The 121,467-nt window shown below is 42.8% G+C and overlaps 3 protein-coding genes and 3 long non-coding RNA genes across 17 annotated transcripts; 4 read left to right on the forward strand and 2 right to left on the reverse strand.

Moving 5' to 3' along the window:
- Window positions 1–11,573: 11,573 nt before the first annotated feature.
- FAM3B (FAM3 metabolism regulating signaling molecule B) lies at window positions 11,574–27,916 on the forward strand. Of its 3 annotated transcripts, none has more exons than XM_083820153.1 (8): window positions 11,574–11,883; window positions 19,584–19,727; window positions 20,511–20,634; window positions 22,040–22,098; window positions 24,246–24,296; window positions 25,484–25,571; window positions 26,309–26,441; window positions 27,097–27,916. In XM_083820153.1, exons 1-8 carry the CDS (start codon window positions 11,859–11,861, stop codon window positions 27,184–27,186), a joined length of 714 nt encoding a protein of 237 aa, XP_083676279.1. In that variant the 5' UTR covers window positions 11,574–11,858; the 3' UTR covers window positions 27,187–27,916. The 3 variants fall into 3 exon arrangements, with proteins under 3 accessions (XP_083676279.1, XP_083676277.1, XP_083676278.1); XM_083820151.1 differs by lacking the exon at window positions 11,574–11,883 and adding an exon at window positions 11,923–12,539; XM_083820152.1 differs by lacking the exon at window positions 11,574–11,883 and adding an exon at window positions 16,472–16,657.
- Window positions 27,917–28,058: 142 nt separating this feature from the next.
- On the reverse strand, window positions 28,059–34,371 carry LOC310892411. Its single transcript, XR_014578105.1, has 3 exons — window positions 34,332–34,371; window positions 33,496–33,607; window positions 28,059–33,361 (listed from the first exon to the last, which is right to left on the reverse strand). It is a non-coding gene; the product is annotated as an uncharacterized lncRNA (long non-coding RNA).
- On the forward strand, window positions 34,372–62,047 carry MX1 (MX dynamin like GTPase 1). Of its 4 annotated transcripts, none has more exons than XM_083820147.1 (14): window positions 34,372–34,461; window positions 44,846–45,167; window positions 46,693–46,888; window positions 48,304–48,441; window positions 49,695–49,849; window positions 51,465–51,603; window positions 52,107–52,305; window positions 53,742–53,820; window positions 54,730–54,852; window positions 55,574–55,715; window positions 56,391–56,549; window positions 57,347–57,423; window positions 59,169–59,408; window positions 61,524–62,047. In XM_083820147.1, exons 2-14 carry the CDS (start codon window positions 44,937–44,939, stop codon window positions 61,755–61,757), a joined length of 2,112 nt encoding a protein of 703 aa, XP_083676273.1. In that variant the 5' UTR covers window positions 34,372–34,461; window positions 44,846–44,936; the 3' UTR covers window positions 61,758–62,047. The 4 variants fall into 4 exon arrangements, with proteins under 4 accessions (XP_083676273.1, XP_083676272.1, XP_083676271.1 ...); XM_083820146.1 differs by lacking the exon at window positions 34,372–34,461 and adding an exon at window positions 41,514–41,654; XM_083820145.1 differs by lacking the exon at window positions 34,372–34,461 and adding an exon at window positions 41,602–41,750.
- A 1,322-nt stretch (window positions 62,048–63,369) lies between these two features.
- On the reverse strand, window positions 63,370–86,963 carry TMPRSS2 (transmembrane serine protease 2). 2 transcript variants are annotated; one of them, XM_083820149.1, is made up of 15 exons: window positions 84,887–86,961; window positions 77,472–77,630; window positions 76,205–76,275; window positions 75,185–75,377; window positions 74,792–74,875; window positions 73,437–73,556; window positions 71,894–72,023; window positions 70,954–71,064; window positions 70,215–70,258; window positions 69,321–69,495; window positions 67,430–67,605; window positions 66,142–66,237; window positions 65,457–65,599; window positions 64,769–64,921; window positions 63,370–64,595 (listed from the first exon to the last, which is right to left on the reverse strand). In XM_083820149.1, exons 3-15 carry the CDS (start codon window positions 76,217–76,219, stop codon window positions 64,584–64,586), a joined length of 1,452 nt encoding a protein of 483 aa, XP_083676275.1. In that variant the 5' UTR covers window positions 76,220–76,275; window positions 77,472–77,630; window positions 84,887–86,961; the 3' UTR covers window positions 63,370–64,583. The 2 variants fall into 2 exon arrangements, with proteins under 2 accessions (XP_083676275.1, XP_083676276.1); XM_083820150.1 differs by lacking the exon at window positions 77,472–77,630 and having other exon boundaries at window positions 84,887–86,963.
- Window positions 86,964–99,610: 12,647 nt separating this feature from the next.
- LOC310896159 lies at window positions 99,611–102,448 on the forward strand. Its single transcript, XR_014581240.1, has 3 exons — window positions 99,611–99,731; window positions 99,845–100,428; window positions 100,557–102,448. It is a non-coding gene; the product is annotated as an uncharacterized lncRNA (long non-coding RNA).
- A 3,813-nt stretch (window positions 102,449–106,261) lies between these two features.
- On the forward strand, window positions 106,262–113,637 carry LOC310893068. 6 transcript variants are annotated; one of them, XR_014578684.1, is made up of 6 exons: window positions 106,262–108,282; window positions 108,394–108,647; window positions 109,361–109,703; window positions 110,733–110,798; window positions 110,898–111,246; window positions 111,335–113,637. It is a non-coding gene; the product is annotated as an uncharacterized lncRNA (long non-coding RNA). The 6 variants fall into 6 exon arrangements; XR_014578685.1 differs by having other exon boundaries at window positions 106,262–107,156; XR_014578686.1 differs by lacking the exon at window positions 108,394–108,647 and having other exon boundaries at window positions 106,271–108,326; window positions 110,898–111,095.
- The last annotated feature ends 7,830 nt before the right edge of the window (window positions 113,638–121,467 follow it).

Genomic DNA, 121,467 nt, shown 5'->3' on the forward strand with positions numbered 1-121,467 from the left:
AACTGTAAACATTAACTATTCTCGTTCCATCACATCTCTTTGCTTGTCCATTTCTACCAAAATTCATTCATTATTATCTGCATGGCTGTTACTCTGATACCATTAATAGGACATTGACCTATAGCAATCATGGTAGTGATGACATTCAGTATTATATAATAATTAACATAATACAATTCAACTCATGGGCACCCAGTATTACATCCCCTTGAGGTACACACCGGACCTCCCCATTCTTTTGCATTACCCACCAAGTGCATCCAGGTCCCTGAGAAAAAGCAATCCCACGAATGGGTTTGCCTTTTCCTGAGGCAGGAGTAGCCCAGACTGTCTTACCCAGCATGTTTATTACGTGCACTACAGGAACTTTATCCCCTTCTACAGTACATAAGAGGTTTGATTGGGCAGGTCCAGGTTGGTTGGCAGATCCCCTAGTATTGACTAACCAGGTGGCTTTTGCCAAATGCATATCCCAATTTTTGAATGTCCCACCAACCATTGCTTTCAGTGTAGTCTTTAACAGTCCATTGTATTGCCCAACTTTCCCAGAGGCTGGTGCATGATAGGGGATGTGATATACCCACTCAATACCATGTTCTTTGGCCCAAGTATCTATAAGGCTGTTTCAGAAATGAGGCCCATTGTCTGACTCAATTCTTTCTGGGGTACCATGTCGCCACAGGACTTGCTTTTCAAGGCCCAGGATAGTGTTCCGGGCGGTGGCATGGGGCACAGGATATGTTTCCAGCCATCCAGTGGTTGCTTCCACCATTGTAAGTACATGGCGCTTGCCGTTGTGGGTTTGAGGGAGTGTGATGTAATCAATCTGCCAGGCCTCTCCATATTTATATTTCAGCCATCGTCCTCCACACCAAAGAGGCTTTGACCATTTGGCTTGCTTGATTGCAGCACGTTTCACAATCATGAATAACCTGTGCTATAGTGTCCATGGTCAGGTCCACCCCTTGATCATGAGCCCATCTGTATGTTGCATCTCTACCTTGATGACCTGAGGTGTGATGGGCCCATCGAGCTATAAATAATTCACCCTTATGTTGCCAGTCCAGGTCCACCTGAGCCACTTCAATCTTAGCAGCCTGATCCATCTTCTGGTTGTTCTGATGTTCTTCAGTAGCCCGACTCTTGGCACATGAGCATCTACATGGCGTACCTTTACAACCAGGTTCTCTACCCAGGCAGCAATATCTTGCCACAATGCAGCAGCCCAAATGAGTCTACCCCTGCGCTGCCAGTTGTTCTGCTTCCATTGCTGTAACCACACCACAGGGCATTTACTACCATCCATGAATCAGTATAGAGATAGATAACTGGCCACTTTTCTCGTTCAGCAATATCTAAAGCCATCTGGATGGCTTTCACTTCTGCAAACTGACTCGATTCACAATCTTCCTCAGCATCTTCTGCAACTCATCATGTAGGACTCCATACAGTAGCCTTCCATGCTCTTCTTCAACCCTCAGCAACCCCAAAACAGAAGGATCTTCCAAGAGAAAGGGGAAGGTAGACAACTGTATAATGTCCTCCGTATCTAAGGCAGCTATGCCAAAAGCCCACCAGAACCCTTCTGGGTCTTTGAAATATCCTCTTCTGAGATGCTCTAAGCCAAGGATGCATGGAGCATCGAATTTCATGCAGTGAAAACAGCATTTCTTTTATGAACAGCACATTATCATAATTTCCACTTAGTGAAAGTAATGATAATGCCCCCAGTATCTATCCAAATCTGTTTCTACTTACCACAAGGCAAAATTTGAACTCACATTAAGGCACCCTTTTCACACAGCCTGTTGTTCAGTCTTAACAAATACTTAAGAACATTCTTCAAAGTCAGGCTTACCTGTATGCACTTGAGTTTCTAAGGTTGTGGGGGTTTTTTTGTTTGTTTGTTTCTTTTTGTTTGTTTGTTTGCTTTTAAGAGTTGTTCCTTCACCTCCTCTTCAGATACAAGGACATGCGTCTCTTTCAAGCTCCTTCATTAGTAAACAAACCAGGATAGATTAAAGCTTCTTTCTTCAGGTCAGTAAGATAACTGTCTTTGGTTTCAGTGAGAATTCAGGCCCTACCAACTGAAGTTTCTTCTGTATGATGTTTCTTCTGCATAGGATAATTTCATTTCCATTTTGAAGACTTACAAGGATGTAGGAACAAAAGCAAAGGCATAAAACAGTACCTGAGGTATTTCACCTAAATTTTATTATTTTGCAACTCCTTCAGGTGCCCACAAGGAATTATGCCCACCCCCTCCCCCCCCCCAAAAAAAAAAACCAAAAAAAACAGACATCGAGCATAGAGGTATAATCTCAGTTCACACCAGAAGACATTCTTCTCACTGAAGTACAGTTAAGCCCCACAAAGTGCCAAAAAAACTGCCAAAAAAGTAATGTATTTACAAGTTAGTTTTATATGTTGGCTTTATTTACTTGTCTGGTCTTGCATTCAGGGCTTGATCTATATGGAGGGGACCATGTAGAAAAAAAAAAGTTGTTAAAATAAAAAAGTAATTTTTTTTAGGACATTTTAACGAATACGTAATATTTAGTAGTAACCAGACTACAAATGAAAGGGAAGATGAATTGACTATTGACTAAAATTTGACTATTTATGGTTGAAGAGAATTTCTGGTCAATAACCCTGGCTGAAAAAAGTTCTGGATTAAGGCAGTGTGATATAACACATAACACTAGGAATATTTTGAAGGAACTTTAAAAGTCAGGTTGCCACAGAGTACCTAATTCCTAAAGAAGGCATCTTACGTGGAGGAAGTTTTCTGGTACACAGCATATCCTAAGCCACGGCTGGGATCTCAAGCTGTCGTCTCAGCATGACTGGCTCATAAAGTTGGAAGTATGCAAAAAAAGGTTAAACAATGCATTCCACAATTTTTAGCCCTAATGTCTAATCTGTGGTGGTTTGCAAATGAGTTTTCCAACTGGCAAGATTACATTCAAGTAGTTTTGTGGCAATGCAATCTATTTCTGGAAGTTGTCTTGCCCTTTTATACATCTACAACCTCCTCCGTTCATCGAGAGGCGACATTATGAAGTCTGAAGTTACAAATCTCTTATGCAAAATATGAGCCCCACAAAGTAAATGGAGTTCTTCATCTTGGAGGGGGTACATTTGAATGCAAAACTCATCTTAAGGACAGAAGCAAGATATGAAGCTCTTTATGTAAATACGAACATGAGTTTTTGTGCCTGGAACACAATTCAACAGAGCAGTCAACGATTTCTTGAGCTTTGACGATGCTGAAATGGACCCTCGGTTAAAAAGAACCAGTTCCCAGCCTGTCCCTAAAAATAGTTGCTTAGGGTTAAAATCTGAGTTTCCTTTCTGTTACGTGAAGATCCAAAGAGACTCAACCTCCCTTCTCAGTTGAGTTCGGTGCTGCCTAGTCTTAAGATTTTTCAGTACTCAGTAGCGGACCCCAGCCTCTCGGTTTTTGAGAGGGATTGCACTCCCCTTAAATAAGATGGGAATCCCATTTTTCTGTCTCAAGGGGGAATAGTGTAAGGCACTTAGAAATCATATTGCAGATTGTGGTGGTTGTCAATTGCCAAGTAAATTAGGCTGTGCAAGTACCTTCTCCTTTTTCATCTTCCCTTTCATTTGTAGTCTGGTTACTACTAAATATTACTTAGTTGGTGAAAAGTCCTACAAAGACATTACTTTTTAATTTTAACAACTTTTTTTTTTCTTTTTTTCTAAGGCTGCTGGTAGCTGACAAGGTAGAAGGATATGCTTTTCTCTTTCATTCTTGTGAAGTCAGAGGCAGTGCCAATTTAAACTGTGACTGAGGCTCTGCAATGATGCAAGTCTATCTTACTAGTACAAATTCCGTGATGCTACCTGAGTTTACATTAATTAACTTTCAAGGATTCAACCAATTTAAAGCTTTGGGGCAATGACAATTATTTGAAAACATTCCGACAGGTTTATTTTCTTCATTTACATTTGTTTGCTCTCTCCATTTCATTCAAAGCACACAGGACTGGTTTGCTTCTCTCTTCTCTGGAAATTTGCTAGGAACCATTGCTAGAATCAGAATCCTGATCTAAGAGTATGATGAAAAACGTTGCACTCCAAGTTGGAAATGGGAGAGGAAAATGTTCATGTATACATACAAATTGTACTCAAACAGCTGATTACACCTTTTCTTACACCTTAACAGATGCTTACACCTTTTAAGAGAAAACTCTGAACCTGAGAAGCAACAGGTAGTTTCTACATTTTCCCTTGGGGATCGTGTACTCTTCTGTATTTTGCTTCTCTACAAAGAGTTCAAAATGTTTTGAAGTTATTTTGTCAGTCATACAACCAAACACCCTTGCACAGCATTACATGTTCCCCCCCAGATAGATCAAGCCCTGAATGCAAGATTAGACAAGCAAATAATGCCAACATGTAAAACTAACTTGTAAATACATTACTTTTTGGCAGGTTTTTTGGCACTTTGCGGAGCTTAACTGTACTTCAGTGAGAAGAATGTCTTCTGGTGTGAACTGAAATTATACCTCTATGCTCAATGTCTCTTTTTTTTTTTTTTTTTTTTGCGGGGGGGGGGGGGGGGGACTAATTCCTTGTGGGCACCTGAAGGAGTTGCAAAATAATAAAATTCAGGTGAAGGAAAAGTTCCTTCTCGTTGTTGTTGTTGTTTTTGTTTTCTTTTCCATACAGTCTCAAAATGAAGGTCACATTTTCTGGCCCTTGGCAGAGTGTAAGCATGCTGGAACATTTCACATTACATAGATCATATTTGTCTGAAATGATAATATCATACCTATAGTCTGCTGCAGGCTCAAAAGTAGCCTATGCCTCAGGTATTATTTTATGCCTTTGCTTTTGTTCCTACATCCTTGTAAGTCTTCAAAATGGAAATGAAATTATCCCATGCAGAAGAAACACCATACAGAAGAAACTTCAGTTGGTAGGGCCTGAATTCTCACTGAAACCAAAGGCGGGTATAGAATCATAGAATAGCCCGAGTTGGAAGGGTCCCATAAGGATCATCGAGTCCAATTCCTGGCACCACACAGGTCTACCCAAAAATTCAGACCGTGTGACTAAGTGCACAGTCCAAACACCTCTTAAACTCCAACAGGCTTGGTGCAGGGACAACTTCCCTGGGGAGCCTGTTGCAGTGTGCGACAACCCTCTCAGTGAAGAACCTCTTCCTGATGTCTAGCCTGAACCTCTCCTGCCGCAGCTTGACACCATTCCCGTGGGTCCTATCACTGGTGACTAAAGAGAATAGATCGGCACATTCCCCTCCACTCCCCCTCGTGAGGAAGCTGTAGGCCACGATGAGGTCTCCCCTCAGCCTCCTCTTTTCCATGCTGAACAGGCCAAGTGACCTCAGCCGCTCCTCATACGTCTTCCCCTCTAGGCCCTTCACCATCTTACTGACTTGAAGAAAGAGGCTTTAATCTACCCTGGTTTGTTTACTAATGAAGGAGCGTGAAAGAGAAGCATGTCCTTGTATGTGAAGAGGTGAAGAAACAGCTAGTGGAAGGAACACAGAAATCAGTTGCGCCAGACTAATACGTCGTTGCAGCTGAGCTTGGAGACTGCAGCCATCTTCAAACTTCCAGATCTAGAGGAACACTTTGGCTGCAGCCTAAAAGCCACGTGTACAGGAGCTCCCCCAAGCCAGCCAATCTTCTTCCCATGACCTGCCAGGAAACAGCAATGTAGGCATGTAACCAAATGAAAGCCCAAGCTTTCAGCCCAGTCCTTGACCTGAATAGTGAGTGAGGATCCGGATCCTGGCATTGATACGTGATAGTTTATATGCAGCCAAAGTAAATACTGTAGTCAGAGGTCACGGGGCTAGATTTTGAAAAGTCCTACATAAAGAAGAGATCTCAGAAAAGCAAATTTAAATAACATTAATGTCAAGAAAAGTAATTCTGACTGCTATATTCTTTATCTGTCGGGACTAGACAGATGAAAATCTGTGATAACAATTTTGCCTTTAAGGCTGTCATCATTTTCTTTCTTTAATTTATTTATATTTATTTTTTTGCAACACGCTCTACACTAATTTCCCTCACAGAATGACTAACAGAAACATGACCCTTGTGCACCCTTTGTAGTTAATTCATTAGGTCAACTCTAACCACTAAGCCCCTTGCCAGGTTATTTCTATTAGTGACAAGGAGCAATTGACTTTAAAAGACTGAAGCCAGGTAGATGAGCCTATTCCACAAGGTCTCTTGGCTCCACCGTTGTTAAGTGAAATCTGCCAGGTGTGGATCATCTGACCTTTGCTATATAGGAAGCATGAGGACTTGGGGGGAATTGCCTTCCCAAGGGAGTCTGAGGCTCGGGTTATCTGGGGGGTTGGTGGTGTTTTTCCTGCTATTGTGGTGAAGTGGACTCAGTGTTCCCCAGTAGGCTGCTTTTTCTTCATGTTTTCTAACATCTCTGTGGAATAGTTCTAGAGGCTCCATGAGCTAGTTACATTGGTGGTGCCTTCTCAGTACAGTAATACCCTGGTGGAGCTACTTCACTGTGAAGTAGTTTGGAAGTGACTCAAGTTCAGAAGCTGGCAGGTAAGCGTTTCTGGGTTCTACAGTTGTTTAATGTTGAGGAGTTTGAGTGCTTCCTTCACCTTGTCTGTTTTCCGTGAAATTACTTACACGGATTCTAAGCTCCCTTCCCAGCCCTAAAAAAAAAAAAGGACAATAACAAAAAACCAAGCTCAGAAGCTCAAGTGCATACAGGTAAGTCTGACTTTGAAGAATGTTCTTAAGTATTTGTTAAGACTGAACAACAGGCTGTGTGAAAAGGGTGCCTTAATGTGAGTTCAAATTTTGCCTTGTGGTAAGCAGAAACAGATTTGGATAGATATTGGGGGCATTATCATTACTTTCACTAAGTGGAAATTATAATAATGTGCTGTTCATAAAAGAAATGCTGTTTTTACAATATGCAAGTCAAAAGCCTTTAAACTACCAGAAGTTATAGCTTCAAGGAGATAACTTTAAAGAAAGAAATTATTGCTGGACATCTTCCCCTGATCCCTCTATAGATTAGCTCCCTGAAGAAAAAGCATGAAAGGTGTAATTGTTAATAGTTTCTGAGGCAGGGTTGGGGTAGATGTTTTTTCCCACTTGTTCACTCTCCCTTTCTTCTCCACCAAGAGAGTAAGGGTGGCTTTCCAAAACTTGGACTATCCTTGGGATGTTCAGACCAGCATGTTCTTATTGTTATGTCTCCTGAATGCACTTCAGGTTTTGTCTAAGAGTGTCTACAACTACTTAAGAGTGTCACCAGCGATCTGTCCTGAGGCAGGATAGTTATGAGTGGCAGGGAGAGTTGGAGGAACTGAAGGCATGTATCTTCTTGACTTGAAGAAAGAGGCTTTAATCTATTTTACTGTTGTGGTTTAACCCAGCCATCAGCTAGGAACCACATAGCTGTTCGCTCACCCTTCCCCTGTCTCTCTCTGGCATGGGGAAGAGAAAAAGGAAAAGGAAGTCTGTAGGTTTGGATAGAGACAGTTTATTAAGACAGAAAAAGAATAATAATGATAATAGTACTACTACTACTACTAACCATGTGTATGAAACAAGTGATGCACAATGCAGTTGCTCGCTACCTGCTGACCGATGCCCAGCTGATGCCGAGCCCCCCACCCCAGCTAGCTACCCCTATGTATTGTTTAGCATGATGTCAGATGGTATGGAATACCCCCTTTGGCCAGTTTGGGTCAGCTGTCCTGGGTCTGTCCCCTCCCAGCTCCTGCTGCACCCCCAGCCTGCCCGCTGGTGGGACAGAGCGAGAAGCTGAAAAGTCCTTGGCTTAGTGTAAGCACTGCTCTGCAACAATTAAAACATCAGCATGTTATCAGCACTCTTCTTGTCCTAATCCAAAACATAGCACCCTACCAGCTACTAGGAGGAAAATTAACTCTATCCTAGCTGAAACCAGGACAGTTTGCAACAAGACAGTAAGAATTTATTGCAAGAACAGGGTTTTTCAATCACCACAGTGCAATATAGACAAGTATGCGCTGAATTGTTTGCAATTCAAGTACTCAATCTAATTTTTCAGGACATGTAATTCTGATGGATGTTTAAACTGTAAACATTAACTATTCTTCATTTTTCTACACCAAAACAGTAAAAGGCTTGTATTTTTTTTCTTCTAGAGGCTTAAAAGTAACTAATGCCTAGACCTTAACTCATTTGTGGTTTTTTTGTTTGTTTTTCAGGAAATTCAATAGCATTTATTAAGAAATGTGGGTGACCTTAAAGAGGCTGAGAATCTGCACTGACAGTTTATGCATAAATATTAGCATATTTAATTTTTACAGTTGGCAGGTAAAATAAACTACTTTTTATGAATAAAACAGGTATTGTGGTTCTTCAGCTTCTTTATTTTTATGCACCCACCACAGTTCTGAAGTATTCTGTATGAGAATATTACTTTTTTTATATTACAAAGCACCCTGGGGCTTGAAACTTTTATCCATGGAGTACATGACTTACCACTGGTCATACAATAAATTTATTGCAAAGTTAAATTAGCCCAAGTCCTAGTTAATTTTTCTTGCTTTAAATTTTATTAAATTCTGGTTTTACAGCAGAATTCTTCATTTGGCTGCCACCAGTAAGTGTAACGTTTTGGGTTTAAAGGCACACTTTTTTATTTAGTGGCTAGAAATACCCTCGATAATAGTCTCAATCATTTAGTAAAAGACGCAATTTTCTGATAGGTCGTCTTACAGAATGACAGTTCCTCCAAAAATAATTGCATCTTTTATTTGGAAGACTAACCCAGAACAGTGTGGTCCTTAACTTTTCTTGCCCTCTCATAACTCCTTTTCCTTTTTGCTCTATGCTTCTTATTTAAGTTTATTTGTCCTATGCTACCACTTTAATTATTTGCATGCCTAGCTTTTAATGGATATTGCTTTTCATTTTCAAGCTCCAGTATGTTTGACAGTAACCAGCAGTAATTGATTCTTTAGATTTTACCTTCCCTTTATAGGATACTATAATACCCCATTCACAGATGGGACAAGAAATGCCTCTTCCCCATCTGGACTGGAAACATCTGTAGTTCTTGCAAGTATCATGGGAGGAAGGCAGAAGTCCCAGTCTGGCTGACATCCTGGTATGTGCCCTCCTGTAGGATTTTCTTCCTCTGACTAAACTAAACATCATTTCTGTGCATCATCAGAGGCAGTGGGAATGAAGCTTGAGGGAAACTAAGGCAGACAATTCTAAGGGTAAATATTAATACACATTGTAGTTTGCACAATTTTAAGAATAAAATTACTAGCTCCCTTGTTTGAATTTTTGCCCCACTGGAGGTCTTTAGCTTGGTTTACTGAAAAAGTCTGAGTGGCTACTTCAGTCCTTAGAAGACATCTTTGTGTGCTGTAATTTCCTCATGTCAATGTCAGGGTTGACAGATGTTACTGAGGCTCAGTGCCCACACAGGCCTGTAAACACCCATTAACCAAATCCTGCTGGAAATTGGAATAGTTAAAATCAGAACAGCAAGTCCATGGTGTAGGGCTCCAGGTGGGCAATGGCTTTATCTTGTGTCATCTGCTCTAGACTAGAAAACATGCATTGACAGCACTGTGCTGTAGTTTCATACTCCTTAATCTGGCCTGTAGGGCTGGGGAGTGGGAGAGAAGTGGGGCTGCTGTTCTACAATGTTAGTCCAAGAGGTGCTCAGTTTTTTCACAAGGTGATGGGAGCCAGGCATTGACCAGGTTGCCCCACTGGTAAGGAAACATGTCCAGGCAAGGGCCTACGATGCCTTGCCCACAGCACCAGCACAGCTCATAGCAGAGAAAGGTGAATGAAAGGCTTGGTCCAGTGGCCATGATAGGTGCCAATGGTTGGGCTTGCATCTTGCAAGTTTTGGCCAGTGCACAGCTACCATCTGCTGGAACACCAGACAGACCTAAGGCATTGCCAAGAAAAACCTCTTACTTGTGTCTTGTTTTCCAGGTTGGGTTCAACTAAGACTTAAAAATCATAGAATCATAAAATATCCCAAGTAGGAGGGTACCCACAAGGATCACTGAGTCTAACTCTGGGATCCACCCTTGATCACCTAAAAATCAGGCTCTGTGTCTGAGAGTGTTGTCCAAATGCTTCTTGAACTCCAGCAGGCTTGCTGCTGTGACCACTGCCCTGGGGAGCCTGTTCCAGTGCCCAACCACCCTCTTCAGAATATCCACTCTGAACTTCTGAGAGAGGGAGTTAGGGGAATCTTATCAAGTAGAGATAGAGTGCTGACGGCATGAAACTAGGATCCTACTTAGTGTCTTTACTAACTATGGTGCTTGTGCAAATTAATTAATGCAACAAGCCTTGGGCCCCTTTACCAAGGTCAGTCTCTTATTAAGAGTGTGAGCCTATCTTAAGAAACTGGTAGAAACTGGTCCTGTGGATGGACAAGATCCAAGAAGCAACTGAGTCTGCGCAGAGACAAGAGGTCAACTGGCGGTGACAAGGAAGAGTCATCAATCTTCATCCCCACGACCCCCGAAGACCACCACCAGAATACACTGCGCAAGTGCAGATGGGAGGAGTTTATAGAAATGATTCCTTGGAACTAATTTTAATATGAAGGGGGGACAGGTTATGAATATGTATAGGTGTATTGTGAAACTTCATGCATATGTAACTCTTTGCTGCATATAACCATGGCAAGTTGCCGCGTCAGGTGCGCACGACTTTGGTGGGACTACCCCCTGTGCTGCCCAGAGCTGAATAAACATACCTACTTTACAATCTTACTGATTGTGGAGTCTGTTTTCCGCAAGTCACCTCCCCTGTCCCAGCTCCATGCCATTCACTTGGCTCCTGTCACTGTCCCCAGAGAGCAAAGTTCAGCACCTGCCCCTTCGCTCCCCTCAAGAGGAAGGTGCAGGCTGCCATGAGGCCTCCCCTCATTCTCCTCTTCTCCAGGATGAACAAACCAAGGGACTTCAGCCGCTCCTCATACATCTGTGGTGGTTTTACCCTGCTACAGCTGAATTTCACCAAAACGGCTTTCTCACTCCCCTTCCTCAAAGGAAAAAGGGGAGAAAATATGATGGAAAGGGCTCAAGAGTTGAGATAACGATAGGGAAATCACTCAACCATTATCATCACAGGCAAAACAGACTCAGCATAGGGAGATCAATATAATTTCATGCCTATCACTAGCAGACTAGAGCAGTGAGAAATTAAAAGCACACTAAAAACACCTTCCATCCATCCACCGTCTTTTACATCCTCCCCCCAAGCAGTGCAGGGGATCCGGGAATGGTGGCTGGGGTCAGTCCCTGATGCTTCATCTCCACTGCTCCCTCACGGTCACTCTGCCCCTGCTCCACGCAGGGTCCCTCCCACGGGATGCCGTCCTGCCCGAACTGAGCCTGCGGGGGCTGCCCACAGGCAGCAGCTCTTCCAGCACTGCTCCCACACGGCTCCGTACCACGGGGTCCGTCCATCCCCCAGGAGCAAACTGCTCCAGCACGGGTCCCCCACGGGCGGGCGGCAGCTCCCCCAGACCCCCTGCTCCTGCGTGGGCTCCTCTCCACGGGCTGCAGCTCCGGCCCGGGGCCTGCTCCTGCGGGGGCTCTCCATGGGCCCTGGCTTGGCTCTGGCCAGTAGCAGGTCCCTTTTGGAGCTGGTTCTTCTCTGACATGGGGCAGCTGCTGGGCACTGCTCACAGAGGCCACCCCCGCAGCCCCCCTGCTACCAAGCCCTTGCTACATAAACCCAATGCACCATCTTGCCCTCTAGACCCTTCACCAAAATTAACTGTTTTACTTTGAGATTTGGGGCATTAACAGCTTCTCAGATAGACTGCTGGATGGCATGAGCCTTGCTTCGGACCCTGCAGGTAAGTTGTTTTCAGTCTGCAGAAAATAACTTTTAGCACTCTCTCTCATGCAGCTGTATGAGCATGTTAGGGGCATTAGCTTTTCTGGATAAGAGCCATGGTTGTACTCTACAAGCTCAAAACGCAGTCTGCTTCACCGATGAATCCTCCTTCCCCTACTCGCATGTGCCCTCAACAGCGGCCTTAGCCATTACCAGTGTCTGGCCTTTCATCGCCCCTGCCAAGGAGGTAAGGGGAGACCTCCATGTCTCCCAGTCCTCCCCGACACCAGCTAACGGAGCAGTCGAGCAGGGCTTCGCGGCTCCCCGGCCGCACACCGCCCCGTGGCCTCGCAGCTCCCTCGGAAAATGGAGGCTGCAGCTCCTTCCCTGCCCGGCAGCGCTTCGGGGCTGAGGCAGCCCTAAGCTCAAGGCAGCGGCGCAGTCCGAGCAAGCCTCCTGCTTTCTTTCCGGGGAGAAGAAATCGCCCAGGGCTGCGGGGTACGGGGCGGTGCGGACAGGTGGCCGCTCCCCTTCCCGAGCCGCCGCCCTGCTGGCTGCCCGGCCAGTGCCCGGCCCCAGAGGAAGAGAAGGCGAAGGAGGAGGAGCTGCTGCGCGGGACGGCGGCGGGCAGGGGACAGGCAACCCCGTCCCGAATAATGTGGCAGAGCCGGCAAAGTGAGTAGCGGCCCGGCGGCGGCTCGCCCTGCCGGGGGAGGAGCGGGCGCGGGGGCCGCCGGCGCCTTGTCCCGCCTTGCGCCCTCCCCAGGTGGGTCCTGAGGCAGCCCCAGCCCCCTGCGGCCGCGGGCAGGGGCGGGATGGTCGCCCTCGGCTGGGCCGGTGGCTCTGAGGACGGCGAGGGTCTGGGTTGCCACTTGGTCCCGGCCCTGGTTGGGGGCCGGTGCCTGACCTCGCAGCTGGGAGACCTCGGGGTGCCCCTGCGCCGAGGAAGGGGGGATAGGTTTCTCCTCCATTTCTCTTTCCTTCCTCCTCAAAGTTTGTGGGGTTTTGGGTGTGGAGGGTGAGTAAATGGCCCTGCGTAACCCACCGCCCACATGGTGCGCCCCTCGTTTTCCCTCAGCACCCAGCTTCCCCCGGGTTTCAGTCACCTGAATTGCAAGCCCCTGGCCAGCACTACAGCAAATCCACACCAAGACTCGTAGGTCAGAATAATTGAGGCGATTTTTTCCCCCTTTTAAAATTCTGGCTTGTAGAGGCGGGTATGTATTAGTGAGGTGTGGCAGAGTGAACAGTTGAAGTCAGCTAAACAGAAAGAAATATATTGCACTTAAATTGCTGCCAAGGTACAAGCAAGCAACTGATGGAGAAAGGAAAGTGGGAGCTGCCGGAAAGTGGGATGACTAATCTTTCCCCGTGCTTTCCCACGTGCCCTTCCTCACCGCCATCTGGATTGCCCGTGCCTTTTCATCCACTGGGTACCCTCTGCCTTTTCATCTATCAGACACTATGTACGTGCGTGTGTATATCCCCGAGTGGCTGATCCTTCTCCTTGAACAGATGGCAGGAAGAAAACCTGTGGCACCTGTTACTGCTGACAACATGCCTCTCTGTGACATGTGATTCCCATACTGGTCTTTCTTTCTGAGTGTAGTACTGGTGAGGATCCACAACCTCAGAAATGAGCACTAGCACAGTCTTGCTTTTGTGAATGTAGACCTAACTTTGCACTTTGTAACTTCTAAGTGCTGTGTATAGCAAGTCTTACAATTTCTTAAATACATTGTTTGACCTTGTCATTTAGCTGCTATAGTGTAGGTTTTTATGCATGTCTCTGTGGGTACTCAGTAAAGAAAATGTATGTGCAGGATACACAACCTCGGTGAATGTAAGTGTTCCAGGTGGACCCAATAGATTCCTTCAGTGCAGTCCCTTACTGGCTTCTGAATCCAAGAAAACAAAACCAGAAGTTCATTGGCAATATTTTACAGCAGTTTTGTGAACTGAATACAAACTGTGCTGGAGAGTTGATAAATGTATCAACCATCCTGCTATCTGTTGTGGATGCAAGACAGCGGGACGTAAGCAATCCAGGGGGCTTCTGGAGTGTGTTGACAACTTCCTTCTCCAAGTGACAGAGGAGCCAACAAGGCAAGGTGTTACGCTGGACCTCATTCTCACCAAGAAGGAGGGGCTTGTGGAGAATGTTAATTTCAAGGGCAGCCTTGGCTGCAGTGACCATGAAATGGTGGAGTGCAAGATCCTTAAGGCATTGAGGAGGGCACGCAACAAGCTTACTGCGCTGGATTTCAGGAGTGCGGACTTTGGCCTCTTTGGGGATCTGCTTGGTAGAGTACCACTGGATAAATTTCTGGAGGGAAACAGGTTAATATTGGAGGATTACCTCTTCCAAACTGAGGAGCAATGCATCCCAACAAAGAGGAAGTCAGGCAGAAATACCAGGAGGCCCACATGAATGAACAAGGAGCTCCTGGCCAAGCTCAAACACAAAAAGGAAGCCTACAGACGATGGAAGCAAGGACAAGTAATATGGGAGGAATACAGAGAAGTTGTCCAAGCAGGCAGGGATCAAGTGAGGAAAGCTAAAGCCCTGATAGAATTAAGTCTGACGGGGGACAAGAGGGGCAGCGAGAAATGCTTCTGTAAGTGAGGCAGGGATAAAAGGAAGACTAGGGAAAATGTCAGCCCTCTCCTGAAAGAAACGGGAGACCTGGTACCCGAGATACAGAGAAGGCTGAGGTACTCAACGATTTTTTTGCAAGTACTCTAGAAGCCGCACAGGCCAAGTCACAGAAGGCAGAGGCAAGGACAGGGAGAATGAAGAACTACCCACTGAAGAAGATTGGGTTCAAGACCATCTAAGGGACCTGAAGCTGCATAGGTCCATAGGACCTGATGAGATGCATCCATGGGTCCTGAGGGAACTGGCAGATGAAGTTGCTAAGACAGTCTATCATATTCAAGAAGTTGTGGCAGTCCGGTGGAGTTCCCGCTGACCGGAAGAAGGGAAACATAACCCCCATTTTCAAAAAGGGTGAAAAGGAAGACCCAGGGAACTACAGACCAGTCAGTCTCACCTCTGTGCCCAGCAAGATCATGGAGCTAATCCTCCTGGAAACTATGCTAAGACACATGGAAAATAAAGAGATGACTGGCAACAGCCAGCATGTCATTACTAAGGGCAAATCATGCCTGAGAAACTGGGTGGCCATCTATGATGGGGTTACAGCATTGATGGATAGAGGAAGGCCAACTGACATCATCTACCTGTACTTGTGCAAAGCATTTGATACTGTCCCCCATGATATCCTTGTCTCTAAATTGGAGAGACATAGATTTGATGGATGGACCACTTGGTGGGTAAGGAATTGGCTGGATGGTCACACTCAAACAGAGCTGCAGTCAATGACTCAATGTCCAGGTGGAGACCAGTGACAAGTAGTGTTCTTCAGGGGTCACTGTTGGGACCAGCACTGTTTAACATCTTTGTCTGTGACATGGACAGTGAAATTCAGAGCAGCAAGTTTGACGATGCCACTAAGCTGTGCGGTGCAGTCGACATGCTGGAGGGAAGGGATGCCATCCAGAGGGACCTGAGCAGGCTCAAGAGGTGGGCTTGTGCAAACCTCATGGAGTTCAACAAGGCCAAGTGCAAGGTCCTACATCTGGGCTGGGTCAGTCCCAAGCACAAATACAAGCTGGGTGTGAGAGCAGGAGAACGACCTGGGAGTGTTGTTGAATGAAAAACTGAACTTGAACCGGCAATGTGTGCTTGCAGCCCAGAAAGACAACCATATCCTGGGCTGCATCAAAAGAAGCGTGGCCAGCAGACCAAGGGAGGTGATTGTACCCCTCTGCTCTGGGTCTCCCTCTGAGACCCCACCTGGAGTGCTGCATTCAACATGAGAAGGATGTGGACCTGTTGGAGCAAGTCCAGAGGAGGGGGCTGGAGCGTCTCTCCTGTGAACACAGGCTGGGAGAGTTGGGGTTGTTCAGCCTGGAGATGAGAAGGCTCCAGGGAGACATTATAGCAACCTGCCAGTATGTACAGGGGATCTACAGGAAAGCTGGGGAGGGACTTTTTACAAGAGCATGTAATGATAGGACAAGGAACAATGGCTTTAAACTAAAAGAGGGTAGGTTTAGATTAGATGTAAGGAAGAAGTTTTTCACTGTGAGGGTGGTGAGGTGCTGGAACAGGTTGCCCAGAGAAGCTGTGGATGCCCCATCCCTGGATGTGTTCGAGGCCAGGCTGGATGGGACTTTGGGCAACCTGGTCTGGTGGGAGGTGTCCCTGCCCACTGGAGGGGGGTGGAACTGGATGGTCTTTAAGGTCCCTTCCACTCCAAACCATTCCTTAAGGTAACTCCTGATCCAACCATTCTGTGATTCTATGATCTACATTCTATTCTTCCCCTTTGAGATTCAAGGACAGAAGTACCACAGTTTTACCTCAGTTGTTAATGATGACTGTGTCAGAGAGAAATTGTTACTTCTAGTATAAAGAACATGGAGTTTTTGTGACTCTTCCTAGTAATGTTCAGTGTTAACTTTACCAATTAGTATTTTTTGTAGAGTTTTGTTTTTCATGTGTGTTTTTTTTTTTTTTTTTTAGGTACAATACAGGAATAATGTCATATAAAATACAGTATAAGGAATAGCTAAAGAGTTCAAATCCTTGCAGAACAATAGATTTCTTTATGGGGATTATAAACTGAACTTGAGGCAGTAATTTCTACTCATACGAAAAGAAGTCAAACTTCCTTCTGACATGAATAAACAGAAGCAGAGCCTCCAGAACGTGTGTATTGGACCAGGTATCTCTTCTGCAGTAAAGTATGCAGACCAATTAGGCAGTCAACGGGAAGTTGGTAAGACCTGCAGAACAAGACTTAAGGAGAACAAGTGAACAACTTGGCTTTATTCTAGAGAGGGCAAAAACAGGGAAGGGGCAGAAATCATAAAATTTATAGAGGGCTGTTCCAGGAAGGAAAGGAATGTCCTCTTAAGTGTGAGCTATTATAAGGAAGATTATGGCTAGGCAATATATACTAGTAGGTTGGCAAAGTGAACATCCTGGATATTCTTGGACTGTGGTTTTATTAAACTAGATGTTTGGGACTGCAAAACTCAGAATTTTCAACTTTCAGTTTAATGGACCATTATGTTCCAGGACATGTAAAGATCAGGAAGTATCTCACAACCTCAAAACCTTAGTGTTTCTCAATCCCGGTGACCTGATGATGCAGTTGTTCTTGTCAGCCTTCTGATGTGATGGGTTGGCTCCCAGCTCCTCTGTTGCTGACTTTACTCTCCTTGCCCTAATGGAGGAGAAAGGGCAGGTGGGCAAGCCTGGGTTACAGAAGCAGTGAAAACAAGAGCCTGTTCTGCAAAATGCTGCCATCCGGTAGGACCTGGACAGGCTGGAGAAATGGGCTGACAGGAAACTCATGAAGTTCAACAAGGGAAAGTGCAGAGTCCTACACCTGGGGAGGAACAACCCCAGGCAAGACATGCTGGGTGACACCCAGCTGGAAAGCAGCTCTGCAGAGAAGGACCTAGGAGTCCTGATGGACACCAGGTCGGACATGAGTTAGCATGTGCCCTTGGTGCTAAAAGGGATAATGGTATTCTTGGTTGCATTAGGCAGATTCACGTCAGCAGGTGAGTGGGAGGTGATCCTTCCCTCTACTCAGCATTGGTGAGGCCACACCTGGAGTGCTGGGTCCAGTTCTGGGGCCCCAGTACAAGAGAGCTATGGGCAGACTGGAGAGAGTTCAACGAGGGGCCACCGAGATGATGAAGGCACTGGAGCACCTCTCCTGTGAGGAGAGGCTGAGAGAGCTGGGGCTGTTCAGCCTGGAGAAGGGAAGGCTCAGGGGGATCTCATCAATGTCCATAAATACCTGAAGGGAGGGAGCAAAGAGGACGGAGCCAGGCCCTTTTCAGTGGTGCCCAGCACCAGGACCAGAGGCAGTGGGCACAAAGTGGAGCCCAGGAGGCTCTCTCTGAGCACCAGGCAGCCCTTCTGTGCTGTGCGGGTGAGGAGGCCTGGCACAGGCTGCCCAGAGAGCTGTGGGGTCTCCTCCTTGGGGATCTCCAAAAGCCGCCTGGGGATGGCTCTGGGCAGCCTGCTCTGGGTGGCCCTGCTTGGGCAGGGCTTGGAGCAGGTGGCCTCCAGGGGTCCTTCCCACCTCAGCCATCCTGTGATGCTGCATGTCTATAAAATGATCCCTGACTCTGAGGCAGTGTTACATCAGCACCCTATGCCCACATTCCCCGACAAAGTGCCGCACAGAAACTCACCAACATGGCGTTTGTTCAAGGGGTGCGTTTGTTCAGCCTTTGCTCAGGCAGAAGCTCCTGAAGGAACCAACTCTCGAAGAGTATGGGTGGTTGCTGCCCGGGTGATCAGGCAGCACAAGCCTCCTCCCCACAGCCTCTTGAGCTGCAGGCTCCACAAAGTGTGGTTTTGCTGTGGAGGAAATGTGCAGGAGCAGCTCCCGCTGCCTATTGTTCAGTGTCTTCTCCGTGTCCAGTGTGCTCAGCCCTGCGGCACTGGTGCCCAGTGACTTGGCCAGGCAGGTTCCCCGGTTCTCCACCTGTCCCCCGGTGTGAGCACACCAAGGCCCATCAGCAGTGTCTCTCACTTGGTCTCCATTGAGCTGGAGCTGCAAAGGGGAAATTCTGGGCCCCTGTGAATTACCATCTGGGCAGTGCCAGTCAGTGTGAGGGGAAAGCAGGGTGAAAATTAATGATTGCGCTGGCTACAACACTGTAGTCATCACTGGCTGAAGCTCTGTTCGTCCGGAGGAGAAAGTTGCCTGTCTTGGCAGTGGACTGCTGCACAGGGCTTTCCCTCTCCTTTTCTCTCCTGCATCCTTCCCTCTTTTTCACTCTGGGAGCAGGCTGGCTGGGAGCCCAGGGACAAGACCAGCTCCTCAGGTACCCTCTTGTTGCCTAAAAGGAAGCGGCTGAGGCATTTCTTTGCAGGCTGCAACAAGGTGCCGCAGGAGATCATCCATCTGCAGCAGGAAATCCCTCCTGCGCCAGGCTTGACAGGGCTCTGTGGTCATCAGGAGGTGCCTCACAATTGTCTTCAAGGCATGGGGGGAAGAAGCCTTCACCTGTCAGTATACAGGCTTGGGTCTGCAGATTTTTGAGGTGGAAGCTGTGGTGCCTGGCTGTGAGCCTGAGAACTTAATCTCTGCAAGAGCACTGCTCTCCAGCCCCACAGTGCTGCTGGTGAAGAAGGCTTCCTGAGCCTGCTTGATGCTCAGGAAGCTGTCTGAGTCATCTAGATCCAGATCCCATGTGTCATCAGTCATCGCTGTCTTCTACCGTGGGGGGTGAAGGGAACTCCCTGCTTGGTCAGTGTAGGTGTTTAAACCCTTCTTGTAGTGTCTGCCTATTGCACAAAACCGGCAGTAAATGCATACTACCTGTATAGTTGTGTGTGGTATCTGGTACTTACTTTTCAGAGTCAAATTCTGCTAGGACTGAGTTGAACTTCATGTTTCTTTGCAGCATTATGGTCGTGGATTGAGGGGATTGGGGGGGCATTCTCGTTGACGATCGAGTTTTAGAAATGAAATGGGTTGTCAGAGATGGGAATGCAACAAACTCTCTATTGCTGCATCTCCAAAGGCCATTTTTGCAGCAATGCCGGAGGAAACACGTTATTTTGTGTGTTGCTGTGAGTACATCTCTATGTCTTTGCGGTTTTCTCTTTTTTCTTGGCAGATATTGTGAAATTATCAGGGCTTCTGTTGGCATCACTGTTGGCTTGGTACATGGGATACTTATTCGCTGGTCTTTTATCCGAAGACTCAATGTCAACACCTATCACTTATCTTCAAGACATTGGAAAGAAACCAGTGTTGAAGGGTATATAGTTGTATTTCCTTTTTTTTTTCTTTTACCTAACATTCAGTGTTAAATGACAAATGGCTTTTTAGCTAGTATGCTATTGTAAGAATGAGATGGCTGTGTAAAGTTAATTAATTCGTGCAAGTCTGAACTTCCTTAGACACAATCTTTGATGAAACGTAACGTCAGCCTATATTTACCAGTATGCAAATACAAATAATTGGCTAGTAATATAACAATGCTTTATTTGTTTGTTTGCATGTAAGCACAAATCATGTGCAAAGCTGCAGCTGCAGCTTTGGTTCTATCACATGTATTTTAGAGTTACGGTAACTAACCAGACTGTGACGCAGTTCTCATTTTTCTTCCTCTGATCTGACTGCGTGGTTTAATTTGTACATTTTTCTCGTTGTGTGACTATGTTCTTGTATGAAAAAGATTTTAAGTTAGAATTATAACTATTTACTTGAAGCTATCTGTAGGAATGCTTCATCCTTCTAGCCCTCGTTTACCGTTAAATGAAACAACAGAATAATTAGTATGGTCTGATTTGAATCAAGAGTATATGGGACCTTTTTTATCAAAATAAGCTTGCTTTTGGTCCCAACAGCTGTTTGAAAGCCAACAACAACCTAAAGCCAGGCAAATCTGTGATGATGTTGCCAGGATACTGGAAAACTGGCAGGATTGGCCTCCATACATATAATTTGAGATTAGTATGTTGACATTAAGTGGTTCTTTCCACGTAGAAATTTTTTATGTAGCATTCAAGAAAACATTTTCTTATGTTTGTCATTGTAGCTCCAGTTCCCAAAAGGCAAAAATGTGATCACTGGTCTCCCTGCTTACCTGGGAACTACGCCTATCGGGTTCGTAGTGGCGGTGGCAGAGAAAATCTGGCTAAAATCTGTTTTGAGGATGAGCTGTAAGTACCAGCCTGACTTTAAATATAAGCAAGTGCTTTGTAGTATGAAGAAAGGTGTTCCATTTTGGTACGCTATCAGCAAGTAGGCTCCTACCAAGGGAAAGAAAAGGTTTCTTTGGTAAAAATATATGCAAAAAAAAAGGCCACTGTTGTATCTTCCCTTTTCAGTGCTAGTAAGTATGCAGTAGACTCTAAGGAGCATATGAGTTCTCCCCTTCTGTTCCAATTTTGAATTATTGTTTCTTCATCTGTTTGAGGTTTCACTTTTTATGGTATTTTATGTGCAGCATGCCTCATGGGGTCCATCTTAAATACAACATCTCTGCTTCCTTCATTCAAATGGTCTTTGCGGTGATGATTCAAACCAAGACAATCCATCTCCATGGAACTCTGGCCTAAAACAAAAGCTCAAAAAATGGTGATATGAGGACTAAAGATAATTTGGAGATAGTTAGCTTGAATATATACTTCTAAACTATTTTTTTTTAAGTTGTCTTAAATTTTTCTCTACTTCTTGTGCGTTCTACTTTTTTGAATAGAACATTGTTGTCACATGGGTGACAGCAGCAATACTGTTTTCACTGAAGGGTGTGTTCTCCACTCGTGGACCCTGTAATTTCTATGTAGTATACTTCCCCTTGCCCTGTCTCCTAGGTGTTCGTATGGCTTTCTTTTATTAGCTCTGACTGACTCATAATTTTTTATTGCTAAGTAGTAGTAATATTAGTGCTTGGGAGACATGCCCTCTGAGTCATTTTAGCATAGATAGAAATAATTCCAAATTGTTGATGTTTTACTGGTGATAAATGTCAGAATATATCTGACGCTATTTAGATCTTTTTTTCTTTCCTTTTTAAATACTTAAATCTCAGGTTATTTTCTTTGTTCCTCTATATAAGCTGCATTCAGCTGTTCATTTCAACTATGATTTTTAATTTTTGTTGTTCAGGATAGACAGCTTAAAACTTGTTGAATGGTCACCATCTTCTGAAAGTTGGTTTCATTCTTAGTTTTTTCAAACTGGACAAATAGACTTACTTTAAAACCCTGAAGTGATTTTTCTTATTGATATAGTGCACACAGACTACTACCACCAAAAACAAACAAACAAACAAAAAACAACATTTTGTTATGTTTTCTTCCTACTAAAGCAGACAAAGAAAAAATAGAAAAAGATCTTTCTTGATCTGTCTCATTTTGCAAGACTCATGCATCTTTGAAGGAAATTAACTGGTATAATATGCAAGATTTTTAAGCCATAGCTCTTCTTTACTACAAACTCTTGAATTAAATAACTGAAGAAAACAAGAACACCAAAAAGTGACTTAGCATTGGTGAATCTGACTTTGGATCAGAGCCTCTGTAAGGATGAATTCTACTGATACTATCTTTATTTCAATTCCAGGATTATAAGTGAAGAGAAGGGTAATGTTGGAAGAGGTATAAACATTGCCATTGTGAATTGTAAGTAAGAGAAAAAATGTTAGAGACATAGCTTTATAATGGAATAAATTTAAAACGTTGGGATTTTTTTAGTAGGTAGTATGGAAGAAAAGGAAAACAATTGCAAACTTGATTTGTGTTAAATATAAGAAAAATTACTGCTTGAGAAGTAGTCTTCTGGATAAACAATAGAAACGTTCATAATCAATATAAGAAAATAACAAATGTGTATACAGAAGTGGTGTATGTGTATTTTGTCAGAAAAAAATTACTGCTTCTAAGTAACGTAGCAAAATATCTGTGACCTCCAGCAGTAACACTCAATTTCCAGGTTCAGTCCTTGGTTTAAAGCATATCTACTGCTCTGCTGATGGGGCAAACCATGACCGAGAATTGCAGTTCTGCTGCAAGGTACAAATTCCTTTTCCAGACTTGGTCAGTAGACGGAAAGAGAAATTCAAGGCTTAATTAAAATCAAACTGCCATTATATGTCTTTGCTCATAGGAGGAGCTGCTGGATAGCAGAAGCTGTAGTTTGTTCCAGATTTGGATGAACCATTTTAATTTAGATGAATGGGTATGGTGATGAAGCTGGGACTACAAAGTGTGATTTATTTTTTCCAGTTAACTACTACATGTTTTCTCGTTTCCAGTGAGGAATCTTAAAAGCTTTACTGGTTATAATAGGTAAATAGTTAACAGTGAGTTTTCAGCATAGAGCCGTATATGCCTTTGCATCCATCTTGAATGAGGAAGAGGAAGTTCTATATCAAATTTTACACATTTTAAAAGACTGAACAGCCACTTCCTTCATCACATACATAGTCGTTTTAGCTACCCCTCCGTCTCCCTCTGCAGGTAAATCTGTCCGGTGTCTCAAAGTAATTTGTAGTGAAACATATTTTCTGCATGTCCTCTAATTAGATCAGTCAAGTTAATGACTGTGTCCAATAAATTTCCTGTAGCATCCACATTCATATTTTATTTCATAATTTCTCTTTCTTTTCTGAATGAATGTGCTCTTTTGTAAGAAGGAAGACAGAGCTATTAAGCCCAAGTTACAAACACAGAAAGAGAAAAAGAGTTGTGTGGACCTCCACTGTCCGTACTATAGTCCTTCCCTTTCCCTATCCCTGTCCCTTTCCCGGGTGATCTCCACTTAGAAGAAGCCCAGTTCTAGAATTTTGTTTTACTAATGACAGATTTTACCACCTTCTTCCCTCATCAGTGTGATAAACCTGACATTTAGAGTCCTATGATTGGAAGAATTTTCCTCCATGATTTTACCATGTGTGGATCAAAGATAAGCTAGAAAGAAATCAGGAACTGCTGGATCTTATGATAAAAAATAAGTTGACTGTATAATAAATAGAAAAAAACCTCTCACATAGCGGGGGTATAGGATAACCAAAGTAAATTAGTTCAGTTAGCATGGATTTAGAAATTTGAAAAGTATTTCCAATTGTACATGTCTTCCAAAAACAAAGATAACCATTTCAACAGCAGCATAACCAACTATGAATATTGACCATAATGTTTTGGAATGACTAATTGTTTGCATGCCCAAATTTTGTTATGATAATGATGTCTATGTGTTGAGTTTCTGTCCACTGAGATTCAAATAGAATGAAAGCCTGCACATCTGAATCACGGCACCGAATAGGCCCATTCACATACACCCAGGCTTAGCCAGTTTTCTGATGTATGGCTGTGACCTAGTGTTGTATGTGTGTATATATAAAACCATGGAAGTGCACAATAAACTGAATACCTTCCTTAAAATAAAAAGTAATAAAAATGTTTTAATCATTAATGATGATTCAGATTCAGTCTGCAAGTGACTTGCTTTAGTTGAAAGGAGAATGCATTTATTTCCAGTGTGATTTTCTTTGACAATTTGCAGGTCTGTGCTGTAATAGAAATGATTTGTGAAGATTTTCTTTTCAGCTGACTGCTGCCACAGGCAGAGACTATACAAAACAAAATATTCTCCCCAGATCTTAAGCTTACATTATTCTATATTCCTTCCAATTTAAAATTCAAACAAAGGAAAACTCAGAACCACAATAATACTGAAAATTGGGGATGCCTTGCTTTAGCTGAAACTGCTGCGTATGCTGACTAAATGTAATCATTTTTGCTCATATTTCCTTTTTTTTTAATTACAGATAAAACAGGAAAAATGATATCAGCAAAATTTTTTGACATGTGGGAAGGAGGTAGGAAAAAGTGCAGTAGAGCTTTTGTTAATGTTTTAGTGTTAAGTAAAGACATTAAATATTTATCCTGCTCTTTAAATGACTGTGTCATTGCAAGGGATCAGCTAGAAGCTAACAGCTGTTGTTTTTGTTAGAATATGCTGTGGCCAGGTCTTCTGACAACAAATTTTGCCTGAAAAACTGCATTTCTCCTGTTGGTTGAGTTAGTTAATGTTTATTGTAGTTAATTGTCCTTTTTTTTTTCTCTCCATTTTTTCAGTCTGGTAAGGATAGCACTTGTCCAGGATGTGGTATCTCAGTCTGCAATCTCAGTCACCATTTTCTGATACGTTTTGTTCTATTCTGGTTGTAAAATCATCATAGAAAATATGCTAGTCTGTCTCTTAATATCCTTCAATGTATCTAGAAAGATCTACTTTAAGAATAGCTTTTAATACATTTTCCAGACTTTGAATGATACCAATTTCCTTACATGCTAGTAAGGAGAAACAGAATGCTGTGAGGCACTGGCAGTTGATTCTTTGACCACTTAAGAATGCTTATGGCCATACATGCATGAATAGAAATCACACTGGGTCTAATCATGGGGCTACAGTTTTATATACAGTACGTAGACTGCCACGTCTCCAGTGTTCCTGTTACACAAGATGTTTATTTTCTGTAGAAAATAATGTATGCCTAGCAATTACCAAACCAATAAATAGCTTAGTGCTGCAAATAAGCAGCCCCTCTTAATGAAAACGGGCATACAATGGAGTGTGTTACTTAGCTCTACAGTTAGCACAGTAGTTAGCACACAAAAATAAAGGCACAGAATATAAGTGACTTCTGCTGGACTATTCCATGTTTTGCCTGCTTTTGTTATCTTATATGAGGTAAACATGAGAAACCATCTATACATTTGTGTATAAATGTTTTCTTTTTCAGAGGTTCAGAAGTGTCTTTACTGGGAACTGTAGATCTACCTTTGCTCTCCTAGTCTTCAGTGAGAGCTAGCAGCTTTCTCCATCTTTCAGAATTAGACAGGCCCTCTGCCTGCAGATAGAATAATTGCCTAATTAGGTCTCATTTTGAATAGACAAGTCCAAAAAGTGAAGAGAAATTGAAAGCAATAGAAAGTAGGTGGAATGTGCTGTGTGTGTATGTAAGGGAGAAATGAATAATCAGCTGTGTAATTAACTCAACAGAGCACTCAGCGGAGATGGCGACTTTCATCAAAAATGCACCACAAGGGTCCCTGCTTTTGATGGTGACTCATGACGATGGAAGCACCCGGTAAGCAAACTATTTATGACAGGCTGAGAGATAGAGCAGCACATAGTCTGACAATCATTGTCTTAAAATGGTGTAAAGGAATGATTTATTTCATCATGTAGTCAGGTTTGTTCTCTCATTGCTTCTCTTTTGGTTTTGATTTCATATGCATTCAGTGCTTGCACATGTCATGTATGTTGATGCTCCCAAAGATGGAAGGAGTGTGTTAAACTTGCTTAAAAACAACGATTATTCTCATAAAGGGCCATGCTATTACCTCTGGGTCACAACCTTCTATTAAGAAGGTATCTACAATTCTAATTAGAATGTATGCAGTTAGCATTCCTTTTTACATCTTAACCTGATTCTTCAAGTCCTTTCAAATTGTATGTTATTTTGTTCTGAAGTGATGATATCATAATTAAACAGGAACAATCTTAATCATTTGGCTGATAAACATTTGATGCCCTTGTCCATATTTAAAAAGGGATGAAATATCAAACAGTATTTGAGACACATTTACTTCCATTGTGGTGTTACAAACAGTTATTAACATCAGGAAAGCAGAGAGGAAGAGGAAAAGATGATTTTGTTCTGTAAGTTTAATGGCATGCTACTAGGACAGCGCTCAGGAAGTTTTAAACTTCTTATTATTGCTTTTGCTGACATACTAACATAAACCATGAAGCCACTGTGTTCTTTTTCAGGTTGTTTCATGTCATGTATTTTTAATACTTTTTTTCACTAAAATTTCCTAGGTTAAAAAGTGATGCCAAAACATTGATAGAAGCCCTGGGAAGTAAAGAAATACAGAATATGAAGTTCAGGTCAAGCTGGGCTTTTATAGCTGCCAAAGGCTTCAAGCTGCCAGATGATATCCAAACAGAAAAGGTCAGGTTAATTTTATTTTCACTTTGTATTTGTCTGTATATCAGGTATAACCTTCAGGTGCAGATTTCGTGGAGTATCTGTCTTAACTGTAGTCTGCTCAGTAAGCCTCAGTTGTACAAAGGAAGTTCTCTAATGTGTCATCATTCTTTGCTTTGAATCTGGGCCACGTACACTACTGACTTCTACCACTCCAGCATTAAATCATGTTGAGACTTTTTTTTTCTGTAGACTAATTTCAGAAGTGACCAGTGATTCTAGATAGTCTCAGTTTTGGAATGTCCAATCTGAGATGCTGTATAGAATCTTGCATTTTCTTCTGAAAGGACAAATTCCAAGGGCTTCCTAAAAATCATGACTGCTTTTGCATCAAAACTGGGCTGTCTCAAATTGGCCATGCAAGAACAGCAATCCTTGCATTGAAAAACTTTTTTGAAAAACTTGTCCTCAGGCTTCAGGAAGTCTAAAAGTACCATTTTTATATCAGATTTGTGTTTACATCTGTGACCTTGTCGTATTTGTTTTCTATAAGCCCATAAGTGCTTATCTGTATGACAGGGAAGCAGATAGAAATGAGGTTTAACAAACTAATTTGTAAATGATAAGCCAAGTATCAATGATGATGATTATGATGATTATTGTTATTATTTTAAAACAGATAAACCACTCTGACAATAAGAAGAACAGATACAGTGGCTGGCCAGCTGAAATTGTGATAGAAGGCTGTATCCCAAGAAACTTGATCTGAACAAATGCCTCATTAATAAAGATACTTCTATACTTTTATATGTATGACTAGTAGGCTGCATCCAGAACCCAGTAAGCATCTGAACAGCAGCTGTAAAATAAGTCATAGATACAGTTTTCACCTTTGCTTTCAACTGTGAGGTTTTTCTCTAATCTGAAAACAAATAGATATTTTGATGACAAGTGGAAATAAAATACTCTGTTTTGGTATTATAGTGCTCAGGCAGTTGTCAAATACCAGGATTGTTGAAAGTGATTGGCACATTGTCCTTAATAATTTGTTGGTTATTTGTTTTCAATACGTTTTCTTTTGGTTCCCTTTAAAAACTAACATAAAATAGAATTTCATATAACTGGTAATATAAAATCACTAGCAATAAAACAAGTTATTTTGATGTTAATTTATTAGTAGCGTTGCTTCTCTTCAGAAGAAGTAAGGAGAGAGCTGTTATGTTTGTTGAGCTGTTTTTGGTAATGTTAATGACATAGTATAACATTGTTAACATGTAAAGATAAGTGACTTGAATTATTTTAGTAAACGTAAGCTGCAAATTTACTTGGTTCATTGTATTTTCCCTTCCTGTATGTTTAACTTAATTTAAAAGTTTGTACTGACTTCATGCAAGCTTAAGTGTTATTCATGCAAACCGGAATGAAACACATATATGATAGGAAACTGTAGGATCAATTTATTCAATGTTCCTTTTTCTGAAGTAAATGAAGTATGTCTGGACTGTTCTTAACTGGTGTTTGTCCCACCTGTTGTTCAGAAGCATCCCGTAAAGCAGATGCCAAGTTGCTTCTTGTAGCATTTCACTGTTTTCAACTGTTGAAGTTGCTTTCTGTAGCATTTCACTGTTTACAGCTATTTCCTGAACATACAGAATTAACATAAATGGGCCAAGCCAATTGCACAGAGAATAACTTGACACCATTCTCTTTATGCCAGTCTCATCCTCTCATTCCTGGACTGAATCTACCAGGTGCGTTTTAATCTTTCTTTACATTCTTCTCATCATTGAAATGTTCATTTAGCAGCAACTTTCTTAACATGCTGTGCTTCAAATGGGCCACGGCAGCCTTCACAGCTCTGTACTATAGTCCTGCACTCTAGACTTTGGGCAGGAGAAGATCTGAAGTGGCGACCTGAGGAGGTGGCGACCTGAGGAGGTGGCTGCCAACAGCCAGAGATTGTCTGCTCTTGCTTTCTGTGTTGCCTGGTTAAAGCCCTCGCAGCAGTGCTCCCTATCTCTACCCTTGTCATAGCTGCCACTACTCACTGCTGTGTTCCCAGCAGCTTTCTGGTAGCAGTTCCCCCTGCAGTCCCTAAGCTTAGTGATATGGTTTAGTGGAGGACTTGTTAGTGTTAGGTCAGAGGTTGGACTAGGTGATCTTGGAGGTCGCTTCCAACCTAGATGATTGTGTGTGCTTCTTTGTAAAGCTAGATTTTCTGCTGCCAGTTTAAGAACTGCTCCATAGCCCAGGGACGCAGCCAAAGAAAGCAGCTAAATTAGTTTAACACAACTTGACTTTGGCAGACTCACAATGGGGTTGTTCCTTATCACATTGCTACTGATTAGTCAGTAAAAAAATGAGTACTTAAATGGCTGTTTCAATATTTTTATACATTTAAATTATTCTTCTTTTGTTCTTTTGCTTGTTCATCCTACAAATTTCATAGGTCAAAGGCCTCATTTTGGTATTTTACATATCTAGCAGTAAATGCACTGTTTGCAACGAACTGTTGTGCCACATCCTAAATTTGGAAGCATTCTTGAAACCTAGATATTTGGATGAGAAACCCAAGATCTTCCAGCAGTTGCAGGCTAGTTATCAGTTAAGAAAAGTTCTCTGCATCTGTTTCTTAGATTTTACTGAGAGAAAGGAGAGATATCAGATGCATCTACTTTGCATGCGAGACTTGCAGCTTTCTGGAGCTCTAGAGATATTTCAGAGCTTATTCCTTAGGAGATTCAAAGCAGTAGGCTGCAGGTGCTCTGTATATGCTTCCTAGGGATGTTATAACATGGCAGATAAATTATATCTCACCTGTGCTTCTGATAAGTGATCTAACCAATTTTACTTCAGCATTCATATCAGACAAATCTGTGCTAATACATATGGCTTGTGTATGTTCATTTTCTTGAGTGTACACCTTCATATGATCATTAATTTGTTCAGGAAGTGTTCATGTTACTGGCTGAACAGTTACATCATAACTATTCCTTTACATCATAATCACCCTTTGTTACATGCCTGATATAATGTAATTATAGTAATAATGGTAGGTGAACCTCAGGATGCCGAGCTCTGAGACAGTCGTGGGACTCTGCAGTTTGACAGTGATTGCCTTCTACTCTAGCCCACAATTAAGTCAGTTACAATTAAATTTTACATCAATGTCTGTTTAGCAATTGTCACAAAGTGTACTGCTGCTACCCTTTGGAGATAAAAAGCAAAATACCAAATACAACCAAAGCTCTGCCATCACCAAGCCTCAACAGCATCTTGCTTTACTGCTCCTCTGATTGCTTACAAGCCTTAACACCCCCAAAGAAATCCTCTCTTAATGTCATGATAAGGATGTTCCCCTGTTGCCCAAACAACCTTTCTTTGTTAGAAGGCCCTGGATATTTGGTTTTGCACATCCACCCACTAGACAACTGCTCTGATGTACCTAAGAACAGGGACACCAGTTACAAGCACAGTCCTTTGCATTATTAGCACTCTGCCCATCGAATCCGGATCACACAGGTACTGCTTGTTTGGGGGTCTGTGGGGAATGTGTCAAGACATGTTTTGCCCAGCTGGCAATACAATTAGTTTCTATTAACTGTGTATCTGCTAATTTCTTAGCTATTTAGGTAGAAACACCTGCAGTGCATATAAGCTACCACTGATTTACAGAGCAAGAGCCGTTTCAGGCAGCGTGTACCTTGCCTAACAATTCCAAAGGAAGCTTTTAGTGCCTTTGTTTGTACTGAGAGGGGTTGGTTTCTTTGCCCATCCCTATGGGGCAAGTTCACAGTGCTCCGTTCTTTACAAATGGACAACAGGAGGAGGTGCATCCTGGCAGTTTGAATCAAAGCTGACTACCAGAGTGCTCTTCACAACACGTCCCTGCAAAATGCTCCATCGGCTTTTCACTTTCTCAGAGATGCAGTTGAGTCACCTAGACAAAGACAGGTAATACTGTGCAGTGCTGAGGAGCTGTTGGCTTTGTTTTCCTTCACTCCTGCCCCAATGTTTACATATGGTAGGTGGAGGAGCCTCGACAGCTTTGATACCTCTCCGATCTCAATAAATCACAGAGAAGTGATCACTTGAGTAAAACGATGTCACTTTTTCAATCACTTTTCAGAACAATCTTACAATCAAAGCAATCTTGCAGAGAACTGGTTTGAAAATGGGATTTCAATTTTGCACACAACGAGCACATTTAAAAGAACTGCCTTCTAAATTAGAGTGAAAAGCACTTTCAGGGAACAGTAATTCTGAAAAAGTGACCTGGGGAAATGTTAAATAGCTTTGGATTTCAACATGATGACAAAAATCAGGAAAATATTTAGTTTTATTTGAAGGTGAGGCAATAGGGCATAGGATCCCTTGTGCAGATCTCTTTACCGTCTCTGTCACATACTGTGGACCACAAGCAAACTTCAGCAGTGGACAGCACTGTTGAATTCAGGTAACATCATTGACCACAAGCAGCAGGTAGGAAGCAAGTTGCTGCACTCCTCTCAGTCAGGTAACTGCTGTGGTCTTCATCATGCTTCATGAAATAATACTCAGGGTGGTTAGTAAAGGAAGGGTGTCACCACCAACAAACAGGATTAAAGCCTTCAGAGGAACCAGGCCTTTTCTAAGCCATAGTACACACGTAGAATGGGAAAACGTGAGCTTTAGGCAGTAGTCCTTACTGCTCAGAGATGGGTTTATGTATTTGAAAGCAAAACGGCACAGCAGGTGGCAGCAGTGCCGTTCCAGATCCCGTCTCTGTGGGGTCCCCAGAGCTGTCACACCGAATAGATGCCTGCTGCCACCTGGCCGTGCTCCTGCAGCTGGGAAGGGAGCCAGCAGCTCTGCCTGCAGCGTGCCTGATCCCCCCCTGTGCTTTGCCGGCAGCAGGCTCCCATTTCAAGCATCTCCACAGGCAGCAGCCTGTTGGTCGGCATTCCTCACTGGAAGCGTCCAAACAGGCCCTTCGTATACCCTGGGCATTTAGATAGACTTCTGGACGGAAACAGTTAGAAAAAGTAGCTGCCATCCCCACTTTTCCCTCCAGTGTAAACATGACAGAAGCAATCCTGTAAAGAATGGAGTGCCAGGACAGAAGCCCTTTTTATCTTTCTGTTTAAGAAAATGAAAAGTGTTTCAGGGTCCTGACGTGCCTCTTAAAAATCCCTGGTGGATCTTGCAATCCGGCTTGATGGCAGTAATCAAATAATAGGTAACACTTTCAGTTTCTCAGTGGTAACTGTTGCTTTAGGTTCTTTGTATAATGCTTTCCATCGCCAACTGGGAAGTTTCCAGAATATTTAAAAGAAAAATGAGGTAAAAATAAAGAAGAAGTAATTCAGTGAAAGATGCCCTTTCATTGGCAGGCTGTGCTTAAAGCAAAACTCGTGCTGACTGCAATCCACTCAGACGAGCAAAGAGGAGCCGATGCTTTTACTTATGCATGGTGGGAAGCAGTACATGAGTGCCGTATCTCTGATCTCTTCTTAGCTGCCAGTGGATTGCTGAAGGATGACTTGAATTCGGGGGATTAAGATGGGTGTTTTTAATACTGTCTGAGTGACAGCAAGTTGACTTCTCTGCTGCAGTTGCTTTTTTCTTTGTTTGTTTGTTTGTTTGGTGTGATTTTGTCCCGTCCCCCCCCCATCCCTGGAGATATTGAACAGCACAGGAAATGTAGAGTCAAATACAAACTTCACACTACGAGCTCTAACGTGATTATCTCCCTGTTCCGAAGACAAGAGCATAGAGATAAATGCTTTAGGCTTGCCCTGTCTCCAATGCATGTCTTGTTAAAAATAAATATTTTTAGTAGCTATCTTTCAGCCAAAAGCACTATGCATTTCAGCCATGTACTTATGAAAAAAAAAATCTAATGAAGTTATACTTTCTATAGCTGCTTTCTATCTCTTGGACATTTACTACCAGAGAGTTTTCAGGAATGAGACTGAACTTCTACCTTCTCCCCAAGGCCAGAAGGTCTGTGACAACTTGTACCTAGAAAAGAGGAACTGAGTCCTGATATAAGCCTTTCCAAAGGGTTATACATGCTTTGAAGTCACATCTGACTCTTAAGTTCCAGTCTTCCTCCCATTCTCGCTCATTGAACATTATTGTGCTACACGATCAGATTTTATTCTCTGCAAGAACTGAAAGTGACAGAATTAGACCTTGAGTATCTGGTCTTGCTTCACTCATGCCAGTCCCAATCCACAGTAGCTGATTTGGGAACACACACCACTCCCACCCCACAGCTGGGAGCAGGATATAGCTATTCACCCCAGTAGCTGAAGCTAGGACCGCACTCACTCCAGTAGCTGACACCACAGGCTGGGGGCACCCATACCCACAGTCTGACCAGCTTTACTTTACACACAACTAGCCCTTTCATACCCTTTTCTACCTGTTCCCCCCAACACATTTTGTTCCTCCTGCTCCCCTTGCATACCCCCTATGGGTTTGCTGAGCTCTGCAATTTCTGCACCCTCCGAGGGTGGGCTTCTTGGTTCACAATCTTATCGGTTGCAAGGTTCATCCTTCCTGGAAGTGGTACTTGTAGCTTGTTAGCCCACCAATTAGTGTGGCTGGGAGGTTTGTTTCTTGTGATTCTCTTCCAGCTTAGAAATCCTCCATCAGGTGACCGTGCTGGAATAAACATTCCTACATTGTCACATGCTCTCATAAATGAGTGTGACTGACCAGATTTGGTTGCATCACTGCCTCCCTTTTGTTATTATCCCTTCTTGCCTTGAAAAGGGCCCTTGACCAGATACCCTTAAAGGAGCAGGGACTCTCCTTCTATGTACCCTTACTCCTTCCACAAGAAACCTTCTACCCTAAGGAAAAGTCACTTCAGCAGTAAATTGTATTGACGACTCTACCAGGAACCCCTGCTGAATTTCCTTGAGAAGACTGTCTGGAAACACTGAGGAAAAATCCTATGAAAGAAATACACTATGTAGAGCATGGAGTCAGGGTAGCAGAGCAGCTGGAAGAAGCTCAGACATTTTGGGATGAAGGGAGGTACTGGGGTTTGGCAAGAAGAAGTTAGGTGAGAAAACAGAGACCTTACCATCTGGCTTGGATCACAAGACCTGGGTTCAGGTGTCATTGGACTGATGTTCTCCTGCAGACAGAAGAACTTGCAGGTAAATCTACCAGTTGGAGCCTGTTCTCAGGTAGGACTGAGTGGGTAACAAGGGTCAGGATTTCCAAAAGCAGAGGCAAAAAAAAAAAAAAAAAATAAGACATTTGAGGAAATAGGCCCATCTGCAAAACTGCAGGCTAGCTTCTTTAACCAGCTCAAGCACGGTTTTCATTAGCCATGGCCAACATTCACACAAATTGCAGAAAAGCTCCATGGCTTATCACAAATGATCTAGACCAGGAGGTTCTTGAGAGATGTTTTATTCTTCCCTTCAAAATCTTCCTAATATTGATGGTCTCTTTCCACTCATAAAGAAGATTGTGGGATTGCTCTTTGTTTTCCATATAGTTACTGTATTTCAATCTGTGACTTGTCACCGTGGTCCTGAAGCTGCTCCAGCTCAACTGCTGCCAAAGCCAGTTTCAAGCCAGCTCCTGAACTTCCACACCTGCTTTCTGGCATTGCAGCGCAGCAAAACTCCTAGCCATAGCACACAGCACCCCACCCTGTCAATAGCTCAACAGTTTGCTGAAGCCTTAATCAGCCCTTGAGATGCATGGCTCTCAAAACCAAAGCAAATAACAGGCACTCCTCTTGATAATTTTTGGAATTTTTGGTAAGCATTGTTCTAACAATAAGTAATCCTTCCTAGTTTCAATTGCTTGTCGATCATACTTTTAGTCCCTTTCTCTTGTTCTCTTTTTATGCCTATAACTCTTCTTTGTCATGAAGGAAAGAAGGAAGGAAAGAAAGATACCAACCCTACTATAACTCCATCCGAAAAATCCTGTAAACATCCAGAAGCACTGCTGCCCCAGCTGGTACAAATTTTAGCCCTGATTACCATCTGCTGCAGGAAATAGTGTGGGCAAGATGGAGCTATTTGCTGAGGTATTTTTGTTTGTCCTAAGATTTATTGCTTTTTTTCACACAGCTCTTTAAATGTTTTATTGCTTGCTGATGAGCACAGTAAGTATTTTTTTCCAGGTTACTGGCAAATAATTGGATTTTTAACAAAAATCAGAGGTAGCAAACAGGAATGTGTTCCTTAGCTGCTCCCTGTTGCTGTGTGCCTTGCCAACACAAATGTGCAGCTAAAAGCCTTGGGTGCTAGAGGGGGCAACAGGTCAGAGGAATTGCAAAGGAATCTAGGCATGGTGCTAAAATAGAAATGTGTCTGCAAAGATGGTGTTCATGTAGGTACAGCCTGGGGCTTGGGGTGTTACTGCAAGTAGGTGAAATTAAACATCTCCATGTGTGTTGTTTGCTGAGCTCAAACTATGCTGCATAGCAGAGCATATGGGAAGGCCTGAATAAGATATTGCTGGAAACTGACCATTGCTTTATTGGTATTGTTGTAGTTGTAAAAGTATATGATGCTTTTGGAGAGTGAAAGTGTAGTTTCATAACACAAATACAATGAGACTGCAGCTGTTCTGGCATAGGAAAACGTGTTTCTGGAGGAGAGGGTCTAAGGCTATGTCCTGGTTTTGGCTGGGAGAGAGTTAATTTTCTTCCTAGTAGCTGGTAAGGTGCTGTTCTGTGTATTTGGAATGAGAATAATGCTAATAACGCACCAGTGTTGTCGCTGAGAGGTGCTTGCACAGAGCCAAGGACTCTTCAGCTTCTCGCACTGCCTTGCCAGCAAGGAGGCAGGGAATGCACTAAGAACTGGGGGGGGAGGGGGGAGACACAGCCAGGACAGCTGGCCCAAACTGGCCAAGGGCATGTCCCCCACCACGTGGCATCATGCTCAGCAATGAAACTGGGGGGAGTTGGCTGGGGGGCTGCCGTCACTCGGGGACTGGCTGGACATCATTTAGCCAGTGGTGAGCAGTTGCATTGTGCATCAGTTGCTACTTCCTTTGCTTACTCTTTTTGCCTTTTTTTTTCTCCTTTTCTTTCCTTATTTTTCCTTATTAAACTGTCTTTATCTCAATCCGTAATTTCTTGCACTTTTCAATTTACTCCCCCATCCCACTGTGTGTGTGTATGAGGTGGGGGGGGGGAGGTCAAATGCTGTTCAGCTGTCTCGTGGGATAAACAACAGCAGGCTAACACAAATTTCTTTTGCTCCCCACAAATGTAGAAGATGAAGGATACTCCAACATGCTGTAATCACGTAGCTTTTTAGTTGGTATTGTCATTAATACCCACAGGCTGTAAACTTTATGCTGCATTTGTGAGGCCTCAGCACTGGGGTTTGTCAGATCCGTTCTATCTGAAATTTCTATGGTCTGCCTGTAGACTGTCTATTTGGTTAAGCGATGACAACAGTTTCTGTAATTGATCAGGTATCTATATCTAGTTTGTTTTAATCTTGTTTATTTTTGCATGGTACAATCATGGTTTTATACAAAAAGCAGTAACAAACAGTAGAATATGATATCTGCAACTCCAAAACAGCAATGCAGTGTAGAGAAATACAGACAGCAGAGGACTCAAGAAGCAAAGAAATGGACTGTGACATCAAGGAGTGCAGGTGCAGGATGGTAAGAGATGGGATATGGGCTTGGCACTGGAAACCCCAACTCACTAATAGTCAGTTAAAAAAATAACACAAACTTTCAGAGCTGGAGCTGGACATAACTGGCTGTAGGTGAAGTAAAGAGAACAAGGAAATGCTATTTCACATGTGTAAATGGTACCGTATATTGTAAATTCAGATGTAACTTGGAGCTACGTACCAATGAAGAAAGAGAAAGGTGTAAATATGTGCTAGTGAGCACAGAGATGACCCTAAGTAGAAGGAGGAAGAGAGGGAGGAAAAGAGAAAAATGAGAGAAGGATGAAGCCATCAGCATGGACGTCATATTCTACCCCACCCCTGGTGAATGACTCACTGTACTGACAACTCACTGTAATATCCCAACACCAGCATGATTTATTAGCAGTCTAGACTTTTCCTCACTCCTCCCCCAAATGCACAGTATGGGTGGGGTGGTGTGTAACCATTTCTGCCCAAGTTCTTATGTTCGTTCTGCAAGGATCACCAGCATGGTCACAGGTTTTCCAGTATTTTTAAGTGTGTGAATCATATAGAAACAGCAAATGGGCTTACAGGGCTTTGCATGCAACTACATCTTCAGCAAGGCCTGGACAGGCTGGAGAGTTGGGCAGAGAGGAACCTGATGAGGTTCAACAAGAGCAAACGTAGAGTCTTGCACCTGGGCAGGAATAACTGCGGGCTGACCCGCTAGAAAGCAGCTCTGAGAAGGAGCTGGGTGGACGACAGGTTGGCCATGAGCCAGCAGTGTGCCCTGGTGGCCAAGAAGGCCAATGGCATCCTGGGCTGCATGAAAAGGAGTGTGGCCAGCAGGTCAATGGAGGTGATCCTCCCCCCTCTACTCTGCCTTGGTCAGGCCTCACCTGGAGTACTGTGTCCAGTTCTGGGGTCCCCAGTTCAAAAAAGACAGGGAACTCCTGGGAAGAGTCCAGCAGAGAGCCACAAAGATGATACGGGGCCTGGAGCATCCTCCCTGTGAGGAAAGGCTGAGAGACCTGGATCTGTTCAGCCTGGAGAACACTGAGAGGGGATCTGATCAACATTTATAAATATCTAAAGTGCGGGAGGCAAATGGATGGGGCCAGGCTCTTTTCAGTGGTGTGCAGCAACAGGACAAAGGGCAATGGCCAAAAACTGGATCACAGGAAGTTCCACACAAACATGTTGTAAGAACTTCTTCACGGTGAGGGTGACAGAGCACTGGAACAGGCTGCTCAGAGAGGTTGCAGAGTCTCCTTCTCTGGAGATATTCAAGACCAGCCTGGACACTTTCCTGCTCAACCTACTGTAGGGAATGTGCTTTTAGCAGGGGGGGTGGACTCAGTGATCTCCAGGTGTCCCTTGCAACCCCTATGGCTTGGTATGCTGACTCATCTACCCTACATTTGTGTGAAGAATGACTTGATTGCCTCAGGGTTTTTTCTAAGGAGCAATCTGGAAGCAATGTTGTGGAAAATGAGCTCCAGTGAGCATGAGACAGAGAAGCACAGGGAGGAGAGAGGAGGCTGCTCCCGAAATGACGTGGCCAATACTTGCCCAGAGCTCTGCTTTGCATAAAAGCATCACTGCCTATCAGGGGAGCCAGGATCCAGGCTCACTCTGTCACACCCCTGCACACAAATTACAGGGCTTTCCTCCAATAGTGGCAGCATCTTAGTCATGCTGCAAGGAAAAAAGCAAACTCCCTCACTTCGTCTTTCAACAGTAGTCAAAGGGAAAGGCAATGAGAAATGTCTGAGAAGTTAAAGAGAGCAGAGAAAGAAAAAGTGCAGAGTGAGCCCTAAAATCAGAGCCTCCTGGGGCTGCAAACCCAAGCCCTGGTTGAGAAGAGAATTCTTCTGCACAATCCTAACTAAAGTCTCCTTGTTCCCAGAATAACACCCCGGCCTGCTGAGTTAAGTTGTTTCCCTACATTCAGACGTGATGGCACACAGCGGTCTCTCTCAGTGCGAACCTTACAGCCTTCATTTGTGCTCTGTGCAGTCTTCTTGGGAAACAAACCATGGCTTTGTTCAGTGCCTTTCAAGAAACCGCCCCCGCTCACAGAAGAGCTCTGCAAACATCGGGATGCTTTGACTTTTACTCGTATAAATATACCAGCTTCCCAGCCAGAGCCCCATCGTCTCTCTGGGTTCAGCATCTGTGGCTGATCTCCCACTCACTCCCGCTCACTGCCCTAGCATCTGTGACCCAGGGGACCTTATTTCATTGGATATTCATTATCTGTTAAAAAGCAACTTCTGCAACCAGCCATTAAATCCTGGCCTAGAGACAGGATCCCCACTGCCAGTACTCAGTGCATCTACAGGGGCATTTACTCAGCAAGTTAAAGCTAGAACAGGAAATAACTTCTTGCTGAACTTGTTTCTGTAGCTGACGTGTTCAATGCAAAGCCTCACGCAGAAGGAATAGGAAGTAGGCATTCTCTTCCCATTTAAAGCCGCGTGACTCCTCATAAGTCTTTGCTATTGAAGGCATCAGTGGTAATTAGCTTGCAGTCGGCCAGTATCAAACACCAAGGAATCTAGTATTTATTGTTGAGACTGTTTTCTCCTGCCATGGAGGATCAGGCTTTTAACCCCTTCACTTAAAACACAGCGTTCTTTGTTATCACATATAGGAACGTACAAATATGTTACAGCCAGGCATGCCAGCTTTACAGCAGATAACTCAGTCTGACAGGCAGGGCTGGGGAGCAGAGTCACCCAAGGGCTGGCACAGCTGGTGGTCCTGCTCGGGTGGACCTGGGTTCTCCTGTCCCTGGGACCACAGAGCCCATCTGTTTTTCATCATGGTTCTCCAGCTCACCTAGGCCATGCCTGCCTCCCTTGGCATGCACCAACAGGGGCAGATCTGTGGGTCAAAATACTCTTTGCACAGTCCATGGGAAGGAGGAGGAGGTTGCTTCAGATGATCTTGTTTGCTCTCAAGGACCATGTACCTGCAGGTGGCTGTGGTATATGAGGTACGATCTCGGAGCACATCTGCTGGCTTTCTCTTGCTCCAAAGCAATCCAGAAAGGATGCTCCAAGTCTCCTCTGTGACATGAGGCAAAATGCAATAGCTGGGGACAACCCTGAAATTTGCTTCAAAAGCATGTAATGGAGATGAAGTAAAATGCACCCTTATACAAAACAGTGCTGCCTCCACAAGCCACATTACTGCAAGAAACTTGGGGTGAAAGGCCGAAAAAATGAATTCTTATCGTCTCTAGGAAAAGCAATACAAGCAAGGCTTTTAGCATTGAGCTTTTGTCCGTTTCCAGTCCATGCAATTGCTGGGAAAGCCAGGTCCTCTTCTACTCTGAGGGGTCTCCAGCTGTTGATGATTTCAATGCACGGCCAGGTTATCTTCTCTCATTCACCTCCCTAGATAGGTCAAATCTGCCATGGGGTGATATCTTCTACTTTTTCAATGCCAAATAACCTTGCTCTGGAACACCGCGCTTACTGAATAACCGGAGGTACTTTGTCAAAGAAGTGAAGGAAAAATTCCCTGCTGCTTCCTGTTATGTGGACCAAAGTGTGGCCCACTCAAAGTGTGAGCACTCCTTTTCCACATTTTTCTTACAGAGCACATCAGCAAGGAAGCACCACCTACCTCAGCTGCCAGGGCTGGATTTACCTGCATTAGGGATGCAGTAAAATTGAGGAAATGGAGGCTTCCTCACTCTGCTCAGCAGAGGGTAGGAGAAACCTGGAGAAGCAGAGATGATGTGCTTCACCCTCTAGTCTCTCCTGGGCATTGTGGCATAATGAAGTGGGGCCATCTCCTCTCTCAAAACAAGGTTACAGAAGTGTCTGCCCTTTCTCTTCCAGGACATGTGCCTTGACCTGCAGCTCTACCCTCTGTTAACAGCCTCCTGCCTGGATGGGACACTAAGTTGCCCATGGTGGGCAACACAGCAAGATGATTTGCCAGCAAATGGCTCTTATTTAGGAGGTACAGTGACATAGCTGCTCTCTTCACTGGCTTTCCCTACAGCTGCTGCTCACAGGCTTAAACATTGTGTGATTCAGCAAGGATCAGTGCATACTTTTACAGTATGTCCCATTTTTCTCTTCATCAAAATTATTTCCAAACATACTCTATACAGCTGAGATTTGAATGAAATTCAGTTTAATCTATTTTTATACATCCTTTATTGTGTTGTCTTAATCCGTAGAATTGTACTGCCAGTGGGACATGCTGGTATAAGTCATTACATAAACATGAAACCTGTTTTCAATGCATTATTTCCCAGTGGGTTTTCCAGTGGGTTAAAGATGTTATTACGCTGATTCACGAGAAAATAGGAGAACCTAAATCTCTACAATAGGAGAAAGGAGAACCCTGGCCTGTACCTGCAAAACAAGCTGCAGAATCCTTCTGGTGCTGCTCAGAGCTCCTCTCTGAAACATACAGAGGATTGAACAAAACCCTTTAACCAAGACAACCCCATCAGCAATGCTCAAAATTAATAAGCCAGTTGGTGCATGTGGGAGCCCATTCCCTTGCAGGTCTGTCTCCTGCATACCTACGGGCATGATGACCAGTGCCAGAAGGAGGCCAGGACCGGCCGCAGCCCTGATAGTGGTGACCAGAGGGTGGGACAGGGAGGGACAGGGAGGGAGGAAGATGGGCTGGCTCTGAAAGTGCAACAGTGCCATTTCTGGTCAGTCTAGCCTGCAGGGGAGAGTAGGGCAGTTTGAGAATCACTTTAAAAAAAAAAAATGGAATCGAGAGTGGCTGATAAAGACAGCAGTCAGAAACGGAGGATGTGAGAAATAGCAGAGAAAGCTGATTTTGCCTAACAGCTCAGAACCCATAAAACATCAAAAATGGGGGCAGGAGGGTGAAAACAGCAGAAGAGGGAGCATCCTGACCCAATAACCCTGAGAAACAGTGCAGAAGCACTGGAGACTTCACCTGCCCTGCAGTGGTGTGCAGCCCTGAGAAGTGCCTGGCAGCAGTGGCTCAGCCCTGCCAGCCTGACCGGGCCGGAGGGGCTGGCATGGAGGTGCCAAAAGCACACACACACACAGCCGTCCTGCTCTTTGTACAAATTGGGGTGCTGGGTAGCAGCAAGAAATCAATTTCTTTGATTTTTTTCCCCACCCCAGTAAACAACAAATTCCTCCCCTGATCCTTTTCCTTACACACCAGCCAACTCTCTTCCTGATGTTTTGCAGAGACCAGAAACAAAACTCCCTGTTTTCCCCTGCAGTGGGACCAGTGGGCAAATGGCAGAGGAGCCAAGCAATATTGTTGGTGATCAACAGAGGTGCAGAGTGGCCGCTTTGATGAGCCAGCCTTTTGGGTGGAAGCAAGGGGCTGTTGCTTGCCAGCACAGGGGAAAGGCACAGGATGAGGAGGCAGTTTCGTTTCTGGCCTCTACAAAGCACCGGGAAGAAAGTTGGCTCTGGTATAAAAAGGAAAAAGACATCACGTTCCTATTTCCAAAGCTGTCAGGAGGGAGCACCAGTTTCGTTTCTCCCAACTGTTGTCACAGTGTGTAGGTGGAGCCTGTACATAGAAAAGCACCCAAAGCAATTGAGAACAGTTCTGTTTCACCTTGCTGCCAGACAGACACTGTGAGGTACAACTTTACCTTCTTTTAAAAATAACCACGTGATTTTTAATTGTTGTCTTTATTGCTTTAACAGTTGGTGAGAAGGCTGCATAAGAATCTAAAGTAAGTGTGATTAAAAATTAGGTTGTCGGGAGAGGAATTTGTTGGTTTCTGGGGTGGGGAAAAATTAATGAAATTAGTAGTTCTGCCAACCTATAGTCATATTATAAAAAGCACAGGTTAAAACAAAAAATACTCGGTTTGGCTTAACTCTCTTTAAAAGAAGACAACTGAAAGATGGCATTTAAATTGGAATACACTCCTTAAAATATGTAATGTGGGGAGGCAGTGCTCAGTAGCATGGTCTAGCCAGCGGTTTGTGTGTATAGCATTGTGAGCATTTCATTGTTTTCTTTTTTTCTGAGAAGACAGAATTAAAAAACACACAACCCAAAGGGCTGTGCAGATAGCACATCTATCCTGTGGTCAGGCAGAAGTCTGTGCGCTCCTCTGGCAGGACACAAACTGGATAAATTTTGCTTCAGAAGAGAGGAGGGAGGTTGCAGGCTCAGCACCGCGGTTTGCATTTTGGATTCAGTGATGGGTTTTGTGACTTCTTCTGGAGATGTAGAGCCAGGACTGTCAGAGGAAAGTGAAGCAACTCGTCTCCAGGCTGGCAATTTGTGCCGCCCTCACTGGGTCATCCTGCCCAGAAGAGCTTCCTGTGGTGCAGGAGGACCTTGCTGGCACAAAGGCAGGCAAACGCTTTAAGTTTGAGGAAACCAGTATCGTACCAATGCCATGGCAGTTTTGGTGTCAACAGGGTGTTGTTTGACTTGTGCAATCGTTACATGTCCTTCAGGTGCCAGGTTTTGCCTGTTGACTCTGGCCAGCTTCAGAAGGGTGCTTTAACCATTGCAGCTGTTTAGCTCCTGGCTCTCTTATGTATGTGGTCAGAAACAGCCCTTGCACCAAAACATTTCAAAGTTGTCACTGTGTTTTCAGAGTCCCTAATATTCCCAGGTGCCACAAGTTTATCTTCCAGGAGCCTTCTTTTTCTTTTGTTTCCTGGTGGTCTCACTTCACCACTACTGCATCTCATCCTAGTCACTATAAAGCTTGCTGCATAGCCACTGTCTGAAGGAACTACATCCATGTCTGTGAGGCCACATGCTAATAGTAGTACAAGAACAGCTCTCAACTCAGCACAATGAATATAAATAATAATGTAAAAGTGATGGACAATTGTTCCTGGGTAATATTTATGTTAAAACCAGAACGTGTAGAATACGTTCATTCCACTGAATTGAAAGGAGGGTGGAGAATGAGAGAGAGGGGCGCTAGAAGGGATTACTGTCAGAAACAGTATCATCAGTACTTTATTTTCCATGGCAATAGATAAACACAAAAGAATCTGGTTGCCTGTGTGGGAATAAAAATGTTGTTTTTTCAGAGTTACACTGTTTAAAGGTAAGGAATGGGGTATTGAGATATGCTTGCAGTGATAAGAAAACTTAGCATGCGACCTTGTAAAATGCAGACAACCAGACTCCTTAGAAAAATTAGGTGAAAATCATGGTGTTAAGTCAAGTCAGGTAAGTGAAGAAACATTACCACTTCAAACAGTAAAAAAAGTCAAAAGAAATTTGAAATTTAACAGGCCAGCAACTGAAGGCCATGCATCGTCTGTGAACCTGGATTGCCCACTCAGTGGGGAAACAGGGGAGGGTCCTGGCATCAAAAAGTATATAAATTGTGTTTTGGAACCAGTAGGTGCGCTCCTGCTTGTGGGACGCCCGCCACTGCAATCGCGAATAAATTACTACTTCACTGAGATCCTCGCCTGAGCCTAGGTTATTGGCTACGGAGTGTTTCTCACACCTGTGAATGGGGAATGTTGGTTGCAGATAAGGCTCTGAGTCATCATTCAAGGAAAAAAAATCTTAAAATTCATTAATAGATCAAGTTCATAGTGAAACGAGAGTGAAAGGGAAAGTGTGGAAAAAGGTGAGGAAACTGAGAAATGAATACCTATATGGAAATGAAAGTAGTTCTGTTGTCTTTTATTGTTGATAAAAAAAATCAAGCTTTTTCCTCATAGACATTTATTTTGTATGTTGATTAAAGGAGACAGGAAGATTTAAAAATGTACTGTTTTATTAAAAAGAGACTGAATAGCAATTAAGGAAGTAATTTGTTTGTTTTTAAAGTTTTTATGCATTGGAAAAATAGCTTATGTTGTGTCTAATCTTCCTGTTTTGACGTCTGCTAAAAAGACAAAACCTGTATGCTTAATTCAACTAAAAACATCAAAGAACAGGAGTTATTTCAAGAAAAAAAAAATGAGTTTTTTATCATTCATAATTTCAAAAATTCATCATTTTCCCAAATGTTTAGTATAAGCAGATTTTGGGAAAGACAGGGAGGTTAAAAAAAAAGTTTAAAAAAAATAATGCTTTTTTGTTTGTTTGTTCTGTTTGTTTCTTTAAATCATTCTCTCTGGAAATCACTTTCGCTGGAATATGCCTCATCCCTGGCATTCATTTTCCCAGGAATATGGGAATATGCTCCCAGTTTCTTCAGTCAATAGTAGACTGTTCCCAGTTGGCAGAGACAAAGCACCAGGGACTGACCCCAGCCCCAATTCCCTGTTCCCCTGCACTGCCTGGGGGGAGGACGTAAAAGAGGGTGGACGGATGGAAGGTGGTTTTGGTTTGCTTTTAGTTTCTCACTGCTCTAGTCTGATAGTGATAGGCAGTAAGTTATACTGATCTCCCTATGCTGAGTCTGTTTTGCCCGTGACAGTAGTTGGTGAGTGATTTCCCTGTCCTTGTTTCAACCCATGAGGTTTTTTCCATTGTGTTTTCTCCCCCGTTTTCTTGAGGAGGGAGACTGAGAGAGGATGTTGTGGAGTTTAGCTAGCCATAAGTGTGAAACCACCACCTCCCCCCCCAAAAAAAAACAAATAATAATAATAATATTCTTGTTTATCCTGTAACAACTTTTTTTTTAAAAAAAAAAAAAAAAAAAAAAATGGCCTAAGTGAGGTAGGGAGAAGTGTTTCAACTCCGGAGATCAATTTCAGTGATTTGAAAAGAATTCTGCCACTTAATCTCTGCTACGGGTTTGAACCAGTAGGTAAATGCAGTGCTTTGATTTTCTGTGCTGTGGTTTCTGTTGCAAGTTGGAGTGACTCAGTGCCCCATGTTTGATTTTAGAAGCTGTACAGAAGAGTGGTTGGAGCTGATAAGAATCACTACTCCGCGTAACACAGACAAGCCACATAGCAAGCCAGAAGACCAGTGGAACATGTACCACAGAAGTCCCAAGTTCAAAGCAGTGGCCAAAAGACACAGTCCAATCCTGATGAAAGATGGTTTTCCGTCACTTTCTTTACCAGTATGTGTAGATGCTTCTGGAGTGCCGCTGCCACCAGATTTGGATGATCAAATAGATTTTCCTGTGACAGAGCAGACTACCAGAGAGTCTCAACAGGAGCAGAAGGTGTCCATGAAGCTGCACGAAGGAGAACAGGACATGGTAAGGCAAGCAGCAGGGAACAGCACAGATCTTCTCATGCTCGCCCCTGCGCTCCACTTTGTGCTCCAAATGAATTCTTCTGTTCCTTCAGGCACTTGTTCGGCCTAAGCAGTGGAGAACTTCAGAGATCAAGGCCAAGCACTCATTTGTGTAGCTGGGAAGGTGTGTGCCTACCATTAATCGGAAGGCATAAATAGTGCAGTTGTGGTAAAAAGCATGGCAGAGTCATAGCAGCCAATTTAATGTGTGAGATACATCTGTTTCATTAGGAACAATTAGCAAGCGTTAAATGGGAATCCTGAAATCTGAGATACTCTTTATTTGAGGCTCTGCAACCTTCAACAGAAATATAAAGTAATATTAAAAATAATCTGTTGTATATATAACACTGGAAAATATTTTTTTAAGTCTTTTTTTTTTTTTTTTAATTAATGGGGTTCCTTGAGAATGGCTGGGATTTACTAGCCAGCAAACACTGTAATGAAGATAATGGGGAAGGGTTAACAATAGGGTTTTTTAATTCCTGCAGCTAGGGACGTGTATCCCCTTTCTTATCTTGAAAGAAAAATCTGCTTTCTGATTACATCTGACAGATATTTTCAGAGGTGGCTTTCTTATAAAAAAAAGTGATGGTGGTGGCCCGTTAGGGTCTGTAAAATACTGATATTCTCAAAATTGCATTTCTGGAGATGGCCAACTGGAATATGGTGAGAGGAATTGAGAGAAGGCACCAGGATGATCTTTATACTCTTAAATAGACATCTTTAACCGGCTGGTGGACCACCTGGGTAAAGGGTTGGAAATTACTCAGTGTGGTTTCATGAAAATGAAGAGCATGTGTATAATACCTTGCAGTTAGTATTTAATAATAATAATAGTAGTAATAGTAATAATAGTAATAGTAATAACAATAATTCATTTAAAATAAATCACTAATTCATTCCATATCTTCACCTGAAATGAAGCAAAAGGAGAAGAGATATCATGAGATTTTAGCCACCTACTAAGAACACCATAGCAGAATGATTTGGTGCTTGCTCAACAACTAAACCTCCAAACTTCAAAACAAAGATTTTATAATCTTCTCTGTACTAAATTGTTTTATTACTGTGACCAGTCTGTATTTGCATATATATCCTTCAATACATCTGTAGATGGGTGGAAGAAAATGTCAGTTATTAAAAAAAAAAAAAAAAAAAAGCACATTTAATGTTGAGATCTCCTTTCACTTTTCACCTTTCAGGACAGCTTACAACATTTTTTATTTTTACCAAGGTTATTTCAGTCACTGAGCCAACCTCAACTGATTTAGCTATATTTACAGACATCCATTTATAGCATGGAGGTGCAAGGATGCATGGTGATACAAAGTACAGCCAGAAGATAGTATATAAGGTCTACTAGAGAATGATGAACTGGAAAAGGTGCCAAGAAGGATGTTGGGGTTTTATTTGTTTTGTTTTGTGGAAATAGTTTATTTTAAAATTATAGAAAATTCACAAGATCATTGTAAGTTTAACTCCAGCAGGCAGCAGAACACACCTTGTACAATCAGTATGAGGAAAAGATCCGGCCTTGCATTGATCTCATTGACAGCCTGAGAGCACTTGGAATAGAAAAAGACCTGTCATTGCCTGCAATTGCAGTGATTGGAGACCAAAGCTCTGGGAAAAGCTCCATCCTAGAAGCCCTGTCTGGTGTTTCTCTTCCTAGGGGCAACGGTAAGAAATCACCTTCTCAGGGTCTCACCTGAATTTCACTCTGATGAGGTGAAAGGTTTTTTGTTGGTGGTGGTTTTTCCTAGTATCTGGGAGTAGATAACACCATGACTGAGGCTATATCTGAATGATGAGACTCCAGGGGCTTTCTCTGCTCTGGTTTCCAGTTGAAGAAATGGATGTGAAGGTGGGGCACTGTAGTGTTACCCAAAGAGGTTGCATGGTTTGGGTGGTCAAGGAAGCAGGAATAAGAAGCATGTAGTGTAGCATACTTGTGTCCAGGTCGGGAGCCCGCAGCACAAGAAGGATGTAGATCTGTTAGAGGAGGGCCACAAAGATGATTAAGGATCTGGAGCACCTCTCCTATGAAGAAAGGCTGGGAGAGCTGGGGATGTTCAACCTAAAGAAGAGAAGGCTCTGGGGGGACGTCATTGCAGCTTTTCAGTACTTAAAGGGGTCTTATAAAAAGGATGGAGAAGGACTCTTTACTTGGGAAGATAATGATAGGACAAGGGGGGAAGGTTTTACACTAAAAGAGGGGAAGTTTAAAGTGGAGGTTAGGAGGAAATTCTTCACTCAGAGGGGTGGTGAGACACTGGAGCAAGTTGCCCAGAGAGGTTGTGGATGCCCCATCCCTGGAGGTGTTCAAGACTTCACGAGACCCTTGGCAACCTGATCTAGTGGGTGGCATCCTGCCTATGGCAGGGGATTTGGAACCAGATGATCTTTGTGGTCCCTTCCAGCCCAAGCCATTCTATGATTCTATGATACTTGCCTGAAAATGTAGACAGGCTGAAAGGCAGCAGCATCAGCTAACCATGTGTATTTTCCAGCAAAGAGTGACTAGTTTTGAAATTTGCCTCTGTTTTTTGTTTGTTTGTTTGTTGGACCAAGATTTTCCTGCAGAAAAGATCTTTTTCTTACAAAGATCTTTGCTTATTAGCATACGGATATCAGAGAAGATAATTGGAAGAGTTCATTTGCAGCTCAGGAAGATTCACTTTCCAGCTTCATATGTGTGTGTGCATCTACGTGCATGTATATACACACACATGGGTTCTGCGAGTCCTGTATTGGCTGGCAATACCTGAGCACATCTAGGCTTTCAGGGTGGACTTGAGGAAAAGGTTTTATTTCATAAGATGTAGGTGCAGCGTCAAAACAGGTCGTGCAGAGAGGAACAAATCTCCATCCTTGTAGTTTGCAAGGCAAGACTTGGCTGGCCAAGCCATGTTTGACATCACATAGTGCTGGTGACACCAAGCAGGAAGTCAGATGAGTGTCCTTTGGCCATGTCCCTTGAAACTTTTCGGTACATCTCTCTGAAATATTAGGCAATGCTGTGCGCACACACACTTTCTGTCTCTCATGTATGACAACTGCTAACGGCATTACCTCTGTCTTTGGCATCACTATAGGTATTGTTACTCGATGTCCCCTGGAACTTAAACTGAAAAAAATACCCACTTCACAGCAATGGAAAGGGAAAATTTCTTACCGCAATATCAGTATAGAGCTGCAGCATGCATCGGAGGTGGAGAGTGCAATAAGTGATGGTGAGTTGTAGCATATTGCCCTGATCTGACTTGCTCAATCTCCTTTGAAGCCTTGCTCCCTGTTTCCTAGGCTGAGCTGAAGTCTGTGGACTAACACAGGGATCATAGCTGCTAAGAGCTGAATTCAAAGCAGAAGAAGGTGGGGTAGTGCAATATAGGCCAAGGAAGTTGTGCTACTTATTGCTTCAGTGATGAAGATGATCCATGATGTCTGATAAAAGCTCAGGCCATGTCCTCACATAGCTGCCATTTGCCCAGTTTGGGGAGTGTGTCTGTCAAGCTTGAAACATGAGAAACCCTAAATGGTTTGTGTTATCACCTCAAAAACTTGAAGAATGCTTGTGGTGTCTGTGTCTGGAAATCCAATGATTTTGGAGAAAGTTAAAAGATGACAGAGTGGAGGGCATACAGAGCTTCCATCAGTTAGTGTGACTACAGCCTCAGGTGCTGCCCTTCCCATGTCACATCTTTACTTTTATTCTATTTCCTGTGGTAAAAGAAAACACTTTCCTTACCTAAAGGGTAGTAAGCACTTGCCCTAAGTGTGAGAGTGAGATTGTTCGTATTTCCTTGAACAGGACAGCTCCACAATGTTGTTATTCACTGCAATGTTTCATTAGTTTTTCAACATGTTATTTGGAGATTTTCAATATGTCCTTCAAAAACTGCAAGGTAAAGTGGTATGATTTGAACAAGCTAATTACAGAGCTGAAAATCTTTAATGAGCATGGTCACAGTGTCTCCCTGCTCCTCAGTGCTGCTCACAGTCCATCATTGCCTTATAAGATCTGGGACAAAATGCCTGGCCTCTCAACCTCACTATCAATGTGTGAAGAATATAGAATAATACCTATTGATCTTTTAAGGCAACCAAGGATTAATGTCTACAAAGTATCTTGATGTTGAGGAATAATTTCCGCAACTGAATAATACCTTATCCTATCACTTTTGTTATTGATTATTTATGTGTATTTTGTCTTCGTATGTTGCAGTCCACAAGCATATGCTCTGTGAAATACTGCAGTTCCCATTCCAAAAGGACTCCACATAGTCCATAATAATTTCCTTGGATCTTTGCAGAAATAGATTTACATTCATGGCTGCATCTAAAAAAAAAAAATAATCATGCCTAAAATAACTAGTTGCCTAGGTGGTAGTACATACTTTCTGAAGCCATCATATTCTCACTTCATCTTCACTGCGATGCATCATTTGAAGCCTGTATTCATTGCTTTGCTCTTTTCCCCTTGCAGCCCAGGATGTTGTGGCTGGTACAAAGCGCAACATTAGTGGAGAACTAATTTCCCTAGAAATCTATTCCCCGGATGTCCCAGACCTGACACTAATTGATCTTCCTGGAATTGCCAGAGTGGCTGTGAGGAATCAGCCACAAGACATTGGAGAACAGGTAAAATTCAGTCTCTTCTGCCAACCTATGGAAAGACTCACTTTTGTAACCTACCTTACATGCAGGTCTCTGCTGCAGGACATTGCAATAATTGTGCTGGGCTTCTGAACTAGAATGATAGCTATGCTAGCAAGCAGCCAGGCCTGGTTTTCAGCAAAGCAGTGCTAATATGAACAGCAATGACCAGGATCCACCCCAGGTGCCTGCCAGGGCAGCACAGAACATCCCAGCTACACAGACCTAGGCAGGCAGTCTCTGAACACAGCGCTGCCTCTGTGCCCCTGGGCTAGACTGCAGGCTGGAGGATAGATGCATCCCAAGAGGGTTGTGTCTTCCCAGTGCTGGGGAAATACTTGGTGAATGTGTCTGAGTTCTCCTATGTTATTCCAGAGCAAGAAGGCAGATCAGCCCTCTTACTGGCTTGGTGTACTGTCATTCCTTGCTTACAACACACATCAGAAGGGTACTCGTGCTCATTGTTCTCATTGCCTACCAGATCAGAAAAGACCCTTTCTGAAGTATAAAGAATATGCATTAACGTGGAGGATATCTCTATGCTTCCCCTGGCGGCTTTTTGAGAAAATGCTGGGGAACACATAACTCCAGGAGACGGGGTCAGCTGTGAGGGTGTTGTGCAGGAGCTGACTATGTTGTTTCTCCTAAAATACCTTTACACAGGAATTTGGAATAAAAGTAGAACAAATTAAACTAGACATATCGACATTAAAAGTGAGACGTGGTTGAATAGTCTGGTCTTCTTTCTCTGGGAAAGTGTAATTTCATTTTACAATTAGACAGTAACCTTTCTACTGTATTCAGAAGAAAGCAGCAGGTTTGATGTGGCACTGCCCCATTGTACGCAGCTGCCTGCATGCTTCAGACATATAGCACTTACATGTCTGTGCTATAGCACTTCATCATGTCAGAAATTGGGATGAATGGGGATTAGAGAAGAGAGACACCTTTACCAAAACTCAGAATAAAGATTTAAATTGCTTCAGTATAAGCTCAATAGAGCTGTGTGTGCCTTTTAAAATACAACACAAACTCTGAGAAACTCATTTGCTTTGGCATTGAAACATAGAAACGATACCAACTAGATGTCATGAGAGATGGTTTTTCACAAATCATCCACAGAAAGGTAAGCCAAAGATATTTTCTCTCCTTTCAGAGATACAAATTTCATGTCAGCATAATGACTTCCTTTCATTCTATAAGTGTGTAACTAGGCATCACAACTCGTTTTTCTTATGTCAGATTATTTATGAAATATCATTAGTACTTCCTTATTGAAAGATGATATGTATGAGTTTAAATTTTACATAGTATGAGGGGTTAAATTTTCCCTAGTTTACATATTTTTTTCAGGACAGGTCTAACAATAATCTGCTCTCATTCACATTAGATGTTTTTATTTATCTTTACGTAGGAAAACAGGCTGCATTCTTCTCTTGACACATTTCCATGTTATCCTTTAGTATTTAATAGCATCCTCAGTGTATGTGACATTTCGTGTCATCAGACAGTGAGGTGGCTTGTATTGCTAGAAATGTTCATATCCTACATGCAAGCATTTTATTTCACTGAACTTCATTACTACTGTATTACATTTCAGATCAAAATGCTAATTAAAAAAATTATTAGCAGCAAAGAGACAATCAATTTGGTAGTGGTGCCATGTAATGTGGATATTGCAACAACAGAAGCACTAAAAATGGCTCAAGAGGTGGACCCTAAGGGAGAAAGGACACTTGGTAAGATATTTTTTTAAGCTGCAAGTATGAATCTTTTACTTCCATGAAGGTCAAATGTTTTGCACTGCACACCAGAACTACAAAGTTCTAGTTCAAAGCTTGTAGGAGGCAAATAAATAAATAAATAAATAATGCCTACATAAACTGTTTACAAAGCTGGAGTAGTTCTAAAAATACCTCAGTAGAGAGGTATTCCCACTGGCATTCCCACTGCGAATAATTGGAAATTGACAATCTCAGAGGTACTTGCGAGAAAACCTTGCTGCTCCCTGTTAAAAAGGTTTGCAAGGCAATAGGCGTGGTGGGAACCCTACTATAGAGCAAGTTTTACAGTGCAAGGTCCAGGAGCTGAGAGCTTTCTAGAAGAGAAAATGAAACGAAGAGCAGCTGCTTTGTAAAATGCTGCGGGGAACGTTTCCACTCTGACAGCTAGATGTCCTACTGCATCTCTTCCACTGTCAACTTCTGCACCTGACTAACTTTCTCTTTGGGTAACTTCACAGGGATCCTCACAAAACCTGATCTGGTCGACATAGGAACTGAAGAGTCCATCATTAGCATAGTACAAAATGAGGTCATCCCCCTTAGAAAAGGCTACATGATTGTGAAGTGTCGTGGGCAACGGGACATCCACAACAAACTGACCTTGGCTTCTGCCATCCAGCAGGAGAGACAATTCTTCAAGACTCACAAATACTTCAGGTACTTCTCATATAAAGGACCTAACCCAAAGCATATTAAAGTCACTTCAAAGCTTCCTGTTGACATGTTGAAATTTAAATTAGAGTTAAAACCAGAAATGAATTATATTCACTATTTCTCATTGTCCATGTAGTATTCCTTTCTAGTAAGCCAGAATAATTTTACATGGCAAATACTCTTTTAAAATATATTTTTGTTGCGAGTTTGATTTGTAACTCTCCTTGACTCTGACTTAGAGGAAGTTTGGCTGGGAAGTTGCCAAGCAGTAAAGGACCTGGGGGTATTGGTCAACAGTCGGCTGAATATGAGCCAGCAGTGTGCTCATGTGGCCAAGAAGGCCAACAGCATCCTGGCCTGTACCAGAAATAGCATGGCCAGCAGGACCAGGGAGGTGATTGTCCCCTTGTCCTTGGTTCTGGTGAGGCCACACCTCGAGTACTGTGTTCAGTTTGGGGCGCCTCATTACAGGAAGGACATCGAGGTGCTGGTACACAACCGGAGAAGGACAACAAAGCTGGTGAAGGGATGAGAATGCAATTGTTACGAGAAGAGACAGAGGGAACTGGAGTTGGTTAGTTATGAGAAGAGGAGGCTGAGGGGAGACCTCATTGCTCTCCACAACTACTGAAGAGAGGTCGCAGCAAGGAGGCTGTGTACTTTGTGAACTTTTCCCAGGTGACAAGTGAAAGGACGCGAGGAAATGACCTCAAATTGTGCCAGGGGATGTTTAGGTTGGATATCAGAAAGAATATCTTCACAGAGAGGTTGGCTGCCCAGGGAAGTGTAGAAGCTCCCATCCTGGAGATATTTAAGAAATGTGTGGATGTGGCACTAAGGAGCATGGTTTGGTGATGGGACTCAGTAGACAGGTTGATGGTCGGACTTGATGATCTTGAAGGTCTATTCCAACCCAGATGACTATGATTCTAAGTGCAATTAGCCTCATGAGATCAGAATAGTCCCAAAGAAGCCAAGTTAAGCATCTGAGTACAACCAGTTAAGCACTGAAGTATTTCTGTTCACTGGAAAACATCACAAAATTCAGTATGATAAAAGATAATGCTTGTGCTGATGTTTCCCCAGAAAACGACTCAGCAGCAAATCAATCATTACATGAAGAACAGGTAAAAAGGGTTTTGAACCAGCATACTTCCCACATGAAGAAGTAACAGCAGTACAATAATCTGTTGTTAGAAATGGCCATTTTTAAATTCTTCTCTGTTTCCTTTGGCTCCACTAGCTGCAGTGACTGTCAAGCAAGTCTTGCAGAAAAGATGTGGAGTCCACAGAGCCCTTGGCTGCTGCTGCATCTGACCTGGCACTCCCCTGAGGGCTTTTTTTTTTTTTTACTCAGTGTGTGCAGCAGAACATCAGTGCTGCCTCCTTACCCTGTAAACAGGCTCTGTCCCAAACCTCCTTTCCCCCCTTTTTTGCAGCATTCTTCTGGATCAAAACAAGGCTACTATTCCTCATCTGGCAAAGAAGCTCACAAATGAACTTGTGGCACATATTATTGTAAGTAACAGAGGTGTCATACTAAGCTATGTGTACCAGTTACTATCTAAAAATACGTCCAACCTTTCCCCCTTTCTTTATATGCATAGATAAGACTTAACTGTCCTTCAATATGGCAATCTGAGAGCAAATTGAGATGAGAGTTAGAGGCAAGGAAAACCATGGTGTGTCCTCAGATTTGCCTTTAACCAAAGGAATGGCAATAGGCAACTCATTTCATCTGTTTGTGTATTATAACCCCTGCCTTTTAAATGGCAGTCATGATACTTTTTTTTGTCTGTAAAGTGTTGATAGGTTGAGCAACAAGTTACTATCAGCTTTCTAAAACACAGTAATTTCTATCAAGTGAAAATGTCTTCAAAACCTCAATTAAGATCTAATTATTTTATGATACTAGTAAACTAATATATTATTTTATTATTTTATAGAAATATGTCCAAAATAATATAAGTTGCTCCATGAAGGGAAATGCTAAAATACAGGAATCATCTAAACTCAGCCCTGAAGGAGAAAAAAAATCTGTATTTATGTAAACTTACATTAAAAAAGCAATCAAACAGACCTGTCTAGCCATGTATTTGTCAGGAACAGAAGGATCAGCACATTCCCATCACAGGCTGCCAGGAGACACTTTTTGGCTCACTGTATGTGAAACCTAGACTGCAGTTCCTGTGCAGTGAGGTCCACCCTGGTATCTCAGGTAGCCCCTGAGATATATAAGGCCACATTTGCACTGTGGTGCTATCCCACCATTACTCTTGGGATGCAGGTGACATGGAGCTCTTTGACTCTCGAGAGCAGCAAAGGTCATGTGCAGGCCTAGGTCACTCCTGCAGCTATTTTGTTTTCCTTCCCAAACCAGATGTGTTCAGCCTACCTAAGAGTCCTTCTTTCCTGTCTACCCTCCAGAAAACTTTGCCTACAATCGAGAACCAAATACGTGAGGTGCTGCAAAAATCAGTGCAGGAACTACAAAAGTACAGACGAGGCACACCCACAATAGAAACAGAAAAGCTGGCTTTCCTCACAGATGTAAGTATCAATATTGATTTAGTTACAGAGTAGAGCAGACCTTTTTAAAGATAGCAAAGCAACAGGATGGACAAGAGAGCTTCTTGGATCTGTCACTGCGAGGTTTTGAGAGTTACCTAGGCAGACCTCTGGCAGGAATACATCATACCTGCAAAAATTTTGGACTACAGGACTTCATGTTCCTATCTAGCAATTTCTTTCCCCTCATTATGTGACAAAAGAACTCAACAACAAACTGTTTGATCGGTCAAAATCAAGCATCTCAGAGAAAGAAAATCTACACTCTTGTCTGCCCAGCTCCCTGAAACTCTCTGAAGAGTTTCCATTGTTTACAGCACTCATAAGAATAAATGCCTTCCTGATATCAATATGGTTTGCAAGTCCATCTGACTGTCTCCTCTCAGGGAGCTCATCTGTTGCAATAAGCTTTTGGTTGGCCAGCAGAGAGGCTTGCTCAGGCTCAACAGCCTTCAAAGGCTGGTCCATTACAATTTAGTATATGGTTCTAAGAATTCACAGGGAAAAAAAAAATAATAATAATTAAAAAAAAAAAGAGCTAAGAGCATAAAAATTGTAAGGAAGGAATATTTTCAATGAATCCTATCTCATCATCACAATAGCATATTTACCTAACAAATATAAGTTAGTCTGAAGAAATGAAACTTTAGTAAATTGTTTTTGTTTTGTTTATTGTTTTGTTTTGTTTTTAAATTCATTACAGTTGATCAAACTATTTAATCAAGATGTCTCTCGAGTGATACGTGGAGAGGAACACTTGCTTGGAAATGAAAACAGACTTTTTGCAAAACTCCGCAAAGAATTTCAAACATGGGGAATAATTCTCATGGAAAATGCTGCCAAGGGTAAGTATAGGAAACCATCATTTACACCTTATTTGAGAGAAGCTAGGAGCATTTATCTGCTGTTATGCCAGGCAAGTTATGCTTTGATTCTTAGGAACAGAGACCCAGCTTGTGTAAACTGCTGTCTTTACAGAGATTCTGAGCCTCTCTTTTCTCAGCAGAGCAATAAAAGCAAGACTGTGGACCCTGGCAGAGAATTGGGTGCTGATTCTCTGAACCATTCTTCTCAATAACAGCAAAACCAACAATAATAATATTTATACTATGTAATGAATTGGTTTTGTTGGTATTGTTGTTGGTATTATTCACGTTTTGTAATTTTAGTCTTTTTTGCTGTGGTTTAGTTTTGAACTCAGCAGTGACTGGTACTGGCCAATATTGTGAGGGTAGCAGTTCCAGGAAGAACAGGTATTTCTGAGCCCTCTCACTTCTGAATTGCTTTCTGTCTGCTGGATGCTTGATCCAGTGGGTGAGATGGCTCATTCACTGAGCACTGAGAGCCAGCTCCATTCTGCAGTAACCATGTTGCTTGAAAGATGGGCTCAGTAGCTGTTATTCGCACGAGCATTTTCAAAGACAAGAAAGAGACTTTCTTTAAGAAATTTAAGAGAATTTCTTTAATCAGAAATTTATGCAGTGACTTAGTAGTAAAGCAATGTTATCTTAATATTACAGTTCAAAAAAGCATACCCAGTAAAATGTGGAAATATGAAGACCAGTACCGCGGACGGGAGTTTCCAGGCTTTATCAACTACAGGACATTTGAGGACATTATAAAAGAGCACATCCTAGACCTAGAGGAGCCAGCTATTGTGATACTGAACAACGTGATCCGTATGTCTTACAGGCCACATGAGGCCATCACATGGGTGACGCTGGTGTGCCTGATTATTTTTTTTTCCAGGATAAGCTGAAATGAATCTCATTCAACCTGTGGGATTGCTCCTTGTCTAGAGCTGAGACCTCAAATCTCTGCACATACTCTTCAGAATTTGTTAACACACTTCCCAGTGGCTGGGAATGGGGAGTTAGTTAACTATAATAGATAACACTGTAATGAAGTGGTGCAGTGGAAGTACCTGGTGCCAGCCAAGCTGGTTGGTATTCCCAGGTGCAGGGAGTGGCATGCACAAAACCCAAACCAAGATCCCAGCTTCTTTGCCAGTTCTTTGCGTGTTATATAAATTAAACAGCGACTGCTGGGAGTGGGGGAAAGGGATTAACGTATCCAGTAAAAAACACCAAAGGAAAAAGTATGTCACAGTTCCCATGTTTGCCTTAGAAGGCAGCTTTGGCACCTGTGCCAGACTCAGTGCTTCCCTGGGGAGGCCACTCTGGGATGTGCTTACATGGCCAAGTGATAGCCCACCTGGTCAAACACAGCTGCAAGTACATAAATTGCTTTATCAAAGAAATCTCAGCAATATTCAATTTCTGACAAGATAAGTGGTTACAGGAGGTCTTTAATGGCTCATGCTCTTCAACCTAGAAATCTAAATTCCCATTTGTCTATATTAGTTATAAGGGCATACTGCAGGAAGCAAGCAGTTTTCCCAAGCCTCATATTGACAATAGCTTTAAAAACTTATTTGCTTACCTGACTTTATTTTGTCTGTCTGTTCTTCCCTTAGGACTGGTTGAAGAGAAATTTCTGGAGCTCACTAACAAGCATTTTGCTAATTTTCAAAATTTAAATAGAGCTGCTCAGGTGAGGAACTAGCTATAACCTGAGGTGGGGGTTGGTTTATTCTCCCACATGCCTGGTGACAGGACGAGGGGGAATGGGCTAAAGTTGTGCCAGGGGAGGTTTAGGTTGGATATTAGGAAGAACTTCTTTACTGAAAGGGTTGTTAGGCATTGGAATGGGCTGCCCAGGGAAGTGGTTGAGTCACCATCCCTGGAGGTCTTTAAGAGACGTTTAGATGTAGAGCTCAGTGATATGGTTTATGTAGAGCTCAGTGATATGGTTTAGCGGAGGACTTGTTAGTGTTCGGTCAGAGGTTGGACTAGGTGATCTTGGAGGTCTCTTCCAACCTAGATGATTCTGTGATTCTGTGATAATTCAAGAGCAAAATAGAATGTAATTTGTAAACACACCCATGCTTATGGTACCTATCCCGTTGTTTTACCTTTATGCAACCATGCAATTTCATGACAGTCTATGATTTGTATAAAGTAAGTAAGAAATTGAAAATGAGCACGTTTGTAATGACACTAATGAAAGTGCATTTTGCCTTTCTGTACAACTTTGACAAGATCTAAAATATACATCCATTCTGGTCACATTCTTGATGCACACAACACTGTGCAAAGAATACTTGGTGTAGCTGCCTTGAAAAGTCTATCATTAATTTCAGTTTTAAATCCTGCAATGATTTCTAAGCATGTGGATAGTCTCTGAGCACTGAGGGGTGCTTTTTGCTTTCTGAAAGGCAAGCCAGAGTGTTAGCCAGGGCAGGCTCCTCACCTTTGACAAAAAGGAGCAGTGGCAGACAAGCCAAAAATCATTTAACCATGAAAGCCAGTATACTCCTATTCACAGTTTGGAGGCTTCCAGGTTTTGGGGTGGAGTTAAATGACATTGATGTCCTCGAAGACCTTTTCTGTGAAAGAGCTTTGAGGAAGAGGTAAGAAGCATTGCAGGCCAGCCAGAAAGCAGAGCCCACTCACATGGCACAATGCTTAAAGGGAAACTCAAAGGCAAATGTGAGTGAAACAGGTGGTTTGCTATGTGACTTGCATGACCAAATCCTACCGAAGTCCCAGGTCAACCAGACAGCAAGCAAATAAGCTATTACAGCCAATCACAGAGGTGTGGGTGAATCTTTAGGCACAGCACCATCAGAGAAATGAAGGAGGAGGTGTTGGTAGACTGGAAAAAAAAAAAAAAAGACTTTATTCTGATGCAGGGATGCTAAGGTAGCATTTTAGGAGACCTTAAGGATGAGTGAGGGGAATTTGTTGCCCCTGCAGATAGCAAGGAGGTAGACAAGGTTGGTTTGCTGACAACAGACAGAGAACAGCAGTTTTTGAGAACAGTGGGAGGGAAAATGGATTTCACTTCAGTGCCTGCTATCACAGCTTACTGCAAGAGGGAGAAGCAATTGAAATGCATGCAAAAGCATCCAAAAGGCATGCAAAAAAAAGAGGGCAGGCTGAACTGATTTCTGGCATTTGCTGCTTGTTCCCACCAATCTTGGGATTTTCTCTCAGGGTCCAAGCACCAGGGTATGACTGAACCCCCTCCTGTTTAATGGATGGACCAAATGCTACCTGCTCCTGCTCTTTCTGCAGTGGCAGAGGAACCTGTAGCTAGAGCATTACTGCATGCACCAAGAGCCAGCCTGGGATTAGCCAGCATTGCAGTGAGGTGTGGAATACCACGTCCTCCTCACCTTGCCCCAAGAACACTGCTAAGCATCTCTGAACTCTTTTTCTTTTTTTTTTTCCTAGACCAGAATTGATGTCATTAGAGATATACAAGCAATGAATGCTGAAAATCACATCCGGAACCAGTTTAAAATGGAGAGAATCGTATACTGCCAGGATAACATTTACTTGGATGATTTAAACTCCACCAAGGCAGAAATACTCAGCAAAGACAGCGGGAAGGAGATCGGTTTTGGATCTGTTTCAAATCAGAATGCCATCTTCATCCAGGAAATGATTTCTCACACGAAGGCCTATTTTACTGTGAGTTTACAGCCTACAAGCCAGCACAGCAATGCTCTCTGCCTGGTTTTCCTATGGGGACAAGTGCTGGGGGGATGGAAGGACTGTTACTTACCTGGTTTAGGGGAGAGGAGAAGATGGGGAAGAGCCCTTAGCCCTGTAATGAAAAGTTATTGATACTCAGATGATGGCAAGCCTCGTACTCCAGTAAAGGAGCTTTGATCATGCAATCTGCTACCTCCAGAAAGTGGCTGCTGTGGCTTCCAGTCGGGTACTAACTCATGGGGCAGGAGGAGTGGTAATCAGATGTTTGGTTAAAATGAATTTGGCTCTATATAGAGATCAGCTGAATACAACACATTGCAGATAGCTCAGCAGAAATTAGGTGAAGACAAATGGGATGCTTTAATAAAGAAACATTTCAGAGCAAGAGAGCAAAGAGAACGCATAGTATCAGAAGGTGCTTTTGGTCTCTGTTTCATAGAACTCCCTCAGAAAGCACCAATTAAATATTAATAATGCAGTAACTTAGGTAGTGGTTCACCTTGAATTTCAATAGCAAGGTTTTGACAAATTCCTACAATTAAACGTTCAGGCTACTCTTCCAGATTTTCATACTGAGAGGGAGAGAAAGCCATCAGTTTTAATGGAGCAAGAGATAAAGGCAGAATTGCATAAGCTTCTTCCCTCCAGCCCCACAATACCCTCTGCTATACCACAAAGTCTTGAGTTGTACATTTTTGTAAATGCCCTAAGCAGCCTTTTCAACAATAACCAATGGGTGCCAGCGCATCACATCTCCATGCAACTTATGAGAGGCCAAATATATGAGACGAAATGAGGTGAAAGCTCTTAAGTGTCTATGGCCTTCACAAAGGGCAAGCATGAACCCATGTCACCTGTGGCAGGTCTGCCAGAGTTCTGGGTAGAGCTCTGCTGCAGAAAAGCACACATTTTTAAAGTATCTACACCCCCCAACAATAGTCAGCGGTGCCTGGAGGATACATAGGCTTAGTAAGTTTCTTGCTGACTCAGCTGAACTGCTCCTTATTACTAGATCTCTGCAAACTAGTAAGAGAAACTAAATATCTATTCGTCAGTATTTTTCAGCATAAGCATGATCCCATCCTTGTAAATCAAAGATTTGCAGCTGCCGAGCTCCAAAGATATCTGAAAGCAGAAAAACCTTAGACTTTCATGGAGATGGCGCCCTAAACCCTTTAAGGCCTCCAAATCAAATGTGCCTCTGCCTGGTCTTCTTACTGGTGTTTTCAAGCCACATGCCACAAAAAGAAAGGCAGATCTGTCATTTGTGGCCAGCCAGTCACCCTTACATGCTCCCCTGCCAACAGGAGGACTGGGTTCAGTTCCCTCCCAGCCTCCGAGAGGTTTTGCACCTCCCATCACCCAAGAGCACCAGCTAAGCCCCCATGGCCTGAGGACATCTCTATGGAAAGGGCCTCACAATCTCTTCTAGGACAATCTGTTTCCATTTGCATAGATAAACCAGGCCAGAGAGTTGTTCAGGTTATGTAGAAAATTCTTATAGTTTTTTTTTTTTTACAATAGATGTAATGTACTTGCAGCCCAGTCTCACTGTTGCTGAAGATGCTTTCCCTTAAGGCTAAAGTTTACTCCAAACCTGTCATACTCAAAGGACAATCACATTGAAACCCCATCTAAATATAGAAATTTTCTACCTTTTGGGGGGAACAAAAGAAGCACAATTTAATTTCCAGTACCATAACAGATTGGCGGTGTTCAGAGAACACGTTTGATACCAGAAATTGTTGACAAGTTTTATTCGTGGCTATGTCCTAGCATAAATCTTAAAAATGATAGCTGATAGAGCTAAGTAGGGAATGAAATACCTTGGCTTTAGTTCACAGGAAAAAAAAAAAAAAAGAACAGCTGATATTCCCATAAATTTTAACTTTTAGATTTTTAGGCATGAAAGAGACTAACAGGAAACATTTTTTAGTTCCTAGAAGCACTCACTTCTTGAACAGTAACTCAATAAACTCAATATAATGTTTTAAAACGTGCTGTCACTTATTAGATTACCTATACCCCCCCCCCCCTTTTTTTCTCTTTTTGGGAGACAAATCTTGTAACTTCTTTTTTTCCTCCTTGCAGGGAGCAAGTAAACGCCTCTCCAATCAGATTCCTCTGATCATCCTGTCTGCTGTCCTTCATGACTTTGGAGACAACTTGCAGACCTCAATGCTGCATCTTTTGCAAGAAAGGGAACAATTAAACATTTTACTTCAAGAGGACAGTGAAGCTGCTAGAATTAGGAATTACCTCAGTGGCCGAGTTAATCGTCTCAGCAAAGCCTACCAGTGCCTGAAGACCTTTAGCTGTCTGTAGATTTCTTCACTTTTCAGACATTTTTCTACTTTTGTTTTCTAGCATTACTGATGTAAAATCCTCTAAAATATAACATCAGCACTGACCTTTACTGCCAGTTTCTCAAATTTTCAAGAGTGGTCAATTCTGTCTTATTTTCCATAGTCACACAAACACCTACTCTTGTTTAAAATGCTCCATTAGGAGAGATGTGGTTAAACGAATGTTATCCTATTTCTAAATGTTCATTTTATAAACTTTGCCTACTGTGCATCATTGAAATATTTTTTAAAGAAAAGCTTGAGCTCCAAGTTCGGTGGGTCTGGTGTTTTATTTGCTGGTGTTGTTACACTTACTGCCCATCCCTAGTGTTCCTCTGCTTCGTTCTGTGTTTGTGCTGGTTGTTGTATTTCCTGCCCTTGCCTGAAAGATGCCTGTGCAAGGTGTCATCACTGTTAAATCTCATCCCAGCAGGTAGAAATGGTGCTCACAGTGAGTATGAAACAGTTCCAGCCTAAAGGGAAATAAAGTTAACTACATCTGATAAGTATATCCCCAGGATGATGTTAGGTGTGCTTCTCCTTTTTCAGATCTCTGAGTTGTAGAGAAACCATTAACGCTCCTTTCTTTTGGATGCCTGGAGCCTTGGCTGAAATTTTGGGTCCGATGGAGGATTCACTGGACAGCTGGATTTGGATGTCCATAACAGATTAAACCACCCAGGACACTGAACATTGGAAGGATGTCTCAGTATGGGGGTTGGTACCTGTCATCTTACCCTCCAAAGGGTGAGGAAAACCTTTCCAAAAGCTGTCTTTCGTTTCATGGAAGCCAGTACAAAATGTAACGCTGCACTGTATTTGTGATATCTTTCACCTGGAGGATTTATTTTGTGGGCAATGCTGTGCTACTGGCTGCATAGAGCTAAAAAACACGTGCCTATGACAGTTTGTCATGAAAGGATTTTCAAGATGGTTATAAGCGAAGCCTTCTCTTCACAACACTGCAGCAGCAGATGGCTGACTTTTGCAGCACAGCGCTCACCCCAGTGGAGCATACAGCTTTTACAACCCTGTTCAGCACTATTGACAGTTTTCCACATTTGCTACTGTAGACTTGCAATACTGCAGTTCAAGAGCCATATAACGGCCTGATACCAAAACAATGAACATACTTAATTTCTGTTTTGCACGCACTTCAAATTCAATGACTAATTCATGGTATCCCCCAAGGCACACTTGACACTAGTGCCATTGAAAACACCCTGCAGCACCTTGAGAAAAGAGGCAGGTGCACATTGCTTCAGGCTGCATGAGATGCAATAACAAAACAGGGTGCAAGTGCCTCAACCCACTGCCTTCAGGCTAAGCTTCCTTTTACCTCAGTTTCACCAGTCTGAGTGATTTCATCAGACCCAGCCACCGAAGACATCCAGCACTCCTGGACATCCAGCTCTTCTCCTGGATTTCTCTAAGGACCTGAAATACTGGAGTTAAAGAAATCTCTTGGATCACCCTCTTACATGTTTTTGTCTTGTTTCTTTTTTTCTTAAATCAGATTCTCAGAGGATTTCAGACACTGGAAGCAATTGCTGAATTCAAAACATTCCAGACAGAAAACACTACAAAGGAAATTTATTTGTAAAAAAAAATATATTTATTTGGCGCAGTGTTTTCATGCAAGATAATTGCATTTCAGTACCAAAAGAGAAAACAAGACTAATAGAGTCATTTCATTCAAAAAAAAATTTATCCTTCTTAACAAATGTGACTTGTTATGGCTTTTTGATCCTGTGTACTGGCTGTAAATTATTTTCAAAATCCTAGTCGAGGTGGCACTGTGATATTAACTGCCTTTTGCTAAGAACATCATACAGGTACCTAAAGGAGAGCTCTAAGGAATTAAAAGCCAAATTTAATAAATGAGGTAGTTCATCTGGTTAGGCAGAAACATGGGGTTGTATTTCTTCTCACAGAACATCCAGCCTCTGGACATGCACTGCAGCCAGAGGTCCGCTGCCTGCAGCACAGCCTCACGGTCAGGACAGGACAGACCAGACGTCAGCTTTCACAGCAGGGAGAGTTCAAGATTCATCACGATGTGCTCAGCCAGGGACCCCTGTCAGGATGGTTAACTCCCTGCTTCCCGCTGCAGCTCCAAAGCATCCCTCTCCTTGGCCTACATCAAGTGACGGCAGGTCCTGCTCCTTCCAGATTCAGAGCAGTTTAAGGCAGAAGAGCACTTTTAATTACTGAGACAGCCAGACTGATCTCTCTTAGAACAGTTTGACTTGAATGACGGCAGTCAAGGTCCTGAGGATTAACTACCTGAATATACAGTATTTTTTTCCTGTGTCTCTACCGTAGTGCATGAAGACTTCCCTTCATATATACCAAAAAACATTCAATTCTTCTTAAATTGCCAACCAGCAGCTCAGAGATTCATTGTTCACATTACTTAACATTTAATTTAAAACACTACTAAACCTTCTCAGTATCCTGCTACAAAAATCTTACACTAAATTGTGATCAAAATTGCCATTACAAACCTGTACTTGATTATCAAGTGAAAGTACTCAACTAAAAAAAAAGACATCTTAGAAAGCAGCTGGCAGAACAACTTTCTGCCAGGCACCATATCAAGAAGAAAGGTGCTCATTGTGATAATCCTTCACTGATTAAAATCGGTCACTGTAGCCAGTACAGAACCGAGTGTGCAATCCTTCATGTTATTTTTAAAAAGAAAATTCAAGGAGAAAAATCATTTGTAAAAGTGAATAAATATCCCATGGCTTCATTTTTTCTTGTTCTCAGAAACATTGATCATCAACAAGGACAGACAGCATTGTCATCTGTTTGCCTGTTTAAAACAAAAAACAGAAGTTTCTAGTTGTGCTAACAGACCATCTTATCCATTATTTGGATGCTTCTCAATGGAATAGCTTTATCAGACAACTCACAGGATATGAATGATTAAATTTAAAGTTTCAGGATTTGGGGCATTTAAAAATATTAAAGACCAAAATATCTTACCTGCATATTTTTATAAATCCAGTCTGTAAACACAGTCATATTCCCATAAACTCCAGGTCTATTGGGAGTAGCACAGCCAGATCCCCAGCTGGTATCTCCAACCAACCACCACACGGAGTTTTTATTTGTTACCAGAGGACCTCCGCTGTCACCCTGCACAAAAATATCCATACTATCAGTGACCTGGCCATCAGGAAAGACACAAAATATGATCCATTTCATTTCAGGACTACAGGTTAGGTTTCAAAAAAGCTAAAGACCATTTCAAGAGAACAACTAAAACAAAATGCTATGGCAATTACAGTATTGAATGATAACTGTTTGCCATAGGAATGAAAATTGTTTGCCCAAAGCACTAGATGAGATAGACTTTATTGACTTTCTTGTTCACAAGTGTAATGCTAGGGTATTGTAGTGATTACGAAGAGCTTCTTTTTCAAGCACACAATCACAAAATATCGTCAAAGCATTAATAAGGGCCACCTCACCCTCTTGGCATATATAACGACTTCAGGCACTTGTTACCATTCAGGACACCACAAAATGAACTGGAAACCCAACCAAAGTGTTAGTCATAAAAATATATAATTGTAGGATCTGTTTTTAATTAATAGATGACAAAATTCCTACTAAGAAGATGAAAAATAATCAGCCAGATTATTATTAAGTGTTTATTAGGAATAATTACCTGACAGGAATCAATTCCTCCTTCTAGATATCCAGCACAGACCATTGTAGGCAAAATCATGCCATTATAGATATAGATAGAGTTACATCTAGAATGTTCTATTAAAGGTACCATAACATAATTCAAGTTAGTTGATGTTTTACCTAAAATTGAAACATGCACATAAACACACACACAAAGACAAGATTAGAACAAGCGTCAAGTCACACTGCTATTACAAGTCCCAGCAGCTAGCACTGTTCAGGGTGAAATAAACCCACTAGAAACTTTAGCATGGACTCTTAAGACATATGGTCCATCATGCAGAATACTTTGACATTAAAACTCCCTTCCCAGAGGTCAGCAAGTTACTCTGCATTGCTGTCAGTGTACCCTAAGGCAAGAGAACAAGGACCTGCTCACCACAACCCAGAATCAACTGCATAAGACACAGGGCTGTTAAAGGCCCATGAGCAAAGGAAGGGGTGAGAAGGTCCCCCGTTTCGCAGTCCAGAACAAGGGGGCAGCAACACCCAAATTCCGAGTTCATTTTCCCCACAACAGCCCCCCCACACCTACCACAGACCAGGACCTTCTGCACTGAAAGAAAGCTTGCTTCCCTTTTCCTTCTCACTTCTTATACATTTACCTAGCCAAAAGAGAACCGGCTCTGTAGAAGACCCATATATCCCAGAGCCAGTCTTACCTCCTTGGTACTCTGCTCCCCATCCAGATATCCAGCACTCTTGATTGGGCTGGAACATCATTCCTGGATTAGGCAGACAAACTGGCTGTATAGTATCTACAAAAAAAAAGCAAAAAAAACACAGTGACAGTCTGCAATCCCAGATGTCCAGCTATAATGCAAAACAAATGCATATGAAACTTCTCAGCATGACCATCACTTGCTTTAAATATATACACACTGTTTTTTCTACTTTCCTTAAGGATAATGCAATACCGTGCAACACAAGCAGCAGTAGAAATTTCAGCAGTGGCCCTTTCCCAGAGGGCTACCTACTGCATCCTGACCTCAAAGTGAGGAACAAACACTGTTAATGGTTCTAGCTCAATTCATCAACAATTAACACCAGTCCTCTTGATCAGTAAAGGAGGACAAAGAAGAGAACAAAGACTTCTAACAGCTAGCTTCATTCTGTTTACAAAACCCTGCTGACAATTATCAATGCAAGCAGGATTCAATACCTGTATACAAGAAGTATGAAATGCAGAAGAAAAAGAGACAAACTTTCTTGGTAAAAGCAACCTCCCTACACCCAGCAGAAGATGAGCCCTCCAGATTACCTCTATTAGTTTTAAACTGATGCACTGAAATATACAGGACCTGTACATAAAGCACCTATACACATATAGGACCTATATACTTAAAGCACTTAAAAGATTAAATAATGCTTTGTCTTCTCATTTATCCTGATTGCTTACAAAGAATATGCATCTACTTTTAAGAAAAGCCCCTTTCAGCTTTATGCGTTTAAAATAAAATGTTAGTAACCTACTAACGTGAGGTGTTATGTTCCTCCATCTGAGCAGGAACTTCTTAGAACAAGGTTTTTGTTTCCTTGGACTTTGTGGGTGTGGGATGGGTGGGGGTGGTGTGTGTTCCCCCCCATCCCAGTAGTTATTTGATATAACTTGGTTTACCACTTAGTCAGTTGCTCCACCCTTACTCCCTGAGACTGCACATACAGGAGTGATAACACTTAAACACCTTACAGTACTCTGCAGTAAATGTACATTACTGACCATGGAGAAAAGTGAACAAGCTTAAACCTAGTCCAAACTCCCTTACCTGGTACTAGATGTAAATAAACCCTACTTAGGAAATCAAAAGGCACTTGAAGGTGTCTCTACCCACATTTTGTGTTTTTCCCATGAGTAAATATCTGCAAGGAGGATTTCTTCATTAACTTCAGAAGTTTTAGATGTGCTCATTGCCATTGGATTTTTTTCCTTAAGAAGAACAGAATACATACCAGTAAAACTCAACGGTGTCTCTAACTTCATAAGGGCAACATCATTGTCTTTAGTGTCCGTATCATAACCTGGATGGGAAATTATTTGTTGCACTCTATATCCAACTCTTAAACTAATGACACTCTGGCTCACAATCCCAGCATAAACTCTCCAGACATATGGGTCAGAAAGTTGTCTACAGAAAAAAAAAAAGGTCAGAAGGTTTGCTTCCCTGGTAGGGAGTTCAGCTTACAAACTTCAAAGAATTGTCTTTAGCATCCATGACCAAGAACGTACATGAATTTGACTACTACTTCTGAAGATAATTTAGGAAGTAACTCATGCCTTCTCTGTTTTTGGCCAGCCTCCCCTCATCAGCCACCTAACAGCATGATTTTTACTGATGTTAACGCAAAAGTATTAACATGCCCCCCTCCAAAAAAAAAGAGAAATCCTTGTCCAGATACCTGTGTCTCATACACATCAAAAAAAGGTGAAATGAACAAATAGCATAAAAGGGAGCTAATTTAATCTAAAAAAATCTTGTAGTCAGTTTTTCTGAAAGACAAAGTACAAGATACCTAACTTTGTGAAAGCTTGACTCTAGTTTCATAAATATAAAAAAAATATTTCAAATAGGTTAAGAATTATTGTCTATCCCCTTAGTCACTCAGCACAGCAAATTATAGGTTGAGACTGCAACACTGAAGCCTCTTTTTTGATTTCAGTTGCTGAGTGATCAAGCTGTTATTTCTAAAGTCTCACATGTCAGTGTTATCACTTGTGCACTATCCAAAGCACAGAAGGACAACAGAAGCCAGAATTAGTAAAAACATGATCTAGTGAAGGAATTTCATTATCTTGAAAATGTTATTAGGCTGTTCAGTTGGGTTGTGTTTTTTTGTTTTGGTGGTGTTTGTTGCTTTTTTTTTTTTAATTGCTAAGCATATGGTCTAGATGTAATTTAAGTAGTTACTGTGCTCCAGTACAATTTACAAATGCTCAGTAGAAAGCTTTCCACAACTGCTAAAATTCCCTCCCTCAGAATTGTCAAAAAAAATATCCTGAAAGCATGTATTATCTTTAACCCAACTACACTTTGGTTGCCCTTCCTAAAATGTTGCATATTACAGAGCCCACACCTGAAAACAGAGGCGGGGGATAAGATCTTCACATAAAACTAAACACTTGCATTCCTTTCTCAAGGTGAAGGACAAAGTTATTTTTCTCTGGCTGCGTTTCAAACTGTGAACCAGCCAACCAACCGTTAAAATGTTTTTGCTTACTGGATTTTCCTCCAATAGAAGAGGAAACATTCTGCCAGAGAACACCCTTAACCGCCCTTTAAGATTGGGCTTCCATGTTAAAAAGGGACAAAGCTTTTCTTTTTCTTTTCTTCTGTTGATGCCTACAATGCCTACATAAAGCGTTCCTTGGATAGGTATAAATCTACAGTTAATACTGACTTGGGCTTTACTACTTGACCGTGTAGCATGAAGATATGAGGAAATAAAGGGTACAGACATGTTTGAACTGAACATATCTACAGTTTTGTAATATTGGACATTTTGGGGGCAAAGTGTAATGCCTTTGTGACAGCACTGTGTTGTCTGGCATCAGTTTGGTGCCTTGAATTTGCCTTTTAAGTTGAGTGGGCATCCGTGCCCAGCACCTCCGTCCAATTTAATTTCCCCCTTCAACAAGCAAAACAAGTCTGATTTCTACAGGAAGAAAATCCCATCTGCAGCTTTCAAAACTTCCCTTAACACTTTAAGTCTATATAGCTAAAATACCACATCCAATGCCTGCATTTGACTCTGTTTTAAAGCAGAAAGCTGCAAGATCTGTTCTGCCCCCCCGCCAACCAGAAGCAAGGAAGACCACCCACAGGCAGACCCGCGCGGCACTCACCCCTCCACGCAGTGAGCCGCCGTCACCAGCCACTCACGGGTGATGATGGAGCCCCCGCAGACGTGGGTGCCCTGCACGTGGAGGCTGAGCTGCCACGGCCACTGCCCCAGTGCCGCCGTGCTGCCGCCCACGATCCTGTTCATGATGGCCGTGCTTTTGGTGGGCAGGCCGCACTCTGGGGAGTCAGGCACACACAGACAGACGTTAGAGAGAGATGGTCTTAAAGGTGGTTTCTTCAGCCCAGGCTTCGCTGTGGCACAGCGGAGAGGGGAGAGCAGACTCTGCTGGTGGTTGATCCCACATCGCAACCATCGCCCTACAATGCTCACTCACAGGATCGAGCTGGGCTGAGCCTCACGCGACCCAGGCACCCTTCACATTGCAAACACTGCCCTGCCTTGCCGGTAGCTGTTGCCCTCAGTTCATCACTTCAGAAGTGAACCATAAGAGGGTGGTTCACTGAATGCTCTAAATGCTGCCGTTCGAGTATCTTTAATGAGCCACACAAACACACAACATTGTGTTGTGCAACGGAACAGGCAACACCCAGGAGTCACCTCACCACAGTTATTACAGTGAGGAACGGTGTCCACCTGATGGCCACGTCAGTGACTGCGCTACAGGCTTCCCACCACAGCAACATAGCAATGGATACAGAGCACACAACGTGCAAGCCATTTAAAGGAACTGGAGGCAACAGAGAGAGCAACTGGGGACCTAATATCCCCCTCGTCTCCTCTTCAATCCTGCTCCTTAAAATGTGAAACTTGGGAGGCATGGTTTTTTAATGTGTAGATGAAATAACAGCAATTATTTACGTTGATTCAAAAAGATTTACTGCCACAGCATTCAAAGGTGTGAACATGCAAAGGTCTGGAAAACAAGGACACTTACTTATGCAGCGTAGAGAAACCACATTTCCTGATGCACAGACATTGCTGCAATAGAAATAAAAAAAAAGAAAACAGGCTTTTAGGCATCCAGCAAGGCAAATGGTGGGCAAAGCTCACCCTCCAGCTGCTTCCTACCCGTTCCAGCTATGTGCCCTGCCTTCACACTCATCTTCCTGGTGAGGCTTCCCTCCTTTCTTCACTCTCTCCAGCTACCCTACCAACACCCATCTGGCCTCCACCATTTCTTGCATTCACCAAAACTGTCATGTGGAAGACCGCAGACTCCAGTAGAGGTAGGCAGCACAAAAGGCTTGTAAGCCTATTGAGGAGCAAGATAAAGAACAGCATAAGACAAAGTTGAGATGATTTACAAAGCAGTCGTAGAAGAATTTGAACAACAAGGGAGCCATGGAAACTTTGCAGGTACAGCAGTCTACAGGTAAGGAAACGAGAGGCTTCAGAGTTGTTTAAGGCATCGTAGACAAGGCAACCTTCTGTACAGCATGGGAGCAGGATGGGACACCTACGTTTTTTGAAAAGGAGTGGAAGGATGGAAAAGTGACAGATGTGCTTTTAAATAGAGGTAAAGCAGTTGCTGCAAGCAGATTTAAAAGGAAGCCTCTTTCCCTCAACAATCCCCACAGAAAGAAGTGCTTGCATTATGCTGTAGGCAGAAGCTGTGTGTCCCACAACAGCTAAAGGTACCCCTCATAAAAGGAAATTAGTTTGTATTAAGATACCTGTAATGTAGCCTTTTATACAAGTCTGTATTCCCAGCACTTGTGTTCACCTTCATAAAGCTTTTAAAGTTGACTTCAGCTGCTACTCCTTGACTATAGTAATATGTATCTCTGTGAAACAGAAAGACTCTGTTAAGAAACCCAGCAGTTTCAGTTTTCAAACAAGTGAAAATAAATAGTGCCAAGCCAGAGCTTCTGACATGAACAACACTAATATATATATATATTACATTAAGCACAGAACCCAATGGAGCAGTACAATGCCAGACAAACAGATTTCTTTAAACATTCATCAATCTCAGTTTCCCATCAGACAGTTACTAGATTAAAATATTTTTATCTAGTATGTGTATGTACATGGTAGGAATCTTCAGCCTTATGAAACAGGACATAACGAAGAGATGCCGTTGCTGGTACACTTACACAGCATAGCAAAGTTCAGGTCCAATAGGATGTAACAGCCACATTCTGTGGGACATCTGCAGGGGTAGTAAGTGCTGCTGCTCTGCAGGGCTTTCCGGCTGAGGACCAGCCTTGTATAGTAGCTGCTGGGCTGTCTTACTGATTGGAAACTACTTCAGGCATTGCTGGTTCGGAGACCTTAATTCTGAGTGGGGTGTATGCAAGTTCTTCCTGGACAATAAATTCACTGCCTTACCCCACCCACACCAGAAGACAGCATTTGCCAACCACATCAAAGAGAGGCAACACGGAGTTGTTGAAGAATTGTGGAAGAATTTACGCTAGTGTTTACACAGGGAGAACATGGACAGCATTCCGGCCACAAACATTTATGCTGCTCTTCACACCAGCATCTGTTATGTGTGTCCTCAGGAGACTGCCAGCTGCTTTTTACTTCACATATGTATTCTTAAAAACTGCAAGAGGAAAATTTTAACCACTCTATGCATTTTCAAAGACTGATAAAGGTTAGACTTACACATTATAGCCCATATCTTTACACGCAATCTTTCCAAAATCATCAGTCCAGTCATCTTGACAAACAGGATACCAGTCTTTGCTGACAGGTGAATAAACTTCAAGGATGAAGTTTGGTCCAAAAAGTCTAACTGCCAGAAAAGAAGAAAAAAAAATAATAAGAAGAACACCACACATGCTATACTACTTCTTTCTCTACTTAAAGCTATTAAATACCCGTTATATTTGCTTGCATCTATAAACCAGTGTTAATTTAATGCTGCCATCTACTCAAATTCTAGTTAAATACCAAGTAGACAGAAATATAACAGTGATTTAATTCCTTTATGCAAGGGAATTTAAAATAACTACCAGTTTAAAAGGCAAGTGTGCAATATAGTGTTCATCTTGTCATTTCAGTTTTTATTCTCAAATTTTTTTCATATTCCACCACTGCAGAAGACTGAAATACCCAATCATCTTTATCATCTACCTACACAACCGTGTATTATGTATAAATAAAATATAAACTGTTATAATATATAATATCTTAAATACACCAAAAAGACAAGCGCCTGTAGACAAAGAATGTAACAAGGAGCAATTAGCTCTGACATTCCATGCCCCACTATGTACTTATTTTCAGAAGAATTCAATATAAAATAGTTCAAATGAAAGAGCAGACTGAACAAGCTTCTTCAAAAACACATTATTCAACCAAACGGAGAGGAACAGCTTTAGAGCATATGCTAGTAAACACTAACACTGCATGAAGCATGTACAGAAGAAGAGTTCCCAAACAGACAATGAGCACAACACAGGTGTTAGAATCAAGATGCCACACTTTTGGAATGGGTGAATTGATGCCATTTCCACCTTACGTTTTCAGCTCTGCACCAAAACTCCTCTTAACATCTTTTGAGTTGGAAACACTAATCAGACTAAGCTTTCTTACACAAAGCAGTTATAAAGTTGAAAATAAAGTACTGGGAGAAGAAGGAATGTGAAATATATGGAAAAAGACTTACACTATCACCTGAAGTTCTACTAAGAAGTCAATTATGACTGTTCATTCCAGAACCAATGTTATATTCAGGTTTGCACAAACTAGACTTAAATTAGAAGGTAATATTTTAAAGCTTATTCTAAATCAAGCCAGCTTGACTTTTAGGCATTGGAAGGGGTTGCCCAGGGAGGTGGTACAGTCACAGTCCCCAGGGGTGCTTAAGGAAAGGTTGGACGTGGTGCTTAGGAACATGGTTCAGTGGGTGACATTGGTGGTGGGGGGGGGTGGTTGGACCAGCTGATCTTGGAAGTTTTTACCAACCTTAATTATTGTATGACCCGCTGAGCCAGTCATTTTGTTCCAGCTGTGCAATTGGACTGAAAACAGACTGAAGATCTGAATATAGGATTTGAAGTACTCAAACTTCCTAAAGCATTATGGAGATATAACTGAGCCTAAGCCGGCCCTATGGTAACTTAGGCAAGCTTTAGACAAGGGGATTTGCTCAAGAATGCTTGCAGCTGGCTAAAAGTCCCCTGCCTTGACCACCAGCACTCACCACAACGGTTTTCATCCTCCCCATTTGGGCAGTTGATCACTCCGTCACACCAGTCTGAGGGAGACACGCACACTCCCGAAGACCCACACTCTATTAACGATCCGAGGCAACGATTCTGCACTGTAAGGAGAAAGCCGCACAGTCATTAGACTGAACATCAGTTTAGCCTCAGGCAACCACTGCGAACTCTCACCTTAAGGAGCATGCCAGTTTGACGGAGTAAAGCATCAGAAAGCTTAAACTCAGAGATAGGAAGAAACCTAGCCTGACACAACAAGATTTATTGCTATCTGTCCTTTACATCGCTTGTCAAATTCAGTCATAGATGCAGCTGACTGGATTTTGTCTATTGTCTCCCTCAAATAAACAAACACCATTAAGTTGTCTAAAAGGAATTAACTTCACACTGATAAAGCATAGCATTTATAATCAGAAAAGGAGGAAGAAAGAAATTACTCTAATTACATCCTGTTGCTTTCAGTCCTGTTTAAAACAAGACTACGTTCACTCTGTATAAATCACAGTTAAAAAAACAACCACCCTAAGAACACAAAAGTGTCATCTAATAGCTTTAAATGAACTACCTTCTCTCTTCCCTTTCCTTTCCTGCACAGAACATATCACTTGTGTTCCAGCTTACGGTGGTTACTTGGACTGGGCTCACACAATTTTAACACACTTTCAAATCAAAGCCATCACAGAAACAAACAAACATGCATGAATTACTTCTGCTCTGAAAGAGATCCCATTTTACCAAAATAAAATACATCTTAATCATTTATACTCTGCCAGTTAAGCTACACAAATTTACTTCAGTCTCCTTCCTACCCTTGAATTTAAGTCAAGTTACAACAGAGTTTCATGTCAGAGACAATATACAGTAGTCATTTCCCTAATGAAACGTACTGTAGGACCAGTTGTCCACATACAGTCACATGCCAGGTATCCACCAACGCAAAAAACCCTTGTAAAACATCAAACTGCTCTGCATCAAAGCTACTGCAATGTACACTTGTACTACACCAGCTTTTCCCAGACAGTTTGTAGCTTTCCAGAAAAGCCAACTGAATAAGGTGCTCCAGGAGTCAAAAAGGTGATGACATCACTTGATGTCAAAAACATATTTACTTGACAAATGGAAAAGAAAGCAATAGCAACATTGTTTACTTAAAAATAATTTTAAGAAGCGCATAGTTGTGGCTTATTTTTACAAGCAACATCAGTTTCTCTCATGAGATAAAGTCTTTCCTGTCCTTAATTCAGCATAAAAAGATAAAAAAATGCATGCTTCTAACCATACAAGTTTACTACTTCCTTTCTTTCAGAACAATACAAAACAAAAAAGTAATTCTTACCAAAATACCAAATGAAGAAAGCACCAACTGCACAACAAATGACTATTAAAATGGATATTATAATTATTATGGTTTTCTTTACACCTGAAACGGAAACAAGGACAAAAAGAGAAATTAGGTTTACAAATAAGGTAATTTCCAACATGGAGACCAGCATTATGTGTATTTCCTTGAAATTAAAACTAGATGGTGTTTGTCCATCAGACTTTCTCCATTCCAACACCCTTCCTTCACTGCAGATGCAGTTACACCTGCATCCCAGCCATCACTTCTTCATCCACAAGGAGGAAGCAGGCTTTTGCATATTCCTTCAACACAGGAATGTGAAGGGAAGACCCCCTTACTCTGGAGGACATTAAGCCTGAAACTGGAAGAAATCCCGACAAATCTTACCTGATGAACAAGTCCTCCCAGATGAAGGGGCTACTGGACTAGTTGACTGGTAGGTTGAAACTCTTGGGACATAGGTTGGCACTGATGGAGCATTTGTAGAGAAGTACGGTGGATATGGGTTAGCACCTGCTGGTGGCCTGGCAAAATAGTTTTCTGGCTGAAAGCCACCGTTTTCATAGTATGGTGGTGGGCCCTAAATGATAACATTACAGGAAAGGAAACAAAAAAAAGGCAAGACTGCAATTAAGACAAAGTAAATTTAAGATACCATTTCCATACAGAACCCTAATAAGTATTTCTGCTACTGCAGGAATCCACCACACGTGCTCATACATACCAGTGACTCCAATTTACATGGAGAGAGATTTACAACACATGCCTAATTCCTTATACTTTGAATAATAAAAATAACAGAGTGATGCCCAAAAGGCATATTAAGAGATCAGTTGCCTGGTCCAAAGTAACTCAATCTAAAAAAGATTTTTGAACCCAGCCCACCAGGTGGCTGCACCAACTATTTCACTGGAACATCTGACAGCGAACAAATAAGCAGCACGGACTGTTTTAGGCAATACCATCACCAAAAGAAATGCTGGCAACTAACAGCCTTTGTGTACTCAGCTGTCCATGTCTAAGAAAAATGCTTACTTACCATTCTGTCCTATGGGAAGACCTAGTACACCTGAGCTACTTCTGAAACACATTGGCCTAACAACAGGTTGTGGAATACTTACCTTGCAAGAGATTTAAGAATTAATCAGAAACCATGCCAATCTCTCTCGAACAATCTTTGAAAGCATAAATCTCTCCTAGAGGTATCTGAGCACTTGAAATCCTAGTTAATCCAAGCCTCTTACACCTGTCCCACAGTATATCTTTCCCATTATGCAAAAAACATAAGAAATACTTATATCCACATTTTAAAAGACTTACTAACCAGTACATAACTCAATAGTCTGTTACTTGTAAAGAAATAAAACCCCATTAAAAAAGAAATAAAGAAGCATTTTGTTTACTTACTACAGTAGAGGTCATCTTTCCTTTGTCAGTAGTACTGAAACAACCCAAGTGTTTGGAAGTAAAGCGTGAACCTACAAAAAACAGGAAACGATCATAACCAAAAGCTTTATCCACCTCTCTTGTTTTTCCTTTGAAAAAATGCCAAATTGAGAGAAAAAAATAGGGAAGTATTTCAAGACAGGGTATAAATTAAGGTACAGCCTGAAATCAGATCTCAATAGCCTCTCAATACAACCTTGAGCATTATACAGTGGCCACTATTCATCAACACGAGCGCCTAGCAAACCGAGAGGACTGAGGCAGTGCTCACCCTCGCTGACAGGAGGAGCATTGTAGGGCACCCTGGCAGCAACCCACCCGCTGTCAGCGCTAGGCACGGTTCCTCCTGCCTCTCTCAACACTTACTCATGTATCACTGAAGTTTATGACATGGAAACAAGACGACGAACAACGCATAAGGAAATACAAATGCCACCAACTCATTTAATAATGCTACAGATGGTAGCCCTGCAAACCACACCATTTTCACTCCACTGTGTTGCAAACAGTTTTCTTCTTGGTTATACTTCGTGGCCACCACACCAAAAAGAGGGGAAAGAAGGATTGCAGTGAAACAGCATGCCACACCAATACAAATCTTACTGAAACAGAGTAAAACAAAGGAGCTGCATCCAAAGTTTCAGGCATATAGCAGTTTATTTTGAAGTTAAACATTAACATTAGGTAAAACCAAAGATTAGCAGAAACACAAGAAATGCACAATGTTTGCTGTCGCCTTTCTAACAGGTGGCTATACACAGCCACAAGCGATCATTTTAATAAATAATTTAATCTACAGAGACCTCTCATAGTATTACCCTACTTGAGAAAAAGCACGGGAAGTGCCTCAGTCACACGCTGAGCAACACAGTTCTCCATCTTCCAGAACAAGCCCTGCACACCGGCACAATGCCACCACCCCTGTTGCAAGCCACTACTATATAGAGCAGCTGCACTAAGACACAGCATAATTTAGCCTAAAGCAGAAGGTTGTTTTAGAGCCTGCACCTAGGTGTCACCTCACCCAGAACTGAATTTCAAATGTCTTTGAAGCAGATGTCAACTGCAGCTTAGCACCCAGAACATGCCAATACTTCATGACAGTTTAGGAAGGCTGATCATGGTATTCGCCTATTTGTGCTACCAAAAAGAAAAATAAATAAATAACACACAGTTGAACTCTTACTTGCATGGCAGACAAGAGAAAACAAGCCCTACTCCTACTTACAGTAAGTCCATCAAGACTGGTGACTAAGTCTGCAGGACTTCTCTTTTATGTTGCATCCATTCTTAGTCAGTTCTTCATTGTAGAGCTGGGAAATGCAGTTCTGCCTAAACTCAGAGAACAAGTAACACTTCACAGGAAGATACTGTTGTTACTCGTTCTCTGAAAAGGAAGGAAAAAAAGGTACAGAAGTTTAATGATAACAGATGGAAGGAAGAATACTAGGTGATTCTGAGGTAAGCCAGGCATGACAAACAAACAAACAAAACAAACAAGAAAAAAGAATATTTTCTACATTTCAATTTGAAATTCTTTACAAGCTGGCAGATGACAGGCTTCCTCACTATTTCTCTTTAATTAACTACAGAAAAAAATAAATCGCTGTTGCTTAACTCGCTGTTAACCACCTCTCCCATTTCAGTCCTTGTTAAACTACTTCCCATCCAACTTCTAATTAATAAGAGATTTTCCATTACCACACCACAAAACATAGGCAAGACATAGGTACACACACATTTCAATGAAATTATTTGCCATGGTATTAAAAAGAGATTAAACCAAAAACTCTAGACTTCCATTAGATTGCACGTTTCAAATACAAAAAAGTGATGGCTAGCATCCAATAATGATACAATTTTCTTGAACATACATCACTGAGACACTTCAAGATGTTTTACAGGCAAATCAAGGATACTGCAGCAAATTCACGGATAAGCAAGCTGGGCCACGGAAAAACAAACTGACCTGCCAAATAGTCCCCATTCCAAGAGCGACAGAACTGGAAGGCATGGGACTGCCTTATCTCAGGCCAATAGTTTAGGCTCACACATCTGACAGATTTAAATACATCCCACATAAAAGTAGTGTAAACCCACATCGATAAGAAAAGAGTTTAGTGGGAACATGGAATTACCCTTCCCTTCCCCCACCAGTCATTTCCCCAAATACGTGCCAAGTTATAATGGCACATTACCGGGTACATCTGAAGAAACCTCAAACGTTCTTTAAAATGAGATAGCAGAGTTAAAGAGTACTGGGATCCCTAGGCAAGAACACAGGGATGGAGGTCATCCCTGCAGCAGGCTTGAAAGAACAAGACAATGTCCAGGGGGCAAAGCCTTGCAGATCGGCTTGCCATGCAACACCTTACAGCATTGAGAAAACTATAGCCAATGAACGAAAGAGAATCATCATTCATATGCTGTCAAGCCCTTGAATTTCAAACCCTTCAGTTTACTCCAATATTGAGCAGAACAAGCACTTGGCCCTTCAGCATTCCAGAAGTTCCAAAAATCAAGTTTGCTTTTTTTTTTTCACAACTCTGAAAGCAAAGAAATAATGCTATAATTTCACAGAATCACAGAATTGTACGGGTTGGAAGGGACCTCAAGAGATCATCGGGTCCAAGCCCCCTGCCAAAGCAGGTTCCCTAGAGCAGGTTGCCCAGGTAGGCGTCCAGATGGGCCTTGAATATCTCCAGAGAAGGAGACTCCACAGCCTCCCTGGGCAGCCTGTTCCAGTGCTCCATCACGCTTACCATGAGGAAGTTCTTTCGCATGTTGGTGCAGAACTTCCTGTGCTCCAGTTTGTGACCATTGCCCTTTGTCCTGTCACCACAAACCACTGAAAATAGGCTGGCCAAATCCCTCTGTCTCCCACACTTCAGGTATTTATAAATATTGATAAGATCTCCCCTCAGTCTTCTCTTCCCAAGGCTGAGCAGACCCAGGTCTCTCAGTCTTTCCTCATAAGGGAGATGCTCCAGGCCCCGTATCATCTTTGTTGCCCTCCGCTGGACTCTTTCCAGGAGATCCCTGTCTTTTTTTGTACCGGGGAGCCCAGAACTGGACACAGTACTCCAGGTGACTGGAGTCCCTGACCAGGGCAGAGTAGAGGGGGGAGGATCACCTCCCCTGACCTGCTGGCCACGCTCCTTTTAATGCATGCCAGGATCCCATTGGCCCTCTTGGCCACCAGGGCACGCTGCTGGCTCGTGGCCAACCTGTCATCCACCAGGACCCCCAGGTCCTTCTCCACAGAGCTCCTCTCCAGCAGGTCATCTCCCAGCCTGTACTGATAAATGCGGTTGTTCCTTCCCAGGTGCAGGACTCTACACTTGCTCTTGTTAAACCTCATTTGGTTTCTTCCTGCCCAGATCTCCAGGTCTCACTGAATGGCAGCACAGCCTTCTGGCGTGTCGGCCACTCCTCCCAGCTTTGTGTCATCTGCGTATTTGCTGAGGGTGGACCCTATTCTCTCATCAAGGTCGCCAATGAAGATGTTGAACATTTCTAATGATAGCCATATTTAGAGTACAAAATATACAGCCACCATCACAAGAAGGTTGTAGATCTGTTAGAGCAGGTGCAGAGGAGGCCTACAAAGATGATCAAGGGGCTGGAGCACCTCTCCTACATAGAAAGGCTGAGAGAGCTGGGAATGTTCAACCTACAGAAGACAAGGCTCTGGGGGAATCTCATTGCAACCTTTCAGTACTTGAAGGGGACTTATAGGGGAGACTTAGATTAGATGTTAGGAGGAAATTCTTCACTCAGAGGGAGGTGAAACACTGAAACAGGTTGTCCAGAAAGGTTGTGGATGCTCCATTCCTGGAGGTGTTCAAGGCCAGTCTGGACGAGGCCCCAGGCAACACGATCTAGCGGGTGGCATCCCTGCCTATGGCAGGACGAGGGTGGAAGTAGATTGTCTGTGAGGTCCCTTCCAACCCAAGCCATTCCATTCTATGAAACACTGCCTCACAGCAGACAGCTATTACTTAAAATATCTTAGCTCCTTCTTATATGTGTCTAAGGAGTGTTTTAAGTACAGTTCTGTCACAGTTTATTAGACTTAAAAAACATACATTTTTTTCCAAAAGTTGTCAGAATGGAAGAAAATTGAAAAGATTAGATTCACCCAAGACAAATTAAATCCAACACTTTTCGGTGGGAAAAAAAAAAGAAAAAAGTTTTCAATGAATTCCTACAAATCAATCCTGTATATTAAAAAAAATGGCAATTTGATAGGTCTCTACCTCATTTGATAACTTGCTACTTAACTGGATATAGACTCCCTAGAACATGAGTTCCCCAAAGGCTTGTCTTCCTCCTCCCTACCACTGTCCCATGGACAAGAAAAGCACTGAGCAGAGTTGTGCTGCTCAGTGGTAGGTGCTTCTCACCGCCCCACCCTCCTACGCCCCTCACCTTGCTACTGCCAGGTGAAGGTAAGCCTCTGCTTTCGCCTCCTTGCAGCAGCAACAGGTCATGGCTCCTTTATATTGCGTGTGTCCTTCAATAACCAGGAGCCAACATCCCATAAAGACGAATAAAAAAATTACAAGGAAAAACAAACAGGAGACAGAGTCCCATTTTTGTTCATAAAACCAGACTTTTACCCTAGGCTTTTACCCTAGTTTCTCCACGCAAGAAATAAACATGTTACTTCCTTATTACACACCATGTTGTAACTGCTAATTAAGAGCAGTACCATGGTTCTGGAGGTGCAGAACTCTGCATGTACTACCAGCTACCTTAGTTCCCACAGCCTTTTCCATAGAGATAGCTATATATTGTGTCCAGGTGACACATGTAAGTCAACAAGATGGAATAGTTACCTTCAACCATACTAATATAACACTGTAAATTCAGTCAATTGGCTAATGATGCCAGGATTATATTGCCAACAGTCTACTTCCCATATTTCTTTATTATTTCAACATGTATTTTGTGCCATTTCCTTAAACAGAAATACTATTAGCTGTTTGCTAAGCTCTATCATAAAGACCATCAACTGAATAAATAAATAAGTAAAAAAGAGACCAGTTCCTGATACCTATACCTATGTAAAAGCAAACACGTGCAAACAAGAAAGAAGAAAAAAAAGAACTGTTAAAAACCAAATGCATAAAGACAAGTTCAGCTTCTAAGAAGAGGAAGCATAAAAGTATCCAAACAATCTACATAAGCAGTGACTAACACCAATTCATATCCAAAAATATCCATTCTTATTATCCAGATAAAGAAATACAGCATACTCATTAAAATGTTAATGGAGTAAAAAGCTCAATCTTAATACAGAATAAACCAACAAATTATGGCTTTTCTTGATGATGCTACAAAGGAAGTATGCTTTTATTTGTTTACATCCAACTCTTTCATGTTATCCAAGAAACTTCAGTAGCTACAGGTAGACAATTGTGATAGTAAGGGGTGGGGAGCAAATGAGCAAAGAGGTGATTCCAAATTTACTTGCATAATCTTTTCACACAATGGGCAATTCTTGCTTTTACTGCCTGGACAACAGAAAAAGAAACATGGTCAAGGTCCCTGTTTAACAAGCAGCACTAAAAATATCATGAATTACAAATAAACTATAAAAAGGTTTAAAATCCATTTATTTTTGAAAGAGGAAAGGAATTAAATAAGAATGTTCACATAATTTCATCAACAAGATTTCCTCAATACATCTGGAAGTAGTACTGGATATTTTTACTGCAATGATAAAAAAAAAAAGTAATTTACTCCTTTGGGGTGAAATCTAACCTCTGGATGGGTCAAAACCAAATCAACAAGAACCTGAATGTCTAAAGTAATTGAAGTTGAGTTATTTCAGTGTCCTCGCTTTTCAGCTAACCTTCTCAATAAGGGTAAGCTCTGCTCAATGTGCCCAAGCGGTAATATTAAGTGTTGGTTTGTTCAGCCCAGAGCAGAGCAGGCCGAGGGGAGGCCTCATGGCGGCCTGCAGCTCCCTCACGAGGGGAGCGGAGGGGCAGGCGCTGAGCTCTGCTCTCTGGGGACAGCGACAGGACCCGAGGGAACGGCATGGGGCTGGGACAGGGGAGGGTCAGGCTGGGTGCTAGGGAAAGGTTCTGCACCCAGAGGGTGGTCGGGCACTGGGACAGGCTCCCCAGGGCAGTGGTCATGGCCCTGAGCCTGTCAAGAGTTCAAGAAGCATTTGGACAAGGCTCTCAGACACACGGTCTGGTTTTAGGGTGGTCCTGTGTGGAGCCAGGAGTTGGACTCGATGATTCTTGTGGGTCCCTTCCAACTCGGATATTCTGTGGTCTTGCAGAGAACTATACAAGACTGTGCAAATATTTACAAGAAAGTCAGTTTGCCACAATAGAGCCTCAGCATTCCTAGGTCTCCTAAGAAATAGTTTTGGAGCTCTTCCAGATTAGCTCCTAAAACATCATTAAACTATAGAACCATTTATCAACAGGTGGTAAAAAAAAAAAAAGCACCTCTTGATAAGCTCTACCAGAAACTCAAATAAAGTCCACAATACAACAGCATTCTCGAGGCCAGCAAACCAAGATTCATACTACTTTCACAGGCAAAAAAAAAAGCATTAAAAAGTTCTACGCGTACCAGTCTCATTTTAAATGGTTGTAGGATACTGTATTCATAATATGAGTAATGCTCTATTTGTCTTCCCTGAAAACAAATGTTACCATGAAACTGCCTATCACAAGTAAATGAGATGCTTATATATAAGGGGGGGGGGAGATCACGTGCAAGCAATTAGGAAAGGTGGAGTGGGAAAGGAGGCAGAGAAGGCATTGCCTAGCTGAGTGGATGATGAGTGGCAGAAGAGTTATAGCCCTACTAAAAGCTGTTTCCAAGACAGAGAGGGCAAGAGTTCAAGAGAATCATATTTGCAGGCATGGTGGGAGTTGGATCTATCCATTGGTACAAATGCAGTTATTGCCCATGGCACCCAGCACCTCATACACAGATCACTGAATTGCTAAAGGATGCTCTAACTGCCAGCCTGGCATTTCAATGCTTTCTTTCCCTATATTACACCCCTGGTTCTGCCTCTGCCCATTTCCCCTATAGCAGAAGCAAACAACCTCAGCTTCACGTAGCAAAATTCAAGTCTCGGGTTGCAGCAGTGAGAGCCTCTGGCTGCTTCTTGGCAGGGGGGAAGCTCTCAAGAACACCTGTTTACCACATCCGAGTTGCAAACAAATGAGCTTGCAGACAGTTATCACTTAGCGGGAGGCACCCACACCACAGAAAAATAAATAAAAACTAGCAATGTTAATAAATCTGGCTTATTTAGGTATTTGTCTAGGTCAGCTGTTTTCAACCTGTGAGCACCACCTCCTGAGGAGCTATAAACCACTTTCAAGGGGTCTATGGCAGATAAGGAAGAAAAGCAAGCTGACCAGCAGGAGGTTTGAATCCAACCCACGGGGTGAACCCTCATTGCCAGGGACTGGTTTAGGGATCCACGCATCGAAGACACAGGACAAGTACTAACGCAGCGGCAGACCCTGCACTAAGGCAGACTGCACACAGCAGGGGAAGGGCCCGCACCTCCAGGAGTGGCATCTCCAAGGGAAATATTCCGACCAGCAACCCAGAATGCTGCTTCAGTCTGTTTTTCCTAGAATACCATTTCGTCCTAGGCTGGACTACCACGACAGATTTGCTCTAGATCCACTGCCCTACGTAAACTTTTGATGTCCCACACAGCATCAGTCTCGTTCCTCACCTAGCGCTGCCCCACCTAACACAAGTCAGCCTTCAGAGGGCAAGCTGCTCCCTCCGGCTCTTTCTAAAGCGCTGAAGGTGTAATTTAACTCAGGGCAAACAGGGATACTCGGGACAACGGCGCAGTGTGAAAGCAGCCTCTCAAATTCACTGACCTACACGTAGCCCTGCAAACCTGCAGTGAAACTCTAGGTGCCAGTAAGGTGTGATCACCAAGAAAGCTGCCCAAAGCAGCGTGCAGAGGGAAGGTTTATTCCAACCCTCAAAGTCTTGGCCTGGAAGTTTTGATAAGATGGATCGGGCTGGAAGGCACTCTGCTCTATCAACAACGTTGCTCTTCCAAAATGCTACTCAACAAACCGTGTCACCTGTAGCCGCGAATCAGTGCTTTTGCAAGAAACCAAACGGTGGTGACACAGCGAGGAGGTCCCAGAATTAGGTGCTGGTTTGGTTTAACCTCCATGGGAACAGCCACAGCCTCCACGACCTCGAAGGAGCTGCCCCATCTCACAGCATCTCTCTTCCCTTCATCACGATGGCAAGAATAGATAACGTTCACCTCGAGAAGCACCAGTTGGGGCGCCTTCAGCATGCACAGAGCTCTCTGCAGCTTGGCCCCACCACCCCAAAAGACCACGTTACCGGCTTCCAGGTCCCACCTCGCCTCACCCACCGCTGCAGGGACGGCCTTGGGGAAGGGGGCAAGCAGCTGGACCGGGGGTGGGGGACACGGCCTCCATGCTGCCGCTGGGGTCCCTCGGCGCCCCCAAAAGCCAAGCCTCGGTTAAACGCCAGCAAACGCAGGGGGAGGGGGGCGGCCGGGACTGGGCGGCGAAGCGAGGGTCAGGCGGCAGCCCCCCGGCCCCGGAGGCGCCGAGGCCCAGCCGGGCATGGCAGGGGGGAGCCCCCGCTTACCTGGGGCCGCCCCCGCTGCGGCGGAGCAGAAGCGGAGCGGATCCGGAGCGGGACGCGGCGCCGACCGGGAGCAGCGGCGGTGGCGGCCAGGGAGGAGCCGGGGCGGGGGGAGAGGAGGGAAGGGGCCGGGCACCTCATCCACCTGCGGGCACCTGCCCCCGCCGAGGCCGGGCACCGGCAGAGGGGAGCCGGGGTTTTCCCTTCCCCCAGCACCTCCTCTTCCTCCTGCGCCCGTCTGCAAAACAAACGCGCCGCAGGGAAGCGAGCAGCGAGAGACACCGGCCCCCGAGCCGGGGGGGTTGAGACGGAGTTTTTTGAAGCTCAGTAATCAGCACTCATTAGTCGTCTGCTTCTCAAAGCGCCGTATGCAAATAAGGAGCCTCAGCCCTTCCCTAAACCGAGCTGATAGCGAGTGCTCGTAAAATAATAAGGCCAGGGAAATTACTTCCTTTTTTCTTTTGCCGTTGAGGTCTGTTTAAGAAAGTGGCACTCTGAAAAGATTACTGCTGTCAGTGGTCTTATAAGACTCTAGTGATTTGGGGTAACTCACCTGTAAAGCAGATCTACAAAGGAATAAGGTTGTTCTCTGCCAAAACAGCTCACAAGTTCAATAAAAATTCTCTTACATCCAAAAGCCTCAGAGTATGACTGGGTAAGTTCATAGGTGCATGGAGAACTTCCACTCGCTTTAATAACAGCTCCAAATTAGCTGCAGCATCGTTGCATGCTGTGCTTAGCACCTCTGCAGTGAGACTCCAGATAAGGGAAAGTACCGAAGCAAGGCATGATGAGTGTTTGGGCTTTGTTTATATTTTCCAACGCACATCAAGAAATCACATCCAGGGCACCAAGAAGCCAGAATCATACCTTCAGTATTTTTCCAGCTCTAAGTATTTATTCAAAGACATTATGAACTTACCATTCTGATCTTTTAGTACTAATACGTGGGAAGCATTTGCTGAAACATCTTCAAACTTTTGCTCAGACTTTCCAGCTGGACCTTTTTGTGGGGCTATTTCTGCTCATGTTCTCCCAAAAGGAGTTGGTGAAATTCAGTAATTTTCCACTGTGGATTTAGTTACAGGAACTGGTCTTGAATTTCTCCTGAAGCAAAATGTAAGATTGTCCCAAGTCATGTCTACAGTGTTTCTCTAAAGTTTTCACCTTTTTGGCTTGTCCTTGTCTTTAATCTGCCAATCTTGTCTTTAAATCTGCCTTGTCTTTAAATCCGCCAGTGGCCTTCAGAGCTTAAAGACATTTTACTTTTGAAGCAGGGTGCCTGGTCATGAGGTTTCCTGATAAACTTTCTTGCCAGGACAGAGGGAGATGGCCCTGCAAACTGCCACATCATCATGGCCACAAAAGAGAGATGCCACATGACCATCAACGAGAGCTGTGCTGCTCTACAGGCAGAATCTGAAAGAGCCTCCACCTTCAAAATTCGCTTTTTCTTTGATGATCATTTGGAGGCTCCTGTACTGGCGGTGTGTTCCATTCCTCTCTCAAGACAGCTCCCTCAGTTATTAGGATGCCTAACAATTTACGTTTCTAAAGGCAAATTTTCTGCGCTTAAGATCCCCCTTTGGATTTGTCCAAATACCTAGCACAACGGCTACAGGTAAGGAGAAAGGGAGATGTAAGATACCTAGGAAAGTCCCTCTGTATATTGATGTTGTCCATATGTAGCCACTTCTAATGTCTTACATCAGTTCAGGAGTTATAAACAAAAGTGAGCAGGAGGACAGGGTAGCAGGGAACGGATAAGTATGCTCTGCTGAGGAGAAGCTTTAGATGGGTAATCACGTGGCTTTGTGAACCACGAAATAATACCAGATCTGCCATGGCAGGGATTCAGCGCGGCCCCATTACAATTAATGGCGCTCTGCTTAGTTACAGACTTCAAGACCTGGGCACCCGCCAGCAGCCCGTTGATTAACATTGTTAACACCTTTTCTTCTCGGAGCAAAGTCAGGCAGAACGGCTGAGCTGGTCAGGGAAAAGTGCATTCCCTCATTTCCCCAATCCTTCTCCTTCTTGCTTCAGGCTGGGAGGTTGGGTTTCTGGCTCACTGAAGGGTTGACATTTTGGTTCTCTATCGTAGTAAAAGCCTCTTTTTTTTTTTTTTTTTTAACTGGGTTAATGTTCTGCAAGCTTAACTCAGTTTGCTAACAAAGGTCAAACGGACACGAGCTGGAGCGGCGGAGGTGGAGGTGGGGAGGGGGACACTGCCTCCTCTTGGCAGCAGAAGTTGAAAGGTCTGTTCAGCTTGTCTTTTCTAGCCGAGGACTAGTTGTGGTCCTGTAAGCTCTTACAAAATATTTGTGCGTATATGGCTTTTAATTATTCAAGCTGGCTTTCGCAGCACAGGATGCCAAGCGTTCGTTTTAGTAATGCAGTACAAGCCGCCTTCAACAGGGCAGGGCTGGGTTTGGTGTTTCAGGGCCACTGCATGCTTGTGGAGGGGTCCTGCTCTCCAGGGGCTCTCTCTTGTCCAACGGCCCGGACCTCCAGGTGTCCGAGGACTCAGACGTCATCCTGCCTGCTGCTGCTTGTCTCCATGCTCGCTCCAAACACCTTTTTCTCACTTAATAGTTTAAGCGCTCAGTGAACCGCTTCCTCCTCCATATTTATGAATGTGCATTTATGAATGTGAGGGGCAGGGGAGGGTGCTTTCTTTTGTTTTTACAGGCTCGGATGTTGATGCTTCTGTATACTTGTGCTAAGCATCTGAATTTCAGCATGTAAATGAACTGATCTTAAGTGTCTGGCATCACCTACCATCCCACCACAGGAAAACTTCATCATTCTTTGCTTCCCACTTCTACTCTATTGTTTAAGGCAGGTCTGCCCACCCTTTAATCATAACTTGTACTGTTCCTGCAGCCCTCCATCAACACAGTTCATTTCCTACTCTGTTAATACCCAACGTATAATTTGCTCCGTTGTCTTTCTTTCTAACGTCTGATTTTTTGCATGTGTTTCTATTGTCCAATAAAAAACTCAGGGTGTGGGAGATAAAGTTTCTCTAAAGCAAAGCTACAGAATACTTCCTTAAAGCATGTCAGGATGAGCTTGTCTTTGCCACTTTGAGACCACAGCACAGGACTGTTTTACCCCACCAAGAGAACCAGAATTAAAGGCATCTCCAGGCAAATTTGGTGCCAAAGCCCCGAGCTTTACAAAACCATTCAGATGACAAACTGGCTAATCCAACTCAACACTGCCTTCACCCAGCTTTAAGCACTGGGAATCTCATTATGCCCTACTGGCATTTCTTCATCAACACCATGAGAAACAGCTCTGTTCGGCACTGCCTGAGAGATGCTGCAGTTATGCATTCATCTGCAAAACTACATCAATAACCTCTCAAAATTTGGAAATGTAGTCGTTTAATAAGTAAGCTAAAACTAAACATATGTTGACTTTGGAAGTACATTTGCATCTGCTGGTATTATCAAGAATACACACACACATAAACTTACCTGCTTCAGGTCTAGTTGGAAATCAAAATAAATGGGCAGACATATCCAAAAATCATTTCTTATTCTAACTGTTGAACGCCTGTGAAACAAAAGGTAGTCTTCTGTTAGCATATTAACTAAAGATGCTGAAAAATACACAACTACTGAAACCAATTACCTGTTATCTGGGACCAGGAGAGGGTAACACACACTTGCAGATTAGAAAGGTGTGGCCCTGGGAACATTCTCACTTCTTTCCCAACCATTCAGGAAGTCCTTCTGGAGTTTCAAGCCCTACACAGAAAAAACATGAAAAAACAGAAAATTACCTAGGTTTTTCTTGATTCTTTCTCACTTCCCCTACAGAAACAAAGAAAGTCTTAGAGTTATGAAATTCTTTGCTTTCTCCCAGAGGGAAGAAACTGTCAGGGATAATAAGTGACCTTAACTTGCCTTCAACTGCATGGAGTTTCAATGTGTTTCTTGTCTGTTATTGTAAAACAAGAAAATAAAAGATCAAATACTGTTCTTTGTGTGATTTTTCTGGGTGTACCATGCAAATGCAGCTGCATTTTCCTCCATCAGAACGGGATCTGACCTATGAATTTGGCTTGCTATCCACATTCAAATAGCGATTGTCTTGTGGCACAGAAATTGAATGACAACTTTAATTTATTGTATGACTTTTTCTGATTCTTTGGACTTTTTTTCACTGAACTGGTTGTTAGCTTTGTGTTGCACCTGTAACACAAAGCAGCCATAAATCCAATGTCCTCAGCCAGTTAAACCAGGTTTATAGTTACTCTTGTGCCAGCAAACAGGCCTGAAGCAACTAAATGCATCAGTGAATATGAGTTTCGATGCAGACTGATCTCACCGTTCTTATAAAAATAGAGATTACACAAATACATTGTGAGATGCATTTTAAAATATTTAATAGGAATTTGCAAAAGGAAAGTGACTCAATACTTATTAGTATTTTAGTAGAAATTAGAATCAGATGTACTAGTTTTGCTGACAAATACAGAAAAATGCTGACAGGGAAAATAAAAAGACAAACCACATTTTTTTTATTTATTTTTTGTAATTAGAAACTATACATTATGTTTTTAATCTAAATATAACCTTGGAGAAAATTACTATCAATTTAGAGGAGCCAGATTTTCTCAACTGATCATTTAATGATATTTTGTTTTGAAAGCATTGAGTGTTCCTCATAACATCTTATATCAAGAAATAACTAATTTTTTAAAGATCCAGGAAGACCACTGTTCCACTGAGTTTAATTTCTTTGATAATAATTCTAGGCAGAAGAAAAAAAAAAAAAAAGGAATTAGATGAGCTGAATTTTCTGAATACCTGCATGAGATAACCAGAGATAAATTGTATCCAAAAAGAATTGCCTTTTGTTTGTCTGAATAATTAGACTTAGGGTTTTCTTCACTTTCAATCCTACTTCTGCTCCAAATTTGCTGCATAGCTTTGGTTGACTTGTCCCTATCTGCCTTCATTTCTTCCTCTGTAAAAGGGAATTAAAGGTATGCATTATCAGGAGCACTGTAGCTATTTTCACATTTAACCAAATATTTGTAAAAGTGCTCAGAGACTTGTTGATTAGACTGCTACAAAAGGGTAAAAATAAAATGTCCTCTTTATATTTACCTGCAGCTAAGCAAGCTTTTATGGTCTGTTCCCGCATCAGGTAGAAGTACTTGATTTTTATCAACAATTGAACATTGTTTTAATTCCATGATAAACTGGGGAGATGAAGTCAGAAAACTGTAAATCATGGATTGGTCACAAACAAAATAACTGACCCAGCTCACTGGATCAGGCATGCTATAGGCAAGTGAAAATGCAGTTCAACTTCATGTGCTTATATTCTTCAGCAAGCCAAATTTTGGGGGGAAAAACATATTTAATTGCAATTATGAGAAAGTAATATTTACATATGCAAATGTAAGATTTTGGTTTCTGTTTGTGTAAATCTGAACCAGTATTCCTAGTAAAGGGATTTTTGCCATTCCTTGAGTTTCAGGAAGTTGTGCTTTCCATGAAAGCATCTAGATGTTTTTCCATGAGTTTTTACAGGATAACTTTATGGTCATGACTAAAGACTTACAACAACATTTTACAGTTCATTTAAAAAAAAAAAAAACAGAAGTGCCTCAGTGAAGCCCTGTTTGCAATATGGGTATATATTGGAGTAGAGAAAAAATTGTGTTTTTGAAATTTTCTGAATCAGTAGTTACTATTCCACACCTCTGTATAAACATTATTAGTAAAAGGATATCATACATTCAGCTGTCTTACCACTTGCTACATTTTCCTCTTTAATGACTAGAATATGTTTAGATTTCTTTGTCTTACTTCATCGTTCTTGGTTTAGGTCTGACTCTCTTCATTGGTTTATTCTTGTTCAGTTGCTGCATTAATTCCTTCAGAAAGAATTCTGTTTGCTTGTCTGCTACCTATGTAAAAAAGTCTTGTGTTTAAAAGTGCAAAAGAAACCAAGCCAAATACTTCTTATCTTTAGAGAAGGCGGCATGAGGAAGCAGATCTTTTCTAATGAATAATGGGAACCACAGCATTACTATTTTATTCTAAGAGGTGAAAGATTTATACTTGATTCTACCTTTACTTAATTGCCAACACTTCATCATTAAGCAAGCATGTTTTTGAACAGGAAATTCCTATGCTTATTTAACCACTTACTTATCAAACTTCGTCTTTCTAGTTTTACAACTCCTTTGGTATCAAATCCCAAACACATCAAAATATATCAAAGCCTCATATGAAGCTAGAAGAAGCTAACTGGAAGTGTTTGCTTTCTGTGGAATTGGTTGGACATAGGTCATCAACCACTCTATAGCCACCAGGTAAATAATTTTCAGAAAGTAATTTGAACTCATCTTGGGAAAGGAGTACAGGCTGGCTAATACAAGTTTTTACTGGTGATGGACCTCTTTTCCCAAATATTTCTGTAGTAACAGCAACAGTACTCATTAAACAAATACCAAACAAATACCAGCTAGGGCTGGCATCTTCGCTGTTGATTTATTTAAAACATTTCAAGTTATAGGTACCGTGAAACACATTTAGACATTCCTGCATGGAGCCAAGAGTTGGACTCGATGATCCCCTCGATGGGTCCCTTCCAACTCGGGATACTCTGTGATTCTACGAACATTGCATGTACTCTGCAGAAAACAACATTACTGGGTAAGAAAACCGTGTTTCCACAAACATCCAAAGCTAACAAAGCCCATGCTTTAAGTGGTAACTTTGTACCACTGTTGCTAATTATGACTTTGGAAAAGTGGGGCTGATAAAGTCTCTTCACAAAATCCTGATCATCTTCTTGACTGTCTGCGCATGCTTTGAGGAGAAAATAGAATAGATAGCATAGATGGAATCCATATAAGAGAAGTAGATTCACTGAGAGTTAATTTTATTAATATGTTGTGTCTGTTCTCAGATTTTTTTCCACCTTTTCTGTTATCCACAGAGAAGCTAGGGAAGCAAAAGGCATGAAAAAATAAGTTACTCAGTACGTTTCCCAAGAAAAGTCCTGCCTGGGACAACTTTCCATGTTCCCAAGTTTTGTTCTACCATTTTGCTTTTTCTCTTATGTTACACTAAATTTCTCTTTCTTCCAATCTTGTTCTATTATTCAAACAAATACTTTCCACCTTTCTATATTGGTAGGCAGATTCTACTTTCCACATGATTCTGTTCACCTCTCTCTAATAGTGCTGCTCTCTTGCTGCTGCTTTCCTAAAGCTTGTGTTGCTATTGACTGCACAGCTAGAAAACTGTTTAGAGATATGGGAACGTCAGTACCCAGGACTGCATGGAATATTACAAGAATGTTACTTGAGGAGTAAAAAGGTTTTCTGTGAGACAAGATGCCTCCTGTATGTGGACTGCATTAATATTGCCACTTTTTTGCTGTTACATTGCCAACTAATACCACAGATGGCAAGCATGCACCAACTGGGTTGTAATTGTACTGGGGGTTTGTATTTCCATTTTGTGTTAAGTCTGTTTCTATAAAACTATCCTCCCTTATTCAGATTTTGTGGGAGGCACATTGCAAATATCTATAAATAATTTAGGTGAACATTTACTCATTTTCATTTATTTTACTCTTTTATTAATGTCTCTGTTTTTGTTCAACTTCTCCCCATGTCTATGTACATGTTTCAGCTGTTAGCATTACCTATACAGGAGCTGAAAGCATTATCTTATTCTCTCTTTCTGTTGTTTCATCTTCCAGACGAAGCAATCCCATGCCCTGTTTCCAGGGAACTCAGTTCTACTGAACTACTCTGCCACAATAAAGAGGATTTTCACACCTTTGAACAGAGCATGAATATTGCCAGATGCCAATTGCACAGAAACATGGAGTTAAACCTTCCTTAAACTGCCTGCGTGGAGGCGGGAGAGAGAGTTATGACTGCGGGCTGCAGTTCATGGGTGTTCAAGAAGAGCTCTGTGCATTTGTGTCCTGCCACTTGCTGTGCTCTCCAGGCTTGTTCCAGAGGAGACCGGCTTATCAGGAGAGCATGAGTGCAGAAGCTAGGAGGGTCAATTGGTAACCAGTTGAAGGTTCAAACCTGGGGGACTGATTCAAAGGGCTGTGGATTGGGGCAGCCCTATAATCCCTCCAAACCAGTAGGAACAACCAAGGTTGAACACCTGACCACAGCACAGGTCATATATGTTGGCAACCTTTAGGAGAGCTAGACAATATGTAGTGTTTTTTAATATTTTTAGTGCCTTAAACTTCCTAAGGTTTATAAATACAAAAGAATCCCCTCAAAATTATGTTATTCTGCTCTTGTCTGTGTGTCTTGATACCACTGAGTTTTGTTAGGAAAGCCTAGTCAGTGGACAATCTTTTAACATTGTACTGCATTTAAAACAAGAACTGTGGGATTCCACCCAGAAAACATGATTTTTCTCATATCCTTGCATAAATTAGAGATAAAACTCAGAGAAAAGTTTACCCTGTGATTGTTGGGAACCGTGAGATGAATTTAGGGCAATGAATCCACAAAATAGAAAAAAAAATCCACAAAAAAATAGACTTTTAGCAGCACGTAGCATGAACCAGAAGGGTAGGTATGGAGCTAGTGATTGAGGAGAGTTCCTGTATTTCAGCAAGACACCACTTGTTTGAACCCCATCTGAGGAGACTTGCAATTTGTGTCTTAGATATGAAGCAGGTGACAAATTAATCCAGATGACCATTAGTCATTTCATTCAGCACAAACCCGCTGACTGTCAGACATTCAGAGTTAGTCAGTTACCAGAAGACTTCAAAGAGACCACTGCACCCTATGTACCCAGAATCTCTTGACTGTGTGTATTTTCAATGCAACCCTGTGTTGAAATATGAGTGCGCTGATCCAAAAATTGTAGCGGTATATGATGGGGCTAGAAAAGCTACAAGAGCCCAGTAAGAACAGGAAACAATATCAAAATAGGCTGCCTGGGCTAAGCCATGCCACCGGGCCACGCCATGCCACTGGGCCGGATGCTGGGCCTGCAGTATGGATAGCACAGGTCCAGCAGGGTGCCCAGGCTCAGCCCAGGCTGCAGAAGGCAGCTGCAAAATGGGCCTTAGAGAGGGCATTGTTTCCTCCCTCTTTTTGGCTGCTCTCCTGAGAGTTGCTGGTGGAGCTGACCTTAACCCAGTCCCCTGCACAGGGAATGGACTGAGAGAACAGCCGGCTGATATTGGTGCTGGAGTAGGGCACAGGCTGCAGTAGCCTTATGATAAGCACTGGAAAGATGGACCTCTAACGTTTCTGTGCTGTTGGAGCACACCATCATGATCAGCAGCATTTTCAAGCAGTCAGACAGAAGGACATTTGAGCTGCACTGCCTCAGATGAACTGGGATGCTAAACACAGCACAGGAAGGCGGTTGAGGGTTATCCAGAGGCAAATGTCTTACTCCTGGGAGAGGGACAATCCTGTCCTAATAGTCTCAAGGACAATAGGGTTCTTTGCTCAGACTCCTATCTAGATGGGTCAACCAGGCTGCCTGTCAGGCTCTGAATGGGTGCCAGAACTGGCTTTGACTGCACTGAGATTTCACATTTTTGCGTGTGAATAGAGAAATCCAGTACCAGTGTTTCTGCATGGAAGCACTTCGTCATCCTCAAAGGGCTGCAAGAAGGACCAGCAATAATCTTTTAACAACTTATTCAGATACTGCCTTCTGGAGGTAGAAAGTAGGCTAGCAAAAATGCTTTCAGTTGGCTGGGGTTAGCTTGCTTTACCTGTGAAGGAGGGGCAATGCCAAGTCCCTGGAAGAGGTAATCACAGAAATCAGCCTTTACAGCCAGGAAGGACTTGTGGTACAAGCCCAGTAAGACAGGATTGCATATCTGTCCATCTGTATACTCAGACTATCTTGATACGTCCAGGTGCAGAATGTCCAGAGGTAAGTGGAAGATGTGACCTATATCCAGCAGGCTGAGGATGGAGGGCTTAGTCCGCTCCTACTGGGGCAGACCAGCCCCATATGGAGTATGCTGCTGTGAATGCATTATATGCTGAAATGTGGCTAGGCAGTACATAGGTTAATGGTGCAAGTGTTTATTAATGGTGCAGTGTCTCTTGCTCACAGCAACCCCGCAAAGCTCTGAGCAGGTCAGATGTACACCCCCAAATCGGTCTCTTCCTCCTAGGAGCAACAGTTCTCTGTTTTCAGCCAGGACATTTTCATATCCTGTTGTCCTGGGGGCATTCAGCGTCCTAATGCAGAAGGTTAACAGTCCTGTGAAATGCCCCTGAAACTGGCTGTCCATTTTAGTAGATGCCATTATGCTCATAGCTGCATACCCAAAGCTAAAACCACAAAGGGAAAGACAGGTAGACTGTCATGCCTGTTATGGGGTAACATCCCTAACACTGGCATCTTCTTCAGGGTGCTCTTGGAAGTGAGAGATGTCCTGATTGCCCTCCCATCACCCGAGTAAAAGGAAAGGGAGCAGAAAAAGAAAAGTCTGAAGAAAAAATTCTGTGTACCTCTCTCACAGGTGCCTAAAAGATTGAACTTTCCTTAACAGCAGGAGCTGTAGACACATGCTTGGACACATGCTCGCAGGTTGGTTTAAACCCAGAAGGAAGAAATCTCTTCAGTGGAACTTTCTGAAAAAGGTAGCTGTGATGCACAATGGATGAGAATCTCGGCCAGCCTCACAGTGAACGTGTTACATAGCATGAAATACCTCTCGTGGCTGTGATCTGCAGGCCTCCAGAACAGCAGAGTCAGGTGGCAAGTTGCTGTTCTGTAGAACAAAAATGAAGGCTGAGGAACCTTGCTTTCTCCTTCCCTTCCCTTCCCTTCCCTTCCCTTCCCTTCCCTTCCCTTCCCTTCCCTTCCCTTCCCTTCCCTTCCCTTCCCTTCCCTTCCCTTCCCTTCCCTTTCCCTCTCTCTTTTTCCTTCCATTCAATTCTCCATAATAACATTGAAGTTTTTTTAGGTTACTGTCTCCAAATTGCACAATTAAGAAGCTACCTTCTAAGTGTAGGTAGCCACTGAAGGAACTGGAAGGAACACTATTCCAGAGAGTGCTCTGAATACACCTTTGGTTATGTGTAAGACTATGATCTTCACAGCCTCTTATAAACAGCACATACTGTTCTCCTGCCAGTATTTCTTTCCCCCAGGAGTACAGCTGTTACAAATTACCTTGAGTTGAAGCTATTTTCTAGTGGGATTCTGGATCAAAAACTTGATTTTCCTGCCTGGCTTTTGCATAAAACTCACAAAAGTCTCGTGACTGAGCCAACCAGGAACTGTCTAACATCCGCAAATACAGGATCAATGGGGACTTTTGACAGAACTATAAAACACATGCTGAAAGAAAGATACACAGCAGCACAATGTATACTAACTGCTGCTAAGGGAGGTGAGGCACTGGCACAGGCTGCCCAGGGAAGCTGTGGGTGCCCCATCCCTGGAGGTGCTCAAGGCCAGGCTGGATGGGGCCTTGGGCAGCCTGGTCTGGTGGGAGGTGTCCATGCCCATGGCACGGGGGTGGAACCAGCTGGTCTTTAAGGCCCCTTCCAACACAAACCTTTCTATGACTCTTTGATTCTATGATTCATATCCTCCTAGGAAGTACCACAGGCCTTGATGGGATTTCTGCCCCCAGCGTCTGCTAGGAATGTTTGCCCATAAGAATAATAGACCTATACAAGCAATTTCTTTTCAACACGCCAAAATGTATTCAGATCTATTCTGTCTTATGTTCAAATGCTGGTGGGTGGTTATGACAGATCTGTAAAAAGCCCAATGTAGCCACTGCAAGTGCTGTGGAAGAGTCAGCTAGACTTTAAGGCTGAAATCAAAAACTCTTCCCTACCCTCCCTCAAGTCTTGTGATCCATGCAGACAGATTACTTATGTCATCTCATAGGTGAGCGTAAAAGAACCTTGCCAAATACCTAATGTGACCTACTAAAACCTGTCCTGGAAAAAGAAACAGAGAGAACTACAGATCTCTGCCAAATCAAGATAGTTCTCCTGCCTGGTGCAGACAGAGCAGCCACTGTACTTCTGTGGTACCTTTGCTGATATTTCTGTTATCACATCCAGAAAATCTCTGAGCTAAGGTAAGATGTAGACCATGAAGCCCCTGAGGCTTTCTGACAAGTATTTTCAGACTTAGCTATGTTCAGTCTGAGGATGAGTACAGAGCTGGCATCCCTATGCATCCTCGGTCTTCACCATCTTCAAGATTGTAAATACCACATCCCAGTTTGATATTTACTCAGGCCTGTCTTAAGAAGATATTAAAATGCATATGGAAGGTCAGAGGCATAATGATCTCTGTCTTTATGAAAAAATACTGGGAAATTCTTCTCACAGTTGCTGTTTGATGTGCGTAGGTCTACAACTAAGTCTGGGATCAAGGTATCTCATCCTTGTTCTTAGTATTTCTCTACCTATTTAAGTGATGTGATCATCTAGGGCAGTGTGAGTCCTAACCAGCTCCTGATGGTTGTTCTGTATTCACTGCAAACAAGGGCTTCAACCTGCTCAAGCTTGATACTAGCCAATGTCCAAGTTCTCTTGAAGGGACAATCAAGCACAGCCTGCTGTTTCTCAAAGCGGTTGCCTTATTTCAAAGCCCAGTTCCTCAGGATAAAGAGGCAGGTGTGTTCCTCTTTTTCCTTGTGGGCAATTATAGATGGTCCATCTTGTGCTGTGCTACCTTCCATGGCTGCAGTGACGGGCTCCATGAAGGATGCCACTACAAAAAAAAAAAAAGAAGAAGAAAAAAAAATCTTTCAGAATCCTGAAGGAAAAATTCTGTGCTTCTCCAAACAAGAATAATGCTGACTGGAGGCAAAAAAAAAAAAAAAAAAAGTGCTTTGGAAGAGAAAATCTGCCATTCTGGAAGAAGACCATCCAGAATGACCCCCAAGTCCACAATGAGGACTGAATATAAGAGGGAAGTAGCTCAGACCTGTAAGTGAATCTTTAAACATACACAGCTGTATCTAAAGGTGTTGGGACTAGATCCGGAAGACATACCTGAGTGCTACCATCCTTGCTAAGGTAGTAACCATTTCTGCTGTTGCTGACCTGAAATGACCCTGAAGACTCACTGGCTCTGATCTCAGCTCACAGTAGACTACTTGCACCTGTGACCAGCACCAGCAACCTGCCCCCCCACATCCCACCCTACAGCAGAGCAGCAACAGCTTCCTATAAGAAGCAGTTGGAGTGGTCTTGGAGAAGACCCCTGCCCTTCAGAGCTTGGAGTGTTCTTCTATTCCCACAGTCTCTTCAAACTGCTCCATTAGGGCCTGCTCGGAGGACAGACTTTGTCCTGGGTTGCTGAATAAAAAGGATGTTTTCTTTTCAAGGAAGATCCTCGCTGACTCTGTGACACTGCCCGCATCAAATGTGCCCTCTGCTTGGCTTTGTCCCAGATCATTTGAACTCAAAGCAACATGAAAGGGTGAAACTAGGGAACAGGAGTCCCGACAGGATGGTTTGAGAGATGGAAGATAGAGAGTTCACTGCAAAAAGTCTTCCACATTCTCCAGAGACCGACTGATGGACAGATACCCTCTTGGGCAGGCAGACTGGCTCTGTCAGCCTTAAAGGGCAGGTAGCTGGAACAGGCTTTTCACATGAGGAGTGCATCAGCTGCAGAAAAAAAATAAAGGGGGGGGGGCGGAATGTAGTAACAACCCTCATCTGACAAACATTTAGTAGAGTATTGCATAAAGCTGTCTGCTACAAGAAGACTTGAAAGACTTGTTTCAATAGTGCTGTGTGGGAAACAAACAGAAAGACAACTATTTTGTGTCACAAGACACATTTTTTTTCTTTTTTCCTTTTTTTTTTTCCTCCTGTGTGTTAGCAAGTCTAAAGCTAGTATGTGCTCCAGAAGCTAGTGCATGTCTTACCCATTCTGCTAAACATAAGTCAGGGTTGCTGGAAACAGTTTTGTACAGCTTTTCCGCAGACAACTTCACCTGAAGCGTGAGATGCTTGGACAACATGTACCACTCATGCCTGTGTGTGTTTTTGGTTTGGAGGTTTTTAGGTGTCACACATCCCTTAGGAGGAACTAGAGGAATGTTGAGATCTAGTGCTGCGTTTCACACACCATGGTAGCCCAAATCCTGCTCATCCACCACAACTGACTGTCTGTTACCTAAGTTGAAATGATACACGCATAAATATTTACCCCTAAAACATATTGCACCATAAGTAGTGTTCACTTCTTCCTAGATGAAACTACAGCAGACATGCCTACGCTTTCCTGTGGAAGCCCCTGGCAGAGGAGCAGAGCGCATCTGTAGCTGTTCTCTTTCTGCAGACTGAGGCAGAAGAGGAAAAGGTTTGAGCTAAATATATGCTTCCTGGCCTGGGCCCACAGGCTGTCCTGTGACCGGCCCCATAGATAATCTCAGCATCAAGGCTCAGGTCCAGCAGTTCTTCCAAGCCACTGAAAAACACTGGCGTGAAGAGCTATGTACAGCTAGTGGACTGAAACTTTCCCTGGAGTATTAGAAAGTTAAAAATGGTTACAAAGTGTTGGGTTTTTTTGTTTGTTTGTTTTTAAGAAAAGATAGGAATTTCTACATGCTTTGGGACCTGAAGATCCATGCAAGCAGGTGGACTGAAAAGGGGTGACATTTAAATCAAGAACTTCCTGGGTTGGGATGTGTACTAATATACTGTAATAGGCAGTAGCTGCAAGCTACAGCTGTTCCTTCACCCAAGGATCTGACCTGATTTGCTGTTGTAAACCAACTTCCTGCACCCTCCTCCCTTCTTTCTCTGCCCATCCCAGTTGTTTTCTTTAAAAAAAAGAGGCTTCCCTATTCATGCCTTCTGTTTGTAAGCTTCTGCTTTCTTCCCTCTTTTTTTTTTCTTGAAGAAATCTACCATGAGAACTGAGGCTTTGGTGATTATTTATTAATTTATTTGATTCATTTTCCCCCTCCTACAAGGGCAAAAGGGAGTTTGTCTTCAGATGACTTGAGGTTTCTGCTGAGGTAGATGCTGGCAAGGTACATAAAGAGAAATACTATGGCTTGTCAAAATGTTAATGTCGGTAAGTAAAAAGTAAAATGAAAAAAAAAAAACAACAATTAAAAAAATCCTTAAAAATCCAGCTTCCCACAGACTGTGCTGCAATCACAAAAAGTAATACTTTGAAAAAAAAAATTGCAATAGCCATCTCCTTTAAAGTCCAGTTTATTTCGTCGTCATACACCAAGTAAGGTACTGTACCCCATTTTTAAAGGAACACAATGTACCTTCATCCTTAGCAAGGAAGGCTGACCTCACAGAGCCCAGCATGGATGCATGGTTTATATCCACCTGTTTCCTGCTGCAGCTAATCTGATGGAACATCTCGCTTAAAAGCACAAGGCTGAGATTGCAAAGCAGCAGTTTTGCCCTTGATTGCAACACAGGTGAAGTACAGTTAATACCTGTGACGTGGCTCTGGCTATCAGCTGTAAGAACTGAAATTTCCCAAAGCAAACAGGCCGTGAGCCGAGGGCCCCTTGCTGGGGGCACTGCCCCTGAGGTGCGTTGGATGTGGCCAGCCCTTGCTGCAGGGCAAGCTGTTTCTGTGGTGGGTGGGGAACGCAGAGGGCAATAAAGTGAGCCTGGAGACACCTCTGCTTTCTAACCCCCGTGCATTTTTTCCCCCAGTGTAGATAAGATCCCAGACATTCCTGTGACTGGAGCTGCTGACCTATTGGGCATTGTACTGTCACGGTGCTGCTCCACGCTACGTTAAGCTATGTGTATGTGGAAGACAGAAACTGTGTGGCCGCTGTACTTCTTGTTATGAACATAAGCAAAAACCCAAAGAGTGCTCAAACCAAAATCTTTGCTGAAGGCACAAAGAATGACTGTGCGAGGGCATGATTCAAAGAGGAGCTGTGCATTTAAGGAGTTGGTTTAAAGATCTTTTTTTTGTGGATGGGAGGTGTTTGTGTATGTAAAGAAGCTTAATTAAAACCAGGAAAAAAAGTCAAGCTATTTATGAAATCTAGGTATTCTTCAAAAAAAAAAAAAGTTTGGAATCAGCTGTTATGTGGAAAAAATATAATTTGCTAAATTAAGAACTTCTGTTTCATTAATCCTTTCCCACCTCCACTTGTTTTCTGGCCAAAATTATTAAAATTGATTCAACTCTAAGAAATAGGATTTTCAGAAAATCACATTTTTCCATGTAATCCAAAACATAGTCAGGCAGTTGGGAGACAATCTTTTTGATAGAATTTAAATCGTTCTTAAAAACTGAAATAAAAAACATGGAATTTTCTCTGTTTTTTTTTTTTTCTGTCTAAAATTTATTTTTTGATCGACCAAAATGTCAATACCAAGATTCACCTCAGGTGAAAAAGGTTTTAGAAAAGGACTCAATGGGAGTAGAAACCAAAAAGTTAAAAAAAAAAGTGAAGAGAAATGTTTTTGTTAAATTTGGAAAAGAAGAAAATGAGAGAGAAGGTTTGCATGTTTGACTCCTACATAGGTAAATAAATAGATACATAGACAGATGTATGCCTTTGAAGAACAAAAGTATGTGGGTTTAGTGAAATATTTGATGCTATTCTAGTTGTCCAATATTACCCAGTGAAAGAGCTTTCCTGCATAAAGGTGAAATATATATATATGCATAGTTCTACTGCGTATCTGGTTAAAGGTTGCATTCCACTAAAGTAAATTGAAAAGATTAAAGTAATTGGTTTTGCCTCCACCTAACTCCTGACAATAAATAGACATTTATGATCACAGTAACATCAAGACGTGTGGATTTTCTTATTCATTACTTAGATTTACTTTCATTGTTATACACACCACTTATTGTTATTTGAAAATGTAACTGTATGTATAGAGAACAGTGTATATTACCATTCCTGTTGTTGCAGTTTCTTTGTTTTGGCCATAAGCCCTTATACTATCAAGCAATATTTTTAATAAGATTAACACATTTACATTTTAAAGGCATGCACTTACTATTACATAGGTAAACTGAATGAATCAAAAGAGACAGAATAATCACAATTCTAGGCAATATTGGAAGGAGAGCTTGCTTTAGTTTATGGGTGTGTGAGAGAACAGTGAAATGGGATTGGGGGATATCAGTGGAGACGGGGATGGCTTGTCCCACCTAAAAATCAGATTATGAGTTGCCACCCACTTGGATTTTTCCCCATGAAACTTAGTCAAATCCGTTAGTCACGTCATTAACTCCAAGTAAGAGATAAGTGGTATAACAACACAGTATTCTTTTTAGTTTAAAAGGGAGAATGAGGAAAATCTCCTTTGTTAACCTCATGCATTCTGTGCTGCAAAACACAGACTGCTATGCCTTGTCCCTTTGCTATATAGTAACATGCAACTCGTAAAGACTTACCAGATTGGATGGCACTACAAGCTTTTAAAAACACATATCTAATAATACTGATGTATCCAGCTAAATGTAGTAAATTCATATTGGTAGGAACTGGATGAAATTAACCCCAGGTGTAACCATTTAAAGGCAGTGCAATTATGCAAGGATTCAGTTGGATCATGACAGACATACATTTCTTTCAGTCCCTCACAATTACACTAGCTCAACATAGATCCAAGGGAATATATGGATGTTGCTTTAATAAAATTTCAAGGAATTGTAAAGTCAAAGGTGGTTTCAGGACAAATCAGGGGAAGATGATATTAAGAGTCTTAGAAAAAAATTAAGACATAAGCTAGAAATAACAGAAAATTAATTAACATGAAATTAATGTGGGATGTAATCAAAAATGGAATGGAAAAATCAGAAAACTTCTTCACATTAAAATTAATTTAGGATGAAAAAGGTCTATTGACTGGATGAACCTGCAGTGGGATGTCTGTGTAAAACAGTCTAAAGCTCTAAATATTTGTATAGTGCTCCCAATTCAAAGAGAGAGCAGGGAGGTGCTATCTGGGAGGTGTACAGAGGCACTGCTTGAGCACACAGGGATGGGGTTGGGAAAACCAAAGCTCAGTTGGAGGTGAACCTAGCAAGGGATGTGAAGGACAACAAGAGAGGTTTCTGTAAGTACATCCACAGAAGAATGAGAGCTAAGAAAAATGCAGGCCTGCTGTTCGGTGAGGCTGGCGACAGTGACTAAGGATAAAAAAGGCTGACGTACTCAGTGCCCTTTTTGCCTTGTTTATCACTGATAAGGTTTGCCATCAGGCCTTTAAGGTGCCTGAGCCTCCTGGCCGAGTCTGTGGGAGTGCAACCATACCCACAGTTGAGGCAAATGGAGTTAGTGAGAGCTTCAGCTGATTAGCCATAGACAAGTCCATGGAAACAGATGGGAGGCATCCAGGGGTGCTAGGGGACCTAGCTGATGTCACTGCAAAGCCACTCTCTGTTGTTGGTCATGGTGGAGGTTCCCAATGACTGGAAAAATGCAAATATCACACCCATCCTCAAAAAGGGCAAGAAGGAGGATCTGCTGAGCTAGAGGCTGGTCAGCCCTGCCTCAGTCCCTGGGAAACTGATAGAGTGAATCCTCTTATAAGACATTTCCAAGCACAGGAAGGACAAGAAGTTGATTGGGAATATGGATTTACCAAGGGCAAATTGTGCCCTTCCAGCCTGAATGTTTTATGTGGTGATATGACTGGCTTTGTGGATGAAGAGTGAGAAGTGGGTGTTGTATTCCGAGACTTAAGTAAAATTGTTTTCTTCAATAGCTTTATTGCAAAACTGATGAGATATGGACAGGATATGTGGATGGCAAGGCACGTGGGAAATTATCTGTGCTGCTAGGCTCAGAGGGTTGTTTGTAATCAGTCGGTGGTACAAAGTCCAACTGGTGACCAGTTACTAGCAGTGTTCCTCAGGGACCAATACTAGCACCAATTCAGTTTTATGCCTTTATTAATAACCTAAGAAATGGGATTAAAGGGCACTGGAAGTTTCTACTGGGAGAGCAGTTGACATGCTGGAGGGCAGGGCTTTCCCTATAGGCCAACCCTATTGAGAGGGACCTTGGCAAGGGTTTAGCTAGCCACTCAGCTCTCGTAAGGCCACATCTTGAGTGCTGTGAGCAGTCCGGGACTCCCCTGTACAAGAAAGACATGGACTTATAGAAGCAAGTCTGGCACAGGACCATCAAGATGGTTGGGGCCTGGAGCACAAGGACACATACAAGGAGAGACAGAGTGAGCTGGGACTGTTCAGACTGGGCAAGAGGCAGCTCAGGGGGAATATTATCACTGTCTGGAGTGACCTAATGGGAGATTGCAGAGAAGATGAAGCCAGGCCTTCCTCAGAAGTGCCGAGTGACAGAACAAGGTCGAAACATGGGAAAACCTGATTAAATACTACGAAAAAACTATCACCTTGAGACTGGTCATACCCTGAAGGAGGGGTCCAAAGAGGCTGTGGGATCCCCATCCCTGGAGGTACTGAAAACTCAATGGCACAAGCCCTGAGCAGCCTGAGCTAATGGGCCCTGTTATGAATACTCAACAACCTCCTTTTTAACCTCAATTATTCTGTGATCCTACAGCTTCTCCTACATTCTGGGATGTCTGAATATTGTCTCAGTTTTAGTTCTTACATAGCGAAAAGAGGACAAATGTGAAATGATTCTAAGAAGAATAAAAAGACCACCAAAGGCTTGCACAGGAGTCATTTGCATAGCTGGTGCAAGGACATATCTGGGGAGTGAAATAAGAAAAGGTAGCCTGAGTTTCAGGTGGAATATCAGGTCTATTTCTCCACATTTCCTTTATTTATTGTTTTTTAGGATCCAAGCAAATCTTGTTTTAGCATACAGTCTCCCAGAGCTTTGTCTTCTGTTCAGTTTTTTTTTTTTTTGGTCCAAATTAATTTAATGAAGAAGGTAATGCACCTAGCAGCCTACTTTGGGCTCAAAGTTAAACCAAAAAAGTATTTAGAGTAGAATTATTCTCTGTATAATCTTACACCCGCAATACAGTCATTTTTTTGGGAAGTTCCATGTTAGAGCATGTAATTTCAAGACCAGTCATAAAGAAGGGAATATATTTTTCCCATCCGTCTGTTTTTCTAAGGAATTGTCATAACAAGATAAAGGATATTAGCAGTTGAACATAAAGCTGAAAGTTCTGAGTTGAAGGTGCCCTTTGGTGCCTCATAAAGCCAAAACTTTGAATAGTAATATTACCTTTGGGCTGTTGAGCTACTACAGTGTTATTATTTTATAATCATATAATTAGTAGTTGCACAACTCTGTTCTGCTCTGGCATGCAGCCAATAGACTGTGCCCATCACGTGCTAGGCTGTGGCACTCACAGAGTTCAAGTTACACAGAACAAATTTTACATACAATAAGCATTTTAAACAAAGGGCTCATGGAAATAGTTACCAAAAGGAGATAATGCATTCAAGTGGACTGCAGAAATATAAGTGGAAAACATGAGGCTGTATATCTGGAGACATCCCTAGGCATCTCTGTGCGTGCCAAGGTACTCCTTCATAGGGGTACAGGGTAGGACCTGAGCTTTCTTTTCTCCTTACCACTTGTCTTCATTTTCAGAGGAAACAAGGAAAAGGGTGTAGGTATAACTGGACTCTTCTGGATCCTGCAAGAATCAAAGGAAACACTGGCTCCAAGGGTGAAGATGTCCCTAAGGCAGACCACCTTCATACATATGGAATAATCTAATCACCATCCTGGCGTAGGGAAGTCACCTTCCAGTCACAGCCACAAATCTGATGAGAGGGGGATTGAAGTCTTTTTCCTTGTCCATGTCCCAGCTCACGTTTCCCAACTTGTGGCCCATCTCACTTATGGCACCTCCGCAACTGGGCATGACCAAAGGCTCCAAGTAACACACCCGAGAAGAACCAGAGCAGCTGGGAGCTGACAGGGGGCTGGAGAGGCTTCACTGAATTTGGGTACTTGGCTCTACAAGGAGACTTGAACTTGTTTTTTCTTGACTTCCTTCTCTCAGATGTTAAATGTCAGTAGACAGTAGCAGCCTGCTCAGTTTTGTGAGAATAAACACAAGTACACCACTCAGACACCAAGATGGGGAAGACAGATTATATTTTATACAAATAAATAACAACTAGGTCTTCTAGCAAAGGAGAGGAAAAAGAGAGAGTGAAGAAATTTGGCTTCGTTTGGCCTGACAGTGTACACGGCCATCACTATGTGCATGTTACACAAACATGTGCTATGCTCTTTGCACAGCCCCAACACGGCCAATCTGCCAACAAGCAGTCACTGAGCAGCAGGGTGTACATCAGCACCTCTCATCCAGAAATGCTCTACAGGCAATGCTCTGTCTCAAGAGAATGGAATATCCATCAAGTATTGTTTTCCCCTGTCTTCCAATCTAAATTAACGTGTGGGAGAATGGGTAAAAACAGCTTAGTGACATCTTGTTATAATTTAGCACGTGTATTTGTACTGTTGGCAGCAGCCTTTTTGGATCTGCTCCATTTTTCTCCCGTTCCTTCTGCAATGTTCAATGTTCTGGTCACAACTGGGAGAACAAGTGGCATGGTTAACCATGTTTGAACCAGAATAATGAGTAAAACCTGCTGTCTCAAACAACAGGTTACCTATAAAAATAACTGCCGATATTAAATACAATAATACATAAATATTAAAGGGGGAAAAAAAAAAGCTATAGAGTTTCATAATACCATTCTTTTCCTCAGTCCTGCCCAGATGAGTGTGGAGCCATATCCCTGCATTTTGGAGACATAACCGTGTTGGGACCTAAGTTTTCCCTCTTCCTGTGACTTTGGAGAGCTCCTACAGCTGAGGGAAGCACCTGGATTCTCCCCTTCGTTAATGGTTAATGGAATTAAATCCCAGATGAAGTGATAAATCCTGCTTCCTCTTTCAACCTATACAGCCTTTTCTCTCCCCCTTCTCCCCCTTCCCAGTAGCAGTAATCAGAGAAGACAGTTAATTGGGGATTTACATTTCTTCACTGCCCCACTTCCCCTGCCCTTCCCACACATCACCTTGCACCTGCATTTGAGATTTCTCCAGATTTGAACAAAAGGAAGGGTCTTCACTGAGAACAATGGGGGTGCTGTGTGTATAAATAACAGCACGTCAAGTCGTGGCGTTTCTGTTGCTGGTTTTGTGCTTTTTCTGGCTGTAGGCTTAGTTTGCCTGGCATTCTGAGTGAATAGGATTGGATTTTAGGAAGGAGAATCCCACCTTTTGGTTCAGAAAAGCTGAGAGAAACTTCTACGTGACAAATCAGTCTAATTTCCTTCTGTGACTGGGGAACAGGCTTTGTGGAGAGAAGGTAGAGAGAGATAGACAGACAGACAGGGGTAGGACTTGGTTCCAGATACAGATGTCTAAATTTAGGTTGCTGCCGTCTAGATGACCTTATGTGAGCAAAGTTTCTACATTAGCATGAGATGAATTGCCCTCCACCCACTGTTGCTTGTATAGTGGAGTCGTAGTCAGTAACACGAGCTTAAGATACCTGCATTTGGGGCTGATTCTCGCTTTTTGGCATTTTACCCTAGCCTGAGTAATGGTTTTGATTTCAGTTTTGAATTATACAATTTTCTTATTTTCTTCATTTTTAAAGATAACATTCTATTTTAGGGTTACAGAGACAGAGATAGAGCATTGGTTTTCGGTGACAGATTCATTTCATATTTGCATAATAATTTCTTTGATTACGTTTCTGTAAGTAAGCTAGTGAAATATTTTGATCTTGATAAAACTACCACAGCAGGCAGGATTGAAAACTGGCTTGGACAGCCATTCCTTGAGAGCAGTTTTCAGTGGTTTGCTGCCAAAATGGTGGCAAATTCTGTAGAAAAGACTTCTACGGCTATAAGACGTCAAAAGCTGAGCACCAGTCATCCATGTCATGATTTTGTGAAAAAGATAAACATGGCCTGGAAGTATAAAGGAGAGGATTGTCTCAAATGGGGGAAGGAATCCTTCCTCCCTGCTTTAGTGTTGATGAAGCTGGAGATTTGGGCTCAGCATATCAGGAACTGATCTAGCACTTTTAAAGAAAGCCTAGAGAAGAGCAGTGAGAAAGACCAGTAGTGTAACCTCCCTCCTATGACTTTCAAGTAAATAGTACATAATTTAGTATTTTTTAACCTAAAGCAGATGAAGTCAAGGGGGAATGTGAATTCTGCAAGTGCACAGAAGATGGAAGGCATGTTCTCCACACCAATACATTTACATAATACAGCATGAATTTTAGGACAGCATGTTTAAAATGTATATGAGCATGTCACATTTTTTGTGACATCATGTCACAGTAGAACAGGAGTAGACAGTCTAATCTGATTTTACACACACCAGTTATTGGAAGCTAAGTAACCTCACCAGGCAAACATCTGATAAGAATGATCTAAGTACAGCTGATGCTGATTTGGGACAAGAGCCTGGTTTCTCAGGTGCAAAAGCAATTTCACAGGCAGTGTCACTGAATTTCTTTGAGGTAATTTCTGGGGAAGTTATGATTTCTAGCAACCACTTCTGAATTATGTCTATGTATGTATTTTCAGCATGACTTTACAGTTTCGCATCTGAAACGGGTTCATTTTTATTTGTCTGGTGTATACATCCTGAGAGTAACCTGCAGACTAAAGAGGATTCAAGCAACAATTGGTCCCCTGAAAGCACACAAACTAAATAAATGTTTATAAACCCCAAATGATGTCACTATAGTAGGTGAATGACAACAGAACAATGGGCACGGCTACACTCCTTTAAGCTGCAGCAATGTTCCCTAGCAACTACCAAGGAGCAGCCTTCGGAGGTATCGTGAGTGCCAACAGGCCATTATCTGACAAATGATTGAGAAATGATCTTAATCCTGTATTTCACAGAGGAGATATTGTAAATCAATTGCCTGTTTGTAATTTACAGATACCACTTTCTCTCTTTGGGTAAACTATTAGGTAAGAATTCCTCTGGGTAATAATTATGTTATTTCATTTTTTATTTGTGTTAGTATTAATCATATACATTTTATAATTTAAGGTATTTGAGTTCCAGGGGAATAGCATTAGGTAGCTGCTATGCTGTAAGAAAAAGCACACTGAGATGAAGTTTAACGTTAATCTAAAACTGATCTAATGGCTTCTAAAAACTCAAGCACCAATTGCTTCCTTGGCTTGGGACTGCCTTTTGAAGCACATGGTTAGGCATAAGGCAATATGTAGGAAGAAGAAGAGCAAGGGCTTTATCTAAGAGGCCCAGCTATTTATCAAATCAGCTAATCATACCATACCAAACTAATTAATAATTATTGGTGCAAGGAATGCCATGGAATAGGCTACATAGATACCAAATACTCCCAATAGTTGATGGAAAGCCATTCTCTACCCTTCTGTTTTGCCTGACCACAAGGAGCAGTTACCTCATTTTCACTGTACTCTCTGCCACTCAGCTACTCTATAAACCTGGGCAAATCTCTTTACTATTTTGTAACACAAAGTTTTTCCTGCCCTACACTTAATTACATTGTAGGAGGTTGTGGAGCGCTCCGTGGACACATCTGGAAGTAGACAGGCAAAATATCCCCAACTTTCAACGTCCAGCTCCACAGAGAATTGCCTAAATCAGCTGCTTCTCTGAAAACCTGTGACTCATCAAGACATTTAGCAGTGATTTCGGTCAGTTACTGAAATGAGCTTCAGGCCCTGTGTACACAGGTGTGTGAAGATTCAGACTAAGGCCTCCTCTCCAGCCTACGGTGAAGCCCCAACATACAGCCTCAGCCTGCACACCTCCAGTCATCTACGTGATCCTTCTTCAGCCATGGCTCCTGCTAATCCGGCCCGTAGTCTGTTGCATGAAATGCTAGCTGCACGTGAGCATTCTCCTTATTTTGTATTCCAGTTACCTATTATTTTGGGGAAGAGTTCTTGGTATTTTTTCATTATTTGTGTAACTGGGAGATACTGAATAATCAAGCTGGCAGAACTAAAGATCCACATGAATCAAACTGGGAAAGAATAATGTTCCCCACACAATTAGTCACAACTTTTATATAACCACTATTGGGAATTCCGCAGCTGCTTCTCAGCTTACTGCACTGAAAATGAACTCTATCTAAATGGGCTTTTTCAAAAAGAAATGCTCCTGGATATGTACATAACTTTACTTCTGCCCTGGCAAACACTGCTTTCAGTTAGTTTTGACAAAGGGGCTTTCCATTGACCTACTCCGTCTCCTCCCCAAGTAAGCTCATGAAATATTTGTTAGATTTATCATATGCTAGAGACTGGCATCTGCTTTTATCCTGAGACAGGAATTGTCATCCTTGCCATTTGTCACATTGTCACAAAGAAAGAAATTGTCATTCTGTGGTAGGTCAAAGGATTTGTGGCAACTTGTTTGGGAGAAGTAAGAGAAAGGGGCTAGAGAGTAAGATAAAAGAGTGATATATGCACAAAGTAACTCTAATGCACAGGGGTCAAATCATTCTAATTTAAAATTTCAGGACTAAAAAGAAGTGCAGAAATCTTGGGCTGCAGCAACATGTTGCCTTTGGCAGGCAAGTTCTGCTCGAGGACTCTTTTCCTCTCCTTGGCCGCTCTCTCCCCCACCACAGCACTTGCTGCCTCTGGAGAAATGTCACTGTGGCCCTGCTGTAAACAAGATCTTTGAAGTGATTTAACATGAATCCCTCACTTTTTTTTTTTAGTTCCCTTTTTTTTTCTTTTTTTTTTTTTTTGATTTATATCTTTTCAGCCTAGATCATTTTAGAATGCAATACTGATGCATAACTAATTGTACTGGGAGGACAAGCAGTGACATGGGGAACTGGGAACCAACATGTTTTGTAACACTGCCCTCATCTGACTAAAATCTGTTTTTTTGATGTCTTAAACTGCAGAGTACACTTTGCCTCAGAATTAAATAACTCATCTCCCATGTATTGCAATTCCACAAGAATTGCAGGGTAAGTAGGAGAGAACGGGGAATTGGAAACTAAGAGATGTGAAACATTAGAGATGGTAGAGGGAGGCAGAAAAGCAAGTAACTTTTTTTTTTTCTGAAGGCCAGGAGAAATGCTCAAGGGGAACAAAGCTATGTATAAGGTGGTTGTGTGGAGGAGCAGCAGGTGAATCAAAAGGGAGATGCAATAAAGGAGAGAGGAACTGGAAAAAGATGTGTACACATAACAGGGTGGCTGTGAAGCAATGCAGAGAACATGGAAGACTAGAACAAGAAACTGCAATGATTTCATCTTGACAAGGTCTGGAACAGAGGAATTAAGCCATTGCCCACAGCTGGGCTTCACAAACAAGGGTGCTGTTTGACCTATCAGTACTGAAAGGTTGCAGACCTTGCAGACTTTATCAAGCATAACTGACCCTATACTTTAGATAGAAAAGAATCAAACTTCTGTAAGTAAAGTCTTATTGACTGGTGTGGTTATTTGCAGTCTGTTATTTTGGGTTCATAACCTCTCATCATGTCTCTTGTTTCGGACAGTGTTTCAGATTGTCTGGAAGAATTCATAGCTCTCCTACTTTGGGTTTTTTTAGAAGCAACAGGACAGCTTGTGGTGCCATGTCACAGCAGTTGCTTGCCACAGAAACCTCCTGGCTGCTCTTTTCTCTTTCTGCACAAGCTGTCACATTAATTGTTGCACCATGAGAGATCCTTCACAGCAGCAGTGGGGACCAGGACAAATTTTATCTCCACGTGCTAATTTGGACAACCATGAAAGCTGTCTTGACTTGTTACCCCGCAGCAAAAGACCCACCCTGGTCACTGCAGAAGAACTAAATTACCACGCAGCAACAACCCCCTGCTCAAGCTTGTGGCCCACCCTAAAAAGCAGCTGAAAGCCTTCTCTTGTGCAGAGCCAGACCTCTACAGCTCCATCACATGGGAAAGTTGCCTGCAGCTGTCATTTTTACGAGTTTCCCAGATGCTTTGCAGGTCCTTTTCAATGCCTGCAGGATCAGTGTAAGGTGAGCAAGTTTCAGTGAGTTCCTCTGCTGCTGTCTCTGACCGTGCACGCCACAGTTTTACAAGAGGCTACGCGCCTCTTTGGCCCACTGGATGACTACAGCTCCCCTTTAGCAACATCAGAGGCCTCATCTCGGAGGGTTAGCCCACGAGATAACAGGTGGGCATGAAAGCAGGGTACGGCAATTCCCTTTCTCGCTCCTTTGCTCCTGGATTTTGCCTTTTCACCGCGAACCTGCCCCGGCACTCTCTGCTTTCAAAACAAAAGCGTGAGCGAAAGGTCTGAGGCTGGCAGGAGGAGAAGGAAAACGGTCGATTTTTTAGCTCTGGGGGTACCCCTTCCCTTGTGTGCTCCCTCGCCACCGGTGCCAGGGAGCCCCCCAGACCCGAGAAGACCCCGGCCTGCCCCTGAGGGGCGGCCCTGCCCGGCGCAGCGCGGCCGCTAGGGGGCGCCGCCGCCCCGGCGGTGGGGCGGGAGCAGGGCCCGGGGCCGGGCCTGGCGCTGTCCGCGTGGAGCCCGGCGCTCGTCCAGGGCCTCAGCGACCAAAAGCGTCGTCGTCGTGAACGGAAATCCGATCCCCTTCGGGAGAATCTTTTATTAAATTAAAAGAAGAACTACTCTTTTGACACAGAGCTGGAGATTCACCTAAATTTTGAGCGGTTCATGTTGCAGATCCTGAGCTTCAAGAAGAGTCCCTTTGCCCTTGCCTAGATTTCAGGGCTGCCCAAGGGCATTGCAGAGCTCGTACAGTGTCTGTCATGTGGAGTGTCAGGGAGACATTTCAGCAAACTCTGGCTTCCAGGCACACACAGCTTTCCAGGGGCTCCAGTGCTATCGGGTCAGGGCAGTCCCATTGGGGCGAGTGGAGCAAACAATGGTCCGGACTCTGGCTTCTGTCATGGGCTTTTTTTTTTCTTTTTTTTTTTTGCTTAAAACTGCATAGATTGGAGAAGAAAACAAACAAACAAACAAAAAAAGTTGCATCAAGGATTGTGGGAATGTGGACGTCGCATGCTTTCTACATACCTTTGTCATTAAATGTCTGGCATTCACCTATTAGTATGTGGCTGCTTAACGAGGAAATGGAATACTGAAAGCACACCTTCCCCCCTCCAAATAAATGCAACGCTGCAATTTTAATTGCACCTCAGTCAGGAAGCTCTTGGATGAGAATTCGCCTTGACCAAGTCTCCCTTTGAGAGCCTAATTCTGATCAGATCATCTTTGTCTTTGTTCTCTCCTGTTTTGTGCATTGGAGTCATGCATTGCATTGCACTGCTACAGAGCTGAAGGGCTCATGTCATATGGTATTTTTCAAATGTGCCACTTCAGTGGATGTTGTTAAATAAATACATAAATAAATAAAATTCCAAACTCCTTAGTGGCCACTTTGCTATGTCTAGACCAGTCTGCAGCCTTACTCTCTCCACCTAGTCCTGTTTGTCCACTTTCTCACCTGGGATATCACTGCCTGAATTCTTGGCTGCAAACTGTAAGTCCTCTCTGGCCAGGTATGTTTTTGCAGTGTTCATTTATATCGTGCCTTTTGTAATGGTGTTCTCACCTGAAGAAGTGCCCTTCCAGGGTAGCAATAAATTCTTTGAAAGACTCCATCAGAGGAGGTAATTGGAGCGATGCATTTTGTGTGAGATCTTGCATGGCTGTAATGAAGCAAAGACACGTGCAAGGAACTGGTGATATTTAAGCATTTTGCTAGCAAAGACACTAGCTGTCTTGTAGGAACAGGAAAGCTATTGTTGAACTGAATCCTTCTGTCTTCCTCTGGTGCCAGTACTTCACAAAGCACGCATTTTGTGTCTTCAATGCTATTCAGCTTAGCAAAAGGCACAGTCTGGGACCAGTCAGAGAACATAATTAAAGAACACTCAGCTTCCATCCCTCATATAAAGGTCATGTATTTGTATTTCAGTTAAGTCAGCCTGCAGTTTTTGTAAAGTGTCTGATGTTCTCTTAGTGCTGTGTAAACAATAGCAAAACCAAAACAGAATTAAATTTCAATTAATCTGAGACATTCATAACAGGGATTAGAACAATAAACAAGTTTTATAATTATCCTTCCTCCTTGCATATTAGATTTTGACCTCTTTATACTAATCTGACTTTATTTGTCATCTTAACTGTAAAATTCAGTGTTAATAGTCCCAGACAGTCAAAACTGACTCAAGCTTCATTCTTCAGCCCTATTCCTTCCAGGTGGAAAAAAGAAAGTAAAAGTTATTAAAAAAAAAATAATAATAATGATAATAACTTTAGAATAAAGTTTGGTTTCTTGTTTCTAAACAGGAAGATTTTTTTGTTTGTTTGTTTCTATTTTTTAACCTTTAGATTTTTTTTTTCCTTTTCAAACTTTTTCTTAGCATTTCTGAGGTCTGGAAACATTTTTTTGAAATGAAACTTGAGATTCCTGCATAATTGGTTGCCTTTGGGAATTGAGATTTTAATTAAAAAAGAAAAAAAAAAAAGTGGGACAGTTGTGATAAAATCATAAGAATTGGCAACACATTTAAATTTCTAAGCCAGGTAGGGAAGCATTGCGAAGGAGAAGAAAACAGCCTCACTGTCAGGAGACTTTCCCGATGATGAAACCCTGTGGGATTATGGCATGGCTGGCCACCGTGCCTGCAGGGCACAGAGGGGCGATTGTAGGTCACCTGTACCCACTGCAAGTGCAGGAAAGTGAGATCTTAGCCAAAAAGACTGCCTTGTATCATGGCCTTTATTAGGATAATCCTCTCTTCCCAGCAGCTCCTTATTTGTTGATAACCTTGCCTTATCACGGTACACATCTGAAGTGCATGCACATTTGGGGGCAAGGGTAGTGCTGGCAGTGACTCTGCCCCGTGCCAAGCAGCTGCCTAGAGAGAATCCAAGAGGCTCAGGGCAAAAGTCGAGCCTGAGTGTTTATTGGGCTGTATAGTTTACACAGTGATTCATGGCTTGCTCAGAACAAGGGACAGGGCAAAGCCTTGCTACCTTTCCCAGGGAACCCCAGCACCTAACACCAAGAGTGGCAGAGAAGCCCTAATCTTCCGAGGGAGAGGGATAGTAAAAGTTCCTCTATCAGAGATAGTTTAGATAACACCGAACAAAGTCTTAGAGAGCCATTGGCTATACTGCATCTGAAAGGGAGATAACCGAGCAGATGTCTGGGTTTGCACTGTAGTATAATTACAGGTAAGCTTTAAAGTCATTGGGAATCAGCTGACTGTGTTCTGGGAAGCTGTGAAGTAAAGCAGTGGTATGTTGCTGCTGTGACTGTTTCAGCACAAAAGCACACATCTCATGAACAGGCATGTCTCGCCCGAGAAGCAGCATTGTGCTAGCGTTCACAGTGCTCAGCAGTGTTGAGAGGTTTTAATTCATGCTCTCATGAGCTCATCTTCCCTCTGCTTTTCCTACCAAAGTTGTGAATTTCATAGCTTATTATTCTAAATGGATGACCAGAGAGTGTTGTTTTCCTAACACAAACTGCTCGCTCAGGAACGTGATATGACTCTCTCAATAGGAATTGAAAAATTGGGGTAACAATGGAGCCTGTATCTTGCTCTTATCGGTACCCGATAATGGAAATTCATTCAGTAAGACAGTGCCAAACACAGCGTGGGTAGAAAGGAAATCTGTTTCAGAAAGGCTGACCTAGCACCTAAGTGAATGGAAAATGCGTCATCCTTCAGCTCCCCGAAGGAGCCGAGCCGTGTCCTTATCTAGCGCTTGCCTTGTATTCAGGGACATGACCCTGCTTTTCAGCCATAGGGCTTCAGCGAACAAGCCATTATGGTGCCTCATCCATTCTCCTCATTCTCTTCCTCACACTGCTGTGCTCCTGATGGCCCTTGTACCCTCCGTGTACTCAGCACTTACTTAACTCAAAATAAAGGCAGTTTGGTTTCACACAATGAGAAAGTAACAGTACTGTCTTGTACCAGTGAATTCTCCTGCACGTTGGGGTGAATTCACACAGATGGAGACTGAACAGTGGGCCAGCTATCAGTTTCCCTTGGTTTTCATACTAGGAAGAGATCCTGAATTATCCTGGTTTTTCCACTGTGAATTCTGTCATTAGAGTATATTAAAGCTGCTTCTTCCACCCTGGCTGCTCTGACCCATCAGGCTGGTGCTTGCTTCTCCTGGGGGCTGCTGGCTTTGCATTGCCATGGGAGAGAAAGGAGGAGAAATCACCTTCCCCAGTCTGTCTACTCATAAACTGAAGTGTGTTTCAGGCTAAGGTTTGATTGGGAGGGGTGGGAAGAAGTCCTCCTGTCTCTATTTGCCTCTATTTTACTTTGAAGCCATCAAACATCTTTGTTGCCTGGCTTCACCTGCCTCTCAAACATGGGAACCAGCAGGGAGAATATGATGAAACAGGTATTTAAGGCAATTAAGGGGCAGGCTGGAGCACAGGCTGAGTTATCAATCATTGCGTGATCTATCTGGTGAGGTGAAAGAACGGTGTGGGTACTCAGAGCACATCCATCAGGTATTGAAGAGGGGGTGTTTGGGGATTTTTTTTTTTAATTAAATCTGCAGTGAAGTAGATAAAGTTTGTTAGTTTAGCTGCTCATTTCTGATGGTTTCAGATAATACTTTAAATCAATAATCTCAAGGAGCTGAGAACAGGCAATCGTTTTTCCAGAACACTGATGTAATAAAAGCTCAGCTTCAGAACTAAAGCAGAAGAGGGCCTAAGAGTCCTGAGGTGACACACAGCATTTAGCTTTGGCTTTTTAAAAAAACATCTAACAAAACTGCGGTAAAACAAAACAAAAATGCTCATCTCAAAGACGTCCGAAGGTGCTTCAGCCCACAAAAAAGTTCTGTTGAGGATCATATTGCATCCTAAAATGCTTTCATCTTGTCATTCCTGCCACAGAAAACAAACTGTGGATGGATTTTTACAGCATCTTCTTTAAAATCTCACCAAACTGCATCTGCATCAATAACCTATTTGAGCGCAATATGTTAGTGATTCAACCATAAAAGTCTTATTCAAGTATCTATTTTATTTGTTTTACTGTCAACAGAATAATAGTCTAGCCATTAAAAATGGATAAAAAAATTAAAGTTCTGCCTACCCACAACTTTAATTACTGGTTCCCATCCTGCGTTTTGCTAGTTTGAGGCGATGGGTCCCTTCTAACCAGTAGTGCTGATGAGCTTGCTAGTCCTGCTTGACTCTGCTGATGGGCTTAGGTCCATAAAACACTTTCAAAATATGACAGTGGCCTGTTGACCTAGGTGAGAAAAACCATTCTCATCAAAGAAGTGGAAAGAAAATTAAAATGAAAACGAAACAGCGTGTGATGGGATGTCCAAGCTTAGCAAACATTTGGGAAAACACTCTGGGATTTTTCTATAGCATCAGTAACTGAGTTAAAGAAAAAAAAAAGTATGTTTTGGGGGGTTTGTTTGTTTGCTTTAGAGGGGATAATGGTGGTAATATTTCTTCATAAATCAGTCTCTGGCAGAAATGAGGGTTGTTTTTTTGTTTTTTTTTTTCTTTTTTTTTTTTTTGTGGTGTTGGTGTCTAAGCAAAACCCCACTAGGTGTCCTCAGTCAGTAATTTGACCTGAGAAGTTGCAGTTTCCCATAGGAGAGTTGTAGTCCTGAGGTGTGGGAAACAAAGCCGGAGCACCCTGCTGCGGTTTGGAAGGCTGCGGGCTTCCTCCTCCTCCTCCACATGCCCGTGGAACAGCCCTGAAAGTCGGTTCTGGCCCCGAGAGCATACCTGTGTCAAAAGCAAAGCACTCATCACTGTTTCCATGCTACAATGAGACATCTTTAAATGTATGAGAGTAAACATGTCCTCTGAATACATTTTGACATACCCTGTTAAATGCATTGTCTGCCTGCGAGCACATGGATCGCTCTGTGCATCTTAAAAGCCAGAAGAAGGATTAGCTTTGAAGTATTTCATGTTTGGAACATAAGCAGCTCTGTTCTGTCCTAGGAACTGGAACAATCCAGGAACTTCAGTATTTGTCAGGATTATTGTGAAAATATCCAAGCACAAGCGCGTACGGCCAAATTCTACCTGAACTTGCAAACCTGTGGAGTCTACGAAGCTTGTCTGGAAACCAGAAGACTTTCCTCTGAGTCTTTTGGGACTTTTTTTGCTGTAAGGTGGGTTAGGAACACCCCAAGCACTGCTTTCCTACTGCTTTCTCAGGTCTCCCCCTTTGCTTTGCTGGAGGTTGGGTGTCACATCTCTGTCATCTGCCATGAAAAGCTGAGCTGAGGGTTTACTTCTGCTGTTGGGCAGCAGCCCAAGTGTGCCTCTGCTTCACCAAACTAGCTTCATCCTCTTTGTTGCCTTTTGGGTTCTGTTGATAGCAGAGGTTCAACATTTCCGTAGAAAACAAAGATTTTTGAAACCTTTCAGTAAGAAAATTAGCATGTTGGAAAGGGCTGTGGTTTAAAGTGTCCAAAAAACATATTTAGCCTTACAAAAAAAAATAATAAATTAACAAAAAAACAGAGAAAAACAAAAATCCCACTGGTTGCTTTCTGTGTAGCTCCAGCAGGCTTGTGATAGTGTTTTGTAAAGTCTTTAAAAGCAGCCAAAATCTGGGCTGAATCTCTGTGAGGGGTACGGTGACCTCGTGACGGCTTGGAACTGCACATACGTGCTCAGTGTTGTCTCTGGCCTGCTACACATTGATGCCATTGATTGTTTTGGATTTTAGCTTTTAAGGGGAAAAAAGAAGGCAAAATTATTAGAAGATGATCAAGTCACAAAACCTCTAGGTATCTATCCCAGTGCTGTATTTGTTTTTTAATACTGTATACTGATTGTGAATCATAACAGGAAACAATCTGATTTGAATGTTTCATTAAGCTTTTTAATAGGCCTGAGCAACAGCTCTCCATTTTTGCCGTTTCAAAATCCTGAAAACATTCTGTACTTTTAGAAGAAAATTGTTCCTCATGAACAGGCTGCTCCTCAAAATACGTCTTAGAAAAGAGATTATTAAGCAAGCTAAAGGCTCACGAGACTTGCAAATTGACAACTTGAGAGGAGAAAGTTCCCCGTATAGCCACAGGGCAAACAAAGCCCGGGCAGAAGAAATACAGGCCCTGACAAAGTGCTGCAACGTTGGCCCCGGGTTGCTCCGTTTCCGGCTTGGTTGATCTCCTGGCCTCCTCTCCTGAAGGCTGGAGCTGCCTCTCTGTCTCCTTGTTTCGAGTCCTTCAGGGCACGTCTGTTGCCCCGAAGCCTCCTCTGGGCAATCTTTTCCCTCTTCCAAGCGCTGAGGTTCTTAATGCAGCTCTGGAGCAGCCAGCAGCTCCGGCGCCTTGGTGCTTATCGTGCCTTGAAATGTGAGGTCGGCCCTCCCCTGAGCAGTCCCATGGATTCACTGAAGGATATCAGCCCGTCCGTGGGGGCATCAAAGAGGGGAGCTCGACCCTTTCGGCAAGGAAGACCTCCTGTCCTAAAAGGCACGAATCGGCATGACTCATCGTAGCTTTTGAGTGGCGTGCTTCCTGATCCAACACATCTTCCAGTGCCTTTCTCATCTCCTTCTGCTCTTAGTCATAAAGTTTTATAAGCGCTTTTCTTCCTGGCCTTTTTACCCTAGCTCAACGCTGTTAAGCAGCCCTTTGTTCCCTTTAGTCATCCACCCACAGCTTTCCCAGTTTTATTAGAGTCAAAATGAATGTTCCCACTTCTCTAGGCCATTCGGTACTTATTGATTCACCCAACTGCTAATCAGCCTTTTCTTATTCCCAGTGTGGGACTGTGAATTAGCCGGAATTTAAATAGAATCCTGCAGATTAGGATGTCTGCAGAAGCAGATCTCCTTTTGTATGGCACAGGAGATAAGCTCTAGGTTTCCAAATTCTCCAACAATCTTTCCAGCATGATTAGCACTCTAGGGAGTGTTCCTGTTATCCAGAAAGGCTTTAATTGTGCCCTTGGGGTGTTGCGAGATGCTGGGAGGGGAGCCGACTGCGTTAGGGAAAAGATAAATCATTTATCACATTTCTGGATGTTTTGAAAGTCCCCGGCAAGCATCAGGTTGGAGCAGAAAGCTCGGCAGTGACTGCTGCTGGGAGGCAGGCGGCCCTGCCTCGGCCCACAGCTGACGGCACTGCCAGAGGAGGCTGGCACGTCACCCACCTCCTCCTCTGCCCAGGCACTCGCCCCTTGGGAAGACAAGGTGGCATCTGCTGTGGTCGTGCTCCCTCAGTCACAATGCTGGCCGTCTGGGGGTCCCAGCTCCGAGACCCTTCTGTGGCCTTGTGGGCAGTAGATCTACGTGTAGCCCCGTCGTAGGAATGTCTCGCTCAAAGGTCAGGTCTTTGTTTTGTCTCTCCCTGTAGAAGAATCCCTGCTGTCAAGAAGAAGCTTGCATAGAAAGAGCAAGGATATAAATTCTCCCTACTCTTTAATTATTATTATTTTTTTGTTGTTTGTTTGTTTTAATGGTTTCTTCACAAGCTAGCCCTTTAGGTTGCTACTGCTTCTGATTTGCCTGACTCTACTCTCTTCCTCTCTCCATCCATGCCCTGGCCCTCCCATTTCCATCTTTGTGTCCTCCCTTCCCCCGACTTTTCATTTCCCTCCTTGCACAGTTTTCTACCTCTTCTTGATCTGTACACCTGCCACAGCCTTTGCTTAACCTACTGAAAGGATCATCTGTTGAAGAACTAATGCTGACATTGAACTGTCATCGCTGCTACTCCGCCGTGCTGAGGTTGCTGCGAGATGGCCAAGAGAGGTCTGGTTGCTGAGTCACTGTTTGGAGAGCTCTGCGAGCTTGGGCCTGTGGGACTATCTCTGCTTTGTTCTTTTTTTGGCAGACCTCACCTGCAACAATGAGGGCTAGAGCTGTGTCCATTAAAAAACAATAAAAACAAAAGCAACCCTCCAACAGACACTTAGCATCTAGATTTGTAAGGAGACCGAACGAGGCTTACAAACAGCATGCTCTGCTGCCTTTCTGTCTTCCTGCCCAAGTTTGGTGGAGCTTCTCTTCAGCTGTCGTGAAGAGCAGACTGGATCTACAGCACTGAGACTGTTAGTTAGACGTCCAACCAAGTCCTAATATCCACGTAAAGGATCTAGGTTTCCATAAAGTTTGGGATTGCTTGTATGCAGGGGTGATTTTAGAGGACCAGTAGCAGATTTAGATATGCAAAGTGGGGAGCATGTGCAAGAAGCTGATTGTGCTTCTTTTGAGGATATTACCAATGTAGTCTTTAAATTATTTAAGCAAATGGTGCGCTTGAGTCAACCGCTGTGGGAGTCAGCAGCAAGATCAGGTTCTGCAAAGACAAACATGATGGTTAAATAATACCAGATGTTGTATGTGACCAATAGGCTTCTCGTAAAAAGAGAGAGCGGAAAGTGGGCCAGATGTGTGTTAGGTAAGCAGAGGAGGAGGTGACTGCCCACAGGCTGACTCCTAGTTGCCCTCTCTTGCCTTCCCTCTGCACACCTCAAAAGTCAAGGTGTCCTCTGCCCTGCTGCCTGCCATGGGGTGGGTGGAGGAGGAAGGAAGGAGAGCAAGAGCTTCAAATTCTGGTAGCAGCGAGTTGCTGAGCCCTGATGTGAGCTCCTGCCTTGGAGCAGGACAGGGAGCACGAGCACGAGTAGCTCTGGGGCAGAGCAGAGGCAGCGGTCACC

This window comes from Anser anser (genome assembly GCF_964211835.1).
Source record: "Anser anser genome assembly, chromosome: 1".
In the NCBI taxonomy this organism is placed as follows: Eukaryota; Metazoa; Chordata; class Aves; order Anseriformes; family Anatidae; genus Anser; species Anser anser.

Excerpts from the sequence above, each read along its gene's own strand:
- FAM3B (XM_083820151.1), top strand. The coding sequence starts at position 12,128 with ATGTCTCCCAGTCCTCCCCGACACCAGCTAACGGAGCAGTCGAGCAGG. Across the intron at positions 12,540-19,583 it reads AATGTGGCAGAGCCGGCAAA|ATATTGTGAAATTATCAGGG; the intron begins GTGAGTAGCGGC and ends TTTTCTTGGCAG. Across the intron at positions 22,099-24,245 it reads AAACATTGCCATTGTGAATT|ATAAAACAGGAAAAATGATA; the intron begins GTAAGTAAGAGA and ends TTTTAATTACAG.
- MX1 (XM_083820147.1), top strand. The coding sequence starts at position 44,937 with ATGTACCACAGAAGTCCCAAGTTCAAAGCAGTGGCCAAAAGACACAGT. Across the intron at positions 51,604-52,106 it reads TAAGGGAGAAAGGACACTTG|GGATCCTCACAAAACCTGAT; the intron begins GTAAGATATTTT and ends GTAACTTCACAG. Across the intron at positions 55,716-56,390 it reads CATGGAAAATGCTGCCAAGG|TTCAAAAAAGCATACCCAGT; the intron begins GTAAGTATAGGA and ends TTAATATTACAG.
- TMPRSS2 (XM_083820150.1), bottom strand. Across the intron at positions 73,557-74,791 it reads TTTCTTCATTTGGTATTTTG|TGCAGAATCGTTGCCTCGGA; the intron begins GTAAGAATTACT and ends TTCTCCTTACAG. Across the intron at positions 70,259-70,953 it reads TATAAAAGGCTACATTACAG|CAATGTCTGTGCATCAGGAA; the intron begins GTATCTTAATAC and ends TTTCTATTGCAG.